The sequence below is a fragment of the Natator depressus genome, chromosome 1 (genome assembly GCF_965152275.1).
Source record: "Natator depressus isolate rNatDep1 chromosome 1, rNatDep2.hap1, whole genome shotgun sequence".
NCBI lineage: Eukaryota > Metazoa > Chordata > Testudines > Cheloniidae > Natator > Natator depressus.
This window is the reverse complement of record NC_134234.1, coordinates 197,656,544-197,800,207: the sequence shown is the minus strand read 5'-3', so window position 1 is coordinate 197,800,207 and position 143,664 is coordinate 197,656,544. Positions and strand designations below refer to the sequence as shown.

Genomic DNA, 143,664 nt, shown 5'->3' with positions numbered 1-143,664 from the left:
CAGCTGGAAAGCCTTCCACAGTCCACATGACCCAGAAAGCTGTTGGGGGGGGGGGGGGAGAGAGAAGGAGAGAGAGAGATTTCAAAATAATATTTGAACTAGAATAATTTTGTTTTAGAAAAGTTTTCACACACATTTGTTTCAATATTTTACCATTTATTTTCAAACATTTTTCGTTTAGCATTGTTCATTTTTGAAATGGAAATTTTAAAAAAGGATTTAATTTAAATTTTAAAACATTTTTTAAAATCCCACCATGTGATTAAGATGACATAAAAATTACACAGATGACCACAAAAAAAAAGTTTTTTCTCCTCTGTTTTTCATTTTCCCCTTTCCCCTCTGTATAATATTTGCCTGGTCATTTTAGCCACATAGCAGGATTTTTTAAAATGTATCTAAAAATGAAAATTTGTTTTGGAAAATTTACTATTTTTAAAATAGGCAAAAATGATTTTTTTATAATAAATATTGATTAAAAGTTTTGCAAAAATTCATCTTTTAAAGATAAATACTGGTTCTGAATAAGATTTGTTAATACTTGAATGGAAAGATAATGAAGGCTAATTCAACAGTTTTATAAAAAATAGCAAAAATAGATTTTTTTTTAACAAATATCTATGTACAAAGAGCATTTGTAATTAAAATTTTTGGTTAAAAAATTGCAACCCACTCTAATGATCAGCATTTCTAATGCCCCTAAACCACAGTAGAAACGTCAGTAGACTCCATTAGAATTCTTCAGATGGTTTTTCCTGCTCATTGTTGGCTTCTTCTGTCCTCTTTATTTATTTATTTTTTTACCAGTGGCCCAGGACCCAGCCAACTAACATATCGATTCTGTTTTTCCAAACCTAAGTTGCCAACGGTAATTTCCACTAGGAGAGAAACCCAACGGGGGAGAATGTGCCCTACATCTGCCATAACCTTCCTGAAGAATAGCCCAGGTTGTCACCTCCATCCACCTTCCATCTACAAAATTACCCCCTTGCCTATCTATTGACTCAGTGCCTGCAGTTCTTACCCTAACTAGTGTTACAGCTTCCCCATTGCTACAAGACCCTACAGAGGACAACATGTCCTACATCTGGCATAAACAGCATTTCAGGTATCCTAAACTGGTACCAGATAGAGAAAATGACCCCTCTCAGCTGGCATGCCTCTTGCTATTACAATGACAAGTGTTAGAGAGACCCCAGGCTGGAATCTGTATTAGCTGGATGCCTGCAAACTTACCATAGTCAGCGTTGGCAAGACTATAAATTTTTTCCTCTTTAATGGGTGGGCAGATCCTGCTTCTTTTCCCTAGTGCAGGCTTCTGAACTGTATCCAGTTATGAGTTATTGCATTCTGTTTTATATCCAAATTTACCTCTGTTCCCCCTCACTGTTATTATATTATCTCACTGTTTATTACTGTCACTTTTTATTTGATGTATTTATTATTTCATTTTATATAAACACCCCAGGCAAAAAGCTTGCGGCACATGTAAAACTTACAAGAAAAACACATTTAATAAGTAAATATAAACAGAGAGACTATCAGCCGATTAAAAATTTTGATGTTGGAAATGCTGAATCGTGAATCTAAGATTACAGAAAACTTTATTTGCATTCAAGATATTAAAATTAATATTGCCTTAGACTTCCTATGCTGATAGTGTGGCCATGTATCTCATTTCTGAGTTTGTCACAGAATCAGAAGGCTAGTATCACAAATGTACTATAAGGCTTTCAGCACTGAGAACAAGGAAATCATCTGTATGATCGCTAGTTTCTGCAAAGCTGTTGTCGCTTTAGGGGAAACACAATTACACTTCAACTTACAGCCATCATGCTTAAGAGCGTCCTAATTCTGCCTTAAATTACCTTGTTTTTTCCCACAGGGAAGACTAGGAATACTGCACATATTGAGGTAATATTAGTTCTATATCTAAGGCAATTAGAGTACATTTTAAGCATGACAAACGTATGTAAAACTGACCCAAGGTGCCTTTTTGAACATTGCAAAAATATAACCATTAAAGGAGAATGGTGCTAATTCAAACTACTGTTAGAAATGACTGAATTTAGGGCCAGATTTCAGAAGACTTTAGCTCCCATGTGGCTGCATTTTCAAACAATCTTAGCTGAGCCTTTTGAAAATCTGGCCACAGATCTGGTCACAATGATGGCTGAGAAGTACTGAGCACATTTGAAAAATCTGGTCCTAATTTAGGTGCATAAATGGGAGCTAAGTTCTACTGAAAACCTGGTTGTAGTTGTGGATGCCAGAAAATCTGGCCCTACATGATTCAGAGTCCTTACTGAATCAACACAATACAAAAGCAAGGCTAATACATTCAAGATACTTTTTTGCTGCTTTTTTTTACAATTATAGATCACTTATTAATTATTTATGATAATACTTCACTTTGGACTTGTAAATGTTCTGAATTATTTGAAAAATAATTGTTAGTAATATGGTAACTCACTACAGAACCCAGAAAGCATGCTAGATACTCTATAGAACAAATAGAAATGATCCCTGTTGCAAACAGCGTACACTCTAATTTTTAATTAAACAAATAAGTTTAACAAGCTGTAGGGAAGGGATGGACTGTGAAACTACAAAGGTACAACTATGTAGTTTTTCAGTTTGGGCACATGCATATCTTGATGACTCAGTTAAAGTCTTTTTAAATATTTATGACTGATTAACTTTTTCCACAATTCTCACAAGAAGTGAATCTTAAGGAGAAACTGCTATTAAATCATTAATGTTGAGAGATGGGGAGAGAGCCCTGCACACATTAATGAGCTTCCCCTGAATCTAGTTCTAAATACACTATAGAGGAACATACCATATGTATTTGCTAGCATACTGGAATTATTGTGGAGCTAATTTTAATTTAGCATATTTCCTGACACAGTGACTGAAGGGAAAGGAATGCCCATCCCATCTAGGTATACAATTTTGCAAGTGATTTTTGAAAGAAAAAGTCCCTTTGAATAGAAATGAAACGAAACTGGCCCAGTTCTCAACTCACTATTAGAGCTGTCTGAAAACTTCTGAATTTAAACATTTTTAAAAGAAATATGGGGACAAAGTTTTGCGAAAATTATTCCTATTTTTCAGCCATCTCTAGTCACTGTGCCACAGAATCACAGAAATAAGAAATGGGAAAGATCTTTTATCTTGTTTGGTCCAAGGGGTCTCAAACCTTTCTATTTTATGATCACTTCATAACAGAGATCTTTTCACAGACCATAAAACTCATATCCAAAAAACACCAAATCCCAAACCAGTTGACTCTCAACATCTTTCATTCAGTGGACCAGTGGGAAAGTTCCCTGGATCACTGATGATTCATAAATCTAGTCTATCCTTGTCCCTGGGAAGGACAGGCACTACACTGTAACTATACTTTGTGGAATTTGTGCACTGGAATTTTAAATGTTCTAAGCTCTGAAGCCTAGCTCATTTCTCTTGAAAGACCATTTCAGAATCCATGTGGCTGCTGCAGGTTTGAGGGTGCTGGTCATCAAGACTGAGGTGCATTGACAGAGTTATGTGGTGGCGCAGGGCTGGAAAAGCTGGGGAGTTTGCAGATCTAAAGCTGCAGGGGTGAGTGGAGGAGAATGTTGGAAGAAGACGGGGGAGAGTGGCTGGAAATCAGAACTAAGGTTTATTGGCTGGAAAGGGTGAAGACCAATAAAAGAATAATCAGATGTGTTGCTGTTTAGGAATATTGGCATTGGCAAAGCTGTATTGGAATCAAGGACTTTAAAACAGAGATTTAAAATCCAGACTAAGCAATGCTGACAGGGCTGTATGTGGGGTAGCTCAGAATTGGAATAGCAGCAGATGTTGCAGATAAGAGATTAAATGAATTAGCAAAGCTTTCAGTATGACAGCAAGAGGGAATATCATAGGAGCTACACACCAGAACTGCATGGAATTTGCAGTGCCAGGGGGAGGCAGGACTGGAATAAACAGGCATTTTGGAGGTCAGAAGTGAGGTACTTAGGCAGAGCTGGCGATGGGGAAGGAAGAGCAATTTTAGACTTGAAACTGCAGCAGAAAATGGAAACAAGGACTCTTTCTGACTCTGAGCCACACAGAGATGAATCCAGAAATGGAATAGCAGGTAGTGCTGAAGGTCAAGACTGATATGCATTGGCAAGAATCTGTGTGCAGATCCAAGGACTGCAATAGCAGGATTTGCTGCTACAGGTTAGAATGGAGAAGGCACGGTTTTAAACAGCTTTTCCCTAGTCGCATTTATATAGGTGATAGTTCACTCTAACCAGAAAATCAGTTGACAAAATAATCCAAGGTATAAACCTCCAAGTCTCAGAAAAATATATAAACAGACTAACAACAATTTAGCCAAGAGATAGAGAAAAAAAAGAACATAATGCTGAATTAACCACTTCCTGATTTCTCTCCATCACCTCAAACTTTCTCACCTATTATAATATCCCGCTTAAAGAGAAAGAAAGGAAAAAACCTTACCCAAACAGTTCAGAACCTTAAAAGAACAAAAAAACCCACAAAAAACAAACCTTAAAAGGCATCATGGTCAAATGCAAAATGAAGAGAAAAATCAGTTAGCCAAAAAAACCCAACTCAACCCAATCGACTCCTACAAAACATCTGACTTGCGTGGGTTTGACTAATCAGACCCTGCCTTTGCTTGTCTTTATATGATTGGCTGAGAGGGATGCAGAATTGTGAATATCAAAGGGTGGGGTGGGGGTGGTGGTTTTTTGTTTTAAGAAGTTTCTTAAGATCTTTAGGAAAAAAAGAAGAAAGATCAGCACTCTGCTGTCTCTGATAATAAGAGTAAGGGTGGTGACAGCTCATCCAGATTGGTCAGATTTTTCTTTAAGATGTCTGAGACAACTTTAAGCTATAACGATAGCTATGAATATTCTTTTTCCACGGAGAGTCCTGAAGAGTACTGCCAAGCTCTGTACATACCATATATGGGCATTTTCCTTCCTATTCTGTATGCCACTGTGTTCCTGGTGGGAATCGTCGGCAATGCCATCCTGATGGGAGCCCTGATCTTCAAATTTCGAGTCCGCAGGCTGATCGACATCTTTATCCTCAACTTAGCTGCCTCTGACTTTGTTTTCCTCCTCACATTGCCACTCTGGGTTCACAAGGAGATCTGGCTGGGAGTCTGGAGGTCAGGCTCCTTTCTCTGCAAGGGCAGTTCGTACATCATCTCAGTCAACATGTATTGCAGTATCTTCCTCCTCACTTGCATGAGTGCTGACCGGTACCTGGCCATCATACACCCCTCTGTAGCCAGGAAAGTCAGAACAAGATTCTACACTAATGGACTTTGCATCTGTGTCTGGATCCTCTCCTGCCTCCTAGGGCTTCCCACACTTCTGTCCAGAGAACTGAGGCAATATAATGGCCAGGCTTACTGCACAGATGTGGAGCTCACACCTGCTAAACGGATTGTGTCACTGGTAACGTTAATTCTGGCCTTCTTTTTCCCCTTGCTGAGCATCTTGACCTTCTACTGCTCCATCACCAAGAAGCTCTGCATGCATTACCAGAAATCTGGGAAACATGACAAAAAGCTGAGGAAATCTATCAAGATTGTCTTCATTGTAGTGGCTGCCTTTGTTTTCTCCTGGATTCCCTACAACATTTTCAAGCTTCTGGCTATCATCTCTGGGCTCCAGGACCTGAAGCCACCTTTCTGCCTTCCTTATGTCCTTGCCCAGGCGGGCATGGAAGTGAGCAGTCCCTTTGCATTTGCCAACAGTTGTGCCAACCCTTTCATCTACTACTGCTTTGATGGCTATATCCACAGGAACATCTTGCGGTGCCTGTGTCCATGGGTGAAGGGCCATAGCACTGGGAGCAGTTCTGACAGCTGGAACACTCGCATCAGCTATTCCATGTCCACTTTTATTCATGGGGAGGATGCCATTAGGAAACGGAGGCGCTCTCTGTCACTCTGAGAGGAGCGGGGACTTTGGAAGGAGACATTTCTTCCAATGGAGAGGTAATGGGGGAAGAAGGGTCCACAGAAAAAGCATGAAGGCAAAAAAAAAAAAAAAGTGTGTGAGTGTGAAAGGGGTAGAGAGAATGAGTGAGAGAGTATAATATGGTAGCACTTCTAGTTACAGAGGAAAATATCATGTTAATTTCCTTTTATTATATAGTTATAACTGGAATATAACACTGTAACTATAGGGTAACTAACTACAGGGTTCTGCAGATTACTGTGTAATTACATTGAACAGATCTAAAACTAGCCTACAGAGAAATACACACAAATGCTTAAAATCAAAATTCCAATGCTCTGCACAAATAACTACAAACTATAAAGCAACTCACCAGATTCAGAACTAGCTTGTCACACTGAGGAAGTCTGTGAGTGGAAATGCATAGGTTCTCATTAGAGTGAAGCAAATAATTCAGAAAGAATAATGTGTTTATTGAGTTTACCTTCTTTTTTGTTTGTGGAAAATCTATCAAGTAGTCATGATTTTCTCAACATGTATTTGTTATTCAAAATTTGTTGAGGTTTTTTGATTTTGTGAATTTTGTTTATTCATTCCAGTGTTGCCAGCTCTCACAGTTTTATCATGAGTCTCACAATATTTCATGTGTCTCACAATATTTCATGTTTTTCTTAAAGCCCCAGCTTCTGGAAGCATGGAATTATGAGAGAATCCTAAATTTTATTTAAAATAAGTTTCTAGCCCTCACAGTTGCAGAGAAAAGCTGGAAAATGTGACCCAAGTGTAACCTGGAGGCTCAAAGCTAAATGGCAAATAAAAAGAAGCCAACATTTATTATTTTCATAAAAAATTTGTTGTTAAAACAACCATGATATTTTGGGGCTTGACTCATGATTTTTGAATGATTGAGTTGGCAATGCTGTGTTGTTCGAAATCCAAAATTCAGCTCGTGTTGCTTACTGCAGTTAATCATTTCAGCCACCTGGTATTGTTACAGTTCCCAGATCGGAGGAGTGCAGCTGCTGCAGTCAGGTTTCAGGTGCAGATGTTCATGGAAAGCGAAATTAAAATGTCTGTCCCACAAGTATTTGAATGCTTGAGTTTGGAATTTGTTTTCTGTAAGCATTCATGCTAGCAAGATTCAGTCACATGAATGTTCATAGAAGGGAACACAAAAGTTAGTTTGTTAAAAAGGTGAGTGAATATTCACAGAAAACAGGTTTGCAGCAATTGCAGGGTTCTTATTTTTGCTGGTAGTTAAACCACCAGTGATCTTTTAGAAATGCCTATGCCATCAAACTGTACATTTGATATGCTGTAGCAAACATACCAATTGTCCAGATAGTGCCAGCTCTGATGGCAAATGGGATGGTTTTTATCACTATGGGCAAAACTGGAGGAGCATGTAAATTCCACAGATTGGGACTATAAATTCTGTAAAGCCAACTAATTTCATGTTTTTTCATTTTCTCCCCTTTTTTCAATTTTAAAATCACAATCATGTAAATACTCACCCCTAAAAGGTAGCCCAATGTTAGGTTTATACAGTTAAAATGCTGAGAACTAAGGTTGTACTAGAAATGTTAACTCATTTGTGTTGCAACATGTCCCATACTCCTGCTTTACTTGTTAAATATGTAGCTTAATCTACTATTGCTTGTAATAAAAATAATAAATCTATACCATAAAGCATCCAGGATTTGCAATGTTTAGAGATTGCCGTTTGAAAGATAAGAAACTTCACTTTTGAATTTCCTGAGTTTTTACAATTTTACCTTTCTTTATTCCTTTTTTTCCCCCTTTTGCATTTAGCCTTTCTAGATCCAAAACTAGCTATTGCAAAACCCACAGTAGGGTTTAGAGGGCAGAAATCATTTGATAATCATCACCATGTGATAAAATGAACATGTTGCAATTCATGATTTTCAATATAAGTAAAGAGATCTTACAGATATTTGTAACTATTTAAAGTGAAGAGATGTAGCTCTGCTATGGGAGGAAATCATCCTGCACATGACATGTGTTTAAAAACAACAACCATTTCTATTCCAATCCTCTGCTATGCTGCAAGTGCTTGTAATTAATGGGGTAGCGGTCCTTAAGTTATTTGTTTTGGGTTTTTAAAAATAGTTTTCTCCTCCCTAAAAGGGAAATTCTAGGTACTGGGATGGAAAAGCATGCCAAAAATTAAGCCAGTACAAAAGTGTGCTCTAGTTGCCTGGGGGCTTAAGCCATAGATCTTCTATTAATTTTAATAGAAGATGTGTGACTAAATCCCCTAGACAGCTTTGAAAAACAACAACTGAATCAACTTCTTTTTCTGTTAGAATCTGCCTGTCTATTCTTCCCCTCTTTCTTACCTCCCTACCACACACATTCTCCCTTTCTCTGTGTGCTTCCCCTCCCCACAATTACTTCATTTTGCACCCTATTCTTTGCATTTGACTTTTTTTCCCCCTTGCTCCCTTTTTCAGACCCACACAGACCGAGAATGAACCCTAGTATTCTCTATTTTCAAACCTACAACGGTTGAAATCAGGCAAAGCTTCCCTTCAGATTCTAATCCCATCACATCAGAAATTCCTGGAGAGCACCACATCTCTTATCTAAACAAGCCTTTGACCTCACTGCAGGACTCTCCCAAGACAAGGAACAAATGTAGAAGCATGAAAACAGTAGACCAGACCAGATTTCTCAACAATACTCCTGCTTTTATCAACTCATTAAATGATGTAATTTGTTATTAAAAAAAAAAGTCTGAAATCTCTAGACCAGGAAGTCTATTCATTGTTTATATTCCACAAGAAGTGTGGGTGATGTTTTAAAGGAGGATTGCCTTAAAAAAAAATATCAATACAGGTAATTCTTTATCTCAGATCCCTACAATACCAATTATTTCCCTTCGCCTCTTTACCCACATGAAGCATAGCAATCTCTCTGGAATAAAATTAGACTAAGAACAAGTCTGATAATTTCAAACTTTAGGTTACTATTTTTTTTTCCTCTTGAGAGCTTTAAAAAAATGTGAGAGTTGAATCCACTCTGCCCACAAAATCTTACCATGGCTGCCTCCCCAGTCAATGTAGCATCTGTCTCTAATACAACTGAATGAGGTCACAAAACATTACAAAAGTTGAGCAGGGTCTTTCACAAAAGCCACAGTGAAAGCTTAGTTTAGAGGGATATAAAAGGGAAAAAAACTAGTCCAACAAAACAAAACACTTTACACTTATATTTTTATTGGTCACAAGCCATCATGTTATAACAATACATTTTGAGCATGCATATTTCACTCAGACAGTGTGTGAAGTTGATTATATGTTTTTTCCACTTAAACAATATTTACCTTAAGTCATGACAATGGCAATTTTGCTTGTGTATTATTTCTGCTTATTTCTAATCATGAGTGTAAGGACCTATAGGTAGGGAGCGGTTAGGTTTTTATTAGTTTTCATAGCGCCATGTAAACCTATAGCAGGGGAGGGCAAACTACGGCCTGGGGGCTGCATCTGGATGTTTTAATCTGGCCCTTGAGCTCCCACCAGGGAACGGGGTCCAGGGCTTTCCCCACTCCATTGCTCCAGCTGGGGAGTGGGATCAGGGATTTGCCCTGCTTCACGTGGCTCCCGGAAGCAGCGGCATGTCCCCTCTCTGGCTCCTACACATTGGGGCAGCCAGGGGGCTCTGTACGCAGCTCCCATTGGCTGGGAACTGCAGCCAATAGGAGCTGCAGGGGTGGCACCTGTGGATAGGGCAGTGTGCAGAGCCGCCTGGTTGCGCCTCCACGTAGGAGCCAGAGGGGGACATGCCGCTGCTTTTGAGAGCTGCTTGAAGTAAGCGCCGCCCTGAGCCTGCACCCCTGACCCCCTCCCTCACCCCAACCCCCTACCCCAGCCCTGATCCCCCTCCCACCATCCGAACCCCTCCATTCCAGACTGGAGCAACCTCCTGCACCCCCAACGCCTCATCCCCATCCCAGAGCCCGCACCCCCAGCACCCCAACCCTGTGCCCCAGCCCAGAGCCCCCTCCCACACCCTGAACTCCTCCTTTCTGGCCCCACCCCAGAGCACCCACCCCCAGCCAGAGCCCTCACCCCCTCCTGCACTCCAACCCCCAATTTCATAAGCATTCATGGTCCATCATTCAATTTCCATACTCAGATGTGGCCCTTGGGACAAAAAGTTTGCCCACCCCGACCTACAGTGATGTATAAATGATAGTGATTTCAAATGTCATTTAGCCAGCTATGATGCGTAATGTATTTGATCTTTGTTATGAGAGAGAAGTGATTACAGGGTGGTTTGGAAATGATGTAATTGCGATGTGAGCCCCAGCCACAACTTTTTAAAGTAATTTTAATTGGTTTGGTTTTCATTTGTATAATTTTGAAATAAAGAAACAGGAAACCGTGCAAGCGGGCCTGGTAAGACTGGGACATTTTTTAAAACCTAACTTTTTCTTCTTTTTAATTAAACTTAAACCAAACAAATGGGAAGTATTTTCAGTTACAGGGCCAAAGATCTTGTGTGACGGCCATTTCATTTTAGGGCAACTTAATTTTGGAAAATATGTAGCAGCTGAATAGTAATTAAGTTTCCAGCCGATTATAGCACTGGTTGAAAAATACAAATGGTGACTGAAGATTGTTTTCAGAAGTAGAAGTGGGGAGATTAGTTTGCTACTATTTGAGAAAGGAAGGACCATCTGGTGGTTAAGATACTGGCTGGCACTCGTGAGACTGGAGGTGAAATACGGACTCCACTGAAGTCAATGGCAAAACTTCTGTTGGCTTTAATAGGGTCAGAATCTCACCCCATGCTTGTAGTCCCAGCTCTGTAACAAACTCACTGGGCAGCAAGCCACTCAGTGTGTCTGCAATAAAAAAACTCATGGCTCCACAATGTACACATACCAGTACACTCTATCATAATACAAATAATAAATACTAATTTGTAGAATCATGTTATTCATGAGTATTCAGAAGCCCAGCAGATATCCATTAAAACGTTTGCAAATCTTGAAAGTTAATCAGGAATTTAAGCACAATTTATTAAACATCCAAAAATTCCTACAGGAAAATGAGTTTGTTACTCTCCTATGTAAAATGTTTCCATCACTCAGCAGGGAACAACTCCATGTGACATTGCAAATATCGCACAACAAATAGTCCAAATGAACAGTTTGCCTACAATGTGAAATTCATTCGCATAAACTATTTACTGAATACTTAGGAGTAACACGGCCATTCAAAGAAACGGATTGGTTTGTGAACAGAAAAAAGGGCTAAATTCACAATGCATATTAAACACAATTAAAAACTCAGCCAACTCTTGATATTTCTCTTAGTGGATCCAAAAGTAATTACCATGTTACCTGGAATCTAACTTGAAAAAAACAGAATCTATCCTTTATTATCCCCAGTAATAATATAATCATTACCATACAAGTCTCCAGTTACTGCACCATAATTGCCACTTAAGGTTCAACAGCAACTAACTGTCCAATTTTCGAATGTGGGCACCTCAATAGGACAGGCTGACCGCCACTTCCTGCAGCCCCCATTGGCCTTGAGTGGTGAACCACGGCCAGTGGGAGCTGCGATCGGCCGAACCCGAGGACACGACAGGTAAACAAACAGGCCTGGCCTGCCAGGGGGCTTACCCTGGTGGGCTGCGTGCCAAAGGTTGCCGATCCCAGTCCTAAAGCATGTGGGATTGTGTAACAGGCAAGCCAACAACAAGTGGAAAACATTTTTCTCATTTAAAACTGGAATTGCTGCTTTTTTATGTGGGGTCCTAAGCTAAGATTTTCAAAAACAACTATTGATTTTGGATGCCTCAATTTCTGAGTGCCCAACTTGTGATGCCTTAGAGAGGACTGATTTTAAGAAAGTGCAGAGCAACCACCACATTTGAAAATGTAAGATGGTTGTTGCCCAAATGAATTTGCTGAATCTTTGAAACCTGGGAGGTAGTTCGTTCATATTAACAATATAAGATCTGAGATTACATGAGACATGGCCTTTCTTTTACCCACTATCTGAGGCAGAGGAAAACCGAACTGTGAACCCATGTGGCACATTGGTGAGTTAGAGAATGAAACTTGGTCAGTGGTTTCAAACTCATTCAAACCGTGAGTTTGCCCCCAAAATAGGTAATTTGATCTGGAAAGTAGATCTTGAAAAGCAAGAGCAATATTTCAAATGAGGACACTGTCTACAAATACACACAATGCACAATTTGCCCTATATAGTAGTGTACACACCTGCTTGACCCTCTCACACACATCTCCCTCCCCCTCCAGCACTGACTAAACAGCTGCACAACAACCACAGGCTCAGCCATCAATACCCACTTCCTGTCACCCACACCACCCCTCCCTGACAGAACCACACAAACAGCTACCCACACCCTTACACACACAGAAAAAAACTCAGATAATGGGGCAAATATATATGGGTACTCTGGGCAATATGGTTTGACAACTTTGACAGGTAGAAGTAAGGACAAAAATAATGTGTGTGTGAAAAAAAAGGGTTGGAGAAGAGAGCACAGAGGACTGAGAGTCCTAACATGAACATATTTGTCTAACCTTTCTTCATAATTCTAACCATTATAGAAAATGGGATATTAAGGACAGACCTCACTTAAGGGTGACACATTAAGCATGCTTGACACTTCCCATTATCAGACCCTGTTTTCAATTGCTTAGAACTTTGCAAAACATTGAGCTTTTGGGCTGAAATTTTCCCTGCAAGGTGTCTGCCTCAGTCTGATATTTTTTTAAAAGAAAATTTCAGCCAAAATGGTGCAGCCATTTCTGAGATTGAGCCTAAGGAAAAAGATATTGTTTTGCCCATGTTCAAAAATTCTGAGGACCTTTTCTTTGATATTCTCTAGCACCCCCATGCTTTGGGGCAGGGACTTCATATATGGCCAGGGGTTGGCCTTTGTGTCAGTGATGTGCCTTTTGCCATCCCTGTAAAAATCCACCCAAATTTGACCAGCTCTAATTCTTTGGGGAAAAAAATCACATTTTGCACATAACGATAGAGAGTTGCTAGCATTTAGCAGCCAAAATGTCTGAAGATTCCATCCTCCTTGAGCCTGCTCCAAAGCCTCCATCACATCACAGCTCCTACATGTGACAGGCACCTCCTAGATTGAGTGCTTGATTTTGAAACCTGAATAAGGGTTAACATAGTTGTTTGGGCGTAATATTGTTCATCTTAGAGCATTGCCTCATTATGCTAAGTACTGTACACACGCAGCGTAAGATACAGTTCCTGTCCCAAAGAGTTCACAGAAAGACAGACAAAGGGAGAGAGGAGAAACAAAGGCACAGAGAGGTGAAATGATTTGCCCAAGGTCACATAGCGAATCAGTGGCAGAGTCAAGAACAAACCCCAAATTTCCTGGACTTCCAGTCCACTGGCCAACACTGCTTCTCACTACCTCTAGAATCTAAGAGCTAAATAATTTGGTATCCCTAGGGAACATCATGACAGCAAAGAACTGAGAAGCAAAAATGTTCAATACGTAAACAAGCGAACAAAACAAGGAGGGAGTTCTGGAGATGCAGCTTTTCCATACAGACAGCGAAACAGGTTTCGAAAGACAGACTCAGAATATCAACATAAAACATCTAACAGTGAATTCAACTGGCACTGGGGTGTGTGTGTGTGAAATGTAACAGGGCATAGCCACTGAGAAGAGAGATGGACAGGCTTAGCCTGGCTCTTTCTGACACCAGTGAGGGATGAGCAGTGTCCTAGACAAACCTTTCTCTCACCATCAAATAGCTTCTAATGCCCAAGGTTCTGTGAGAGTAATTGCCAAACTCAGGGTGGCTGCCTCATTTGCTGAGCCACTATGCAGTCCATATCCATTTTGTTCCTGTGTGACTCCTCTAGCATACCTGAATGCATACAAAAGGAGCTGTAGAAAGCCACTGTGCTGCTCATGCTGCTATACTCGTATAATTAGGGTAAGAATTACAAATTACACTCTCAGCTCCTTACCCCCATTTTTGCTTCGGCAAACACCAATTGAAGTCAACAGGCAAAATCCTGGTCCCATTGAAATCAATGGGAGTTTTATACAATTAATTTTAACAGGATCAATGGCAGTTGGGCTGAAGTAAGGACTGAAAATCTAAGCCCCAGATCATTCACCCTCTGGCAGAGAAACCTATAGACCAGGCATGAAGAGATGGAAAAGTCCATGGAGTCCCCATGCAGAGTTTCCTACTAACCATTCCTCTCAATGAGGAGGGAATTGGGGCCTGGTGAAATTTGCACACCTGCATGCCTCCCGCCCCCCTTTATCTGTAAAGAGAGGAGCCATTCACATGGACTGCTGACTGCACCTGGCTCCACTGTGTCAGGATCCTTGCTGGCAATAGCAACTGTAGGGCCAGAGTCAGGGGGAGTTCACACTGCTCAGTGAGCACTGACTCCCACATCCATGGGATTAGTGGGAACGGAGCGTGATAGCTCCTCTCTCAGTCTCCAGTCTGTTGCAGAGCCCTTCCGGCATGGAGCACTCATGAGAAGGGGGAAAGGTGCCTTCTGATGGTTACTAGGAAGGTGAGATAGTGTCATAGGGTGCCTTCAGCACCTACAAGGGGAAATCCACATTAGGAGGGCCCCCTTAATATGTGGATCCCAGCCTACAATCCAGACCTGAGGATTTGGCTCCCATGGTTTACTTGGCTGTTGTTAGCTAGCTGAATGCTGCCCTCACATAAAAGAGGGACATGGGCAACACACACAACACCCCGTGTAATGACTAAAGGTTACTGATGTTCTCTCTTGGTACCTGCCTACTTTGGAAGTCCCTTTCATCCTCTCTGAGGAGCTCTCAGAGAGCTTTGGCCTCTCCTGACAAGTGCTGAATTGGGTCCCTGATTTGTTCTCTCTTTGGCGACTTGTGGTTGCCTGGTTCATAGTCTCTTTTCTCTCTACTAAGATATTGCTGTGGTAAAGGAATGACTCACCAACACATTCAAACACCACACCACAGATACTGTACTCAAAGTATCAAAAAACATCTATGAAAAACCAACTTTCAGGGTCTGAGGGATACACAAGCGAGGACACTCAGCATTAGGCTGAAAATTCCAGCAGAGATTCTTGCTGCAGACTGCAGCAGGAGGGGAAATATAGCAACAACCTTACTCTAACATTTGGGTATTGCCCTTAATTCAAAAAGATCCCCAAAATGCATTACAGACAGAATCCGGATCTCTTCCCCCATCACTGAAATGAAACCACCTCTGGCGTGGCATGCCCTGCTGCACTATAGCTTTTCCTCTTGAGGAGAGCATGCTCAATCAGGGGAAAGGGGAGATTTAATGGGTCTATTAATATTCCCTGTCCCCCAGTTTTAAAAAAAAGTATGGGAATTGGTCAGTAAGGCAGCCCATGATACCACAGTATTCTCCTTGAGGCTGATATGCTCAAAGCACAGGGCCTTCCTCATGGCAAAACAGCCTTGTGAATCACAGGAATTCCACAGGTTTGGAAGGTCGGAGCCCCTACCAAATATGGGGGCGGCAGGTTACCAACCCTCCCTTCCTCTGCCTCACAGAACAATCAGGCAGAAACTGTCAGTGGGGACAGCCTATTTGTTCCTGTTGACATAACTGAAAGACACAAATTTTGCTCAGACTTTCAAAAAACAAACAAAAAAACCGCCTTTGGGCTGAGACCCAGCCTTAAAATCTCAGACCCAAATCAAGTTCTCGGCTTAAGTTCCGAGGCACTGAACAGGGGAGATTAGAATGGAAACAGGATCTCCGCTACAGAGCGCACACTAGAGTGGATGCTTTCCGTCTTATTGCTAAACTAAAAGCGGATGTCATTTGTTGTGAGCTGGACTCAAGCATAGCAGGAAGTGGCCATGCTGCGATGGTTAAGAGCACTACAACAAGGATTCTCTCACAAGGTTAATATAGTATCAGTTACTGTGTGAAATGCAGAAAGGGTGGAGGAGAAAAATAAGAGGGTGTTGCACTTCACTGAACGCATCTGGAAAACAGGATGGTGGTAGGGTGCGCTGCTTGGCGCTAAAAGTACTAGAGGTCACCAGTATTGACAGAACCTTATCCAACGTAAAAGGAGACAAATGATGACATTTATGTTTTTCCTTTACATCTTATTACATCAAGACTAGAGTATTTGTTCCTGTTTAACTCACAGATTGTCGGGCCAATTATTCAAAAACAGTGCAGGCCACAAAATAATCATGAGATTACAAAAAGAGGTGGGGAGGTCTTTCAATTTGCTTTCTGGCCTTTGAGCCATTAAGTTATGATTGGGTCACATTTTTAAGCTTTGCTCTGCAACCATGAAGGCTAGAAACGTTAATAAAAAAAAAGGTAAAATGAGATTCTCATGCAATCACTTGCCTCCAGGAGCTGGGCTTTAAGGAAAACACCAAATACTGAGAGAACAACAATAAAAATCATGATAATTGGCAACACATGGTCAACTAACTCAAATTAGCTGAGGTTTCTAAAAGCTAGGCTAGAGCCAGGACACACAACCAGCAAACCAGAAATGTGTGTGTCCTGTAATAAGTGTTTGTGGAGTGTTAGCTAAGTTGGGTTAACTGATGGCCAATTAACTTGTATTAGTAAATACCAATATCAATAAACAAGTTAAAACAGGAGAAAAGCCCCCTCTATTCTAAACTTACTCTTAAGCAATAATAAATGATTAACTGGAAGCACTAAAAGCAGTTGAGGGCTGAAGCAGAGATTTTAAATCTGCCCGCTTACCATAAATCATGAAAAGAAAAACATAGAATTTAAGCAGGAAAAAGAATCACAGACTCGTAGGACTGGAAGGGACCTCAAGAGGTCTTCTACTCCAGTCCCCTGCACTCAAGGCAGGACTAAGTATTATCTAGACTAGCCTTGACAGGTGTTTGTCTAACCAGCTCTTAAAAATCCCCAATGATGGAGATTTCACAACCTCCCTAAGCAATTTATTCCAGTGCTCAAGAACCCTGACAGTTAGGAAGTTTTTCCTAATGTCCAGCTAAACCACCTTTGCTGCAGTTTAAGTCCATTGCTTCTTGCTCCTTAGAGGTTAAAGAGAATATTTTTTCTCCCTCCTTGTAACAACTTTTATGTACTTGAAAACTGTAATGTCCCCCCTTAGGCTTCTCTTCTCCAAACTAAACAAACCCAGTTTTTTCAGTCTTCCCTCATAGGTCATGTTTTCTAGTCTTTTAATCATTTTTGTTGTTCTTCTCTGGACTTTCTCCAATTTGTCCACATCTTTCCTGAAGTGTGGTGCCCAGAACCGGACACAATACTCCAGTTGAGAGCTGATCAGCTCGGAGTAGAGCAGAAGAATTACTTCTTGTGTCTAGCTTACAACACTCCTGCTAATAGAGTCCAGAATGATGATTACTTTTTTTTTTTTTGCAACAGTGTTACACTGTTGACTCCTATTTAGCTTGTAATCCACTGTGACGCAGATCCCTTCCCACAGTTAGAAGCTGACCTTTTATGTTCTCTTTACAACACTGGCTTTTTCCTAGCAGAAAATCTGGCACAGTAGCTAATAGCAAAGCAGGAGTATATTCTGAAATCCCATTAGATTTATAATCACTGTTGAAGAGTCAAGCTATTTGTGATTGTTTGAAGGTACTGTACCATATATTTTAGAAACAACGCTTCATGCAAAATGCATTTGATGCTATATTAGATTAGATAGATAGATTAGATAGGGTGCTGGTTTTTTATGGAATCCTAAAAAATTTTTCAGTTTGAAAAAGAATAACCTGACGATAGAATGATTGATCTCAGCATTCAAGGAGATCTGATAATGTATCTTGTAAAATTAGATTTTGCCTTTTATTGGACCAATATCCTTACTCGCTAGCACAAGTCTGAAAACCCCTTCTAACCCTAAGCCCCTACCAACAATAACAACAAAGGTAATTAATAAAATCTTTAAAAAAGAAAAAAAAATCAAACCCAAAATCTCTGCCTCCAAATAGAGTTTTGACCCCAAAAGGAGAAATGCCGGAGGCTCCATGAAGTCCACTAAGGACTTCACTATTTCTATTGATTTATGTAAAAGATGCTCAGATGCTATGGTGATAGCCGGCAGTACCTACCCCTAAGGCCATGTCTACACAAGGAGTACTCTACCAGTACAGGAATACGGGTACACGGTACCAGCAGAGCACTTTTAGCGTGAACACAGAGCTATGCCGGCAAAGCCACACTTTGTACTGATAGAGTAAAACAAAACCCCATAAAAAAAAACCCCAACAAAACAGCTTTGCCCATATGGTTGCATCTATACTAGAGGCTTCTGCTGGCACAGCTATGTCTGCCAGAGATCGCACCTCTTCACACCCATGACTGACATAGTTGTGCCAGCAGAAGTCTGTAGTGTAGACCTGGCCTAGGAAAGATAATGTACTCAGTGACTCCAGTGGCAGTTTGCCTGACAAAAGAATGAGTAAAATTGAGAAAGAACCTCAGGATTTGGTTCAGTATTATTAAAAGGATTTTTGTTTTTTAAGAATATACTTCAGAGTCAGGGCTGGCATTAGACTCACCGGGGCCCATGGCAGAAATTAAGGAGTGGGCCCCCACCCCACCGCCCGAGGTTGAAGCCTGAGCTGCCTGCTGTCGCCGCTTACTCCTCCAAATGTTCCTCCAGACCCCCTGTGGGGAGGAGGGGGGCGCACCCCACCATTTGAAAACCTCTGCTTTAGTGTGATTTATTTCCACTTTTAGAGATCAAATTACTGTAATACTCGCATTACATTTACCACAGGGACTCTGTAGATATGATGTAACTTAGCTTTGTGGGGTCCCTGGCAATTGCCCTGCTTGCTAACCCCAGCGCCAGCCCTCTTCAGAGTTATGCTGAATGCAAAACAGATTATTCTTGGCTCTAGGTGGATCAGAGAGATAACTTTTCTTATGCCTTATGTTAAGTATGCCATAGCACTTGGTATCGTCAGAAGGCCTTAAACTTCAAAAGAGAAGGAACACCCCCCAAAATTTTGAACTCTTGCAATACTAAAATAGGAAATGTATGTTACCATTAGCAGGAAATTGATTAATTCTCTCATTGCACAAGTGCCAGGGATGATCTAGCCTTGAATTTTTTTGTTTAGTTTTGTTTTGTTTTAAATATGATAATTTCTTTTCTCTCTTCTCCAGGCAGTTATTTCAAAAGTTTTCTTAACATCCATGTCTTACACATTTTCTTTTCAACCAACAGCTCTCTTTATGTGCAACTCTGTGAATGAAGCCGTTAACTATTAATCTAATTTAGGGTTTCCCAAACTTCATTGCACTGTGACCCCCTTCTGACAACAAAAATTACTACACGACCCCAGGAGGGGGGACCAAAGCCTGAGCCTGCCGAAGCCCCGCCATCCCCAAGGGCTTCAGTCCGAGGCAGGGGGCCTGGAACCTGAGCCCCGCAGCTCCGGCTTTGGCCTCAGGCCCCAGCAAGTCAAAGCCAGCCCTGGCGACCCCTTTAAAACAGGGTTGCGACCCACTTTGGGGTCCCAAACCACAGTTTGAGAAGTGCTGTAATCCATCTATACACACACTCTCTCTCTCCCCATTACAATTCAGGGGTGAAGCAGCTATGCAGATAATTTATCTGCCTTTTTAGGTGGCCTATATATGCCAGCACACTTGCACTGCTCCTTTGGATTGTTAAAATCTATAGTAGGTGATGTAAATACAGTTTGCTGGGTACTTTTGGTATAAACGATTTTCATGGACAATCTTTGCCTGGGATGCCCAGATTATTGCTTTCTACTACAAGACGCTATGCATATATAACTAATGTCAGAGAAAACATTGCATACTAGGTCATCTGGGAAATAGTATGTGATCACATAATCAAAGATTGTATACCGCATACTTTCATGGTGATGGGTTTAAATTTGCACATGCAACCTTAAACTTCAGCATTCCCTCACTTTTAGAAGCTTACAATGGTGAAAGCTTAATATCCTATCGAGGTAATTTTTTATAATGGAATTTCATAGCGGTCTTCCCTCCCCACAAAAGAAGGGAGAAAAGAATTCCATCACCTGGGGCCACTCAGCTTGACATCCCTGGAATGCCCTGTTCATTGCAATGTGCATCTTCACTCAGTTCTGTAGAGCACCATCATATTAACTATGCACCTAAATTATAGGATACCCTGCCTCATTCAAGCCATACCTTAGCAACTATGCAGCTAGGTTAGACACCTACATATGTGCAAGGCAACCTTTTCTTGCTTATACTGCCAATGAACTTCAATCCCAAGGACTTTACTGCACTGGATCTGATTTTCAAACCATTATAACTCAGTCAAATCCAAAGCAATTTCCCCCAGAGCCTGGAAAGGGACATCTCCCTGGAGTAGACTATTTCAACTGTAGTTTACCTATTCTGCTCCAAAGAAATTCTGTACACGCTCTATGGGGTCAACTGTATTCCTTTCCTAGGGTTTGCCTTTATTAACAAACTAATAAGAACATATCTAACTCCTGCCCCATTCTTCTTTGCTGGAGTGGCTGGTGCAAGTGTTTGGATTGAAGTAGGGTGTGAATTTAATGGATAACTATTCCTGAATAATTCCATGTGAAGATGCTTCTTATTCTGTAAGGAGTGCCTTGTCCCTATTTAGTTTAATCCATCTACAAAGTGGATTAAGCTAAACGGGAACAAGATACTCCTATTTCAGAATACAAGTGTCCACACATGGAATTATTTTTTTGGAGTAACTTTAGGTGCAGAGAAATACTTATGATCCTTCCCTGCGCCAGATCTTAAATTCCTCTACCCAAGAGCCACTTCTACTTTTCCTTTCCATGTTCCTTATAGCCAGGTTGGAATTAACAAGCCACACTTGAGTAAACTGGGACCCACTAGGCCTCCAAGCAGAATTTCAATATCTGCTAGCAGAGTGGGTTCAGTAGAAAGACCCTTCCACTCTGGTACTACCTACAGCTGTTTTGTTACTACCTACAGCTATGTAAATAAAAATTCACAGCCCTTTTTTTTTTAAAAAAACAACAACAAGGAAACGTTGCTACTCCTGTCTCTCCCGCCTCCCTTTGTTCAAACTTTCCAGAACACAGCAGAGGCCAGACCTGGAGAATTTCAGCCCCACAGGTAAAAGCTGGGAATGAAATGGATGAATTGAAAATAGCAACCAAAATCATAGAGGGTGGTGTGCTTCCCCAGCACATCCCGAACCCGAGAGACTAATAGAGGACTTGAACAGGAGGGGTTGTTTCTCAAAGTGTTACAATCCGCATCTGCACCTGTAAAACGCAACTGCCCTGCGAGAAGCAATCAAGGAAAGGCACTTGTGAACACCAACCAACCCCTGAGCCCACCATTGCAAAAACTCTGGCTAGTCTCAAATCCTACCTGAAGGGTGAAGGTACAGCACGGCCACCTCCTGCAGTGCTTAATGATTACAATGAAATAGCCTATGGTTATGCAGAGATTAGCCGGGGGGGGGAGGGGGAGAAATTGCGTGCTTAGAACACAAAGAAGGAAAGATTTATGAGTTTCCCCCCTGGCCCACTGCTCGGTGAGTTAGCATCGCGTGCAATCTGTGAAGAACCCTAAGGCCTGTCGTGCTTGGTCTGAGTCAATTCTCACCCACTGAGAGAGAATCGGCGAAATCTGAGCCGAAAGGGACAGGTGCTGACTGATCTCTCTCCCCGAGCCTTTGCACGCAAAGGTTTGTGCTCAAGGAAGAAACCAAGGAGACTCTCTGTCCGTTTCAGTGCAGATTCCTACCCATCCAGCTAGGCTCCAGCAGAGCAGCTGGGAAGTGAGAGCAGCAAGGCAAAGAGAGAGAAATGCAGATATGGAAGACAGCTAACCGCAGCAGAGAGATCGCGAGAGAGATGAAGGGAAAGCGTGCGCGGGGGAGGGAAAAAGAAGAAAAAAGAAAGCAATGCACACGGCGGGGGGTGGGGGAGGCAGAGAGATAAAAAAAACGGAAAAGCAACGGGGGGAGAGGGAGAAGTAAAAGCTGCAAGACAAGGATCAGATCGAGTGGGAGTGAGCACTGGTATTTGATGTCTATCTCTGAAGTAAATCTAAGCAGCTGCAGCGTTTCCCTTCTAAACAACCAGCCCTGTGAGTGAGGTACTGAGAGTCCACAACTCCCGCTGGGTCGGTGTTTGTTTGAGGGGGCAGCAGGAGGTGCTGCAGGAGTCCAGTGCGAGCTCCCGGCAGGCTGCTCAGTGCGGCTGATAGGACAGTGAGGCTGGAACATTTTGTGCGGTGGAGGTGCTGAAAGCTGGAGGTCCCGACCCCACCCCAAACTTTTTACACCCCCCCCCCCGCGAGCTGGGGCCAGGAGCAGGGCGCAGATGTCTCCTAGAAATGGCAGGTTTCAGAGTAGCAGCCGTGTTAGTCTGTATTCGCAAAAAGAAAAGGAGTACTTGTGGCACCTTAGAGACTAACCCATTTATTTGAGCATAAGCTTTCGTGAGCTACAGCTACACGTCGGATGAAGTGAGCTGTAGCTCACAAAAGCTTATGCTCAAATAAATGGGTTAGTCTCTAAGGTGCCACAAGTCCTCCTGTTCTTTTTCCTAGAAATGAGTCTGCAGGGCACCAACAGCTGCAGCTAGCTGAATAATAAAAACAGAGGCATGCCGTGGCTCTAAAGAGATCTGCCTGACATTTTTCATATGGAAAGCTTTGCTTACAAGTGGCCTTTTTGTTCAAAAACATTTTTACTTTTCCTGTGATTATTCTGGTACACGTTTTTAATTAAAAATGGTCTCCAAACCATTACAGACAATTTTCATTTACCAAAACCTGGGTTTTCAGTAAGTGAAAACTTTTGATAACGATTTTAAGACAAATGTTGGCAATATTTTCTATTAAAAAGGTCACCAAAAACTCAGACGAACACAATGAACGAAAAATAACTTCAAAACGTTGCAATTTTTCACAACAGTATTTTTTCATTCTTTGGACATCTCTTTTTTTTTGCAAATAAATGACTTTCACTTTGCTGCTATTCACAGTATGTCAGTCATTGTCTGTGAACATGTATAGCTACCGTTAGTCACAAAAACGCTCAGCAACCCCAACTCGTGCAGACTGGAAATGTATTCATTATTAGTCAGTCAATCTTCATCCTCCCCAAGATTTCAGTCACAATCAGAGCCCAAGAAGTATACCCCGTGAACGAGCATATGCTATCAATAATCCAAATTCAACAGCTCATGAAAAAAGTTTACAAATTATTCTGAAAATTATTCATCATTATTTTGGGTGGATATTTTGAAATAAAAGGGGTGTTTGCAGAAATCAGGAACAATTCATCCATCCAACCCACCACTCCCTTTCCCGATGCAAATTTGTTGAAATTTTAGTTTCATGAATACTGTTGAACCAGCTCTACCCCAAACTTTCCCAAAGCCGGTAAATGAGAGGTAATAATGCTTTGTTTTTACAGACACTTTCTATCGAAGGATCTCAAAGAACTTCATGAACTTTAATAGAAATTAGTAGTTGAGTCAGGAAAGTGTTTTCATCTCCATTTTACAGACAGAAATTGAGTCACACAGACATCAAATGACTTGCTCAGAGTCGTGTGTGTTGAGTCTGTGAAAATAAAACATAGGATCCCAGTTCGGTGTTTTTACTAATAGACAATGAATTACTGTTTCAACTTGGGAGCAGATTTTTCTCCTTCCCTTGTCCCTGACTGACTGCTCTCTTAGCCATCTCTCCAGCTTTTTAACTATATCAACAGATGATCTGAGCAAGTGGGGCTGGCCAGAAGCATGGAGGCAAGAGGCATCCACATCTTTGCTTCTTGCAGACTATTCAAGATTAGCAGGCTAATGGAGCTGCAAACCATTGCTTTTTACACACACACACACACACACACACACGACTGACCAGGCAACTCAAATACAAACGGAAAGATCTTTGGGCTTATTCAGATTTACCTATATACTAGAATCAGTTAAATAGCAGAAATAACTGATGAACATTTACTCACTGTGGGCAGGTCAATACTATCACTTATGTCAATATAACTTATTTTAGAGTAGCAGCTGTGTTAGTCTGTATTTGCAAAAATAAAAGGAGAACTTGTGGCACCTTAGAGACTAACTAATTTATTTGAGCATAAGCTTTCGTGAGCTACAGCTCACTTCATCGGATGCATCAATGCATCCGATGAAGTGAGCTGTAGCTCACGAAAGCTTATGCTCAAATAAATTGGTTAGTCTCTAAGGTGCCACAAGTCCTCCTTTTATTTTTGCAAATATAACTTATGTCATTCAGGGGTGTGAAAAAGCCACCCCCCCTGAGCGACACAAGTTACAGCGACTTAAGCGCTGTCTACTCTGGTGCTATGTCTGTGAGAGATGCTCTCCTGCCAACATAGCTTCTACTGGTTGTTGTGGGTGGTTTAATAGAGTGGCTACACCGGAGACCTTATAGCAGCGCAGCTGCAGTGGTACAGCTGTGCTGCTGTAAGGTCTCTAGCGTAGACATGGCCTAGCTGTAAGATATATATGTGTGTGTGTGTGGGCAGGGGTGACCTATTACTTGAGAGGAACTGGTGGGCTGCCACTAAGGATGTTTGTGAACATCAAAAACTTCACAATTTTAGCACAGATTATTCACCTGAAAATTCATACTGGAAGCATGTGATTTGCCTGCTTCAGTCATCCAGCATTTCTTCACACAACACACAGTCAACCTGTGGAACTCTTTGCCAGAGGATGTTGTAAAGGCCAAGACGATAACAGGGTTCAAAAAAGAACTAGATAAGTTCATGGAGGACAGGTCCATCAATGGCTATTAGGCAGGATGGGCAGGGATGGTGTCCCTAGCCTCGGTTTGCCAGAAGCTGGGAATGGGCAACGGAATGGATCACTTGATGATTACCTGTTCTGTTCATTCCCTCTGGGGCACCTGGCATTGGCCACTGGCGGAAGACAGGATACTGGGCTAGATGGACCATTGGTCTGACCCAGTATGGCCATTCTTATGCTCTTATTCAGTGAAAGAGAGGAAAAACAACATTATCTTGCGTAGGTAACTTAAATCTCATGACACAACAAATAGCATCTAGCTGAAATGGAGAGGTCATGAATAACTTTTAGTCCAAAAACTGTTTGTCTACCCATTTGGCAAATATGTACAAATATATTCAGAAGAAATCAGGATTCATTCCTGAACAATTTGCTAAACAAAACAAGATACATATTTGAAACATAGTTCAGCCAGCATTGCTGGACACCAAGCTCTGTTGGTAGATTCAGGCTCTTTCCTGCAGACCCTGGATTCCTAGCCCTAGAAGAAAGAGCGACTTCCTCTTTTATGCAGGACAACAGGTAAGCACAACCCAGAGAAAAATCTCCTAGTCGTTTAAGACCCAATAGACAAGTAATGGTTTCAGACTACTGAATAAAAACTAGTGAAAGTGGAGCAAGAGGGAAGGAGAAAAAACAGGATGAGATATCACACCCATATAGGGCGTTTTCATAATGAAAGTAGCTGAAGTTTCTGACTTTTTCATGTGGTAAGCGCCAAGATAAACTGAACCCTGTTACATCTTCCCGTATGTAACCAGCTTATTTTCGCATACGTACATGTTTGCGCACACTCCTACTTGACCAAGCAAGCCTCAATCTAAATGACAGCAACAAAGAAATTCACAAAACAGGTCCTCAAAAGAGCAGTAGTGCAATCAGAACTAAAACAGCGAAGTGCACAGCACAGTTTCTGGCTTTGCTGTAGAGGGAATGGATCCAGAGGTAGTTTAGAGATCTGCGAAATTCGTTCCAAGCTGCTGTCCATAGCCTTAGTCAGCCTGCTGGAATCTGGGGCAGGTGGGGTGAGTTTTATTACCTCAGACAAATGATCTGCTGAATAAGGGGCTAGTTTTGGTAGATTGTCCTTTTGGTACTTCAAAAATTACAGTTCTGAATGGACTGGGGGTGTTATTTCCCCAGAGAGCACCCGCTATACCCTCTACAACCCTCCAAGTTGTTCTGTGAGAACCAAGCCACTGGAGGGAGCCTGTTCTCAGGGGCAGAGACTTTGTGAGAGGACACTGAGGGAGGGTTGGAAGTATCAGATACTGTTTCAGGCAAGCCCCTCTGGCCTGTGGTGCTTAAACACAACATTGAGAAAGGGAAGAAGAAGAAGAAAGAGGAGAAAAGGGTCACAGACTCTTTCAGGCTCCCCGATACATAGAGGAATATCAAGAGTTAGTACCATTCTGTCAGAGCAGGACACTTTTTTCTTTAATGCTTCCCAGGTGATAGAGATACCATAGATCAAGGGTGTCAAACTCATTCTGTTGAGAGGGCCAAATACCATTATTAATTATTGTCTATGGGCCAGGCTACAAGTTTTAGGACTACACAGAGTAACTCCTCACTTAAAATCATCCTGGTTAACATTGTTTCATTGCTGATCAATTAGAGAACATGCTCATTTAAAGTTACGCAATGCTTCCTTATAATGTTGTTTGGCAGCTGCCAGCTTTGTCCACTGCTTGCAGGAAGAGCAGCCCTTTGCAGCTAGCTGGTGGGGGCTTGGCACCAGGGTGGGCCGACAGCCCCCCTATCAGCTCCCCTAAGTTCCCTGGGTGGCAGCTTCCCAGTAGGCTATCAATTGCCAGGCAGTTCAGGTGTCCCTCCCCCCACTGCCGTGTGCTGCTCCTGCCCTCTGCCTTGGAGCTGCTGCCAGGAGCCCCCTGCTTGCTGTGCGAGGATGGGACAAGAGGGGTGCTAATGTCAGGGTGTCCCCTCTCCCCCGCTCCTGTCTCCCACTCGTTTACTCCATCTCCACAGAGCGGTGGGGGAGGGGGGCACACAGGGCTCAGGATGGAAGAAGCTTGCTGGCAGCAGCTGCTGTCTCAACTTACTGATCTACTTTAAAAGGCAATGTACTTAGAGTGGGATCAGCATACTTAAAGGGGCAATGCACATCTCTCTCTATCTCACACACACACGGTGTGTGTCTCTGTCTCTGTCTGCCATGCTGTCTTCCCTCCCTCCATTTGTGCTGCCTTGTAGAGTGTGAGGCTACATTAACAACAATGTGTTAACCCTTGAGGGCTCAGGCGAGTGCTAGTTCATCATTTAGCAGTAAGGTGATGAGGGGAAGTGTCTGATTTTGGTTACACTTGTCTGGATGATACTTAGTATCACTGATAACCGTTGAGCCTTATCACTTCCCTTACATCATATCAGCTCTCACAGCAGCAGAACAAGAGGTTATAAAACCACCATCCACTTAAACATTTAATGCAAAGAAGGAAACAATGGAACTATAAACACACCCAAAACTTTATTGGGTTGAGGTGGAAGGTCAAGTGGCCAAATTGTTGAAGGAGAAATTGGCTTTCAAGATTCAACTACAGAATCTGTCTTCCTTCTATTTCCTTTCCCACATCCAGCAGCTTCTTTGATAATGCATTTTTCCCCCACAGGGAGACAGGTTCTCCGCTCTTTGAAGGTGGTATTCTCACCCCTTCTAGTGACATCATCAGGGACATCAATTCTATGGTAGTAGCTGATCTCAGTCCATGGGGAGAGGGGATGCTGCACATTCTAATTACTCATGTCAAATGGCCTTGTGATTTGTCTCAATTCTACTGCTGGGCTGGGGCTTCCTCTTTCTTCTTCCACAGACCTGTTAATTTTTCCATCAGCTGTTCTGACAGCACACTGATTTTAGAGGTCTCCTTCATCAGGAAGTTCCTGTAGGCGACAGTAACATATCAGTAAGGTACATGTCTGGATGGGGTACCCTCTGTTTCTATTTTCATAAGGCTGCCACTCTCTCATATTTACCTGTGGGACAAATTATTCCTCACAAATTAGTCCATTAATATGGCTGTGGGACTCTTGAACTGCCCTGTAGGGATTCAACTCAGGAGGCAAGATAGGTGTGGGTCTGTGAGTAGCAACATGGAACTGTGTATCCCCCCAGGTGTGCACACTTCTTGTTTCTGTCTGCCATCATCTGTTACCTCGGGAATAGATATTTACTATCTGAACCACCCTTGCTTTCCTTGAAAAATTTCAATTTTTCATTTGAAAACTGAAAAATTCTGACCAACCCCCCGATTTTTCTCATTTTGACAAAAAGTCAAAATTTTCCAGGAGGAAGGAGAGATAACATGTTCCAAGCAGCTCTAATGATAAGGTTAGTTCTAGAGTCACTCTTAGAACAGAAAGAATGAGGAGTACTTATGGCACCTTAGAGACTAACATTTATTTGGGCATAAGCTTTCGTGGGCTACAACCCAATTCATCGGATGCATGCAGTGGAAAATACAATAGGAAGATATTATATATACACACACACACACACACACACACACACAGAACTTGAAAAAAAATGGGTGTTCCCATACACACTATAACGAGAGTGATCAATTAAGGTGAGCTATTATCAGCAGGAGAAAAAAAAATTTGTAGTGATAATCAAGATGGCCCATTTCCAACAGTTGACAAGAAAGTGTGAGTAACAGTAGTGGAAAAAAGTTTTTAGTTTGTGTAATGACTCATCCACTCCCAATCTTTATTCAAGCCTAATTTAATGGTGTCCAGTTTGCAAATTAATTCCAGTTCTGCAGTTTCTCGTTGGGGTTTTTTTTTTTTTTTTTTAAAGAATTGCGACTTTTAGGTCTGTAATTGAGTGACCATGGAGGTTGAAGTGTTCTCCGACTGGTTTTTGAATGTTATAATTCTTGATGTCTGATTTGTGTCCATTTATTCTTCTATGTAGAGACTGTCCAGTTTGGCCAATGTACATGGCAGAGGGGCATTGCTGACACATGATGGCATATATCACACTGGTAGATATGCAGGTGAACGAGCCCTTGATGGTCTGACTGATGTGATTAGGTCCTATGATGGTGTCCCTTGAATAGATATGTGGACAGAGTTGGCAACGGGCTTTGTTGCAAGGATAGGTTCCTGGGTTAGTGTTTTTGATGTGTGGTTGCTGGTGAGTATTTGCTTCAGGTTGAGGGGCTGTCTATAAGTGAGGACTAGCCAGATCCCAAGATCTGAGAGAGAGTGAGGGATTGTCCTTCAGGATAGGTTGTAGATCCTTAATGTTGCGCTGGAGAGGTTTTAGTTGGGGGCTGAAGGTGACGGCTAGTGGCATGCTGTTATTTTCTTTGTTGGGCCTGTCCTGTAGTAGGTGACTTCTAGGTACTCTTCTGGCTCTGTCAATCTGTTTCTTCACTTCAGTAGGTGGGTATTGTAGTTTTACGAATGCTTGATGGAGATCCTGTAGGTGTTTGTCTCTGTCTGAGGGATTGGAGCAAATGCGGTTGTATCTTAGGGCTTGGGTGTAGACAATGGACTGTGTGATGTGGTTTGGATGAAAGCTGGAGGCATGTAGGTAAGTATAGCGGTCAGTAGGTTTCTGGTATAGGGTGGTGTTTATATGACCATCGCTCATTAGCACTGTAGTGTCCAGGAAGTGGATCTCTTGTGTGGACTGGTCCAGGCTGAGGTTGATGGTGGAATGGAAATTGTTGAAATCAGGATGGAATTCCTCAAGGGCTTCTTTTCCCTGGGTCCAGATGATGAAGATGTCACCAATGTAGCACAAGTAGAGTAGGGGCGTTAGGGGACGAGAGCTAAAGAAGCGTTGTTCTAAGTCAGCCATAAAAATGTTGGCAGACTGTGGGGCCATGCGGGTACCCATAGCAGTGTCGCTGACGTGAAGGTATACATTGTCCCCAAAAGTGAAATAGTTGTGGGTGAGGACAAAGTCACAAAGTTCAGCCACCAGGTTTGCTGTGACATTAATCGGGGATACTGTTCCTGATGGCTTGTAGTCCATCTTTGTGTGGAATGTTGGTGTAGCGGGCTTCTACATCCATAGTGGCCAGGGTGGTGTTTTCTGGAAGATCACTAATGGATCAGAGATTTTCTGATTCCCATTCTTCTGCTTTAAGCACTTGATTACATTTCTTGGTCTAAGTAGTAATGACAGACCACAGATACAAATGGCTAGACGTTCTCATTTATTTTAATTATACATTTGACAATCACTCCAAAAAAACAAACATACAAACATCAGTTACAAGATGCAGATCTACAAAAGGGCTTGTCTTCACTGCAGCATTAGCTCAAGGTAATTTGAATGTTGCCCCTAACTTGACTGCCATGCACATGCAAAAATCTCTAGCCTGATTTACACTCTTTCCTTCCAGAATCACAGTTCTCAGATCCTCTTAAACAGACAGTATCAGGTCATCTGAATCCAGACATATCCAATGAAGCTGATCAATCAACAAATGTATGTATGCAACGTGGGGGGGGGAGAGAGAAGAGGAGAAATATGCTTTGGTATATGGGTTTCATAATGTTTACTCCATGATGTGTAGTTCTTTTTGTTGTCCCAAAGATATCTCTGTATGGAAATGTAGTTAATCCTCCCCATTTCCTCACAAGCCACCCCAGGAATAGAGGAAACCATTTCATAGCTGCTCTCAAGGATTACTGGAGTCTGAACAGCTTCCGCCAAGAACTGACCAGCTTTCGGGGACACTTTGTTCACAGATTCGTACACGTAAAATGCAATTGAATCAGGTATGATCAGCCAGTCACGACGGACGTGTCTTTTTGAGATTGCCTTAGCACCCACTTCTGGGGAGGCGGAAGAGAATATTAACCATCTTTAGTGATCATTTTCCATGATTGCACTGAGCTCTCCCAAGAGCTGCAGTGGAAAGAGACCAGCTGGAAGACTGTAGTAGGATTCAGAGTCTCCCCGGGATTCAAAGGCCTGTGTCCACGTGTAGGATCCACGGTTCTAGGCTACAAACCTTCAGTCTCTAAATGTAGCCGAAACTGAAACAGCACAGCCAGCGTTCACACACCTGTGCATGCAGTGGGACATAGACAGCAGAACACAGTGCTAAGATGCACCCCACTAAGCCGTGCCTGTGGGAGGATGCCCTAGTAACTGGCTTCACACTCCCAGTCACAATGAAAATTCATGCACTCTACCCGGTACTCCCAGGCGTTAATCCTAGTTCATGGCTAGGACAGACTTGTGCAAAGCAGGTTAAGTGCATATAAAGCTGAGGAATATCTCCACCAGAAGGGTTTTAAGACTTACCAGAGAGACCGGTGCTGAGGAGCAGAATCAGAGCCGTCGCCAAAGCCCTGGACTGAAGCATGGTTTGTAGCACAATCTCAATGCAGTACCCTCAGAAACCAGCCAGAAGCACAATTAATCACTTTGATACTGAATAGAGAAAAACAGTATACCCCGAATTAACAACAGGCAACAACTCAGAGAGAGACATCAACATCATTCTTGCTTTATATCCTTTACCTCCTTAAAAGATGAGGGCATTGAATACAAAAAGCTAAAGTTATTTCACTTATATGGTACCATGAATATGCATAAGTAGTAAAAACACCCAAGCATACATTAGATATGTTAAAGCAAAAATGCTTTATCCTATATAGGAGTTAAATTCACGTGCTTCAGGGTAAAGCCAACCACTAACCTAACACAGAGGTCAGAAAGAGACTTCCTTCATGAGCAGGTTGCTTCTTAAATTGTACACTATATTCTTGCACCTTCCTCTAAAACAACATCTGGTACTGGCTACTGTTGGCCGTAGGATACTGAACCGGATGGCCTGAACTGATCTATTGTTTGTATTCCTATGGTTGAGAAATGACCTGCCTGGAAGTCCAAAAGAGTTTCTTTTGGCACGTTCATGCTGGGGATAATTAAGAGCAAAAAACATTGTTTATGCAGTTAACACTCTAAGCACAAATCCTGCTTTGTTCTCATCCAGGCTTCTTTCTCTGGACATTATTTTCTGCTTGGTCAACTGAAAAGCTAATACGAGGCCAAGCCATGGGGGTAAAATTAAATAAGCTTTTAAAACACAGAGGATTTCAAAGGGCACATGCTGGAAGATAACTTGAAAGTTAACATGTTTTGATTTAAATTACCATAAGTTACAACACCTCTAGTCAAATAGAATCATTTCAGTGCTAGGACTCCCCATGGCAGGGAAGGCTGCCGGGCTGCCAAGTCTAAGGGTTTTGCTAAGCTAACACCAGGTGGCTACCAGGGGATTCTCACCGTTAGCCTGCATACCTAAGGCTGCTTCTCTCCACAGCACCTTCCTAGTCCACATTAGAAGCTCTGCTGCTGATGGCAATCAGACAGCTGCTGGTTACTAGCTAACACTCTGACAGCTATTGCTTAGGTAGCTTCCTCTCTGCTAGTCCTGGAGCCACATTCACCCCTACAGACCTAAGGTATAATATGCATCCATGTGGTCATGAAGGGGTAGGGAATCTCTCCTCTTTAAAGCCTGGAGCTCCGCTGGTGGAGGCTACTTGGGAGAAGCATTGAATCAGCACACCTCTTCTTGTGTTGGCCCTACCCAGCTTTTGGAAACGTGCTAGCTAACTCCAGGTCCCTAGTGGGAACAGGAATTGCAAATGGTTTTTGCCAGTGCACCCCCATTCCAGGGAGCATCACTGCCTTGGAGTGGTGGGCTACCAGTCTGGGTGAATCCAGCCCTTGGTCTGAAAGGAGAAATTAGGTATAAACAGCCTCCCTGCTCTACTCCCTCCTGTACATTCCATATAGACACCAATCAGTTACAAGGTTTGCACAGCTGGAAACGACAGATGGAATGTTGTTCTTACCTTGCTCTCTCTCTCTCTCTCTCTCACTGTCAGAGGCAGGGGTAGAAGTGTGCCTGAAACACAAGCACTTACACAAAGTTAATTTGAGATAGCAAGCAGGTCAGAGGTCATGCTTGGCTCCACATTGGCTCTTTCACAACAAGGGTCAGATGAGTGGGATGGGCAGGAGGTACAGAGTCCCAAGTCCTGCTCAGAGTGGGATTTGGTAATGGAGGGTCAGTCCAGCTGAGACTAGATCCTGAGCCTTTAGCTAGTGTTTGCTTCATACCCTATCCCCACATTCCCACTAAGCACCTACGCAAACAGCAGCTATATTCTCCTCTTCTTACGCTGCTACGTATTTTGTACTTCTAATGACAAGAAGTCAGTCATTTAGTAGGTGCTTCTCTTGCATATGGAAAAGGCAAAGAGGGTTCATTTTCAAACAAGACCCAATGAATAAGCACATCATAGTACTATTTATCTCTGTTGTCACTTACCGAGCTCAAAGCTGTTTACAACCAGAGGATAAGTATCATTATCTCATTTAACAGAGAGTGAGGGAAACTGAGACAGAGGAATTTGTAAAGTGACTGGATTAAAGTCCTGTAATTTGAGTAGGGCTGGTCATAAAATTCTCCGTCAAAATTATTTCTTGATGGAGATTGCATTTACAACAAAACCAAGGCCCGTGTCCTCAAAGGTATTGATTTCATCGGGAATTTGGCACTTCAATAGGAGTAATGGGAAAAGCATTTGTGGATCTGGGTCTAAGTGTCTGCTTTCCCTGAAAAATTTCTGTTTTTCATTTGAAAACTGAAAAATTCTGGCCAACCCCCTGATTTTTCTCATTTTGACAAAAAGTCAAAATTTTCTAGGGGGAAGGAGAGATAACATGTTCCAAGCAGCTCTAATGATAAGGTTAGTTCAAGAGTCATTCTTAGAACAGAGATTTTCTGATTCCCATTCTTCTGCTTTAAGCATTTGATTACATTTCTTGGTCTAAGTAGTAAGGATAGACCACAGATACAAATGGCTAGAAGTTCTCATTTATTTTAATCATACATTTGACAATCACTCAAAAAACAAAACATACAAACATCAGTTACCATCTGGCTTTTCATTGTACAGCTGGCATAGTGGAATGACATTGTAGAAAAATAGTACAAGGCACATTCTAGAGATTAAACAAGATGCAGAACTACAAAAGGGCTCGTCTTCACTGCAGCATTAGCTCAAGATAATTTGAATGTTGCCCCACCTTGACTCCCACGCACATGCAAAAATCTCTAGCTCAGGTTAACTGGCGCTTTAAACTCACGTTAGCTGGCCCGTCGGGGGTGTGGGTAGAAGCTCAAGTGCTGCTGGGTCTAATAATGCAATGGAGACATAGCTACACTGTGCTGCTACCACAAACACACTGTGCTGTTTGAGAGTTATTTTGCTGTGTGGCCACTCTCACTTGAGCTGAGTGAGCACAAGTTACCCCTGCAATGAAGACAAGCTCTAAGATTGTTCCTGGGCCTTTTTGCACTGTCAGTTATGGGTTGCTCGATTGCCAACAGTCTATATGTGATTGTTTACTTTGTTTGAACTCAGCGATTGCACAAAAAGCAGCCCCTTGGGCCTCCAGTCTTGGAATGGGGTCTACCTACTGCAGCAATAGGAGCTCTACAAATGCATAAGATAGCCAGGCACATAGGTCCATTCTTGTTCAGTGAGAACAGAAGATTTTATACCACTCATGGCTCTATAGCAATGAGTGGAAAACAGTTGCCAGGATCAATATCTGCCTGCCCTGCAGACCAGGAGAGCTTGCAATGGGAGGTTCAGGCATACTCATTACCCCCAAGAAAGGGTCTCGTTATAGCATAATCACTTCGCACCCATTTTATCTCTATTGATACAGAAATTTTCTTGTTTGCAAGGGATATTCCTTTGACTGTTCAACAAGATCCACAGAGACTAGAACTGAATCAGCAACTGGAAATGAATTTATCCAGTTTACCACCTATACACAAGCTCATTGACTTGTGAATTTGTTTGCTCTTTGTAATTATTTGTAACGATCATAAAAATCCCTCCTTTACCTGGAAGGGGCTAATCAGTTCCATTAACCTAGTTGCAACCTGACCAGAAGGACCAATGGGGAAAGAAGATACTTCCAGATCTGGGGGAGGGTGGAAAAGGTTTTGTTTGTGCTCTTTGTTTTAATTCTCTCTTGGAACAGAGAGGGGCCAGGGCAGGAAAAAAACATCTGCTAAAACCCTGTCTGAAATAAGCATCTAAAATTACAAAAATTGTAAGTAAAGCTGGGAAAGGCGTTAGATTATCTTTTGTTTTAGCTTGTGAATTTTCCCTATGCTAAGAGGGAGGTTTTTTTCCTGTTTTTTGTAACTTTGAAGTTTTGCCTAGAGGGGAATCCTCTGTTTTAAATCTTATTACCCTGTAAAATTACCTTCCATCCTGATTTTACAGAGGTGCTTCTTTTACTTTTTTCTTTATAATAAAGTTCTGCTTTTAAGAACCTGATTAGTTTTTAGTGTCCTAAAAACCCAGTGGTCTGGTCTGTGCTCACCTTGTTTACCTATTTGGTTGGTACATTATTCTCAAGTCTCCCCAGGAAAGGGGGTGAAGGGGCTTGAAGAGATATTTTGGGGAAACAGGAACTCCAAGTGGTCCTTTTCCTGAATCTTTGTCTAACTCACTTGGTGGCGGCAGCAGTACCATCCCAGGACAAGGACAGATTTGTGCCTTGGGGAAGTTTTTAGCCTAAGTTGGTAGAAATAAGCTTAGGGGGTCTTTCATGCGGGTCCCCACATCTGTACCCCAGAGTTCAGAGTGGGGAGGGAACCCTGACAGAAACTTTTGTGTAAACAAACTGCAGTCTGTGGATTTCTCTGACTCCATTCCATGCGAGTAAGAGTATTTAATATTTGAGCTGCATGTTTTGTTATCTAAACCACATAGTATTGTTTCCAGTCCCCAACTGGATAATCTAAACTACTACTGTCCACCATTTAATCACAAAATTAAATGTTTCAGCTACAGGTTTGAAATTAGTTTTCCCAAAAACATTCATACAAGCAGAATTTAGCTCATGTGAATGTTATCAAAAAGTGAAAAATAGGGGCCCAAACATGGTCAAAACAAGCATTAATGAACTATTCACAAATAATTTCTTCAGCTCTACTACAGAGCTCGTGGGGAAAGGGAAGAAGAGAGCTCACTTCCTGGTGCCCCAAGATGTGTCATTAATACAATCATACCATTCTGGCAGTCATCATCAAATAGCACTGTTACACATAACCTTCATGTCCTTTTTCCACAGGACACAAGGTCTACACTTGAAATGCTACAGCAACACAGCTGCATGACTGTAGTGCTTCAGTGTGGACACTTACTGTAGCAATAGAAGGGGTTCTCCCATTGCTCAAATCTAGGTAAGCTACTCCCTCTGGGAGAGGTAGATAGGTCAACAAAATTATTCTGTTGACCTAGCTGTTTACAGCAAGGTATAGGTCATCTTAACTCTGTCTCTCAGGAGTGTGGATTTTTCACACTCCTGAGAGACGTAGTTATGCTGATGCAACTTTTCAGTTTAGGCCAGCCCTTAGCGTGCAAACAAGTTTTGTCTCTTGGGAAGACATGCTGTGTTAGGCTGGAGTTATACAAGATTTTGTGAAGAGGCAGCTTTCGGGGAAAGAAGTAGCTGTGCAAAAAGCAGGAGTTTACTATCTGCCTTGGGCTCTGATTAGAATCCGTTTATGGGGCACAGTTGCTCCTTGGGAGCCGGGCACTGGTCTGGGCTGAGATAGTAGGAAGAAGAGAAGGGATTATCCTGCATGCTGTTTGACCATCTCATTTCAGAACTAGGGTGCATGTAGATAAAGCAAGTTACACTGAATATACCCAGAATCCATACTACTGATTTTTCCTCCCTGGAAAGTCAACCTGCTCAGCCCCAGACATCTGCTTCTGCTCAGCAGAGGGGCAATGCTGAGTGCCAGGACTGGTCTATACAGGGAACTTACAAAGGCATAGCTACACCTCTCATGGGTGTGAAAAATCCATATCCCTGAGAGACATAACTGTGCTGACTTAACCCCCAGTGTAGACAGTGCTAGGTTGACAGAAGACATCTTGGGGAGGTGGATTACCTATGCCGACGGGAGAACCCCTCCTGATGCAGTGTAGACAGTGGCAAAGCTGCAGTGTTCCAGGTGGGCCGCTGTAGTGGTTTAAGTGTAGACATACCCTCAGAATGGGATACTGATGTGGGAAGAAGGGGCAACAATGCTGTTCTTTAATATCAGTTCAGTTGTCCATCAACTCTTCACAACGAATACAAAATCATTAGCCAGCCACACACAGAGAAATGTATTAAAACCATTCAAATTACATAAGTACCACTACCACCACCACATCATTAAAATCTCATTTTTAAATAAAAATTTTCACAGATCCATCCAAGGTAGCCAGATTCCACAGAGCAATTGCCTCTCTTTTCCATGGGGAATGGAGCCAGAACCTTACATTCTGGTTGCTGCAATGTTGGGGCTAGCTCACAATGGAAATACAGAAAAGTCTTCTCTAACATAAAATTAGACATTCCCTGCTGCATCCATCACAGGTCTCAAGATGAACTTGGTTACACAGATATGCGACCGTGGAACAGACCTAGAAGCAACACTGGAGCTGGGAGCATCATCCTCAAGTTCTGTATGGAGCCAGCTATTCCAGGTGTGGGGCACGTGTGATTTAGTAGTCCATGCAAGTTACACATCCCCCAATCCACAGAAGAGGTGAGTTTGTTAGTCTCCTGCTGTACAGCCTGGATCTGGATCTCAAGCTTTTAGCTCTAATGGTCCCTGTTTCAATCCCTGCTGTGCTGGCCAAGATGGTGGCCATTACGTAAGATGTTCCATCAGCTGTTGGCCTTGGTCTCCAACCGTTTCAGGATAATCCAGAAAAAAACAACCCTCTTATAGAGCAGTAAGAGGGAGCTGGATGTTCATCCTTGGCCCCAAGTTTGAGAGAAGAACTAAGAAATGGCACTAGTTCCCAGGGAATTGTGGGAATTTGACTTCTTTCACAGCAGCCCTAGGTTACCAGACAGCTTTTCAGAATCCACTCGCAGCCACTGCTTCAGGCAGCAGTGCTGGGAACTGTGGGATAGGACACCCAGAGAAAGCACTGCTACCATGACATTGCAGTACTGCCCAAATGTGAGCAAAGGGAAAAACCACAAGCACAAAGAACACACCTAGTGTGGTAACACTACTCCATTAATACTTGCACCATCCAGGAGTTCATTTATCTGGCATACACACAGCCCTAGGGAGGGAGACAAAGCACTTTATATGAATTCCAGAGGGTGGTTCCCCACAAGAGTGCAAGGAAGGGTCATTTTCAAAAATCAATCCTGGAAGCTAGTTTTCCAAAGGAAGTGGCAGGCACTCCACTGATCGTTTTAAAATGTCCTGTAGAGAGCAATCCTGTGCCAGCTGGGAAATGGACTGGATGAAGTAAGAATAGGTCTTGACCAACCTTTAGGTGTTGCGAATTACAAAATAATATACACGCCATTCCCAAAGCTTCACACAAAGAGCTGAACCCTAGTGTCAGCAGTTCACAAAGTGCCTTTAGAGAGCAGCTTTACCATGGTGATCAGAAGCCTCTTATCTCAACATCCAGAGAAAAGGATTCTTTTGTCTCGTCTCTTCCAGCCAAGAAAAAACAGACTGACCTGCTATTCTGCCTATTGCAATTGGTTTCCAAAGGAAATTCTCTCTTTGCTTTTAGTTACAGGGTAATTTATAGGCAGGCACCTTAATCCAATAGTAACCAAACCACAGATCTGTTGAGCAACAAGTTTAGGAAAAATGCAGTGTTCAGGATAAAGATCAGCTCCCTAACAGCATGTCAGAAGGGCAATAGCAAAGCAGGGGACAAGACTCATCTCCTAGAGCCCATTTTCCCCATACACGCACCTCAGGAGGACAGAGGCCAAGAAGGAAAGCAGAGCACGTGAGATGTTGGGGAAAGGGTTGATTCCTCAAAAAAAATATCCACAGAGATCATCATTTTTGGAGGTGATAGGGTTTCACCAAGCTCCCATTGACTTAAAATGAGCATGAGCTTGGTACCTTTGAAAATCAGGCCCACTGTTGCCAGGATGGCAGTTAACCATAGCTCAGCCTCCGAAAACAGCATCAATCTATGATAACAGAACCTTGTAGATTAGTACTTTGAACTCATGAATACACTAGAGTCTGGGTCAAGTGGCCAGGCAGAGCCTCTCCATGTCCTTATTAAGGTATCTGTCAATATAAACTGGAAGCACCGGCAATATTCAGGCTTTTTCCAAGCACAGAAGTGGCCATGCGCTCTTGTAGAGAGTGCACTTAGATTCACGTGTGCATGTAGCATTCTGACGCTTCCTTTAGCGCACAGCGAATTGTTTACTTGACAGTTTCATCTAGGGCTGTATGACAGAAACTCACTGAGGCAAAAGGAAACCACCACTTGTTAATCAAGGCAAACATTCTAATGTTTGGTGCTGAATCTCAGGGCCACATGCACAACATTTGGTGAGATTCAAAGTCAGAGAGGGAGGACATGCTATTTGTTCAGTGCCACCAGAAACTCTACTCTCAAAGGGACCACTTGCAACAACCATGGTCTGTTTGAAACCAAAATCTCTAGAGTAAGGAAGAAATAAGAAGGTTTTTAGAGGTTAAAAAGCCACTGATCTCCTGGCCTCCTATGCACAGTTTCCTCACTGGTCTCCACTACATTTTACTTTATCCAGTTGTTGCAGGTCTCCTGTTCAGTCAGAAATTACACACTGGGAGGGCAAAAGGGAGCCCCAAAGCAGAACCTTTAGGAGTTTCAGTCCTTTCACCATGATGTTAAATGACCACGCTTTTTCCACTGCGGGAACTTCCTTTTTCCTGCAGGAGAAAATTAAAAAAAAAAAAAAAAAGAGAGAGAGAATCACAAGTGTGGGGATAACGTAGAAAGCATGTCTCCCTACCCTACTCCGTAGCAAAGCAGCAAGGACCTTTGTACCAGCAACAGAGTTAGAATTGGATCTGGGTTTCCTTTAGAGAAATCTATCTTTGTAGCTCTGACAGGAGAGAGAAAGGGAATACCACATTGCTGTGGGGCATGACCCTTTTGACAAGAGCCCTCTGTTTTAAGATCCTACATCTGAGGGACTTGGAGGTCACTTGTTTCCCCACACCTCCTAAAAATTGGGATGTATTAAAAAAAAAAAAAAGAAATCAGGCAACATAGGTGGTGGGCTGGATAACTCAGAGGTTGGGAATTTTGCCCCTGCATTGCTAGGTCAAATACTGCCCCAGGTTGATAGCTCCCAAAAATTGTTCTCAGCTAATCCCTGTCCAGTGTGAAGCGAGTTCAGTTCTCAGTCCAGGTATCTGCAGCAGACTTGGCACTAACTGCTCAGCACCTCTGAAAATCAGGCCACTAGTTTAGGAACCTAAATACGGACTTAGGTGCCTAACTTTAGGTGCTCAAGTCTGAAAGTTTTGGCCATATTAGATACAGGTATTTATAAAGGTATATTTTGCTCCTTACAAAATTATTAATGTTAATTTTCTTAAATAGTGGAGACTTATAGAAGTAACAAGCCAACTGAAATTTTTTAAAAATGGAACTAATCGAAGTTTAAAAAAAACAAAACAAAACACCCCTGTGCCCTGGGGCGACAGACACCCCTTCCCAAGGCTGTGAGTCAGCGGAACAATTTGATACCCCTCCTATTCCGACACACCATAACTATGCTGTGTGTGCATGCGATGGGGGAGAATTCAGCACCTCCCTCAACCAAGCTGTGTGGGACATTTTGCACCTAACCCCCACCCACCTTGACATACATCAGGCTCCAGTGCACATTTGACACCCATTCTCCCACACACAGAGGGACTAACCGTTCCCATCAGAGAGAGCAGTGAGGAACTCTGACTCACCGACTGCTGTCCCACACTGCTTCTGTGTTTGCTGTCCTTGGCTGGGATAATTTCCAATGAGCGGTAACTGGGTGGCTTGTCGTCTGGCCAGCCTGGGGAGCGACGGTGGCGTTGCCTATTGTTCCCCTGGAAGCGACTGTGCTCTTCTGCCGAGCTCCACGACTCTCGCCATGACGGAGGAGAATAGCTGCGATGCTGGCGCCCCCGCTGCTCTGAATTGCTGCCCTTTCTGTTGGAGCTTTGATACCTTTGCCTCTCCAAAGGCTGCTGCCTGGGGTTGAAACGGCGGCCTGAGTGCTCCCTGGCCTCCTCAGGGTAGAAGATGCCACCATACCTACCGTGGTCTGGCCGGTGTGTGGGCGATACATCCCGCCTGGAACTCCGGTGCCTGCCCTCATAGCTGCCCTCCCTCTGCCTCTGAGGAGGCTGGTCTCGCCCCTTGTCCCAGGATTCCTGATCAAAGCTGGAGAGAGAATCTCCATTCAAGGGCTGGCATCTTCTCCGGTCCTCCCTCTCATCCTCTATTGTGGAGCCCCAGGATTCTGCAGCATGGCCAGCTCGCTGCAGCTGTGACAAGCTACTGCTCCTCTGTGAGGATGGGATGAGCTCAGTGATGGGAGGCAGCTGGATTACCCTGCGCTCCACAATCTCTGAGCTCAGGGAGGAAAGCACGCTGGGATGCTGGTTGGTCCCAAAGTGGTGGGAGGGTAGCAGGGGCTGGGATAGGTTGAGGTTTTGGATCTCAGACTCCAGATAGTCCAGGACGTTGTTTTGCGGGGGCAGCTGGCCCTGTGAATGCACCAGTGGGAGGCTGCTCTGCAGAGAGACATCTAAGGATAGGGGACAAGAGAGAGTAGCAGTCAGGGCGAGGCAATAAGTAGACATCCCCATCCCTGCTAATGAGCAAATTGGCTCCCCTGAGTCAAAAAGAAGCCCAACTAAGCTACCAGATACTTTCTCCCCTCTCTGCCTGCTAGGCAAAGGGGTCCCTGCAAAGCCACCCAACCCCAACATCACATGCAGCTAGGACCGAAGCCAAGCTAGTAGTGGGCTGGAGTGTTCTGGGGAACTTAGAGGTGATAGGTCACAGGGTCATCCAGCAAACCAGGAATGTCAGTTCAGGAGGCGTTCTTCTAATGTATCTGCTTGAAAAAGAACAAATTGTTCTGTATGGCTGGAACACCAGTTCATTTCCCCTGCCAACTTCGTCAAAAGCCAAATGTAAATTCACATGCAAAATTTCTTGAAGCTGGAATTGATTCATACTTGTGACCTTAATACTATGAAGGAAAACAAGTACTTTGAAGATTAGCATAAAGAGTAGCAAACTAATGAACTATAATATAAGGGAAAACTTAAGAGCAACAGTGTTGAGAAGTACGAAAACACACAGACTTATGGTATTCCAAACAACCTTAACTCTGCCCCTGTCCTCTGCCAGTGTGAACTGTCCGAACAGACATGTGTCATAGATAAGCGTCAGAGTACCACATCTTAAACCATGCCAGCCTTGGTGGCTCAGTCTCAAACTCATTTACTTTCAGACAGAATGAGTATAAGGCCTTGTCTACACTTACCGGGGATCGATATGCAGCGATTGATGCATTGGTGGTCGACTTAGCAGGTCTAGTAAGACCCGCTAAATAGACCGCAGATTGCTCTCCCGTCGACTCCTGTACTCCACCTGAACGAGAAGCGCAAGGGGAGTCGACGGGAGAGCATCTCCCGTCAACATCGTGTAGTGTGGACCCCGTGGTAAGTAGATCTAAGTACGTCGACTGCAGCTACATTATTCACGTAGCTGAAGTTGCGTAACTTAGATGGATCTCCCCCTGTAGTGTAGACAAGACCAAGATGTACAGTTGGGCCAGGAAAATGGAGCTTAAGATGTCAGCAACTATCGGAACTAGCTGACTAGCTGTACAAAGACAGCATGCACAGAAGCATAGTGGGCGATATCAGTTAGTTGTAAGAGATCACTGATTAGGAGGTCTTCCAGCAATAAGCATATAAGCAGTTTATAATACATCCTGAAATCACGAGAGCTAAATCTGAAGATGCATGCTGTGCAACTGTCAGGACAGTATTACAAAACTTGTTTCAGGTTGATGGCAAACAAGGGTAGAGTTAAAGTTGTTTGGGAAAACATCATGCTGCATTTCCCTATTTTCCAGTGTTTGCTTTTTTAAAGTTTTCCTATCAGAAATCCTACTCTGGTTTGCTAATCTTCATCTCTGTACAACAGTCTTTTAACCTTTTCCTTAAGTTACTGATATTCATTTACAACTTTGACTACTTTTTTGAGGGAGGTAGGGGGAGGGAGGGCCTGGAAATGGACATAAGGAACCAACAACAGGGAAGAATTAAGCTCAACATGAATCCTCCCTTGTTTCTTTGATAGATGTAATAGAGGTATGGAGGATCATTTGTCCTCAGTCATTTATACAGACTGGTAGCAGCATAAACGAATTGCCTTCTACTCATTGTGTGTCAGTTTTGACTATAAGGAGTTGACTATGAACAGCATAACCCCTGTAGCGCCCTCTCCAGGGCGGAGAGACTGGATCCCCTCTTACCCTACGGTACAATATAACTGAGTCATAGTAGGAACATCTCATCGCCACTGTGGCTGAGGAAGCACAGCCAAGTTAGTAGGCTCCAAGGAGTTACAGACTCAAGTGCCAACCTTACTCTCCCTGCACGGATACCCAAGGGCTCACCTTTTTGCAGCAATGGGTTCAGCTGGTAAGAAGAGAGTTGGGAGTTCCCGTCACCTCCCACATAGAATGGGTAGTGTGTCATCCATGGCATGAGTGTCCGAGCCTGCTTCACGAACCGATGTCGTTCCAGGGCTAGGCAAGAAGAGACACAGTTACAGCATCTCTTCTCAGGGACACTGCCTGCCCATCGCTCTTGATACAAACTTTGCTTGGTATATGGCAGCATGTGGGTGTGAGCAATAGAGAATTACTGGAGATCAACCACATGAAGGGCTCTCTTTGGCTTGGGACAAAGTTGAAACAGAGACAGGGAGGTTCCAGCATAACGAGCATGACCCAGGAAAGAAGAGAAGGTCTAGAGCAGTTGCTAGAAATGGAAACAGAGGAATTCTGCTGGGGTGCAAAACCACCTAAGGTAGCTGGAAAAGAGTTCCCTTGTGAGGTATGGTTCCATTATGTAATGCACCTTTAAATGTAAAGGGTCGAGCTGTTTTTTCACTAGGGGCAGGGCTGTGAAGCAGTTCAAGATGGAGATTTGCACACAGTGAGAGAGGCACTTTACTTCCTTCTTCCTCGTAATCCGTCTTTAACACCTCCATTCCCCATCATTGCTGACAACACTTCCAACCTCCTTTTTGCCTAAAATTACAGCTGGTTTAGTGATGGCGAGTCACAGTAGACTCCTTGCTGTCGTTTGCCTCATCCATACAGACTGTCCAAATCCTGCCATTTCATCTTCCACGATGTATCTCCAAAGCCATCCCTTCCTCTGGCCTCAGAGCTAAGGCACTCAGTCATGCTCTGTCCAGCTCCTGTCTGGATTACTCCAATCTCCTGCTCTCTGGCTGATCCAACACCTGTACAATATTGTACCCTTCCAATCGATGCACAGTATTGCAGCTAAAATTATCTTCCTTGCTCACCAGTTTGACCATGTCATCCCCAACTTTGAATTTCTTCCCTCCCAAGTTTAAACTTCTTGTTCTCACTGTGAAAGTGCTACAAACTTGGCTCTGGTCTACTCTACTGATCTTTCCGCTCACTGTATTCCCCCTGCCACTCCAACTCCTGTGCTTCACCAAAGATGCCAGTCTCAAAATCCTTTTCACCTTCTCCCACTCCATACTGCCTCTGATATGTAGAATGCTTCCCGCCCCGTATCGGTGTGCCAACCACCACACACTCCCCATGCAAGTTCCTCCTGAAGACTCACTTCTTCTATGGACACCCATAAAAAGTGAGTCCACGCACAACAACAAATTGTGTCTTCTCTGTCCTCGTCAGCTTAGGGCAGAGTAAGCTCTCTGGGGCAGGGACTTTTTTCATTTCACGTTTTGTGCAGCACTCTGCATGTTGTTGATACTAAAACAAATAATGGAGATCTTATATTTGTTCTCTCATTGCTGTTTTCCTTAATCTAACAAGCCACCTAGAGTGAAAGCACTTGTTCTTTGTAAATTGGGGGATCCCCAAACCACACACAACCTTCACCTCACCCATCCACCCACCTGAGCAACAGGCTAGGAAGTCAATAACTACGGAGTTCTAATCCTGATTGGTTTCTCTTCAGAGCAGTGCAGCCTAATAGAGCACTGGCCTGGAAACTCAGGAGACCTAGATTCTATTCCCTGCTCTGCTAATGACCTGCTGGGTGAACTCAGGGAAGTCATTTATCTCAGTGCCTCCATTTCCTCATCTGTCAAATGGGGATAATGATACAGACCTCCTTTGTGAAGCACTTTAAGAGCTAGTGAGGAAAAGCACTTGGTAAGAGCCAAGTATTCACAGCAATCCCAGCTCCCACATTCACACCCTGTGTGGACTTGGGCAAGGCCCGGTTACCTTGTTCCTCTACCTGAAAGATCTCACAGGGCTATTGCAAGAATTTGCTTTTCATCTTCCAAAGGTTTTACAGACACTGAGCCAAATTCAACAATGAGAAGGGTTAGTGTGAGTGGGTAGGAAAATGGTACAAGTGGTTGTGACCATAGGTGCCGACTCCGTGGGTGCTCCAACCCTGGAGCACCCACGGGGAAAAATTAGTGGGTGCTCTGCATCCACTGGCAGCCAAGCTCCCCTCACTCCCCGCCCCACCTCCTCCTCCTCCCTGCTCCTCCACCTACCTCCCAGCACTTCCCGCCCGGCTGCCACCAAACAGCTGTTTGGCAGCGTTAGCATGCTCCAAGAGGGAGTGGGAGGAGCGGGAACATGGTGCGCTCAGGGGAGGAGCTGGGGAAGAGGTGGGGCTGGGGCGGAGATTTGGGGAAGGAGTTGGAATAGGGGCAGGGAGGGGGTGTAGTTGGGGTGGGGACTTTGGGGAAGGGTTTGGAACGGGGGCGGGGTGGGGTGGGAAAAGGCAGGGCAGGGGTCGAGCACCCACAGGAAAGAGGGGAAGTTGGCGCCTCTGGTTGTGACACTACGCCCCATATTCTTCATCGAAATATGGCTATAATATGATTATAGCATAACTATGATATGTTTTGTGAAAGATAAGGCATGTGAGGTATCATTGGAAAGGTTATGATTGAATATGATTATACTATTTGTATATATGTATCATTTCTGTATCTGAAATTAGGAATATTGACTATGTAACAATTACAACTGTGTTTACGCCTAGGGAATGCCCACCAGACGCTATGCAATGAGCCTGGATGGGCCATTAGGAAAGACCATGGGTCTTTGAAGATGCTGATCTCCCATCTTTCTGAAGTTCCTTCCTGTGGACATTGCAAATAAACCTTGTCTCATGGGTTGCTTTGGCACTGAAGGATCATGTGATCATGTCACCTGGTACTGGATTCCATCTTGGACAGCTGGTATTTTTCCACTAGGAGGGGGTGGGGATCAAACTGGGAAACAAAGGATTCCCGCCATATGTAAATCCTATTTAAGTCTGGGGAGCTAGTTAATCAAGGTTGCTGGTTCTTCACGGAATCCCCACCCAGGAGGACTGCTGAAAACACCTAAGACTGATATGGGGAAGAAGGACTGGGTCCCAGGCAGAGAAAGGGGTCTGGCCTGTGAAAAGGAATATCTGGAACTTTAAGCTGCAGAAACTCTGTAACCTACCTAAAACAACATTTAGGGTGAGAAATTACTACTTGTAACCAATTTCTTTTGTGCATTAAGCTTAGTTTGCGTGTTTATTTTGTTCAGTAATCTGCTTTGATCTGTTTGCTATCCCTTATCACTTAGAATATACCTCTTGTACTTAATAAACTCGTTTTGTTTATTCTAAATCCAGTTTGTGTAATTCATAACTAGGGGGCAAAAAGATGTACATAACTTCCTCCACATTTGGGGGGAGGGATAGCTCAGTGATTTGAGCATTGGCCTGCTAAACCCAGGGTTGTGAGTTCAAACCTTGAGGGGGCCATTTAAGGATCTGGGGCAAAAACTGGGGATTGGTCCTGCTTCAAGCAGGGGGTTGAATTAGATGACCTCCTGAGGTCCCTTCCAACCCTAACCTTCTATGATTCTATGAATTTCATGAGCTTACGCTGTACAGTTTTCCGTGCAGCACAAGACAATACAAATTTTGGGTTTGTATTCCAGAGGGGATGGGCACTTGAGTGTTAGGCAATTCCCAAATTAAGCTTTCCCATACAGAGCTAATCTCAGCATGTGTGCGTGTGTTCCTGCAGCTGTGCGTGGGCTGGAAGGGAGCTTGAGAGCCGGTCACAGCAGCACAGTGTAAGAGAACCCAGGCTGGTGGGTCGGGGGAGCTCAGTGGACCCCAGTGCATCAGGTGGCACCCCAGAAAAGTGAGGGGGGAGGAAGACAACCTGTCACAGTGGTAAAATAGCCTAACTCTCTTAGGCTGATTACACTTTTCTGCACACCTGCTGAACTCCTATTTTACAGACCAAAGGAGTGGCAGGGGCTTGAAAAGGAAAAGCTGCTGACAGGAGAGAGTAACACACAGGTCCCCCCTGGTCTATACCAATAAGTTTATCCCAGAACTTTCCACTGCACCGACACCTGTTTACACTAGGGATGAATTTGGTCCACTGGGCATTGTGTTTATATAATGCAAACCCCAACCAAGATAAACCCACCTGGTTTTGTTACCAAAATCAAAACCAGCATCAGTAAGGGCACATCTGCACTGCACACTCCTTATGGAGGTGTATAGAGTATGTATGATGCATGCCCCCCTAACACAGGTCTAAATAGCAGTGTAATTTATGAGGTACTGCTTAGATGAGTAGAGTAAGCCATGCCTGAATCCTGTGGCTATGCACCCTATGACTCTACATGCCCAAGCAATACCTCCCATGTCTACACTGGGACTTTTAGCAGTGTAGTGTCAAGCTGTAGGAGCCTTTTCTCACCACAGGGAAAGGCTGTGGCAGTGAGGAGTCAGCGGGGAAAAGCTCTGGCTGCTCCCCTCTGCCATAGCTTTTCACTGACATATGTGGCTACCCACCACAGTGTGGATGCAACCTGTTTACACTGTGGCATGTAGCTACAGGTACCCCTACACGCCACTGCTGTGTATTGTAGACATACCATAAGAGATTCAAAATCCAAGTCCTTCATCTTTACCTGGACATCAGCGGCAGCTTTTCTTGCTTCAGATGGTGTGGGCCGCCCTCTAGTGGCCTACGCAAACAAAGATACTGTATGTGTAGGAATGTGTGTGTCTAAGGAGCTTTGTTCTGGCTGTACTGGGACAGTCCCAGTTTTTCCATATAACGTCCTGTTATCCCAGGAACTTACTTTGAGATGCCTCTAGCATCCCATTCTTTGTTTGCTTTGGGAGGAGACAAGTAGCTTTCTGGATGTTCAAAAATAATAATAAAGACCAAAAGGAATTGGGTCAGGGAGCAATGGAGCAGAGCAACAGCGAAAAGGACCTCAGAAAAGAGGCAGAAAAGGAAGAATTACTTGGAGGGTTTCTACATGCATAAATCCCAGCATGTAGTTGAGGGAAAAGTACGGAAGAATGGAGAGGACTGGAGAAGAGCACAAATTACAATCAAGGAATCAGAGAAAGAAGGAGGAGGAACAAACAAAAAAGTTGACCTCTGCCCCGGGCCACCCAAGCTGGGCCAAACCTAAGTGGCGCTGCAACCCCCTGTGCCAGGTTGCAATGCTCGGAGCAGGGATCCAGGCCCTGCCCTGTGGGACAGGAGCCACCGCTGCAGGCAGTGGGTTTGACCTCCCACACTACATCACAAGGGCTTGCTCTCCAAACACACAACCCCCTCCCGCCCCAGGGCCTCCCCTCCACACTCAAGCAGAAGTGTCTGTTTATCTAAGGCTCAGAGATGGGGTAATCTGGCCCTAGTTGTAAATTGTAGCAGTTTAGAGCTAGCCATAGTGACACACAAACATTCAGCTTTTACAAAGCTACTTTTTGGAGCAGAACCTCACTTTAAGGATTGTAGCTCTCTCAATGAGCCTAAGGGCAGGGTCTCTACCATGATGCCTGGGACAAGGCAGTCCCTGCCTACCTCAGCTGCTGGGGTGGAAGAACTGCAGTGGGATAGGGAAGAAATGACACTTAGGTAGCCATGTGAGGAAAATGGTGTAAGGGGGGAGGAGAGAGACATGAGGTGGGGGTTGCTTCCTTTGGACCTGGGACAAAGAGGGAGAGAGGGGATGGGGACCATGTTTTCTAGACTCCAATCTCTCATCTTAGAAATGTTGTTCTGAGGGTAACATTAGCCAGAGAAATGTCACAGGCTAGCTTGCTGCTAAAAAGCCCTGCTTTCCCCATACACTGAGTCATGCGAGACATGTTCCGTATCTGTGGAAGCTGTAGTACGTGGGATATACACGCCCCATTTGTGCCTCACCTTCCTCATTGCAGCAGCAGCGGGTTGGGCAACAGGCGCAACGGACATGGCAGCAGCAGTGTTGGGGGCAGCACTGGCACCAGCACACCCCGATCAGCATGAGGAGGAGGAGGGCACCAAGAACGATGAAGATCACCGTGAGCCAATCTGAGGAGGAGGAGGAGCAGAGTAATTAAGAGACCCCGACTGTATGTTGCTGCAGGTAGATACTGAGCATCTCCCCGAGACTTTTAGGTGAGAGAGAAAAGAGAATGACAGGAGAGATTTACAGGTGGGTGGAAAAACAGAGCGCTGGCACTTACGCAGAACAACGAGCTTAACCTCTTTGTCTGGGTCGCCTGCAGTGTCTCCTGGAGCCTCAACAGCACAGTAGTAGACTCCATGGTCCCACCACATCACCTCACTGATCACAAGGTCTGCCCCTAGGGAAGAAAAACAGTGAGCAGAGGGCACTTTGGGACTGGCACTGCTCTCAGACCCCAGTGTAACAAATTCCTGTGCTACCGATCACAGACAGGTGCTGCACCACCTCTCCTTCCTCTGTTGGGGAGCTAGAACCCTGGTTTTTCATCTGCAAATTATACAGGACTGCCACTCGAGCTAACCAAGAGCTCCCTCTGTCAGCTGCAGCAGCAGGTCCTTTATCCCTTTTGTGGACTCAGCCACTGGAGGATAGCCTTACTTACAAATAGTACACTACATCACCCTGTCCTCTGCAAAATATGATGAAACCTTTACACTGTACACATCCCTCTATCTTTCACTTCTTTCTCTCCTCCTAACAAGGAGTCATCCTATTTCCCAGAGGAAAATCAGTCAGCCACATCAGAGCATGTTATTGCACAGTAAGAAAAATATCCCTAGGATTTATCATATCAGATTGAATCCAATATCACACCACCTGTCCACATCAGGACAGGTCATTGATGCATTAAGTCTGGTATCCTACCTCCTGATCACACCACATCAGTCTAGTAACCCAAGTCTGGCTGTAGCTACTACCTTGCTTCAGAGGAAAGTGAACTCCATATAATGCACCTGGTCACTTGCCACATATGGTGCAGAATTCTTTCCTAACCCCTGTGGAGCTCAGCTTGTGTGATTGCATGATATCCAAGTGCCCTTATCTCAGCTTTAGCTTGTGGAACTGCAAACATCCTCCAGTGGTGACATTCAATAGGAATCTGGCTGCAGGCCTTGCTCATAGCATCTGTAAGTCACAGATAGAGTTGACCAGATTCACGTTTTGGGAAGCGATGACAGGCAGAACGTTGGGTAGTTATTGGATTCATGCCTTTTCTCCTCCCCAGTGGTTACTTACGATTCTGGATGGTGATCTTGCGCTGTCTGTACTCTATGCCTAGCACAGGCTCGTTCTGTCCACGTCTCTGAATGACGATGCGCACCACTCGCTGGTTGTCATTACAGTCATTGGATGGGTCCTGGCCAAGAGCTAACCCAGCCTGGTAGGCTACAAATAAGCCATTAAACACAACTTAGATCACAGCAAGGATTTGAGTCAAGCCCTGATCTGAAACCCCAAATGCTATCACCTCAGAAAGGGCAGGGAGTCCCTTACTGACAAATTGTGTGACTAATCCCTTGTATCTGGGTGTGAGTGAATATGTGATTATACAAAGTAAAGTGTGTTGAGTCTTTAATACAAAGCATACTGCAAAGCAGGGAGGACAAAATCTTTTACGGAGTTAGAAAGTGAAAGGAGATGGAAAGTCAGTGAGGCAGAGAGACTTCGAGAACGCAGAAGCTGCAGAGGAGAAGGCTCTTGCTCCCACAGTGATGAAGATGGCAGAGAGGAGCAGAAAGGAGGCCAGTTCTCAATGTGTAGAGGGAACCACGAGGTGACCAAAGATATGCAGCCTATGGGACAAGCGGAACAAATCTCAACCATTTAAAAAAAAATTAGTTTCTTAAATAGAGTTTTGAGGTGAATAGAGTTGTACAGATTGTCTCCCTTTTCCCCACCTTTTGCATGTTGCTTGTCTCGTGAATGGGGAAAGGACTGTGTCTTTCTGTGTACATGGACAGAGTCTAGCACGTTGTAGGCACTAATGGAATCTAGAGTCCGGAGATGGACAGTGGATCCAGTGGAATTATCAGAGGATGAGGGAGAATGTGATTTATTCACGAGAGCAAGCTAGCAGCATAATCCTCAATTTCCAGGTGTCTGGTGAGCTGAGACTTGGGGAGGCATATGGAAGGGAGGTAAATCATATGTACATACAGCCACCAACTTTAACCCTCTTTAAGCCACAACGGGTATTCCCTTGTAATCACATCAAGGGGAGGAGAAGGAGAGCAGATGTTAAAGGTTCGCTGTTCTGCATGTCTGTAAAGTCAGTCCAAAGGACCACACACAAGATACTTAATCAAGAGAGGCCATCACAGGCACTAGTATGCTATGACTCATGCCCCCCAAAAGTAGGCATTTGCTCCATTTCCTCCAATCCCCTTAAATTATAATACCTGGTCACTGCTGGCCAGCTGTGACCATGTGAGCCTTCATTCCTGACCCCATGGAGGCAGGAGATTTCAGCTATAAAGTCCGTTTGCTGCCCATTGCCACTGCCCACAGGGCCTTTGTTTCTGACCATACAAAGGCAGAGCTCTGGGTTCCATGCACACCAGTGATGATGCAATGAGGAGGAGGATGGGCTGCTATTGGCCAGAACTTCTATAGAGGTGGAATCTTAAAGCCTTCACTCCCCTCAGTGACAATCCCTGCCGCAAGTTCCCCCAGCCCAGAGCCTGCGGGAAATACTACCATACTGTTTGGTTTGTGGGCAATACAGGGTCAATGCCCCCCAATGAGTCTCCTCCTTCCTCCCCATTGTTGAGGCTCTGGGGAGGAGTACAGCACTCACAGGCAGAGTAGTAGTCAAAGATGGGGTCCTTGCAGAAGGATTTGAAGCGCCATGTCACCACTATATCCTGCAGCTGTGCTGAAGTGCTGTAGTCACACTTGAGGATCACAGAAGCAAATAAGGTGGTGTATCGCTCAATATCCTGCACTATCACAAGCAGGGAGAGGCAGCCTGCAGGAGAGAACACAAGAAGCACCAGCCAGTGGGAATGGACGTTGCATAAGAGCTGCCATTCGGCAGTAGCAGCACTGCCACCTTGCCCTTCTATAGCAACTTTCACTCCTAGCCTTTCACAAGCGCTACACTAAGGGAAGGCTCAAAACCCTTCAAATGAAGTATCATCATAGCCATTTTACAGATAAGGAAATTTGCCCAGGGTCACACAGGGAGTCAGTAGCGAAGCCAGGGTAGAACTCCGAAGTTCCAATTCCCAGTCCCCATCTCTGACCCATAGCATACACATTAGTCCATCTAGTCTGGTTTCTTGTCAGACAATGGCCAGGACCGATTGCTTCAAAGAATGCAATATGCATCCTATAAAAGCATTTCTATGCATCATTATCCCATGGGAAGAAAATGTCATCCTGAATGAGCATGGTAACCATAGAATCACAGAAGTGTAGGACTAGAAGGGACCTCAAGAGGCATCTAGTCCTGTCTCCATACTGTGCCCTGAAGTACAAGTAGGAGCTGTTAGGCCTGGTCTACACTATAATTAAGCTGCCTTGTATCAACCTACGTCGACCTAACTACGTATGTGTCTACACTAAAATCTGGCTCCTGCCAACAGAACTGCCCCACTACACCAACTTATAACTCCACCTCCATGAGACGCGTAGAGTCAAGGTCAATGTAGATAGGTCAACACAGTGTCAGTGTAGACGCTGCATTTTACTGGCTTTCAGGAGCTGTCCCACAATTCCCTACGCTGACAGTAGAATTGATGCAAGTGCTCCTGGTGAGGACGCGCACCACCGACACAAGGAGCAAAGTGTAGATATGCACAAGCGATGTAATTACTGAGGTTGCTATATGCAGACATAAGTTAGCATGGCCTTAGACTTGTTAGCCTAATGAGCACGGCATCTGTGGTTCTACACATTCATGTAAACATCAATTCTTTAAATCAGTGTTTCCCAAACTTGGGACGCCGCTTGTTCAGTGAAAGCCCCTGGCGGGGCGGGGCGGGCCGGGCCGGGCCGGTTTGTTTACCTGCCGCATCCGCAGGTTCCGCCAATCGATCCGATCGGGGCTCCCACTGGCCCCCACAAGGTTTAAAGGTTTCAATAAACAGTACGTTAGCTCAGTCACACTCCAGCATTCCCTTATCAAGGGTAAATAAGATAACACAAAAGGGTGTGCTTTTCATTAATAATAACAAAGATATCACCAGCACCCTTAGATAACCCAATACAAACACTGCTGAAGGGGAGAGTAGCACACACAGGACAGGATATGGCAAGGGTGGGATGAAATGGGTTTATGGAGAGATCTTCAAAGGCAAAGGATACCTAACTGCCCTACTCCAGCAGAAAGTCATTGTGAGCTAGCCATCTAACTTCCATTGCATCTTTGAAGAGCTCCTCCATAATCCCATATTGCCAGTGTTCTCACTGTAAACCCACTTCCCCAGTCTTTTTGGCAGCAAAGATACTGCTGTACCTGGCAAATCTTGAGCTGATTAGACCCTTAGAGGCTCAGGGGCATATCCCCTTTCAGGTTCAAATCAAAGCAACCCATTCCCATAAACTATTTCTAACAGTGTCTCTCAGGCAGGAATAAAATAGTACCTAGAATTCATATAGTCCATTTTATCTATGGACCTCAAAGCTCTTTACAAAGATGGGTCAATGTTATTATCTCCATTTTACATAGGGGGACACTGAAGCACAAAGGCACGTATCCTGGTTTTCAAAGATGCAAGAAGTTCCCATGGAAATAGATAGGACTTGCAGGTGTGCTGCACTTCTGAAACATTGAGCTAACTGTCTCACCAAAGGTTACACAGTCAGTTGCAGAGCTAGATAAAGAATCCCTCGACTTTATAGGCCAGTGAGTAGGTTACAGGAGTTGCTGTCTCTCTCCCTGCCTGGAAGAGAACATCAGACTGAACACTTGCTAGATTTTTAGTGACTGAAGCCTCAGATCTCATATTCATTGGTGAAATGGCATTGCCCTTGAAGACTGGTGAAATCAAATGAAGAATACTTGGTCCTACTTCTGATCAAGTTCATCAGCGTCTGCCTCCAAGAGTGGAAACTAACTGTCACCGTAAAACATGTGATAGTTTAGGTCATTCTCAAGAAGCCATTACTGGGCACAAATGAACTTGCAGACTAACTCCCCGTCTGTAACTTTTCATCCTTGCTAAAGTTACTGGGAAGTTAATGCCACACCACTTCCAGCAGCATCTGACCTCTATGAAAATTCTGTATCAGTCCCAGTCAGGCTTCAAAGCTGAATATGGCAGGGAGACAGCAATGATTGCACTGGCTGATCCATCTCCTTACAGCTGTATGCCCAGACCAAATGTCCATGCTGATACTGATAGAAGTACTGGCTGATTTCAACAGCTAGCCACAGGGTACTACTAGTTCACCCGCAAGAACTTCCAGGGGTTGATGGGCTAGTCTACACTAGAATTGCTACAGCAGTACTGATGTAGCCGTGCCACTGTAGCACTGCTAGTGCAGATTCTCTATGCCAACTGGAGAGAGCTCTCCTGTCAGCATAATTACTCCACCGCCCCAAGCGGTTCCTAGGTTGGTAAGAGAGCTTCTCCCACCAACAAAGCGCTGTCCACACTGGCGCTTAAGTCAGCATAATTTACATTGCTGGGGGAGGGGGCTTTTCCACACCCCTGAGCAACTTAAGTTATATCAAAGTAAGTGCTAGTGTGTACAAACCTTAAGAAGGCTTCGTTCATTCCTTTCAGATAGGTTGGAGATGGTCACAATGAACACCCTTTCTTCCCAAAGGCCTGATCTCACCTCATCTCTTCTTCTGTCCAAGACCTTTGTCAAGCCATGAAGGAGATTGCAAGATGCTAAGGGCTAAGGTGCCACCCACAACTAGGTTTTCTGCTCCTCAGGAGCAGACAGACAATGGCATTACTTTGGTGCCTCAATATTAGAATGAAAGCAATACTTGGAGGAAAGTCAACTGGTTCAGGATTAACAGAGATGAAGTAGGGGCGATGCTGGCAGAGAGAAGTCCTTAGATAAACCACACCCTCTAATTAGGGAAATCTGACCTCTGTTTGCCACTGCTGCACAAAGTCTTGGAATTCTTATGGGAACAGTTGCTACTCCTATGACCCAAAACATAGTAATGGTCATCAGAAATAACTTTTTTTTCCCCATCTTTGGCTGGCCAGGAAATAGCCTCTTCCTCTCAGATACAGACCTAATCGTGGTAATCCATGCTTTGTCACATCCAGGCTGAACCACTGCAGTGCATTTTACTGGGGTCTCACCTGCGACTATCAGATGGAAATTTTAGCTAGAACATCACTGTGACATTCTATACCTTGGGGAGTGTACTGTAACCCCCACATTCCTCTTTTTCATATAATTGTGATATTACATATAAAGCATGCCTTGTAAGGTATCAGGGGAAAGGTTATAATCTGCTGAAAGTCATTTCTCTATCCACATATGTGTATCTTTAATGCATACGAAGTTATGAGAATTGTGTTGTATGGTGATCACTAAAATATGCTGTAAATTGGGGAATCAGCCAGATATTAGCTCCCCGGAGGCAACAGCAAGGAAAGTAACCAACGCCCTGGTAGGGTATCAAACAACCCATCAACAGCCATTGTCCAGCAAGGGAGCTACAATGCAATAACTCACCTGCATGAGGCCCCACAAGGGGAATTGCTCAACCTTGCTTGCAGAGACTCAGCAATGCCCCCTAGACATGCCTGGATTTGTGCTCCCCAAGCACATGGACTAAGGGTATAAAACAGACAGAATGGACACATACTGGGTCCTTCTCCTGCCCCCACCTTCGCTGCAAGCAACTAAGACACTGAGAAGACAAGACTGCAACAGAGGAGATTAATATACAGGTTTGTTCCTCAAACCTGGGCCAAAGGACTGCAATATCCAGTGTGGTGAGAAAAAATTGCTTAATCTAGATGTTACCCAGTCTAATAGGATTGAGAGTTTAGACTGTGTGCTTATATTTTCTTTTGGTAACCACTCTGACTTTTTGCCTATCACTTAAAATCTATATTTGTACTTAATAAATCTGTTTGTTTATTCTACCTGAAGCAATGCATTTGGTTTGAAGCACATCAGAGACTCCCCTTGGGATAACAAGCCTGGTACAGATCAATTTCTTTGTTAAATTGACGAACTCATATAAACTTGCAGCATCCAGCGGGCATAACTGGACACTGCAAGACGGAGGTTCCTAGGGTTGTGTCTGGGGCTGGAGACATTGGCTAGTGTCATTTGGTTGCACAATCCAAGGAGCAGCTTACATGCCAGAGGCTGTGCGTGAACAGCCCAGGAGTGGGGGTTCTGACAGTGGAGCAGGGTAAGGCTGGCTCCCAGAGTCAAGGATTGGAGTGATCTAGCAGATCACCGGTCCAGATAACACCAGGGGAACGTCACAATCATATAGCAGTCTCTCTCTCAGACAAGACAATCAATGAGCACACACAACTCTGTATTCTGCTCTGTACACTGGCTCCCTATGAATACAGGGTCTTTAATAAAATCATGAGGCCATCTTTGAATCACCCAGTGACTGTCCAGCAACCCAGTAAGAATGCTACAGTCAATATCTCCAGCCAGCAGGAAACGGGTCAGGGCTGGGAGCAGCGATTTCTCAGGAGAGGAGCCCTGTCTGTCGAAGCCTCCTTTTCTGGATGTCTGGCCATCTTTACAGCACTGTCACCCTTTGTGAAACCACAAGGGAGGCTGCAAAGCAGCCCAGCCCCATTCGCCCCTTTTCCCAGGGAACTCACCCCCCTCCCACCACAAGGGGCTTTAGGGACAAGGCTGCTCCCTGCTGGCAGGGGGCACGTGGATAGCAAAGCACCCAGGCTAGCCACTGAGCCCCAGCATCTCCCCCTCCCCGCCCCGTGGGCGCCCAGCTGTCCCTTCTCCAGAGATGCATGAACCCCAGGGAGGAGACCCCCCCGCCCCAGAACTGCTCCAGGAAAGGGAGGAGCAAGAGTCCAAGTACTTGCGGGGAGGGGAATCAGAGACCCCAGCAGGGGAGGACTCCGCTGATGAGCCGCCCCCCGGGCCCAGAGGACTCGGGGCGGGCCCCTGTGCGGCCGCGGCTCCCGCTGAGCCCGACCCGGCTGCAGCCCGCTCCCCCCACTTACCTATGGGGAGCCAGGTGAGGACCAGCCCCTGCAGCCACCGCCAGCTCCGGGCCATGGCGCCGCCTTCCCCGGAGGGTCACCGCGACAGCCCCAGCCACCCCAGCGCTCCGCCTCGCTCCCAACCCCGAGACCGCTCCCCCACTCCCACCTGTGCCTCCTTCCGCCTCCGCCCCACTGCCCTCGGCGGCTCTCTGCCAGCTCCCCCGGGGACTGACCGCCCTTCCCCCACTGCCTTTCTCCTCCACCTGCTGTTCCTGTTCCTGTCCCTTCGTCTCCCCGCTGCCATACACGAGCCCTACAGGTGGTGATCCCTCCCCGCTCACTGGTCAAACCCCTCCTCTTCTCCCTCTCTCATTGCCACCTGCCTTCCCTCACAAACAAACCAGAGTCACTCCCCTGCCTGACAGCCGGGGAGACTCCTCCCTCAGCCCCCCTCACAGTTCCCTTAAAAAGTCCAGCAGGCAAATCCATTCTCATCACAGGGCTGAGTTACAATACAGAGGGGCACAGGAGCTACTGGAAATAAACACCAGTCTCTTAGCATGTGCTCCTATGTCGCACCCTTTTGACACTGACAATCCAGCATCTCTTAAAGTTAGTACAATCATCTCAAATCCCAGCACAAAAACACAACTGGTCCCAAACAGTGCGTGGGATTTTTTTTAAATGTGCTAATCTTTTAACTAGAGGCTCCCTCCAAATTTCCCCCTTCTAAGATGACAAACCCCCGTTTCCCCTGGCTTCATTTACTTAAAAACAGATGAGCTGAGAGAATCTGGAACCACGAATTTGTTTTCCCAGGTTTTCTCAAAACTACCAACAAGGGGGGAGGCACCATCACACAGCAGACAAATGCGGGCACTTTTGCGGGAGTGGGGGCTGAACATCTATCTTAGCTATCTGTGTACTTGTGTGTCCCCTACCACCATAGTATCTGAGTGCATCATAAATATTATTCAGGTTTCAGAGTGGTAGCCGTCTTAGTCTGTATCATCAAAAAGAACGAGGAGTCCTTGTGGCACCTTAGAGACTAACAAATTTCTTTGAGCATAAGCTTTCGTGGGCTAAAACCCACTTCATCGGATGCATGCAGTGGAAAATACAGTAGGAAGATATATATATAAACACACAGAGAGAGAATATGAAAAAATGGGTGTTGCCATACACACTATAACGAGAGTGATCAATTAAGGTGAGCTATTGTCAGCAGGAGAAAAAAACTGGACACAAATCAGACGTCAAGAATTATAACATTCAAAAACCAGTCGGAGTACACTTCAATCTCCCTGGTCACTCGATTACAGACCTAAAAGTCACAATATTAGAACAAAAAAAGTCCAAAAACAGACTCCAACGAGAGACTGCTGAATTGGAATTAATTTGCAAACTGGACACCATTAAATTAGGCTTGAATAAAGACTGGAAGTGGATGGGTCATTACACAAAGTAAAACTATTTCCCCATGCTTATTTCCTCCTCTCCTGCCCCCCCCCACTGTTACTCACACCTTCTTGTCAGCTGTTGAAAATGGGCCATCCTGATTATCACTACAAAAGGTTTTTTTCTCCTGCTGATAATAGCTCACCTTAATTGACCACTCTCGTTATAGTGTGTATGGCAACACCCATTTTTTCATGTTCTCTGTGTGTATATATATATATATCTTTCTACTGTATTTTCCACTGCATGCATCTGATGAAGTGGGTTTTAGCCCACGAAAGCTTATGCTCAAATAAATCTAAGATGCCACAAGTACTCCTCATTCTTTTTGATAAATATTATTGTGTCTCCTCACAACAACTCTATGATGTAAGGAAATATTACTGTCCCCATTTCACAGGACTGAGGCCTAGAGAAATATCCTCTGTAGAGGACCTGTTTGCAAAATTTCAGTAGTAGGGTGGCAACAGGCAAAGTAGTACTGCATCTACTAAATCTAAAGCTATTGTTTCTCCTTCCCCTGTGAAACTTCCTCCTCTCTCCCTAACTATGCTTGACAGTCAAACCTTAGAGTTGTTCCTCCCCTGCCTGGCTCATCTTCCGCTACAGCTGCCTTCTCCAATTCCAACTCAACAACAAACAAATCCTAGAGCTAGTGCAGTTCCCTCCCCATGAAAAATAAGGTCCCTGTGCTTGCATTCCTTCCTTCTGGAGTCAAATCACTTCTCTTTTCCTCCATGCATCAGAGAAAGCAAACAAACAGGAAAAAAATTCCTCCATATACTTCTTACTCCCAGATGCAGAGTCGTTTTGCTACAACTTCAGCAACTTTTTTCTATAATTGCAAACTACTAGCATATACTACCCTACATTCCTGCTCTCACAAACACAATACACTGTGTGCTGAACAATAAGAAGAAAAGCTCGGTGGAAGATCAAAAGCTTGTCTTTTTTCACTAACAGAAGTTGGTCCAATAAAATATATTACCTCACCTAACTTGTCTCTTGCACAAAAAGAAAGTCATTACCCTCCCTGCATAGGAACCAAATTAATTGACTTCAAAGGGTACCTTTACAGGCATAGCAGCCTGCCTGCAAGATCAGGACTTAGCTGAACACCTGTGGATTTAATGAAAGAATTTAAAGTGCATATTCAGTGTGCAGTTTTCAAATGCTCATATACCACTGGTAAATCTATGCCAAGCAAAGACTCTCTAGTCTTTAGTTAGGAATATACCCAGTTCAAGTTTCCAATTTCAAAGCTCAACCATTTTTGGCATAGTCCTGTTCAAAACAGTGTGGTTATACTTTGTTTATAGTGAGAAAAATGTTTGTCCTCAGTAGTTAGCTAAATTAGGAGTGTTGTGGGTTGTTACAGTTAGGAAGAGAAACTGATGATAGAGTGATTTTTTTATGCAATCTTGTTTATCCACAGAGAATATACATAAAGTCCTGTTTCCCTGAACACAGTAAAAATCAAACAGCAGGAGATAGTTTCTTTACTCATAGTTTCTTTACTTCTTTCAACCAGTACTCCTACCCAAAAACCTCACTCTAAAACTTCTCAAAGGGCCATTCACCATCATTCCATGCAGTGTCTGGACCTTGTTGCTCCTTCTGTTTGTGTGGTGCCTCCCCTGGTGTTGCCTGTCTCTCCCTGTTGCCAACAAACAAACAACATTCCCCCCCACCCATACTAATCAAAGCCCTGCACTCACACACTTCTAATTCCTGGGCAGACTCACATAAGTTTTAAATGTCTCTTACTGCTCCCTTAAATGAGGGGTGGTGGTTACATCCAACAGCTTAAAAGAGGTTTAACCCAACCCACAATAATATTTTTTTTCAGGAACCCATAATATAAAAGTGATTGGAGAGATTTTGCTCAAACCTTCCAAAATAATTCACCAGTGGAGACCAGGCATGAAAAATTTCAGTCCCAAAGATGAATGTTCTGGAAGTTATGACCATATGAAAACAGCAAGATATTATAGAAAACTATTTTGTAATCTTAGCTATTATGGTGACCTGACTGGATCACTGGAATGATTTTTGAGCCTGGAATGGATATTGCACATTCCAGGGCCAGATTTGCTCAGGGCTGATTCAGGTACTGCTGCCAAACCTGCAGTTTCAGGAGCTGCAAGTCATGGGAACTTCTAGGAATATAATGCTGCTCATGCCCCATAGTAGGGGGTAGATAGTGCAAAATGCTTCATGCGAACATTGCTCTGTGATAACTTGAGAGCATATAAAGAGTTGGAGTGTCTTCCCTTTTAACTTTAAAGCAAAGATGGGTGTAACATTACCCGGGGTACAATCTGGACTGATGAATGACCACTTAACCAGGTGATGGCCTGTTTGATGGCTGAGTCACCGGTTAGCCTTTTGTCTTTTGGGAGCTGGTTTATGACTGCTCTCCAGACTTGGAACATGTCTTAGGCTATGTCTACACTGCACTTTCATCAGTGAAATTTTTGTTGCTCAGAAGTGTGAAAAAACACACCCCGACTGACAAAAGTTTTACCGATTAAAAGTGCTAGTGTGGACAGTGCTTTGTCAGCAGGAGACGCTCTCCTGCCGACAAAGCTACCACCCCTCATTGGAGGTGATTTTATTTTGTCAGCAAGAGAGCTCTCTCCTGCCAACAAAGAGTGGCTACACTGCGAATCTTACAGCGGCAAGGCTCTAGCGGCACAGCTGTGACACTGTAAGCTGTGCACTGTAGACATAGCCTTAGTAATGTCATACAAAAAGAAAAGGAGTACTTGTGGCACCTTAGAGACTAACAAATTTATTTGAGCATAAGCTTTCGTGAGCTACAGCTCACTTCATCGGATGCATTCAGTCATAATGTCATACAGTAGAATCTTATAACTTTAGATATGTTGCCACATATTTTACCAGGACAATAATGATCAGCAAATTATGAGTATTGAAATGATGTCTCACAAGGCATTTGTACTTAGCACAAAATGTATCATAGTTTGTAAAAAGGGTAAACACAGGAGCGCACACTGACTGAACCTACATCTAAATCTACATTTTGCAGTTTGAGCCCAACTCCAGTTTAAAGGGAATAGTTAAGATTATACCCCTATCTACTACCTAGAATCATAGAAGCTAAAGACAGGGAAGAGGTTTTACTGCCACACAACCACCCCACTTTGTTTATCAATAATAATAAAAAGAACCCAGATGAGCACAAAGATTTATTTTAAATGTTTAAAAAACTATTTAAAAGTTTTTATAAAATGTTAAAAACAATCGAGGGTTTCAAATGTTACAATCCTTTAAACAACTTTTTGTTAGTTTTGAAAAAAAAAATCACCAACGTGGCCAATCAAGTCCCCTCCCTCCCCCGAGAATCCTCAAGGAAGCGGTGTGTTTGTCAGTGTATGTGTGTTTGCCTGTGTAAAACAGCAACCACTATGACTCTGTCTGACACAAGTCTGGCCGGCTACAGAACCAGCAAGCCTCCAGCCCCCACCCCGGCACGTTTTTCTGGGCTGCTCTGCGCGTGCGCGTGCGCCCGCGCGCGCTGGCCCGGCGCTCAAGTCACCTTGTCGGGGCCTGGTCCGCAGCCTGAGCCCCAGCCCGCGGCGCAGGCGTTCGAACTACAATTCCCAGGAGGCGCCGGGCCCCGGAAGCGGCTGCCTAGCAACCAGGTAAACCAGCGATGGAGGCGGAGGGGCGGCGGGACGCCTCAGGTACCGAGCGCGGGGGCAAGTCCCCTTGTTTCATCGCCGCCTGTTCTGGCAGCGAATGAGCAGCGGCCCTGCCGGGGAGGGGCACCTGTCCTGGGCCTTCTTTTAGCACAGGGCCCGACGCCAGCCGCTGCTGGGAGAAGCCGCGTGTGATGACAGCGGAGACGGCGCTTGCCCGAGAACGGATTAGAGCCCCGGGGCCGGGCCCGGCGGCGGCGGCGGGGGGACGGGACAGTGTCAGCCAGAGCTGACAGGCGCTGGAGTCAGTGACATTGCGGTTTAAAATGCAAATGTCTTGTCCGTCTGTAACCCCCCCTCCCCACCCCGCACTCCGCACCTCCTGGGTGTGGTGCTCTGTCTCCTCGAGTGGCACCCAGACCACTGAGAGAGAGAGAGAGAGGGAGAAAATGAGTCTGCTCTGCAGCCTTAGCGAACAACCGGCTGGCTTTTAGCTCATGGGGTGGAGGCTCATGCACTAAGCTCCAAAGGCCCCCAGATTCGATCCCGCCCGCCGAGGACCGGGGTCTGTCCGTATTACATCTACGCAACATATCAGCAAGGTTCAAGGGCAGTGCCTTCCTGGGGAATCCCGACCACCTGTTCTCTCCCTCTCATAGACTTTAAGGCCAGAAGGGATCATCTAGTCTGACCTCCTGAAGATCGCAGGCCACAGCACCTCCCCCCACCCACTCCTGTAATAGACTCCTGACCTCTGGCTGAAGCCTTCAAATCATGCTGGGAAGGGAGAGGGTGCTGTGCCCAGGGCCATCCCTAGTGGGTGTGGGGCACAGAATGGAAGTGATGGACTTGTCTCTTCCAGGACCGACCGTGGGGGCCCCCCATAGCGCAGGTCCGGAGCGGTTGCCCCAATTCGCCCTACCCCAGGGACAGCTCTGACTGTGCCTGGACCCTGTTTGATAGCCCTATCTTTTGAATACCAGTCTCTGACTAAGCTTCCCCCCAACCTGCTGGAGACAGAGTGTTTTCTCTCTCTTCTCCCACCAGAACCATATAAGTACTATAAGAAAGAGGGTCTCAGAATCCTGGTTGTTGCTGGGGAGAGAGAAGAGAGGAAGGAGTTCTCTGCTACTACACCTCTCCCTTACAGTCCATAATTTGGGTTCTCTTCCCCTGTGAATAGCTCCAGTGCCCATCTCTGTTACTAATAATTTTCTATTGCAGCAGCAGGACATGAACAGCTTTCCAACTAATCTGCAATTCAAATAAATACATAATAATAATACTTAATAATACTTCTGAAGTTCTGAATAACAGCCATGAAACTAATGAGTTATGTTAATTTCACATGGCTGCAGCTTGGCAAAACAATGAGCAACAGAAGACTATTAGAACAAAAGGCAACACTCCTTGAGTTACGCTCGATTCACATTGGGAAGATTTTCTTTGTGATAATCATAAGTACAAGAAGATTAACTTTAAAAAAATTTAATTCTGCAGAATTGCTGTTGCACATGCTAGCATCTGTTGTCCCTCTCATGAGAACTGTGAGCTAGTATCATGTAGTTCTATGGTAAAAGAGGCAGGCTAACAGAAACACAGAGATTTGTCTCAATTCCATACTCTTGTTCACAAAGAAAAGGAAGACTCAGAGAAGTCAAGACAACAGGATTTAGAAGATGGAGAGAAGTCTGACATTTCCAAAGATCCTGAAACAGAGCTGGACACAGAGAAGCCAAATGAGTCCTCAACAGAAGGTGAGTGGAGGTTTTCTCCAAGTCTGATGACAGTTTAATATTTCAGTCGTTGTGTAAGATCTCCATTAACTCAATAGTCTAAAAAGACAGTGGTGGGCAGAATATATGTAGTGATGTTCTTATTGCTCATAGTTACTCTACTAGACAGGAATGGAGAAGGAATCAAGGAAGGAGAGGAAAGTTGTGGGAAAAGAATAAGTTCTCCCAAGTGGAAAGAAGTCGAACACTGTAAAGAGAAACAGGATATAAGGCAGCTGACCCTGAAGAAAAGAATGAGTGGTGTGAAACTCATTTTTCCAGCAAAGTGCCTTTAAATTAAAAAACTTGTAGAAAAGTGTAATAATTGGCAGGAAGTTCAGAACTGAAAGGTTGTAACTAGAGCTGGCTTGCCAAAGGGGAACTCAAAACATAACCAGCAATATTTCATTTTGTTTCATACATTGGATAAGGGACAGGGGAGAAGGTGTTCAACAATCTTGTTGTCATATAATCAGATCAACTGTTAATGCACTGGTACAGAGAAATCTGGATTGCTCGGTGAGCTGAGTCACTGGGTGCAAGCAAACAATATTTGTTTCCATATAGCCAAATGTAAAGTTATACATCTGGGAACAAAGAATGCAAACCATAATTACAGAATGGGGGAGACTATCCTGGGAAGCAGAGACTCTGAGAAAGACTTGCGGGTCCTGGTGGGTAATTGGCTGAACATGTGCTCTGAATGTGATGCTAAGGCCAAAAGGGCTAATGCAATTCTTGGATGTATAAGCAGGTGAATATTAAGTAGGAATACGGAGGTTATATTACCTCTGTATTTGGCACTGGTGCAACCACTACTGGAATAGTGTGTCCGGTGCTGGTGCCCACAATTCTAGAAGGATGTCGGTAAACTGGTGAGAGTTCAGAACAGAGCCATCAGGGTGACTAAAGGGTTGGAAAACGTGCCTTGTAGTGATAGACTCAAGGAGCTCAACTTATTAGCTCAACAAAGAGAAATTGAAGGGGTGACTTGATCACAGTTCATAGATACCTACATGGGGAACAAATATTTGATAATGTACTCTTTAATGTAGCAGAGAAAAGTATAACAAATCCAGTGTCATGAGGTTGAAGCTAAACAAATTCAGACTGGAAATAAAGGTGTAAATTTTTAACAGTAAGATTAGTAAACCAGTGCAACAATTTCCCCAGGTTTGTAGAGGATTTTCCATCACTGGCAATTTTTAAATCCAGCTTGGATGTTTTTCTAAAACATATGCTCTAATTCAAGCAGCAATTAATTCAGGGAAGTCCTGTGGCTTGTGTTATCTAGATAAGAGTGGTCCCTTCTGGCCTTACATTCTGTGAATCTATGAACTTTGTTATGAAAGCACAAAATTCAGCCTCAAATGCTCCATACCTATCCAGATATAGTGAAAGTTTCAGTTTTGCTGAAAGGCTTGTAGAGTCCAAAACTTTCCTACAAATGTTGGCTGACTGCAAGTGTGAACGTAAAGTGAAATCAGCCAAGTTTGACATGGCTTAGGGTTTCATAGCTAATCACTAGTCATTACGGTATCATTACATTTTGCATTTATAGCTCCTTTTTTTCTGAGCCCCTCATGGTGCTGAAAAAAGTTGGTATTATTATTCCCATTTTACAGATGTAGAAACAGAGGCACAGCAAGGCCAAATGTGTTACCCAAGGAGTCTGTGGCAGGGCCAGGACTAGAACCCAGGTCTTCTGACACTCAATTGCCTCCTTAACCACTAGATATGCTCTTTTCCAAGGATTCCAAATGTAACAGTGGAATATATTCCTGTCATTTTTTAATTTGACTTTTACACATTTAAAATATCAGCCACAGCACTGCATTTATGTAATGTTACACAAATTATCTTTTTTTGTTTTTCTAAAGAAAAGAGGAAGAGACAGTAGAACAAAATACAAAAAACTCCCGGTACCTCTGAATATTATTTATGCTTTGTCAAATAGCAGCAGGAGGAGGAAATCAACAGCTTCATAACTAAACTGTGATAGAAATAGTGAATAATAATAATGCCATCCCCAGGATTCTGAATACAAGTGATGAAATTGACCAATCATGTTAATTTTACCCTGTTGCAGCTTGGCAAAGCTATGAGCAACAGCAGAGGTACTAGAACTGTAAACAGTGCTGCATTGAGTTATATTTGATTCACATTTGGAAGATTTTCTTTGTCATCATAATGACAAGAAGATTCATTTTTTTTAAATGAAAATTTAATTCTGAACTGTTGTTGCATATGCTTGCACCTGCTGTCCCTCTCAAGAGTATTTTGAGCAAGTATTGCAATAGTTCTATGAAAAAAGATGCAGGCTAAGAGAAACACAGATTTGTCTCAATGGCATATTCTTGCTTATAAAGGAAAGGAAGAATCGGAGAAAGAGAGTATTGAGGGGACTATATCTGGTGACGACTTAAACCAGCCAGACTTGGCAGATGGAGAGAAGTTTGACATTTCCAAAGATCCTGAAACAGAGCTGGACACAGAGAAGCCAAATGTGTCCGCAACAGAAGGTGAATAGAGACTTTATCCAGGTTTAGTGGTAGTCTAATGTTTCAATCATCATGTAAGGTCTCCATTAACTCAGTCTAAAAAGTCAGGGGTGGGCAGAATATGATATGGTTATGTTCTTACTGTTCATGGTTACTGTGCTAGATAGAAATGGAGAAGGAATCAAGAAAGGATAGGATAGTTGTGGAAAGGAGCAAATTCACCCAGGTAGAAAGAAGTCAAACACTGTAAAGGAATGGGATATAAGGCAGTTGACCTTGGAGAAAAGAACGAGTGAGGTGAAACTCACTTTTCCAGAAAAGTGGCTTTAAATTCAAAATCAAAGCTGTAGAAAAGTGCTGAAAGTTCTGAACTGAAAGGTTATAACTAGAGCTGGGCGTGACTTGCCATTTTCAAAGGGGAACTCAGAACAATACCAGCAATTTTTCATTTAGTCTCATGCATGGGGAGAAGGGACAGGGAAGAGGGTGTTCAACAATCCAGTTGTCATATAATCAGATCACAGTTATAAACTTTTGATATCAAAGCACAAAATTCAGCCTCAAACACTTCACACCTATCCACAGATAGCACGAGTTTCAATTTTGCTGAAAGGCTTGTGGGGCCCAAAGTTTCCTACAAAAGTTGGCTGATTTTTGTGTGTGAATATGGAAATAAAATCAGCCAGTTTGGCGTGATTTAGAGTTTTGTTGCTCTACCCCACCTCTAGCTCATCACTAGTTATTACAGTATAATTACATTTTGAAGTTATTGTTCCTTTTTTTCTGAGTCTCTCACAGTGCTGAACAAAACTTGGTATTATTGTTCTCATTGTATGGATGTGGAAATAAAGGCACAAAGAGGTGAAGTGAATCATCCAAGGTCACAAAGGGTGTCTGTGGCAAAGCCAGGAATAGAACTCAGTTCTCCTGACTCCCAGTCTCCTGCCCTAACCACTAGATATGCCCCTTTCCAAGGTTTCCAGTATTTAACAGTATTTTCTAGTCATCATTTAATTTCCTGATGTTTATACATTTAAAATATCAACCACAGCACTACATTTATGTAGCCTTGTGCATTGAAATACCATTTTGTTTTGATAAAGAAAAGGGGAAAGATAGGAGGACAAATTGCAAACAAAAAAGAAAGATGCTAGCTCTGCATTGGGTTATGCATTGTCACCCTTCTGAATGTACAGTTTATCTATCCCACATTCAGATAAAGGCATCATTTGATCCTGATGGCAGCTCTGTATGTTGTTTTATATTTAGGTAATCCACTAGTCTTAATAACCCATTGCTAGTAATTTAACAGTCTTTATTGGATACATAATTAACATATATACAGAGCATCTGAATTCAGGTCAGTCCATCAGTCTAACCTAAACCAAACTGCTTCCTCCAGCTGTCAGCTCCCATTCCCTGGAGATTCTGTTCATTTTTAGGGTTGCCAACTTTCTACTCACACAAAACTGAACACCCTTGCCCCACCCCTGCCCTGTCCCGCCCCTTCCCCAAAGCTCTGCCCATGCCCTGCCCCTCCTCTGAGGCCCCGCCCCTGCTCACTCCACCCCCACCCCCTGTCGCTCGCTCTCCCCACCCTCACACACTTGCTAAGTTTCACCAGGCTGGTTAAGGGGGCTAAGGTGTGGGAGGGGGTGAGGGCTCCCCCTGGGGGTGCAGGCTTTTGGGTGGGCCAGGGACAAGGGGTTTGGGGTGCAGGAGGGGGCTCCAGGCTGGGTGGGGGAACCCAAGGGGTTAGGAGTATGGGAGGGGGCTCCAGGCTGAGGCAAGGGTTGGGATGTGGGAGGAGGTATGGGCTCTGGGCTGGGGGTGTGGTTTCAGTGGTGGGGCCAGAAATGAGGGGTTCAGGGTACGGGAAGGGGCTCAGGGCTAGGGCAGGGGGTTGGGGTGTGTGGGGGGGAGGAGGGCTCCAGCTGGGGGTGTGGGCTCTGATGTGGGGCTGGGGATGAGGGATTTGGGGTGCAGGAGGGTGCTCTGGGCTGGGACTGAGGGATTCAGAGTGTGGGAGGGGTTGGGCTTGGGCAGGGGGTTGGGGTGTGGGGGGGTAAAAGCTCTGGATGGAGGTGCAGACTCTGGAGTGGGGCCAGGGATGAGGGGTTTGGGGTGCAGGAGGGTGCTCTGGGCTGGGACTGAGGGGTTCAGAGGGCAGGAGGGGGATCAGGTTTGGGGCAAGAGGTTTGGGCGGGGGGATCAGGGCTCCAGCTGGGGGCGTGGGCTCTGGAGTGAGGAACCTTTTTTCTGTCACGGGCCATTGACCCACGGAAAAAAAAAAATCAATCGCAGGCCACTCACCTGACCTGGGGAGCACGAAGGCTCAGGGCTTCCCTCTGCAGTGGGGCAAAGCTGGCACTTGTGGCTCCAGCCCCGCGGGGGGTGGGCGCAAAGGCTCGGGGCTTCCCCCTGCAGCAGGACAAGCTGGCACAGTGGCTCCATTTCCCCCACAGCAACGGGGCGAGCCGACGCTCCCGGATCCTGCCTTGCGGGGGTGCCGCAGACCTGATTAAATTAACCATGGGGCCAGATCTGGCCCGTGTGCCCTAGGTTGTCCACCCCTGCCCTACACGTAGGAACTAGATGGGGGACATGCCGGCTGCTTCCCGGGAGCTGTGTGGAGTGGAGGCTAGCGGGGAGCCTGCCGGCCCTGCTGTGTGGCGCCGCCAACTGGACAATCAATGGCCCAGTCAGCAGTGCTAACCGGAGCCGCCAGGATCCTTTTGTGACCGGATGTTCTAGTCAAAAACCTGACACCTGGTCACCCTATTCCTTCTTCTAAAGGAACAATAACACCACACTTTGCATCTTCAAAGCGCTCTGAGCTCTGTGTTCTTACAACTTTACTGACAACTTGTGGGACTCCTCTGTGTCAGCAAAATTGCCGATTAACAACTTATTTATGATAAGACTGAGAGGCATGACTGCATGTATCTCCCTGTCTTGAGGCCGGTTGTGGCTTATGAGCAGCATGGCCAGGAAGAAGGTAGTTTGAAAGAATGTGGAGCTCCTCTTTGAAGCTCCACAGCCTAAAGCACTGGTGGCTGAAAGTGAAAGAAAACTTGGTTTTAACCCTGGATGTGTGCAACAAAGCAAGGCTAAGGGACCAGTATAGGCCTGATGTAGTTTCATAGACTAATAACTTGTGAACCAGTAGGACTGAAAGGAACAACATTAGTTTCCAGCTCTGGCAAATTGTGAAACATTCGATCTAAAAATAATATTCTGGTTAACATTTTGCCTTTTTTCCATTTGAATTCTGACATGATTTTAGTGGCCACTATGTCCAGAACTAATATAAATTGAAATTCCTTGCACTATATCATATGAAAGCTCGAGACCTCGGTTTTCAAATACAGTAACAATCTGTACTCCTTAATTCTAGCAGTTTAGGAAATGCTGTTAAAAATTCATCTGACAAACAATTGTTGCAAAGACACCTGGGTGGTGAACCAGTACAAATGCTTCCTGGACTAGTCAATGTGTGAAAGCCTGGTAATGGGAATCAAAGACAAAAATTCTGATCTCTGAATTTCCTCAGTACTTTCAATCCCTGTGGCATAGTGCACAAACACTACCACTGTACTACAAACACTGAGCACTGCAACAACATGCTGCCAGTAGACCCTTGATGTCTCTCAGATTGAAATCTTCATACTCACCTTTCAGCCTGAAGCATTTTTCAGAGCTGAGTAGATTTATAATGGAAACTGAGTAGATTTATAATGACACATCCCTGATTTTAATAATAAATGATTTAATTAATTAATTACAATAATTTGAACTTTACTAGGACTTTTTGCCATAGATATCAAAACACTTTAATAAGATGGATAAGTGTTGTTATTCTCATTTCACACATGGGATAATTGAGGCATAGAGAGGTTAAGTGGCTGGTACAAATTTATACAAGATGACAGTGGCAGATTTGGGATTGGAAAAACTCCAGTCTCTGGACACCCTACCCTGTATTCATTCAGCTTGCCTGCAGCTATATCTGTGACTAACTGCAGTGCTGGTAGTAGAACCTCTGTTCCAGTATTACCAGCCCCAAGTGTACAAAATCAAGAGTCAGGAATCTAAAATCACAAGATTGGCTTAAATATCCTGAGTTGTTTAAAAAAAAAAAAAAAAAAAAGATTTAGGGTTCTTTTCATCTTCTGGGTTTTGAGCCTTCAGAATTTATGTTTTCAAGCTTTTTTGCAGCGGTCATGGAGGGCTAGAAACGTATGTTTTATTTTAAATGAAAGCGGAGATTCATGACTCCAGGAACTGGCACGTTAAGAAAAAACAACAAATATCACAGAACTTGCAATATAATTCCCAGAGTCGGCAACACTGCTGTTATAATGTAAGTAGGAGGCCATCTGAAAAGTATAGGTGCACAGACTAATAGGTTTAATTAATTGTTTATCATGAGGGATGTAACCAAACAATACATAAATGTAGACAGATTCTTATTACTGATCTGTCTGTAAGACATGCTCTTGTTTATAAAGGAGAAATGGAAGTCCCAGAGAATGAGAGTTCTGATGAGAACAAACCTAGGAAAGGTTCGGATCAGGAGGATCAGGCAGATGTGGAAAAGTTTGACTATTCAAAGGATTATGCAGGACAGCAGGATGCTGAGAAGATCCCTGAACCATCAGGAGAAGGTGGGTGGATTTTTTCCAGTGTTTGCAGGTCACATACATTCTAGTTATATAGTAACTTCTCCATTCTCCAGTATCCTGGACCTGTGATAGACGTTTGTCAGCACTCTGCATTTCATTGGATATTTCCACTCTCCTGAAACTGGAACCCCAAGAGTGATCTTTCCTAGCATAGATTCTTATCCAATGTGAAACTAGGGATTTATTCCTTAGAGACTTCTTATTCCTTGGCTTGAAAGCCCTGGTTCCAGAAAACAAAGGGGATCCAGTTAGCCGTTAACTGTGCATTTCCATTCTTTCAAATATTCAAGTTTCTTTTAAGTTGAATTTTCTGGATTTCTAATACTTGTTTTTTAAACTACAATATTCTTGAAAGTTGTTTTTAATCTTTAAATTGCTCTTATATACTTTCAATCTTAACTCCATTTTAAAGTGTCTTGTTTGGGAATAGATATGTGAAATCAAAAAAAGCAAGAGATAAAGCAAGTTAAGATTGAGACTAAGGTAAAGGTAACTTGCAAAGGAGATGAAGGGGAAAAAAGACTTTATGCTTATTTAATTATTTGTTTACTTATTTGTGAGGTAGTTTGGAGGTCAAAAAGCTTTTTAAATTAAAAGACAAACATTGCTGCTTGTTTTTTACGTTAGAAATTCAGGTCTTGTCTCCCCTGGAAGACTGTGGCAGCTGGAGAACTGGTGCAATTATGACATCATGCAAAGAAAAGATTGAAAGCTGAAGAACAGTTAGGGGAAGGATATATAGTCAGGCTGTTTAAAATCTTGGGGTTTTTTCGTTCATTTTTATTATACCTACTTAACTGCAATGCCTGTTGAACACTTTCATTTGTTGCCTTACCCCTTAAGTTAATGTGTGAAGCCTCAAAATGCACATCTCCTGAGACTTTCAAAAATGTCCTTCAGCAAGAGAAGGGAAGATCAGGTTTGACATACCTCATATTTCTAAGGTAAAAAAAAACAAACAAAACCATCCCCCCCGCTTCCTTTTTAAACAACAACTAAAAAATCATAAAGAAGCAAAAAAGGGTACAAATCAAATTCCTTTGCAGGTCAAGTCATGTTTAAAAGAAAGTCATTGAGATTATTGTCTAGAAACATACGTAAAGTCTTGCAGCCCGAATATTCAACCTTACCTGCAGAAAGGAAGTGTCTTTTGCTTTTATTTTTTGAAGGAATGCAGTGTATTATTCAATGGATTTAATTCTGCATAGTAGAAAATCCCTTGCAGGATAGGAAGAACTTCAATGTTGCATTATTCCGATATGTAGCATACAAACCAGTGAGACACATCCACCCTTTGGGAATTCAAATATACTTAAGTGGGTATTGAGAAGAAGTGAACATTATCCCTATTTTCTTTTGCAGAGGAAGTCAAAAGTAGTGCCCCTAAAGAACCACCTGGCGAAGGAGAAGTATCGTCCACTCCAGAGGGACAGGAGGAAGGTGTAGAGAAGGCAGTGGAAAGTGCAGAGGCAGATACCAGTAGTGTCCGTGAGTATTACCTGCCATTACACAGAGATTTCAGTAATGACCCTAGGGTAGTCTTAAGTCTGCATACTGGACAGTTCCCTGGGTTTTTTTTGGTGGTGGGGTTGGGGGGCTAAAGGGATGGGTGAGGAGGCGGGCAGGGGGTTTATGGTTCCAGTTCACACCAGTGTTTGTTGTGAGCATCCCAGGGCTAGGGTTGATTCCATGATGAACCAAGGTAAGATGTCAGCCTTTGATTGATGTGCGCTGTACAACACACAAAGATGTCCATGGTGGATGAGTGCATCTGCTTCTTCTTGTGTGTTGATGAGAAGCTGGCCCAAATAGTGTTCTGTGTATTCTGGGTTCACTGCTCAGGCTTGAAAAGACAGGAAGTAATCTTTTCTAAAAATACTAGGCCTGATTTTCTATTGCTCTGCACCTTGTTTAGAAATTTACATTATTGCAAAATTCTGATCTGGTAGCATTTTACACCTACTTTGCATTAGTCTGACTACACAAGGTAGAGGAATCAGGCATCATATATACACATGGGACTCAATCTTAGGCCCCATGCTCCCAGTGTGAGATGGGGTAGAACTCCCCAAGCTCTTAAGATTTTTGGCCTTTTTAGGCAAAGTAGTGGTGGGCAGTATGCGAGACACCCATCTCTTAGAGATTAATGTGAATCACCTCAAAACTTTCCAGCTAATTCCTTCTTGACCATGGTCGATGATGGTTCTTCCTGCAGAAACTATGTACTGTTCTCAGTGGTTGTTGCTCTAGCTCTCTCCTGGCCCACTGTCTGTCCTTTGACAATCCATACTTGTTAGACCAGCTTCTTCAGTCAGAACTGTAATAAATTCCTTTAGTTTTTGATCTGTGGTGCCTTTCTTGTTGCTCTGGATTACTTAGTCCTGAGAATGTCAACTCATTCAACCTGTTTCAGTCATAGCATACATTGCTACTTTCATTCTGATAGGCTTGTTCTCTGGGTGTTTTGGGTCCAGCTTCCATTTTAGTGCTTGAGTATTTTATAACAGAATATTGGCATGCACCATTCAGGCACTGAGTCTATTGTGGTTCTTTGCAGGATATTTTGTTAGAACTTTGGCACACTGTGTCTTGGCCCTTCAATTCATTAGAACATAAGAATGGCCCTAGTGGGTCAGACCAAAGGTCCATCTAGCCCGGTGTCCTGTTTTCCGACAGTGGCCAGTGCCAGGTGCCCCAGAGGCACCTGAACAGAAGAGGTAATCATCAAGTGATCCATTCCCTGTCGCTCATTCCCAGCTTCTGGCAAACAGAGACTAGGGACACCAGACCTGCCCATCTTGGCTAGTAGCCATTGATGGACCTATCCTCCATAAATTTATCTAGTTCTTTTTTGAACTCTGTTATGGTCTTGGCCTTCACAACATCCTCTGGCAAGGAGTTCCACAGGTTGACTGTGTGTTGTGTGAAGAAATACTTCCTTTTATTTGTTTTAAACCTGCTGCCTATAAATTTCATTTGGAGACCCCTAGTTCTTGTGTTATGAGAAATAGTAAACAACACTTCCTTATCTACTTTCTCTATACCAGTCATGATTTTATAGACCTCAATCATATCTCCCCTTAGTAGTCTCTTTTCCAAGCTGAAAATTTCCAGTTTTATTAATCTCTCCTCCTACGGAAGCCGTTCCATACTCCTAATAATTTTTGTTTCCCTTTTTTAACCTCTTCCAAGTTCAATATATCTTTTTTGAGATGGGGTGACTACATCTGCACACAGTATTCAAGATGTGGGCATACCATGGATTTATAGAGACAACATGATATTTTCTGTCCTATTATCCCTTTCTTAATTATTCCCAGCATTCTGTTCGCTTTTTTGACTGCCACTGCACATTGAGTGGATGTTTTCAGAGAACTATCCACAATGACACCAAGATCTCTTTCTTGAGTGGTAACAGCTAATTTAGACCCCATCATATTATATGTGTAGTTGGGATTATGCTTTCCAATGTGCATTACTTTGCATTTATCAACACTGAATTTCATCTGCCATTTTGTTGCCCAGTCACCCAGTTTTGAGAGATCCTTTTGTAGCTCTTCGCAGTCTGCCTGGGACTTTACTATCTTGAGTAGTTTTGTATCATCTGCAAATTTTGCCACTTCACTGTTTACCCCTTTTTCCAGATCATTTATGAATATGTTGAATAGGACTGGTCCCAGAACAGACCCCTGAGGGACACCACTATTTACCTCTCTTCATTGTGAAAACTCAGCATTTCTACCTACCTTTTGTTTCCTATCTTTTAACCAGTTACCAATCCATGAGGGCACCTTCCCTCTTATCCCGTGGCAGCTTACTTTGCGTAAGAGCCTTTGGTGAGGGACCTTGTCAAAGACTTCCTGAAAATCTAAGTATACTATATCCACTGGATTCCCTTGGTTCACATGCTTGTTGACCCCCTCAAAGAATTCTAGTAGATTGGTGAGGCATGATTTCCCTTTACTAAAACCCTATTGACTCTTCCTCAACAAATTATGTTCATCTATATGTCTGACAATATTGTTCTTTATTATAGTTTCAGCCAGTTTTCCCGGTACTGAAGTCAGGTTCACAAGCCTGTATTGCCTATAAAATTGGGACATCTGGTCACCCTACTCCGCTGGTGGGTTCCAGGACCAGCTGCTCCAAGAAGCAATCATTTAAGGTGTCAAGAAATTTTATCTCTGCATCCTGTCCTGAGGTGACATGTACCCAGTCAATATGGGGATAATTGAAATCCCCCATTATTATTATTGAGATTTTTATTTTAATAGCCTCTCTAATCTCCCTGAGCATTTCACAGTCACTATCACCATCCTGGTCAGGTGGTCGGTAATATATCCCTACCGCTATATTCTTCTTCTTAGAGCTTGGAATTTCTATCCATAGAGATTCTGTGATACAGTTTGATTAATTTTAAGGTTTTACTTCATTTGATTCTATGCTTTCTTTCACATATAATGCCACTCCCCCACCAGCACGACCTGTTCTGTCCTTCCAATATATTTTGTACCCTGGTATTACTGTATCCTATTGATTATTCTCATTCCACCAAGTTTCTGTGATGCCTATTATATCAATATCCTCATTTAATACGAGGCATTCTAGTTCACCCATTTTATTATTCACCCATTATTTAGACTTCTAGCATTGGTATATAAACACTTTAAAAACTGGTCTCCTTTTAGCTGTCTACCATTAGATGATGTATTTGAATGGGACTCTTTATTTGACTGTTTCTGATCAGACCCTGCCTGTATTTGATCATTTTTCATCCTCTCGTCCTCACTAGGACATAGAGATTCTCTGTTAATAGATCCTCCCCTAAGGGATGTCCGAACCATGTGCTCCTCCGCACTTGTCGGCTTTCCCCCTGCCCTTAGTTTAAAATGCTCTACGACCATGCTTTCTGTTAACGCACTTTTCCTTTCCAAGATGTGCTCCTCTCCTTCTCTTAAGTCCTAAATCAGTTTTAAACAATGAAATTCACTTTGCATGAGCAGGAAATCCGTTGTAGGATAGAAGGAATTTTAATGCTCTAAGACTGTGGATGCTCCATTATCCAAATATGGAGTGTGAGAGCAAAACACAGAAATATACCCTGTTGGAATGCCGAAGAAGTGAAAATTATCCCAATTTTCCTTTGCAGAGGAAAGCAAAAGTAGTCCCTCAAAGAAACCACCAGGTGAAGGAGAGGTACCACCAATTCCAGAGGGACAGACAGAAAGAGTAGAAAAGCCGGTGGAAGGTGCTGAGTCAGATGGCAACAGTACCCGTGAGTATTGCCCCCTCCTTAAGAGTCATTGACATCAATTTAAAAATCCCACTGCATCCTGAAATTTCTTTTGTTTGCCTACTGTTGTTAGAAGTAACATAAGGCCACTGTAACTGACAAAGATTAGATAAACAATTACTTTTTTCTACTTTTTCAGCTTGCTCACTTTGTGCACTTCACAGCACTTAATAAGCAGTCCATTTTGCTTTCCTATGGACAGTCTCTGCCCCCTTGGTTGTTCGTATTGGTGCGTCACATAACAGGGAGAGACAAACATGTTAACGAAAAAGATAATCTGACTGTAAAACAATAAGAATTGACAGAAATGACTCAGATTAAGGAATAGAACCTGAAACTCATGTTTATAACAGAGTACAATTCCAGCTGACAATATCCATTCAGTTCATTAAGCTCCAGTGAGGAACTATCTAGAGCAGCACATTAGTAGGAAGCCTTTGCTAACACGGCAACCTGCTTTATGTGAAGGAGGAAAGTGCTGCGTGTTTATACTGATTAGTCAGCATAATATTATACATTCAATATCTACTGAAGAAAGAAGCCTCAAACTTGGCTTGTTTTCTAAATCTAATTGAGACCTAAACATCAAGCAGTGTTTGAATAAAACTGTCCCAGTAGCTTTAAAGTCTCAAGGTTTAACGTCAGTAAAGATGACTCATCTTACAAATATGGACAGAAGTTTTCTGCTATGTGTATGGGGCAGTGAATTTTCAAAACATTCTTACCTTGGTTATTTAGAACCCAGATTTTTCTAATCTTAGAAAAGCACATGCTATTCATTCAAGGCTATTCACAGGATATATTTCATAGTACAAAGATAGATTTATTTTTAGACACTAGAGCGCATATCATTTCTTTGGAGGAAGGAAAGAATTAATGAATAATCCACTGTTGCAGTTAGGGTATTGACACGTCTACCTATCTGACTAAAGCTCTTTTTTGTGTCACTATTTCTGAAACACAGAGGAAGAGGAGGAGGAGGAGGAAGATACTGAGAAGCCCCCAGAGCAAGAAAAAAAGCCTGAGAAGCTAGAAAGGAAAATCTCAGAGACCTTCTTCTATAACTATGAAGATTTGTGCTCACAACCCTTTGTGACGTCAGACTCCGGGATACCAATTAACCTCCTCACTCTCATGTATCCTCCTCATGCAGTATTGTATAGATTTAGATCTAGGGTTTTCTTATCTAAAAGCTGCAGTATATTATTTCCTCTCAGTGTAAGGGAGGAACAGGGAACAATGTGTGATTTTCAGATGCACAGGTGGTTTTCCATTGGGGCTCAGTGAAGTTGCTATGAGGAAACCCTTCTTTGTCTCTTTTCTGCATCAGGGCAAGTCTATACTACAAAATTAAGTCAACCTAAATTACATTGATATACAGCCACTGCAGTAATTGAATTGGTTTTGCTCATCCACATTACGCTTCTTGTGTTGGTGTTGCATGTCCTCACCAGGAGTGCTTGCACTGATTTAACTGCCAGCGTGGGGCATGGGGGGTGGTTTCTGAAAGGCAGCAACAGTCGATGTAAGCAACAGTGTCTATGGTGACACTGCATCGACCTAACAACATTGATTTAAGCGCTACACCTCTCAAGGAGGTAGAATTATTAAGTCGGTGTAGCGGGCAAGTTACATTGGTGGGAGCTACATTTTAGTGTAGACAATTACAGAGTTAGGTTGACATAATCTGCCTTACGTTGACGTAACTATAGTGCAGACCAGGCCTCAGACTGGCAGAGGGAGTGAGCTTGAGGGCTTGTCTGCACGGTGCATGTATACCGCTGGGAGTCTGATTTCTAAAGCCCACTAATGTGTTGCACCTTAATTGGTTGTGTAGACCCTGCTGGTGCGCACCAAATGTTCCCTAGTGCATTTAGCATAGACCATGTTGGTGTGCACTATGTTAAAGTGCACAAGAGAACTTTTGGTGTACACCAGCAGGGTCTACATGACCAATTAATGTGAAACACACTAGCGCGCTTTAGAAATCACCCCTCCTTCCACAATACTTCTCCATGTAGAAAAGCCCTGAGACATTGCTTTGGTTCTGTCTCTTGCATACAGTGCACTTTGTAATCTGATCAATTTCTTTTATATTTTATTTGAAAAGAGAACATTAAGACAATAGAATATGAATTCTTAGGAGAGCTCCAGAGATCAGGATAGGCCATAACAAATGGAGTCTGACATGGAGTTTGAGGGATGGTACATTAATCTTTTAAATATTTCATTTATATTTTCCCCAATTATTTGTGATACCTTGATGGGTTTTTCATGGCACCAGTCTTAAAACAAACCAAACCAAAGCCAGACCAACAGAGTAACAATCACCCAACTCAGTGTTCCCACCTGGGCTTGCTCTAGTTTTAGTATTGATACCTTTATTGCTATTACCTGGAAGAAATAAACCTCCTTAGTGAGCTGTTCACAGACACTCTTTTGGTTATGACTGCACCAAAAGGGCAAACCTGCAGTTGCTGGATAGTCAAACACTCCTCTATGTAGCAGGCAACCAGCTGGTGCTCTTGGACCTGAAAACTAAATATCAGAGTTATCTCCGGAGCAGCAGCGGTGGTGGAATTGGCATTATCACGGTATGGCTTTTATTTCCCTCTTTAGGAAGAAGATCCCTTTCTGGAGTTTAAAACTTACAGCAGTGAAACAGGCTGGGCGTCTCAGTTGTTTCATGGAAGATTTCCACAGTTGCCTGCATATTTGGCCTTGGATGAACAAGTGGTATTTATTAAAGGGTTGAAAGGAAAAGTCAGTAATCTCAGATGTGTGACCAGTAGCAATCCATCAAGGTGTACTACATGGACCTACTTGTTTAATAGTCAGGGAACAAACAGCTGAATATCTTAAATAGGTCTGGGTTCCAGGCCATACTAATAAGGTACTTACAAGAATTGACAAGAGTCAACTGGGTTTCACTTTTTGTTGTTTTAAAATTTTATTTGTTAAAATGCTCTGGATATAGTGTAACTGTTTTTGTTCAATTCATCATCTATCCTTATTACAGTTAATATTGGTTAAATGTTTCATCTGTTCTGAAATTTGGAATTTCAAGTACATAGGTAAATGGAGTGAAATGTTGTCCAATTTCACTGTAGCAAGTTCCTCTCTGTGGGCCAGATTATGAAACACTTACTCTGGTTTATCACCATCTGATTCCGCAAATTGTCCTGTTGGATAATTGATACTATTCCAAGAAAGTAAGGCTATCAAAATCTGGTTCTATGCTGTTTTGTTATGTTGTAAACAACACTTCTTGGAGAATCACGTCAGGTCCTCACATCTCCTGCACAAAGCTGGGTGATGTTTTTTTCCGGGCAAATTAATTATTTGATCTAAAATGCATTTTTCCATCGAGCAAGACTATTTGCAAATATGGGTCAAATTTGGCATATAATTTTAGCTGAATAAAAATAATGGAAAAAAGAGTTGAAACAGTTTTGACATTTTTAAAATGAAATATGTAGACTTTGTTGTAAAATTACAGTTTGCTTTGAAGTTTAGCTAAATTTGTTCTAAAAAAACTTTTAAAGGGTATAAAAAACACCCAAAAAGTAATAAAAAATTTTTTTGGATCAAATGAAACATTTTATTCAACCCAAAACAATTTTTTCCTGTTTTTGTTCTGGCCACATAAGTGAAAAAGAAATCAATTATTTGCTCAATTCCACTACTGTGGAACAGCCCCTGAATGTGCTGTTTGCTCCTGTTCTCCAATAGTAGAAGGATAGCAGTGCCCTAAATGCTGTCCAGGGGGAGATGGATTGGTAGGCTGAATGCAGGTGAGATGATCAAAGATGCAGGATAAATACAAATTATTGCATCGTTCCACAACCTGTGTGGTGATATACAACTTGATATTTAGTTGAGGACAGCCAAAGGGGATATCGGAGTATGTAACACAGTCTTTGCTTTTTCTAGGTACATCCTAGTAAACAGTATTTTTCAGTAGGAGAAAAAGGATGGAAGCCAAACATCATCATCTATGAGTTTCCTTCACTAAAGCCATACAGAATACTCCGAGGTAGGTTAAATAGGACTATTTCGGTATTACATGGATACAGCAGAGTTTATAGTCTCCAGCAAGTGGAATAATATTATAATTAGTAAAAAAAATGTATAATCTTTTGGTACTTGAAAAATCAGATACAGAAAACTGATTGTAAGTGGTTGTCCTTGCACTTCTGGGTGTGTGGAAAATAGCCAACTATTGGCCGAGTCTGCTTCAGCACTAGCCAAATAAAGAGAACTGAGCTCTTTTTAAGCAACTTTTCTTTGTGGACATCTCTCCTTCCAGGTGGGACTGAGGAAGCCTATGCATTTGCTGATTTTAACCATTATGGAACGTTACTGGCCAGCGTTGGGAGCAGCCCTGACTACATGTTGACAATCTGGGATTGGAAACAGGAAAAGATTGTGCTGAGGTCAAAGGCTTTTTCACAGGATGTTTATAAGGTCACATTCTCTCCTGAAAATGAAGAGCAACTCACCACTTCTGGATCAGGACACATCAAGTAGGTTGGTTCACTAACATCAGTTGATGGGAAGTAACTAAAAAAATCATGAAACTTACAAAATGATTGACTAATAACAATATGATTGTTAACGGGTGCACAACAATGGGGAACAGTGTTCTGCTTAGCAATACAAATGTTGAAACCTCTGCTTTCCAAAAGAGATAATAGAAATGTAGGATTGGAAGGGATCTCGATAGGTCATCTAGTCCAGTCCTCTGCACCGAGGCATGACTAAGTATTTAAGCCATCCCTGACATGTGTTTGTCTAACCTGTTCTTTAAAACCTCCAGTGATGGAGATTCCACAACCTCCCTAGGCAATTTGTTCCAGTGCTTAACTGCCCTGACAGTTAAGAATTTTTTGTTGTTTGGTAATGGTATGCCCAATAAACTGCTCCACTGTTGATCTTCAAAAGTGCATTGGGAATGCGGAGAACTATTTAAAAAAGAAATATTTATATATCAACCTCTGTTCTAGCTGTTGGGTCAGCACATGGCTCTTCTCTGAATTCTGGGCTTCTTGCCTGTTGGCCTCTTTTTGACTTTGTGAAGTGGGCTGACGCATGCGGTTTGGTCAGTTTTAAGAACTAATCACAAAGCATGGTCAAAACAGCCCACAAGAGCGCCAGAAAGGAACAGCAAGGGGAGCCTTACTAAAAAATATTCTTTGCAAATTGTGAAAGATCTTTAAGATACAGTCTGTTTTATAGGTAAATCTGGGTACCTATTGTAATTAAAAATGGACCAAAGCATTATGCTTTTTGGGGATAGGGACCATCTTTTTGTCCTACTTGTACAGTACCAAGCACAATAGATGACAGGTGTGGTACTGAGTTACAAATAATAAATACTAGCAATGATGAATCCAAATACCTTTGAATTTTACAGAGGAATCAAATAAAAATCCCTAGAACCAAACCCATACCTGCAATTTGGTTCCAATTTGGATCTAAACCCAGAAGGGGTTTATTTCCAAGGTCTAAACTGATGAGAATTTATTGATGGTTGAAATCTCACAAAATAACATGTCTGGTGAGATTTTTTTTCCATTTTGAGCTAAAATGTCATTAAAAACAGCTTGAAATATTTCAGTGCCATACAATCTATACTTGATCCCTAGCCCTGATTTGACCTCAGTTATAGCATGGTCCCAAGACATAGTCTAAATATAATCTGGATCCTGATCCACATACCACAAACTTGGACCATCTCTAATTGAAATAGGAAACGATAGTTTGTCTACAGTGGATTCATTCTCTTGTATTTCTATATCATTTATCTTTTATCATTCATATCATTCTCTTGTATTTCTATAACATTTCTGCATGCTTTGTTAGAAGTAACTTTGGAGATACAGGGCCAAATTCTGGCTCATTTAGATTAATGCAACCCCATTGAAGTCCACAGTGTTACACAAAATGGAATCCAGTGGAGAAGTTATCCACAGGATTTCAACAGGTGAGCATCCTACATTGGAGACCAACCAGAGAGAAAAGTAGGCTTCCTCAAGTAAATATGGAAAGTATTGCAAGATGGATATATAAATTGATTTAGCATCTATTTAAATATTAGTCTCCCTATCTTCTCCTGCCCATATTTTTCTAGGTTTTTCATGGAAGTAGGTGAAGGGAAAGTTTGGGGTTTTTTTGGTGGGGGGGAGGGTGGCTGTGGTGTATAATAAACACCTGACTGGGATCAAGGTGGGTTTGGTGACCTAGTCATCTTGTTGGGGCATTTCAGTTCCACTCAGTAACAAAAAACCCCAACTAGATAGATAAAACTTTATATGTGCTGAATGAGGCTAATTTTTAAAAACTAAAACCCTTTATTTAAATATAATTAAATGAGTAGTCCACAGATTGGATATACCCATGTATGATACAATACTTTCTAAATACAATGTCAGGTGTAACCCCAAAGACTGTTTTCTGTGCTCAGGTTCTGGAAGATGGCCCATACATTCACTGGGCTCAAGCTACAGGGAGCATTGGGAAGGTTTGGTAAAACAGCTGTGACTGACATTGTAGGGTATGTAGAGCTGCCTGATGGGAAGGTAAGTAGAGTGAATGAGTACAACTGTTTTCTTTCTCCCTCTCAGGGACTGAACAAAGGTCAGTTGAAGTCAATGGGAGTCTTCCCGTTCACTTCAGAGTGCTTTGGATTAGGCCTTCTATATATAATCAAATATGCAGCTGTGAATCTAATATTGACATTAATTGGCAATAAATTGGCTTATTTAGCAGTTTAAAAGTATCCATTATTATTGTGATTCTCAGACAAATGAGCTTTCTTAATTTAAAGTAAAGGCTATAGTGAGCTAAGATATTCACCAGTCTCTCTCCAATATCTGTGCATTGATATGTTACAACACTCATGTATTCCTCTTCACTTGCATGGAAGGTTATCTCTGGATCTGAATGGGGCAACTTGCTGCTTTGGGAAGGGGGCCTTATCAAAGTAGAGCTCTGTCGAACTGGACATAGACCCTGTCACAATGGCCCTGTTAATCAGTTAGTTCTGGATGAGGGAGAGCTGGTCACTGTTGGAGGAGATGGCTACATTAGGGTGAGTGTTTTTTTCTTTAATAGTGTGGATGCATATTTGGTATACAGAGTCTTGTTAACAGGTGGAAAGGGAAGTAATTGTTAGCCTGTATGTTGTAACGGGAGTAATCTATTGTGGGAGTTTCTCTCCGTAATCACTGTCTAATGAATTTTGAGAAGGAACTTGATAGAAGCAGATCTCTTTCCACAATGTAGATGTTTGGATCAGATCACATTTAAATAACTTTCTGTGCCTGCTAATGTTACAGAAATCCCTTCTGTGCGCTAATAGATCAGAGTAAATTTCGATGTCTTTAACAAGTTTTATTTCCCCTCACATTCTAACTTTGGGGGTGGGGGGTTGTGTAGCTTAGGTTTATGTTAGTCATTTTCAGGCCTTGTTAACATGTCACATACTATTTCAAAGGATAAATCACAGTGGTATTTGAAATTATTTCTGATCATGTGAACGCTTAAGGCATTTGTGTAATTAGTTAGCACCTCTGTCATTTTATCTCAAAGATGTATCCATTTCAACTGAGCAACAAACCCCTATGAAAGAAAAATAAATAATGTGGCACCCTCAACTTAAAAATCAAACCAATTTTTAAAAATGAGTTAAAAGGAGTCTTAAGTTCTATGTCTGCTTCTGATTCTACTTGCCAGTTTATGGGTTTTACAATCATTTCCCTATTTTATGTTTGTTTGTTTTTAGTTTTAGTAACCTCCCCTATTGCTGCACAAGAGACCCAAACAATGGGAAACTGACAGCAGACAAATTACTGTTAAATGCTCAAAATAAACAAAGTGAAAAAAGTCTTTTTTCCAACTAATCTTTCAGTTATAGTAATTATAGGCAGTGGTTACAGCTGTAGGGAAAAAAGTTTCAGATGAGGTTTTTGGTTTGGATTTTTTTTTTTTTTTTTTAAACATTGATGGTATTCTTTATGTAAATATCATCCTGGCGAAAGGGTGCTGGACTGGCAGATCTGGAAAGCAAAAGCTGCTCTTTATCCACAGAGCAGACAGAGGAGGTGCAAGCTCTCTCATTCCGTCCTTCCACACTGTCTCAGTAGAGACAACCTCTAGGAGGCAGTTTTACTCTCCCTCGTTGTGACACTGCCAACATGGGTACTAAGTAGTGCCAATTGTAGTTAATGATTTTTGGGATATGGGTAATTGTCCTTTAGGAATTGGATTGAGACCTATAAACACATTTTACATGGGCCACTGAACAGACGCTAGATGGTAACAGCCTCTGATTGTCACTGCTCCAGGTCATATTCAAGCCAGTGATGTGGACATGACAGGCTCCCTATTCTATATCCTGAGCCACCCATTCCCTTGGATTCTTATCATTTGATTTTATATTGCCATTGTGTGTGTTAATGTGAGATGTGTTGGCGTTTGGATTAATGAAGGCTGATCTGTTCACTTCCAACTGCTTGAAGGTGTGGGACTTTGAGACGATAGATGCAGCTGATTCTGTGGATGACACGGGTCTACTAGAGATGGACCATATGAATGAACTTCTCGTTGGCAAGAATGTCAATTTGAGCTCGATCATGAAAATTCATGAACTTGGACAGCCCATTTGGTATGCTCAGGTAAGACCTATTTGCATCCTTATCAGCTGTGTAGAGCAATATTGGATGAGGCATGTGGTGATGCATTGCCAGAGGAAATCTGCTGTGAAGCAATCTGATTTTTCTTGTAGAATTAGTACCCTGTCTTCCCTTGATTATTTTTAGAGTAGAATAACATTTGAGTGTCTCTTCCAGCTTTGAGAGTGGGAGCTACATGGGAGTGGGAGAATTTGAAAGTGTCATTCCCAGGCTTCATTGCCCTGTTCTGCTGCTGAGGTGAAATTGACATCGCACTCTCTGAAGTCTAAATCCTGTTTCTTCCAGATGATTGAGATTCTTACTTACAGTATTTGTAAGGCATTACAAGGACTGATGCTATTTTCAAACTTAATTTGAAAGAACATTCAGGTTTTAAATATTTATTTCTCTAGGATTCCAATGGAGCCATCTGGAAGCTTGATCTGAGTTTTTCAAATGTCGTAAGTTTTATTCCCACCCCCTTTTTTTCAAGTTCCTTTAATTACACTGTGTGGCCACACAATGCCATCCAACTTTTGACCAACTGTACAGCTGAGGATTTAGTATGATTATGAGGCACATCTTTAGGATTTATCTTCACTGATTACAGTTATTAGCCAAGATTTTCAAAGGTAACTATTGATTTTGGGTCCCTTAATTGTTGATTGCTAAACTGGAGCTACCTTAAAGGGGCCTGATTCTCAAAGGGTGAGGAGTGATGGATATTAATATGAGATGTTAATGTGAGGGCTGCTACTACAACCTGTGTGGATAGGTATTTCTGAAGTGCCCATCAGTGTTGCATCTAGATGACGCTGAGGACAACATTCACATCTCTGTACGTTTGATCAAACTGATTGCTACTATTACTGCTGTAGGAGAGGGTCACATGAGCAGAAAAGTTAAAACAGACACTTAGTGTATGATCAAAAATTCCATCAAGCAGACCCTGTAGCAGCAGATGAATGAAGCCGCAGCACTAGTATGGCAAAAATATATGCCTAAAATGTATAATAAATACATGAGTATATAGGGAAACCTATTTTTCCTCCTTGGGTTGGAAAAAGGCTTCCAGTAAAATATAAAGCCCTTGGCTTAAGGTCATTTTCTCAGCCTTCAGAGCAATAGTTTTCTATTATAAATTTGATCTCCAGGCAGTGTGCCTCTCAATATAATATGTTATTTGCCTTTATTTTTAAATGCAGGTGCTTAATATGCCTGTACAAATTTGCTTGTGCACCTGTTGTACAATCAAAATGAGCATTTGCAGGTACAAAAAGGGAACTGTATTCATGGGTACCACATTTTTGCAAGCAATAGGTGTAGGGTAGATTTTTGCATATTTATTTTAGGTGTCCATTTTATGTTGATGAGGCATTTCAAGCCATGTGGTCAGTCTCTGAATGTAGCAGACCTCTGTTCTGATTTCTCTGTAGACCCATGATCCAGAGTGCCTGTTTACGTTTCACTCTGGAAAGATTGAAGCCATGGGTGTCTCTCCTGTCACATATCTCATGGCCACTACTGCACTTGACCGTAAGTACAACTCTTCCCTAAGCGGTTAACTTGTAAGGGCAGGGTTACAGCTGTCAGGCTCATTGTGGAATTATTCAGTTTTAAACTAATGTGTTTAGTTCACAGTTGTAGTGGAAGTGTGTCTTTTCTTTGTAAAGGTACCTACCAGGTGGTCATTATTCCTGGGGACAGTTTTTTAAATAATTAGAACAGATCATTAATGGGTTGAAGCCAAGTAAAGTGCAAGGAGTGTCTGATCTCAAGAATTAGGTTTTCAATTAAAGAAAGTCTCACTGTGAAGTTTTATAAATGCTGTTCACTGTGAAACAGAAAAGGGGAGAATTTTGTTTAAACAGCTTTCATATTCCAGACTCAGTGGCTCAACAACAGTGTTTTATAATGCATCATATACATTTATGGCACTGTATAAATAATTCTGAGTATTAATACTTGTGCCTTTCTTGGCAATTACAACAGCCATCATGTCCTCATTAATAGTTTAGCTCAGACTATGGACATTTGTTTAATTTATGAAAGTGTGCCTGAGCAAGCCTTTAGCACTTCACTTTAGCACTTGTTAGACAGGGAAGGAATATTGGCCAGTTCATGGATGTTATCTTAACAAGTAGTCTTCCAAGAAAAAATTGTCTGCATTAACCTGTCTCCTTTCCACCCCCCTCCCATCTGTCTTACACAGACTCAGTGCGTATCTATGATTTCATTGGTAATTGCCAGTTGACTGAGATTAAGTTTAAACAGGGAGGAACAGCACTGACTTGGGCACCCCGAGTGGTAAGTTTACCCTACTGCAGTGTGTTAACATGGATTCACAAAGGGTTCATAATGTGGCTATTTCATAGCCATCACACATGTTCATGATGCAGGATTTTAATGAAATTACTTGCCAACTTGCCCTCGGAGTCACCAAGCGAGCAACAAAACAGCTTCCACAATACCTTACTAGTTACCCAGAAGCCAGAAATACAGTTCTCTTAAAGCAACCCAGCCTCGAGTTCCCAGCCAGACAGCCAAGTCAAATATGAGGAGGATTACTAAAAATCTTGTTAACCATATAAAAAGGTCCTACCAGTCCCAAAGGATTAGACATATTACCCACCAGGTTAATCATTGTCTCAGATCTTGCCCAAATACACACTTACAGCCAATTCTTATTAACTAAACTAAGCTTTATTAAAAAGAGAAAGTATTGGTTAAAAGATCCTTATACATACAGATATGAATAAAGTTCTTAGGTCAGTTTCATAGTAGAGATGATGAGCTTTAGAGGTGCAAAACATCCTTTCAGAATTAGTCCATAGGTTACAGTCCAATATCAGGGTGATCCAGATGGGACTGGATACCTCAGTGTTGCGACTCAAACTTCCCCTGATGAAGCTTAAGCAGATCTGAGATAAAAGGATCAGCACCCAAGATTTCTTTATATAGATCACTGGCAGTCTCTGATAGCCTCTTGACAGCAGGTATCCCTCGGGTGAAGAATAGCTGCTTCGTAGTAAAACTACCTATTTCCTATGTATACACAAGTAACTAGTTGCATTCATCAGCATAAGGTAATTATCCATTAAGCAGTTCATAGACAATTTACTACAGACTTCAAAGAGAAATATAGACAATGACATTATTACACCCAAGTTTCATCTAAATGTTAATATTCCCTTTAGATCTCTGAATCAATGGGTATAGTAATAGACAGGAACCATCTGTTTACATCTAACAAGATATAAATAAACACATACAATCAGTATTACCTCTAATTCTGTAACAATACAGGTTTGCATTTCAAAGCTCTAGTCTATCAAACATGAAATGACCCTAATTACCATTTATATACTTTTCTAACAAGTCTCTAAAGGTTGAATTTGGGTCATTTAGCCTGCTGGTTGCTTAATCCTTTCTGGCCCTGTGTCACAGCCCCCTTGGCAGAGTGTGTGTGCTTGCACTTTCTCTCTGCCTTGCACTGAGTCTTCAGCAACTCAGCCCTCTGGCTGAGTCACACACAGTTTGTATGTGAAACAACAGACAGATAAACCCCTTTCATGGTACAAGTCCAACGGGGCCTATTCCAGTACTCCTTGGTTGGTCAGTGTCTTTTGGAAGCCATCCCTGGGCTCATGTCCTTATTTAGTCCAGCAGTCTTTAAATAGTCTTGGCCCTGATATCAGCCCCCCCCCCCAGAGTTCCCTCCATGGAGGCAACATCTTTGCCCTCTCTGAGCCCACTAAACAGTTCAGGTCCCATTCTTGGGGTGCATCAAAGTCCAGACTACTTCCCCAGTGGCAAATGGGTATGGGGACCTGTGTCTGCCCACGACTCCAAGTTACAACCCAGGGATCTTACAGATAGCAGGCATCCGCCACATCTCTTTAACTAAATTGTGTTGCTGCTATGATTCCCTGGGCCACCTCCCCATGGTCCCAGCACATTATTCACCCTTACCTCAGGGCCTTTTCCTGATTGAGTCCCAGCAGCCGGCCAGGAGCCCCTTCTTGCTCCCCTGGTTCCTGCCAGCAACTGCTCTGTCCAAGGTCCTTTGGCAAACCAGGAACACCATGTTCCCTCCTCTGGCTCCAGGCAGCAACTGCACTTACTCTGGCCCTCTAGCTCTTTTATACTAGCCTGTTGGGCCCTGATTGGCTGCTCCCTGCAGCCTCTTTCCTGATTGGCTGTGTCCCATGCAACCTCTCTCAGCAGCTTGGAGGACTCTCTCCACTGCCCTTTTCTGGGGCGGGGTGTGGCAAGCTGCGAGGCCTTGAACAGGGGGCCTAAGGGCCTAGTCCACCTCATCACAATTGCCAATTAACTTGAGTTAGCTAACAGGTTTAGACATTCCACAGATGATTGTGACCAGGACTGAACATTTGTGGAGTGTCTATATTACCTTTTAAAAACATATTAGCTAACTTGAGTTAACTGGCAATCAATTAACTTGAGTTAAACTCTTGTGTTGACATGTTTTTGAGGAAACATTTATAGTAAGCCTGCAGAGTTCACTTATACAGGAAGTCAGAGAGAGAAATACTGTACCTTGATTTTTAAAGGGTAGGGTGGCTTTAGCACTATGCTTTCAAGAGCATTTGTGCTATGCAATCTTATGACTATATTTAGGTGACCTACTGTGTGCTTATGGAGTAAGCTGGTTGGGTCCTACAAATATACAGCACTATACTCATGGCCAGATTTACAAGGGTAAACAGATACTTTTAAAGATGCAGCTAGGTACCTAACTCTCATTGAAAGTCAATGGGAATTAGGCACCTTACCTACTTATGCTTAAATCCCACTAGGTGCCTCTCTGCATCTTTAAGTGCCCAAATACCTTTGTAAATCTGGCCCATAGTGCATCCTAGAACATTTTCATTCAGTTTCCTTTGAAGTATTGGTATCTGAACACTGCCTGAGGGAGAATACTTGGCTAGATGGATAAAAGGACTGAGCCTGGTATGTAAGTTCCTACTGCAAGTAGCCAGTCAATGAAAGTAAGTCAATTTATATCATATGCTATGAGCCATTTATTTGTCTAGGATCATCTAATATTCTTTTTAGGGAGGAGATATTTAAAAGCTGCTGCTGGTTCAGATAGTGTCCCTAGCCTCTGTTTGCCAGAAGCTGAGAATGGGCGACAGGCGATGGATCACTTGATGATTGCCCTGTTCTGTTCATTCCCCCTGGGGCACCTGGCATTGGCCACTGTCCATCTAGCCAAGTATCCTGTCTTCTGACCTTTGGTCTGACCTAGTATGGCTGTTCTTATGTTCTTACGCCACTGTCCTGTGAGTTACAAGCATGTGAGTCCCCTCTGGCCTGACATCAAAATCAAAGCTCATTTTCCATGGTGGTATGTAGCATCGCTAAAGACTACTAAGCTTTTAAAATTAAACCATGTTCTCTCCATGTGACTCTTTCCTTCATATATGTGGACAACAGAAACTCCATATAAAATGATTTATGAGATGGAGTATATGTTAACTCTAGAGCTGTGTGCTATATAGTTTCTCAATATCAGCCTGATGTTGATCCCAGGTAAAATAATGGAGTAGCTGATATGGGACTTGATTAAATTAAATTATCCTCTAATGTTTTATTAATGCCAATCAGCATAGATTTATGGAAAATTGACCCTATCAAACTAGCTTAATTTTTTTAATGAAAATGCATATTTGGTTGATAAAGGCAATGGTCTCAATATAATGTACTTCATTAAGGCATTTGACGTGGTACTGCACAATGTTTTGATTAAAAATTAGAATACAAAATGAACATGGGACACATTAAATGGATTAATAATAGACTGACAGATCTCATATATAATTATATATGGGGATTCATCATTGAGCAGGTGTGTTTCTAATGACAGGTTTCAGAGTAACAGCCATGTTAGTCTGTATTCGTAAAAAGAAAAAAGAAAAGGAGTACTTGTGGCACCTTAGAGACTAATCAGTTTATTTGAGCATGAGCTTTCGTGAGCTACAGCTCACTTCATCGGATGCATAGCATATCGTGGAAACTGCAGAAGACATTATATACACACAGAGACCATGTTTCTAATGGGGCCCCACAGTGATTAGTTTTTGCCCTATGCTATTTAACATTATTATTAATGACCTGGAAGGAAACAAAATCATCACCGAGAAAGTTTGCAGATGACACACAGATTAGGGGAGTGGTAAATAATGAAGAATACAAGTCACTGATGCAAAGTGATCTGGATCGCTTGGTAGAACTGGAAGTCAAATCCTACTGAGGAAGATAGAAAGGAGCATAAACTCTGGCAAGTCAAGGATAAAAGTATAATTAAGCAGGCCAAAAAAGAATTTGAAGAGCAACTAGCAAAAGACCCAAAATATAACAGCATTTTTTTTAAACTATGTCAGAAGCAGGAAGGGCAAGAAGCCTGCCATACAATCAATGGGGCCACTGGATGATCAAGGTGCTAAAGGAACTCTCAAGGAAGACAAGGCTATTGCAGAAAAACTAAATGAATTCTTGCATTGTTCTTCACTGCAGAGGATGTGAGGGAGATTCCTACACTGGAGCCATTCTTTCGAGTGGCAGATCTCAAGAGCTGTCCCGGGTTGAGGTGTCAGTAGAGAAGGTTTTGAAAGAATTGATAAATTAAATAAATGGTAGTAAGTCATCAGAACCAGATGGTATTCACCTAAGAGTTCTGAAGGAGCTCAATATGAAATTGCAGAACTACCAACTGTGGTATATGTAACCTGTTGCTTAAGTCAATCTCTGTTCAGATGACTGGAGGATAGATAATCTAACACTGATTTTTAAGAGTCTCCAAAGTCGATCCTGATAATTACAGGCCAGTAAGCCTAATTTCCATACCAGGAAATTGGTTGAAGCTATAGTGAAGAACAGAATTATCAGACATGTAGATGAACATGATACGTTGGGGAAGAGTCAACACAGCTTTTGTAAAGGGAAATCGTGCCTCACCAATCTATTAGAATTCTTTGAGGGGATCAACAAATACGTAGACAAAGGTGATCCAGTGAATACAGTGTACTTGGATTTTCAGAAAGCCTTCAACGAGGTCCCTCCCCAAAGGCTCTTAAGCAAAGTAAGTAGTTATGTCATAAGAGGAAAGGTCCACTCATGGATCACTAAATGGTTGCAAAATTAGCAGACAATATAAAATTACTCAAAATAGTTAAGTCTAAAGCAGACTGCAGAATTACGAAGGGATCTCACAAAACAGGGTGATTGCGTAATAAAATGGCAGATGAAATTCATTGTTGATAAATGCAAAGTAATGCACTCTGGAAAACATAATCCCAACTTTACATATAAAACGATGGGGGTCTAAATTAGCTGTTGCCACTCAAGAAAGAGATCTTGGAGTCCTTGTGGATAGTTCTCTGAAAACATGTGCTTAATGTGCAATAACCATCAAAAACACTAACAATGTTAGGAACCATTGGGAAAGGAACAGGTAAGACAGGAAATATCATAATGCCACTATATAAATCCATGGTGCACCCACACCTGGAATACTATGTCTACTTTTAGTTGCCCCATCTCAAAAAATATATATTAGAATTGGAAAAGATACAGAGAAGGCCAACAAAAGTTATCAGGGGTATGGAACAGCTTCAATAAGAAGAAAGATTTAAAAGATTTGTATTATTCGTCTTAGAAAGGAGACGACTGAGGGGGGATATGATAGAGGTTTATAAAATCATGAATGGTGTGGAGAAAGTGAATAAAGAGGTGTTATTTACCTCTTCACATATCACAAGAACTAGGGGTCACTCAATGAAATTAATAGGCGTCAGGTTAAAAACTAACTTAAGGAACTAAACAGCCAACCTGTGGAACTTGTTGCCATGGGATGTTGTGAAGGCCAAAACCATAACTGGGTTAAAAAAAAAATTGGGTAACTTAATGGAGAATAGGTCCATCCATGGCTATTAGCCAACATGGTCAGGGATGCAACTTCATGCTTTGGATGTCCCTAACCTCTGACTGCCAGAGGGTGGAGGACAGGGGGTAGATGGATCCCTCAATAACTGCCCTGTTCTCTTTATTACCTCTGAAGGACCTCTGGCCACTGTTGGAAGATGGTATACTGGGCTAGATGGATCATTGGTCTGACTCAGTATGGTCATTCTTATGTTGTTCTAATGGTAAACTGGTTGATAGCGAACAATGTGTTTTAATATGGCCAAATGTAAGGTTATACATCTATGAACAAAGAATGTAGGCCATACTTACAGGATGGGGCACTCTATCCTGAGAAGCAGTGATTCCGTAAAAGATGTGGGGGTCATGGTGTATAGTCAGCTGAAGCTGAGCTCAAAGTGTGATGATATGGTAACAAGAACTAACGCAGTCCCTGGATACATAAATGGGAATATTGAGTAGGAGTACAGAGGTTATATTACTTCTGTATTTGGCACTGGTGCAACTGCTATGGGAATATTTGATAGTGGGCTCTTCAATCTAGCGGACAAAGCTATAACAAGATTCAATGGCTGTAGGTTGAAGCTAGACAAATTCAGAGTGGAAATAAGGTGTACATTTTTAACCATGAGTGTAATTAACCATTGGAACAACTTACCGAGGTTTGTGGTGGCTAAAATCAAGATTCGGTGTTTTTCTAAAAGATATGCTTTAGTTCAAACAGGAATTATTTTGAGGAAGATATGATCTGTGGTATGTAGGTTAAACTAGGTGATCACACTTGTCTCTCCTGGCCTTGGAGTCTACAAATTTTTTCTTCTGCCTGAAGATGCAAGTGTTTTTTAATTTCATTATGCACAGGTAAATCCCAAAGGAGGTCTAATTGCTGTTGGGTTTGAAGATGGCGTTGTTCGCATTATTGAAGTTTATGATCCCAGGGGACTCGCCATTGTTGCAGGATGGACCAATGTAGGGAATGCAGAGATGCGTCTGAAACAAGCTTTTAAACCCCACACTGCTGCAGTTACAGCCTTGGCATATGAACGAAATGGGGAAGTACTTGCCACGGGGGTATGTCTGACTTATTCACTGAATTGTTTTTATTAAGCCAAAAATATAAATCTATTTTAAGGTGACATGATTGTGCTTATTTATTGATTTATCCAATCATACCTGCCTCAAGGAGGCTTTTCTTGTGATCTCCTCTTAGCCATTGCAGGAAATAACATCTGCTGTCACGTGGACCATGGAGATCAAGGGTTGTATGGACTACAGGGTAAGACCCCTGCAAAAGCAGGAGAGGCTCAGGGAGAAAAGATCCCAAAGCACTTGGGAGAGGATAACTTAGTGCCTAGAATTAACTGATTTTCTGTATCTGTGGTGGGTCTAAGTAGATTATCTATCCAGTTAGTAGGGAATTGTATTGGCTGACAAATAATGGGAATGCATGGCATTGAGGTGAGGAGTATGTGCTTATTTGAAGTTGGCAAGTATGTGAAATGATTAGAGAGCCTTGAAATGCATGCTTTTTGTTATCTATCTTCTTTTCTTTCTCAGAGTAAAGACAAAACAGTCTTCTTCTTTGCTGTTGAAGACAAATATGAGCCAATTGGATACATTTGTGTCCCTGGGCCTGTGCAGGCATTACAGTGGTCTCCACTTTCTCACGTGAGTGGTGAATGTTTTTCCTGGTGCTTGGATCTTATTTTTAAAAGACGCTGTTTCAACACACTGATGTTATATCCTACATTGTTATCTTAAGGATGAAGAATCCTCATCTAAGCAATGTATTACAGACACTTTGCTGCCAAAAGCTTCATGCCATATCAGGATAAGAGCTATTACTAAACAGAATTGTCCTTCAGTGCAATCACTTAAGAGTGTTTTGGACCTGAGCAACAGAGTGCAGGATCACCTGGAAGCCATCAAAAACTTGGCTACCACCTTGACTTGCCCCTGTGTGAGAAACAAGCCTTTGCATCCGCGAGTGAAACTTTTAAGTCTTAAGAGTTGTAGCCGTGTTAGTCTATGTCAGCAAAAACAATGAGGAGTACTTGTGGCACCTTAGAGACTAACACATTTATTTGGGAATAAGCTTTCGTGGGCTAAAACCCACTTCATCAGATGCATGGAGTGGAAAATACAGTAGGATGATAAATATACATAGGACATGAAAAGATGGGAGCTGCCTTACCAATTCTAAGGAGACAATTCAATTAAAGTGGGCTATTATCAACAGGAGGAGAAATCACTTTTGTAGTGGTAATCAGGGTGGCCCATTTCAAACAGTTGACAAGAAGATGTGAGTAACAGTATGAGGAAAATTAGCATGGGGAAATTAGTTTTTAGTTCTTGTAGTGACCCATCTACTTCCAGTCTTATTCAGGCCTAATTTGATGGTGTTTGGGTGGCAAATTAATTCCAGTTCTGCAGGTTCTCGTTGGAGTCTGTTTTTGAAGTTTTTTTGTTGAAGAATTGCCACTTTTAAGTCTGTTATTGAGCGTCCAGAGAGGTTGAAATGTTCTCCAGCTGGTTTTTGAATATTATAATTCTTGACATCTGATTTGTCTCTATTTATTCTTTTGCCTAGAGTCTGTCCAGTTTGGCCAGTATACGTGGCAGAGGGGCATTACTGGCACATGATGGCGTATATCACATTGGTAGATGTATATGTGAACGAGCCCCTGATGGTGTGGCTGATGTGGTTAGGTCCTATGATGGTGTCCCTTGAATAGATATGTGGACAGAGTTGGCAAAGGGCTAGTGGCATTCTGTTAGGCCCAACAAAGAAAGTAACAGAATGCCACTAGCCGTCACCTTCAGCCCCCAACTAAAACCTCTCCAGCACATCATCAGGGATCTACAACCTATCCTGAAGGATGATTCCTCACTCTCACAGACCTTGGGAGACAGGCCAGTCCTCGCTTACAGACAGCCCCCCAACCTGAAGCAAATACTCACCAGCAACTACACACCACTAAACAAAAACACTAACCCAGGAACCTATCCCTGCAACAAACCCCGTTGCCAACTCTGTCCACATATCTATTCATAGGACACCATCGTAGGACCTAACCACATCAGCCACACCATCAGGGGCTCGTTCACATGCACATCTACCAATGTGATAGATGTCATCATGTACCAACAATGCCCCTCTGCCATGTACATTGGCCAAACCGGACAGTCTCTAGGCAAAAGAATAAATGGACACAAATCAGACATCAAGAATTATAACATTCAAAAACCAGCCGGAGAACACTTCAACCTCCCTGGACACTCAATAACAGACTTAAAAGTGGCAATTCTTCAACAAAAAAACTTCAAAAACAGACTCCAACGAGAACCTGCAGAACTGGAATTAATTTGCAAACTGGACACCATCAAATTAGGCCTGAATAAAGACTGGAAGTAGATGGGTCACTACAAGAACTAAAAACTAATTTCCCCATGCTAATTTTCTTCATACTGTTACTCACATCTTCTTGTCAACTGTTTGAAATGGGCCACCCTGATTACCACAACAAAAGTGATTTCTCCTCCTGTTGATAATAGCCCACTTTAATTGAATTGTCTCCTTAGAATTGGTAAGGCAACCCCCATCTTTTCATGTCCTATGTATTTATCTCTTCCTACTGTATTTTCCACTCCATGCACCTGATAAAGTGGGTTTTAGCCCACAAAAGCTTATGCCCAAATAAATGTGTTAGTCTCTAAGGTGCCACAAGTACTCCTTGTTGTTTTTTAAGGCTTAGTTTTCATTTAAAAAGCACTGGTTTGAACATTGACTGTGCCTGTTGCCCATGTTCAAATAGGCATATGCAATTGTAAACAAAGCTTTCAAAGCACCAAAAGCAAATCCTTGGGTGTTTCTCTGAACTCAAGCTCCAGTGCCTTTGATGTTTGTCCATGACTAATTCAGATAGAATTTTGTTATTAAAAACAAAGATTTCAAAAGTTTAATAAGGCCAGGCCCACCCTAGAAACTTCTGCCAGGGTAATATTGTTGGTTGGGGGTATGTGATTCTTTATGAATTTTATAAACCAGCAAAAAGCCCTAGCGTAGATTGTCATGCTGTCTGGAGTGGCTCACAACTGAGAGTGCCAGTCTCAGGTCAGACTGTCAGAAAACAGGGCAGACACCCCAAACTGGTGGTACATTCTATAATTAGATTTCACCAAGCCAGTAACAAATGTGCACTCCTGGATCACTATACCAGTATTACCATGGAGTCACAGGGAGTCTCCCTAAGCTCTCTAGCCCATCTTGCCATCCAGACAAACTGGAGTTTGTGATAAAAGGTTATATAAACCAAAAATCACATTAGGTTACTCCCAATCCCAAAGGATCAGTCCTTTACCCCAAATCAATTGGAACTCTGGACCTTACACTGGTCACACTGGTAGCCAAATCTCTAGTAAACTAACTAAAGGTTTATAAGCTAAGAAAAAAAATGAGTTATTTAGAGGTTAAAGCAGGTAAAATACATTAACAGGTGAGTCAAAGTTTTTAAATCCAAATGTAGTAATCTGCTAGCTTTCCAAAAGCCTCTCAGGGTCACCCAGAATAACACTGGGGAACTCTGCCTTGCATCTGGAATGCTTCCCTGTAGGTGTCCAAACAGTTCAAAAATACAGGATCTTTCCATGAAATCCATTTTTAAGCTTCTCCAGAAAATAATCTGAACAGTGTCTTCACCCACATGGGTTTTGATGAGTAAGAAATACAGACTGAGTCTGTGATTTCCCATTGAACACAATGCCCTTGCTTTGAAGTTAACACTCTTCTTTGTTTGCATTTCTCCAAGGCTTCATCTGCATTTAGGGGGTTATTTAGTTACAAGACTATACATAATGTAATTACCTGCCATCACATTATAATAGAAATAGATAAGCAAAAACAATACAAGTAACATTCCATTAGTTTTTTATGAAGTTTTAACATGTGACTACCATCTCAAATTAACATACCTTTGATCTAGGGTTATTTACTTACAGGATATCATAATGTAGAAGTAATGTAATAGCAAACTACAGGAGATAGACAGATGAAAACAAATCTCGTTTGATCTCTATTAGCATAAGCGTAGATGCAGTTATACTGGCCAAAAAAGTCCTTTAGCCAGTATAGCTTGTTTTGTTTGGGGGAACTGATATAAGCTATACTAGCAAAAGGATTTTTTTGCTGGTATAAGTTGTGTCTCTGCCAGGGGGTTTGCCACCATAGCTGTACATACTAGTATAGCTGTACTGGCAAACCCTATCTAGACTAGACCTGGCCTAAATAATGGTGGGAATTAGCTCATAGCTGCCCTCTTGGATTCATTCTATGATGGCAAACTGCTCCCTGTTTACCTGACAAGCACCAGTATGTCTTCTCCCTCTGGCTTCTCAGGCTCTTCTGATTGTCCTCCTGCCCACCAGCGACAAGTATCTATCCCAACCTTGCTGCTAGGTGCAGAAACCCTCTAAGAGTGTATTTATTTGCATGTATAATTTCTAGGTTATAACTGTCAAATGTATCTTCATTTTTCTCACTTTAATATAAGTGAAGAAGATTAAAAGATGAACATTTAATTAATGGAACTTTTAGCTGCAGATTTTACGTGCACAAAAGCAATGTAATTCTAAGTTCTGATTCCCACAGCAACTGCAACTAGCTCCCTTTGCATATATTAGGGCTGGGTGAATTACTTCAGATAAAATAAAGACCCCCCCCCCCCGCCCCATCCCCGAGGCCTCCTTTGGGGAAAAACACCTATATGCAAACTTGACTTTTATTGCAATTTAAAAAGTTTGGATAATTCTTCCTCCTACCTCAGTTATTCCTCTGACACTGGCATTTCAGGGATCTAGCAGGGACCAGAAATCCTGTAAGATAGCTGGAGGTTTTTTTCCCCAAGATTTCCATCCCAGTCTTAAAGACATAAGAGATATGTATAGTACAGATAAAGCACCTAAACTTTCAGTTGCTTATTCAAACAAAACCTCTGACACAAGCTTTTGGTTCAGACCTATCTGTGACCAGAGTCCCGGGGGAGCCAGCTGAGGTCACTCAATTAGGGTGAACTGCAAAGAATGGAGCTGACAATCCCCAAAGCTGGTGGATATTCCAATACTTAGATTTACCAAGCCAGCACAAAACAGCTTCTTTACTACCTCACCAGTTGCCCAGAAGCCAACAACACAGTTCACTTAAAGTAACCCAGCCTCAGGCCTCCACCCAGACAGCCAAGTCAGATATGATGAGGATTACTGAAAATCTTGTTCATCATATAAAAGATTCTACCAATCCCAAAGGATTGGACACATTACCCACCAGGTTAATGAATAACTCAGATCTTACCCAAATACACGCTTACAGCCAATTCTTATTAACTAAACTAAGATTTATTAAAAAAAAGAAAAGAGAGAGTGTATTGGTTAAAATATCTTTGTACAAACAGATATGAATAAAGTTCTTAGGTCAGTTTCGTAGTAGAGATGGTGAGCTCGGTAGTTGCAAAGAGTTCTTTTAGAATTTAATCCAATGTCCAATATCATATTCAGGGTGTTCCAGCTTAGAACTGGGATCTCAATCTTGCGACTCAAAATTCCCCTGGTAAAGCTTAAGCAGATCTGAGATAAAAGGGACTGGGACCCAAACATCTTTTATACAATTCAGGCCTCCTTTGACAGGCTGGAGTCCCTCAGCGAACAATAGACCCTCATTTCCTAATTATCGCCCGGTAATTATTCATACAGATTAACATAAGGCAACTGCCTGTTTTCCCACCATTTGCAGATGATATGCTATACATTTCAAAGAGACATGAATACAGCAACGTCCTATGTTTACAGATCATTTAAATGTTAAGATGTTCTTTTGATCTCTGAATTAACAGAATACAGCAGGGATTGGCAACCTTTGGCACACGGCCTGCAAGGGTGAGCTCCCTGGCGGGCCGGGCCGATTTGTTTACCTGCCACATCTGATTATGGCTCCCACTAACCGCAGTTCACTGCTCCAGGCCAATGGGGGCTTCAGAAAGCGGCAGCCAGCACATCCCTGGGCCCGCGCTGCTTCTCGCAGCCCCCATTGGCCTGGAGCGGCGAACTGCAGCCAGTGGGAGCCGCAATCGGCCAAACCTGTGGACGCGGCAGGTAAACAACCCAGCCCAGCCTGCCAGGGGGCTTACCCTGGCGGGCCGCGTGGCAAACATTGCCAATCCCTGGAATACAGCATAGACAGGAACTGTTTGATTACATTGTTGACCACTACCAATATATATGTAAATACACAAAAACACAAACATTATCTCCCCATATGTCTTTAAGGGCTGAAACTGAGTCATTTATCCTGCAGGATGCTTAACCCTTTCTGGTCATGCGTCACACCATCTTTCAAAGAAGCCAAACTCACAAGATGTGAATGTTTCCCCATCTTCCCTGAGCACCTCCTTGCAGCAGGGCACCCTAACACCTGGTCTTCAGTCCCACTTCCTCTCTCAGGCTCCTAGGGACTTCCCCCGCACAGTCTCTCTTGCCTCAGTAATACCCTGCCTTGGGGCTGGCTTATTACAAAAATATAGAGCAAATAATCCATAACAGAAGTCCCAAAACATAGTCCCTTTATCACCCCCAGTGCATCTAGTTCTTATAACCCCACAACAGCTAGTCCATCAACATAGCACATACCATACTCTGGCATCCTCCACCACCCTTGGGCTCTACTTCTGTCCTCTCCTGGCCTTCTGCCAGGACAGCCACCCAAGCCCTTACAGGTCAAGTGCATCTCCACTCTTCCTAGCAGAATGACACCCTCATCCCCCAAACCATCTGCTGGGAGTTCATCCTCACCAGTGGAGTATCCATTGCTTCCCCTGTTCTGTTAACCTCCCATCTCAGACAGGCAAGCAGGTAGGTACTTCCACTGTTCCCAACTTCAGCCCTTTCTGGTCCTCAGCTCCAGCTCTCTGGCTTGGAAGTCAGCATACAATGCCCTCTGCTGCTCTTCTGCCTTTAACTTTCTGGTCCTGCCTCTCTGGCTTTGGGAGGTCAGCTAGCAAACCCCCCATCTAGCCGTCCCTACAAGCCTCCTCCCTCTCTAATTCTCCGTGATCCTTTATAGCACCAGGTGCTGTTCTGTCTTTTTAATTGGCCAGTTGGGAGCACCTGTACTTGCACAGAGGAACTGGACCTGCTTCATTTAAAGGGGCAAGCCTCCTTGTGACACTAAACATCATCATGCTGCTCTCAGTCTAAAATGATATTCTCTGATTTCTGGTGGTGATGCGTCTATTGAAATAATCACATAAAATAAATGTTGACTGGGGTGCCTTTGACTTTGTGGCTTAACAACTTCTGACCTTTAGCTTTACTCTGCCTCTCTCCCAGTTCCGTATGTCTGTCTAATGGTTGTGTTCTATGTGCTGTTCTACAGGCAGAGAGCATGCTGCTTGTGCTCTGTGAAAATGGCTTTGCTCTTCAGGTTCCTGCACCCATCCTTGGAGAACAGGACACAGTATCCACCTATGAGATCAATGACCTGCCCACACAGTATTTCCATTTCTGCAGCATTAAATCCCGGATCAAGGTAAAGAACTGTCCTGTGGGGAATTAAATTCTCATACCTCAGTTACCAGTATCCCTAGAGTGCAAAACTACTCCACTCAAGTTGCTAGTCTGTGTAGTGCTGAATGCAGGGTTCTAGCTGAGCCATTCATAAGGAATGACCAGGCACAGACCACTCCTGGCTTTGCGTCATCAATTGGAAAATATATGTTGCAACACTAATTCATGGAAATAAAAAGTGGAGCTGAGGAATAACATAGCTTATAATGCATGTATATTACAGGATTATACTAGTGGTAGCAGAGTTAAAGTTAATATGTCACTTCCATTCTAAAAATATATTTTTTGTCTTTTAATTTTCAGAAAAATTATCCTTACAGCTGTAATTTCTCATGCTTGATCCCAGCCTCAAAGGAAATTCTTTTAAACAGTTTCATAAACATGCATTTGGTCACTTTTGAGTTAATCAAACATGAAAAATGGTTATTTTTCACCAGTTAAATTTTTTGATACTTTTTTTGTGTGCTGTGATAACTGTAAATGGACTACTCTTATAAAAAAAAAAAGAAGTCAGCATTGCATTTATGTATTCCTCAGTGAGGACTCGCTCCTTTGAAGACATGTGTGGCCAAATTCACTGCTGGTATAAATATGGGCAACACCTTAGATAGCACTGGTGTTACACACTCTTTCACTAGTGGGTATTTTAGGAAATTGAAAAGCACTCAGTGGCAGGCTCAGGATTAGAACACTGATTACCTGACTCTAAGCATCAGTGCTCAGTCTAGCACATCACAGCTGCCTCTCTTGAGTGATGGCACTTCCATTCTCAACCATATTTTCAAAGATTTATAACTACTACCTCGATGTTTTGTTAAAGATCTGGCAAAGCCCCAGCATACACAGTGGCCAGGAGGAATTCAGTACTCAGGAAGAAGAGATGTCTTTGGCTACCTTACAAAGCTAATATGTCCTTGGGAAAAGATAGTGTGATATTTGACACTTATTTATGCTAAGATAAGTTTTAATAAAATGAAGATTTTAAAGATTGTATAAATTGGCAATGGCAGTACTCCTCAATTCAGTGTTCAGAAGGAAGGTCATTACAAACATTTTGTTTTCACTTTAAACTTATGTTTGAGCACAAACAATGCAATGCCACATGGGAATCTGAATTCAAGTCTCCAGCATGGTCGCTTTTACTTTTGGGCAAGTAAAGGACAGAGTTTGGGGGCACTGCAGAAGTAGTGTGTCCAGTCCATGAGTTGATAGAGAACCTCCCATTGCAGTCAAGGAAATCCTCTGGCTAACACAAGGATTGATTGGCTTGGGAAAAGCTGCATTTAGCATGTCTCTGGTGGAGGGTGCTTGCTGTTTCGTTAGTCCTTGGAGGCAGAATATAAGAGGAGGAGGGAATGTGGGGATTCAAATGAGGTATGATGGGGCTTGTCTACACAGGACCTGCAGTGCAGACTACGGGAGTCTGAATTGCTGAATGCATCAAAGTGTTGTGCTGTAACTACTCCATGTAGTCCCTGCTAGCTTGAACTAAAAGGTACCTAGTTTGTGTTAATGCAGTCACATTTCAAAAAGGACTGTTAACGAGAAACATGTACCTTTTAGTTCGTGCTAGTAGGGCAGGTATGGGCAGTTGCAGCACAACATTTTAGTGCGTGCTGCATTTCACACCCCCATAGTCTGCACTGTGGGGTTGTGTAGACACGCCTGATCTCTGCTTAGTTGCCAGGAATACTTCCCTAATTTCTAGCATTTTTATCATGAAATCCTTTCAGTCAATGGTGCATTGGTTTCATGACTCATTTTTCACTGCGTTCTGTAACAGAGGGAAGAGGAGATTGAGCGCAGAGAGAAAAAGAAACAGGAGGAGGAGAAGGCAAGGTTGCAGTGGATAAAGAAACAGCAGGAGATGGGAATTGAGATAGAAGAAGAGCCAGAGGCAGAGCCTAAGAAAGAGGAGCCACTGCCACCCATCTATGTCCCACAGGAGCCCAGCCCCATTGTCTGTGGGTTTTATTCAGCACCAGGGAAATTCTGGCTGTCTTTGGTAAATTAAATATTCTTTCATTTTTGATTTGAGAAAGGGATTGTTAAGTGTAGAGACAATAAGATTCATGGACTTGGGGATTAGATGGCGTAGAGAAAGTATTTGGAATAAAAGTCTTTTTCCTCTAGGACACAAGCTCATATGTGCCCCATGCTTGAAGATATTCAAGTGCTCAAAGAAGACCAATGGCTTGATGCGAGTGCTCAGTGGTCTTTGTGAAATGGTTTTACAGTGTCATTCCAGTTCACAACAAATGGCACTCTTTTTGGTGGTCTCCACAGAGAGGCCAAGGACTAAACTCTTTCCCCACTAGTAGATGGTGGTCCCTTGTGGTCATGACTGAGGCACATTGGTGGGACAGAGAGGAATGGCAAATGCTTGTAACTCCACTGATAATGGTGGACTTATTCTGTGGATAAACAGAGTTTCCAGGGGCTTTTAGTCTGGCATCTTTCATTTGCAATGAATTCATTTTTAAAAAGAAATTTAAGAAAAGAGCAATCATTCATGAAACCGCATTTTCCTGGACACCTGCATCAGCATCCTTTCTTCATGTCTTCTTCATGGCCCTTGTCTTCTTTAGGGTGGCTATGACTCTGGGTACCTCTACCACTGTGCATTCTCCCCAGTTCATCATGAAATATCCCCTGAAAGCAGGCAAGATGAGCCCTTTGAGGTGATTCCTATGGAAAACACAGATGACAACCCAATCCAAAGGATCTCTTTCTGGTAAAAGAGCTTATGCACTATGACTTACTGTTTTGTACTAAACTGATGAACTGGACTCTGGAGATATCATGGTATATTCCGCTGTTTCTTTCCTTGTGTGGATCAATATCCACGTGCAAGAGTTCAAGAAGAGTTCTGCTCTATTCCCTGGTACCTAGTGTTAGTTGGTTACCAGCGTTAGGATTCCTGATTGGTAGGATTTGTGAGTACAGCTGTTTAAAATACATTATTGTTTCTTTTAAAAAATGTTCATGTTGAAAACGCCCACTTTTTTGAGCACTCAAAGCTCAATTGTGCCTTTAAGAGACATCCCTGGATTGGGAAGTTCTCCCCAGGGGAAGCCCTGGGATGCTGCTACTTCCTATGGGGCTGCAGTCCACTACCTCGGTGCTTGCTTGGCCAGTGGGTAGGGGGATGGAGTCATGGCCTTACCTCCTTCCATCCCTTACCCCCTTTAGGGTGCTCTTTGCTCCCCAGGAGAGTATGGAGGGAGCAATCCCCACACTTCCATTGTACCAGGCGAGCAGCTTGAACTGGACATTCTGTAGACTGCACAAGTGGAGTGTCCTTGTGCTCTCCCCACCCCATGAGACCAGGCCTGATCTGACCCCAAGGAAGCCGTTTTAGGTTATAAAAACTGTAATTTACACCTATCTTCTTCTCTCCTTCTATTGGGTGGAGTATGGGGAGGTGAAAGTCACCTCCCAACCCCGAACCAGGCTGTGTGGCAGCTGTGCAACCCCTCTTTAGCTGCTAATCCAGGCTGTGGGCAATAACCAATCTGCACCTGTTGTGCAGGATGTTGGAGCCCAATGGAGCCATGCAAATCCAGATCCAAAGCCCTCCCCAGCCCATACCTTGTCTACTCCATATTGATTTTCTCTGCCACCCATGACCCAATTCCGAAGCCAGTTCCATGATGTACACGAGGTGCATGGACACTCTTGTGCCGTCACTTAGTTTGCCAACAGCCTTCATCTCTTGTGCAGGGCATAAGTGGTATGGGTGAAAGAACCTTGCTCCAGCCCTTCATACTTGGATGAATTTCACCCATTGTGTTAATTTAGCTTTTCTTCACAAGTGTCATTGGCTTTTTGCTGTTGCAACATTAACTGTTCTAGATCAGTACCTGGAATTGTTTAGCTTTTGTTCGCTTTACAGCACCAGCAAGCTGTTGATGTTCTGTGGGATGAAGGATGGAGCAGTGCGAGTTTATCCTCTCCAGGACAAAGACCTGTCAGCAGACATGATGAACGGATACTGGTCCTTCAACATGCATGACAATGATTATGGCCAAATCCAGGATATCTACTCTAGTTATGATGACCGGTTCCTGGTTACCTGTGGAGCAGATAGCAATATCTTTACCTTCAATATCTTGTCTCCAGAGGACATTCAAAGAGAGCTAAAAGCAAAAGTGCCCTCTCCAAGAGTAAGTGACTGAATGAAGACATTCCCTAATTCTTCTGTATTGTGTTCTGGTGCATAGGTAAAAGCATTACAATTCATTCTCCAGGACATGTCTAAATCTATGAATACCAGAGTACCCTCTAGTGCTAAGTATTGCTGGGCCTGTTACTGCTTCTGTGCAAAAAACACCCAGGCTTTTCGCATTGTGGGTCATTCATGACAAAAACTGAGGGTTTTCAAAGCAATTTGTGAATCTGAGCCCACACAAAATGTCTGCTAATGTAATAATAGTCTTTATGTCTGTAATGCTCCTTCTCTTTTTCCTCTCAGTGCTTTTTTTCTTCCCTCTAAAAGTGTAAGTAAGGTCTGTTTATTCTGTTGATGTACATGGCATCCCTTAGTTAATCATCACCTCATGTGTTTGTGTGTTGAGAACAACAAAGACTTGACAGATTTTCTCTCTATTCTGTGCTTCTTTTTATTAAAGTGCTGTTCTACTCTGAATAGAGACTTAAAATATGGCATCATAAAGACCCTATATTTATTTTTCATTAGTGGCTTCTGTACCATAGTTGCTCAATTTGTAAGTAAAGAAGGAATTAATAAAAGCTTAATGAGTCACTGAAGTAACCAGATCTGACTTCAAAAGAAAGGGAGGTCTGTTCAGTAAAAAAGTGCTATCTCGACAGAATCATTTTTTGAGTAGATTGAACTTTAAAATATGTTTGTAAAAATCTGATGATCTCTAGAGCCCTGTGCGGGTACACAAATGTGTATCTGCATCCGATCCGCTATCCGCAAAAATTACCTGCGGATATCCACATCCGCGCATGCGGATAGCCGCAGATATCTGCAGATTTGCAGGGCTCTACGTTCGGGGCCAGGCTGAGGCTCCGAGGCATCCCCCCTGCTGGAGCCCGGTCAGGAGAGTCGCATGGGCAGCTGTGGGAAGCCCACAGAGAGTCGTGGACTCTCCACCTGCCCTTGGCCGGGTGAGGAGCCTGGGGGGCAGGGACACAACCGGGGGCTGCTCTCAGCCCCCCATACCCCTGAACCGCAGGCAGGTGGAGGGTCCGCCGCAGCTCCCCACAGCTCCCTGGCTGGGCTCTACGCTGGCCTGGCTGGGGGAACGGAGGAGACCTGTGGAGCTGCCTGGGAGCTGCTTGGGCCCCCCACCCAGGGCAGGTAGAGGGTCTGTCGCGGCTCCCCACAGCTGCCCGCCCGGCTCTTACCGTGGCCATGCTCTGGCTCTGAGCTGTCCCCTGCCCAGCTGGAACCAGGTTGGGGAGAGCCACGTTAGCAGCTGTGGGGAGCCACGGCGGACCATGCCCTGGGTGGGGGGGCCTGAGCAGCCCCCCACCCAGTGTCCCAGTACCCTGCCCAGGGCAGATGGAGGGACCCAGGCTCCCCACAGCTGCTAGCGCAGCTCTCCCCGACCTGGGTCTGGGCAAGGCGGCAGCCCGGCCATGATAAGAGCTGGGCGGGCAGCTGTGCAGAGCTGCAGCAGACCCTCCACCTGCCCTGGGCGGGGAGCCCAAGCAAACCCTGGCCCATGTCCCTGCCCTCCAGCCCCCGAGCCAAATGTCCCAGCCTCCCCACTTAGTGCCCCTGCTCCCCAGTTCCCCCCGCCCACTGTCCCTGCCCCCCAGTCCCTCTGCCCAGGGCAGGTGGAGAGACCCAGGCTCCCCACAGCTGCCAACGCGGCTCTCCCCAACCCGGCTCCAGCTGGGAGGGGGTTGCGGCTGGGAGCCGCAGCCTGGCCACAGTAAGAGCCAGGCAGGCAGCTGTGGGGAGCCATGGCGGAACCTCCACCTGCCATGGGTGGGGGGCCTGAGCAGCCCCCCATCCAGTGTCCCTGTTCCCCAGGACCCCCTGCCCAGGGCAGGTGGAGGGTCCGTTTCGTGGTTCCTCACAGCTGCCCACCTGGCTCTTACTGTCAGAGCCTTGCACGGATACAAAATTTGTATCTGCATCCATGCTGCTATCCGCAGAAATGGTCCACGGATATAAAGTGGATACCCGTGGATTTGCAGGGCTCTAATGATCTTTATAACATCTGTCATAAATATAAAGGGAAGGGTAAACCCCTTTAAAATCCCTCCTGGCCAGAGGAAAAATCCTCTCACCTGTAAAGGGTTAAGAAGCTAAAGGTAACCTCGCTGGCACCTGACCAAAATGACCAATGAGGAGACAAGATACTTTCAAAAGCTGGGAGGAGGGAGAGAAACAAAGGGTCTGTGTCTGTCTGTATGCTGCTTTTGCCGGGGATAGACCAGGAATGGAGTTTTAGAACTTTAGTAAGTAATCTAGCTAGGTATGTGTTAGATTATGATTTCTTTAAATGGCTGAGAAAAGAACTGTGCTGAATAGAATGACTATTCCTGTCTGTGTGTCTTTTTTGTAACTTAAGGTTTTGCTTAGAGGGATTCTCTGTGTTTTGAATCTAATTACCCTGTAAGGTATCTACCATCCTGATTTTACAGAGGTGATTTCTTTACTTCTATTAAAAGTCTTCTTGTAAGAAAACTGAATGCTTTTTCATTGTTCTCAGATCCAAGGTTTGGGTCTGTGGTCACCTATGCAAATTGGTGAGGATTTTTTACCAAACCTTCCCCAGGAAGTGGGGTGCAAGGGTTGGGAGGATTTTGGGGAGGAAGACGTGTCCAAACTACGTTTCCCAGTAAACCCAGTTAGAGTTTGGTGGTGGCAGTGGAGATCCAGGGTCAAAGGATAAAATTAATTTGTACCTTGGGGAAGTTTTAACCTAAGCTGGTGAAAGTAAGCTTAGGAGGTTTTCATACAGGTCCCCACATCTGTACCCTAGAGTTCAGAGTGGGGGAGGAACCTTGACAACATCATTTCCATAGTCTAGGTTGACAGCATTGCTTTATGTCCATCTTAAAAGTGCTATTTCTTATCAAAGTAACTCTTCAAGGAGTGTCTATTCTAGTTTTAGTCACATGGAAGAGTTTTCAAATTTTGTAGCTACCTTTAGACATAAATGGGATTCATAGTGGGCCAAACTCAAATCCACTGAAGTTAATTGAGTTACATCATGGATCAGTTTGGCCCCATATGTTCATTGGTAAGTATTGCAGTCGCCCCTTTTTGCCTAGGAACCATTAGAACCTGATATTTAGTGACCCTGTAGTGTCATTCATCATGAAGGTTTCATCTGGCTTTACAAACATCACTTGATTTGTGAGGAGCAGTGTGGGGTTCTTCCTTAATTTGTGGAACAGCCTCATGAGCCATTGAGTGTCATTCCTTGTTTACACAAAGATTATATTTTTGCTTCACAGGGAGATCTTGAAAAGGAGAAAACTGCAGAAGATATTGAGGATCCTAGTGCCTACAGGTAAGGCATGCTTGATGAAAGTAAGAAAGGCTGCGCTTGCTGGTAGCTCTGCCTCCAGGTCATGTGGCCCAGCTGTTTTGTCTTTTTAAAGAAGGCAGTAGCTCCGTCCAAAGTTGGGCTATTGTCTCAAGACACACGGGGCCTTCGATGCCTGTGCAGCCTTTATGCAGACATCCATCTCATCCACCTGTTTTTGTAGCATGATGTTCTCACATCATTATTTAACATATATTGTGACAAAGTTCCTGCTCTACCTTGGTGGGTCTTGTGCTTATTGGCGGATTTGCTCACCTTGGAGCTTCACAGCAGCCCTCAGCTTGGCCGTTTTTCTGAACCCACAGTCCAGGTCGACTCCTCCTGTGTCTGACCAGGAGTTGGGAGGATTTGGGGGGAACCCGGGCCCGCCCTCTATTCCGGGTTCCAGCCCAGGGCCCTGTGGAATGCAGCTGTCTTGAGTGCCTCCTGGAACAGCTGTGTGACAGCTACAACTCCCTGGGCTACTTCCCCATGGCCTCCTCCCAACTTTATCCTCCCCATAGGACCTTCCTCCTGGTGTCTGATAATGCTTGTACACCTCAGTCCTCCGACAGTCCGCGTTCTCACTCTCAGCTCCTAGTGCCTCTTGCTCCCAGCTCCTCACACGCACACCACAAACTGAAGTGAGCTCCTTTTTAAAACCCAGGTGCCCTGATTAGCCTGCCTTAATTGATTCTAGCAGCTTCTTGATTGGCTGCAGGTGTTCCAATCAGCCTGTCTTAATTGTCTCCAGAAGGTTCCTGATTCTTCTGGAACCTTCCCTGTTACCTTACTCAGGGAAAAGGGACTTGCTTAGCCTGCTCTCCTGCTGCAGCCCTCTGGCCTGGGGTTTCCTTGCTTTTTGCCCCTGCTTTCAGCTTCCCCCCCGACCAGGCCAGATGCTTTCCCCCCTTTCTTTTCCTTTTGTTGTTTTTTTTTCTTTCCCCACTGTTGCTAGAGTGCTGGCCGGCTGCCGGCCGGCTGTTAGCCCTCCCCCCCCCCCCGGCCTGCCCGCCCTCGGACGCTGCTGCCGCTCCAGCTGAAACCCCCCCCCCCGAGAGAGGGGGAGCCTGCTGGCCCGCTTCCCCGGAGGGGGGGAGTGGAAGGACCCAGCCCCCAGACCCAGCCGCTTGCTGTTTGTCTGCAGACCCGTCTCCGGTTGAGAGGAATCTTATCACTTGCTTCGGCATTTCTGGAATGCAAAAAAGAAAACCCGGAACAGACAGAGAAACAGCCGTCTACCAGAGGAACACCACCCGGGAAACTTACAAATCGCCGTGGAGGGGGCCCAAGACTGAGTAACTTTCGAACTGTGCTCTCGTGTGGGGGGAGGCCTTGACTGTGTCGTGACTGTGTTTGTAGGGACACAGGGGGTGTGGCATGGAGCTGCCCCCCGGTCCATCTGTGTCCTTCCAACCCCCACACTACCATCTTCACAACTGCCTCCTTCACCGTCATTGCTGGCTGTTTAACATCTGCCTCTGGACTTAGCTGCTCGCCCTGATTCCACCATGTGGGCCAGAAGCACCAGCCAACCAAACAGGACTCTCTGGACAAGTGTACAGTGGTTCATGTGTCCCCGCCCCCCGAACTGCCCATCCCACAGCCTGTCCCTTTTTACCTGACCCCAACTCCTGTTAACCACCTGCCACCGCCCCCGCTGGGGCATCGGCAATGGAGGGCACCGGGGTGACCTCCGCCGCTGCCATGCCCACCGCCTCCCCAGACTCTAGGGGAGCCCCCCCAGCCAGCGGGAAAGGCCAGGGCAAGAAGAAGGGGAAGGGCCCCGCTAAAACCACCAGGCCCTCTGTTGCAGGGGCCACCCCCACTGCTGCGGCCCCGCCACCGACCACGGCGTCCCTCCCTGCTGCCCCCTTCACCAGCTCTGCCGGTGTCCCTCCCTCACCCCCCAGGACGGCGCCTCGTCATCTCTCCCGCCCACCGCCTCCGCCATCATCAACAGCGGCCAGGGCCCCTTCCCCACCGTGACAAGGAAGCACGGTGTCCGATGCCTCCTGGTGCCCGCCTCACCCCACATGGAGACCTACGTGCGGGCGTTGGCGAGGGTGGTTGGGCCCTCAGCCATTGTGGTGGCCTGCAAAATGTATGGGAAGGTTGCCTTCTTCTTAGCATCGGAGGCTGCCGCCCAGGAGGCGGTGGAGAGGGGCCTGGCGGTGGCGGGGGTGTTTGTCCCCCTAGAGCTGCTAGAGGACCTGGGCGTCTGCCTGGTCCTGACCTCTGTGCCTCCTTTTCTCCCCAATGCTGCCCTGTTACCCGCCCTTTCCACCCTGGGGAAACCTGTTTCTGTCATCAGCCCTCTCCCGTTGGGCTGCAAGGACCCCACCCTCCGTCACATCTTTTCCTTCTGCCAGCAAGTGCAGCTTCTACTGCCGTCGGCGGCGCGTGTTGGAGAGGCGCTCGAGGGGTCCTTCCTAGTCCCCCACCAGGGGGCCCATTACCGGGTGTATTTCTCCATGGGGGAAGCCCGGTGCTACCTCTGCTGGGTGTCAGGGCATGTCCGGAGGGACTGCCCCTTATCCCGGCAAGGAGGGGCATCTGGGATCCCCGAGACCCGGCAGGACATCGGCCCTGTCATTGCCGACGCCCCTCGCTGCCCGATACCCGAACCTGCTCCCCCTCCTCTTCGGACCACTACTTCTCCCGCTCAGGCCCAAGGGGCACCTCCCCTACAACGCCCAGACGAGCGGGAGAGCCCCGCCCTCACTTTTGACAATCTGGCGGGGCCTATGGAGGAGGGTGTGGCAGAGATACCACCAGGCATGGGAGAGAGCCTGCCCCAGGGAAAATCCTCCCTCCCTTATGCCGCCCCACCGTCCCCCACAAAAGTCCCTGAGCCATTGCCTTTACCCCCTGACACGACCCCTGCTAACCAGCCTCCAGATGATGCCATGGAGGGCTGGGCCCTAGTCCAGGGGAAGCGAGGCAAGTGGAAGACTCGAGCTCCGCCTCATCTACCTGAGGCGGAGGCCCCCCGGAAGACCAGGAAGGGGAGCACCGATGCCTAACCTTCCACTTTGCCCACGAGTGCGTCCCATCCACCGGTGTCAGCCGGGAAAGACGTGGTAGCACCAGAAGGTAGTGTCTCCCCTCCGAGACCCTCGAGGAAGCCCCTTCTGTCCTGACACTACCTGAAGCCCCCGTGAACCCTGAGGCAACCGTCGTGGTGGGTGCCAGCGGGGAGAACCCCGGGGCGACAGAAAGTATCCTCTCCTCCATGTTCGAGAAGATCGAGGCCCTAGATCTGACCCCGGTCGCCCAGGGGGAGGATGACCTTTTGCCAACAAACCTCGATTTGGGCAACCTCACTCCACCCCTCTTTTCCCCATGCTCCCTCCCCCTAACTGCTGCTTCTGCTCCCACCTCCGAGGAGCCCCTGGACTCCTCCATCGACCCGGCCGTTGATGGCACCCCGCTGACGACCATCGAGCCTGCTCAGGTGACAGCTGGCACCACGTGGCCGGGACACGAGTCGCCAGGGGCACCCCCCGTTGGTGCGGAGCAATCGATTTCCTTCCCGGGTGGGGGCCCAACAGAAGATAATCCACCTCCTGATGCTGTGGCCGCTAAATCCACCATAGAGCCCGTGCCCGGTATCAGTGAGAGGTCCCTCCCCACCCCCTTAACCCTCGAGTCTGATCGGGAGGCGCCACCATCCAGCTGCTTGCCTCCCGAAACCCAGAACCTCACCCCTGCCCCTGCCCCTGCCCCTACCCCTACCCCTATCCAATTTACCTCCTGCAATGTTATTGCCGCCACCGGGGCTGTCTCCTTCCCTTTCCCAACTGATGACCCCCAGGGAGCGGCCTTTGTGTTCTCCTGCCCCGACCCATTAGGAGCTGCTATCTTCCCTCCACCGCCCGCTGTCGCCCCAGAGCTTGAGGCGGGCCTAGAAGCTCCAGCCCATCAGGCACCCCATCGGGGGTCCGTACCCTGCTTGTCCATTTTAGTGGACCACGGGGCTGCACCAAGGGCCCCACCGGGGAACAACCGGGAAACCGTAACCCCACCCCCCCATGAGCTGCGAGGAGAGCTGCGGAAGTTTTTGGAGGATGTCTGTGGCTCCTGCAACAAGGTACAGCTTGCTCTCCAGCGATGGGGGGATTTTTTTCAAGGACTGTTGCGCGGCCCGCTGGGGGATGCGAGCGTCCCTGCCAGTGAGGATCCCCCCCTCCGGCCCCCCCCATGACACCTCTCACCATCGCAACGTTGAACACCCGGGGTTGTAGGATGGCTCTCCGCAGGTCCCAGGTCCTCTCCTTCCTTTGGGAGGGAGGGTACTCTGTGATTTTCCTGCAGGAGACCCATACGGATCCGACCGCCGAAGACAGTTGGTGGCTGGAGTAGGGGGACAGGGTCTACTTTAGCCATTCCACGATTCGGCAGGCTGGAGTGGCGACCCTGTTCTCCCCCGACCTACGGCCCGAGGTGCTAGGGGTTGCCGAGGTGGTGGTGGGTCGCCTGCTGCATCTCTGGGTCCGTATAGAGGGGCTCGTGGTTAACCTTGTTAACGTCTATGCCCCGACATTGGGCCCGGAGCGGCTGCAATTTTATGAGCAGGCGTCCGCCTTCTTCGGCACCTTAGATTCTCACGAGTGCCTGGTCCTGGGAGGGGATTTTAATACCACTCTCGAGGAGCGAGACCGCTCGGGGACCGAGCAGAGCCCGGCCGCCGCGGACACGGTTGAACATCACTCCCTAGTGGACATCCGGCGTGACCACCACCCGGATGACATTTCCACGTTCACCTTTGTCCGGGTGGAAGCCCATCGGTTGAGCCACTCCCGGTTGGACCGCATTTATTAATCACGCTTCCATCTCTCATGAGCCCACTCCTCCAGCATTCAGCTGGCCCCATTTTCTGACCATCACCTAGCCACCATGACAGCCTCCCTCTGTGCGGAGAGGCCGGGGCCGGCCTATTGGCATTTTAACAACAGCCTGTTGGAGGGTGAAGGCTTCGTGACGTCCTTCCGGGAATTCTGGCTTTCCCTCGGCGCGGCGATGGTGGGACCTGGGGAAGGTGCGCACCCGGCTTTTCTGCCGCGACTACACCCGGGGCACCAGCCAACAGAGAAATGTGGCGATAGAGCAGTTGGAATGGAAGGTCTTAGAGCTGGAGAGGCGTTTGGCCGCCAGCCCCGAAGACCCGCTCCTCTTGCGGAGCGTGCCGGGAGAAGCGGGAGGAGCTCTGGGCCCTCGAGGGCCATCGGGCCCGGGACGCCTTTGTTCGATCCCACATCCGCCTCCTTCGGGAAATGGATCGCGGCTCCCGCTTCTTCTATGCCCTGGAGAAAATGAGGGGGGCTAAGAAACATGTCACCTGCCTCCTGGCAGAAGATGGCACCCCCCTCATGGATCCCTGGATCCGACCAACCCTAGCGCTTGCAGAGTGCTTTGGGAGGAGCTCCCTACGGTCAGCGCGAGCGACCGAGACCGGCTAGAATTGCCTCTCACTCTGGCCGAGTTCTCGGAAGCCCTCCGTCGTATGCCCACTAATAAGCCTCCAGGCATGGACGGGCTGACCGTGGAGTTCTACCGCGTGTTTTGGGACGTCCTCGGCCCAGACCTAGTCACCGTCTGGGCCGAGTCTCTGCAGAGCGGGGTCCTCCCTCTTTCGTGCAGGCGAGCTGTGCTCGCCTTCTTGCCAAAGAAGGGGGACCGCCGCGATTTACGAAATTGGCGTCCCGTCCCGCTCCTCAGCACGGACTACAAAATCGTAGCAAAAGCAATCTCGCTGCGGCTAGGGTCTGTGCTGGCAGATGTGATCCACCCAGACCAGACCTACACCGTCCCGGACTGCAGTATCTTTGATAACCTATTTATGGTTCGGGACCTTTTGGAACTTGGGCGTAGAGACGATCTGTCGTTTGCCCTCCTGTCCCTAGATCAGGAGAAGGCGTTCGATAGGGTGGACCACGGGTACCTCCTGAGCACTCTGCAGGCATTTGGCTTCGGACCCCAGTTTGTGGGTTTTCTCCGGGTGCTGCACACTTCCGCAGAGTGTCTGGTTAAGCTCAACTGGACCCTGACCGAACCGGTCAGCTTCGGGCGAGGAGTACGGCAGAGGTGCCCCCTCTCGGGCCAACTGTACACTCTGGCGATCGAACCCTTCCTCTGTCTTCTCCGCAGAAAGTTGACAGGGTTGGTGCTGCGGGAGCCGGAGCTGCAGCTGGTCCTGTTGGCGTACGCTGATGAAGTGCTCCTCGTGATCCAGGACCCCGGCGACTTGGCACGGGTGGAGGCTTGCCAGGCCATCTATTCGGCAGCCTCCTCCGTCCGGGTCAACTGGGTCAAGAGCTCTGGCTTGGCGGTAGGAGACTGGCAGCAGGCGAGCTCCCTCCTACCCGCGCTTCAGACCATCCAGTGGAGCGCGTGTCCGCTGCTCTACCTCGGCATTTACCTTTCTGCTATCCATCCCTCTCCGCCGGAAAACTGGGAAAATTTAGAGGGCGGGGTGATAGAGTGGCTCCGGAAATGGACGGGACTACTCCGATGTCTCTCCCTCCGAGGGAGAGCACTGGTGCTTAATCAACTAGTCCTGTCCATGCTCTGGTACCGGCTCAACACCCTGGTCCCAGCCCCGGGTTTCCTGACCAACCTCCGGACATCGATTCTGGGGTTCTTTTGGTCAGGAACGCACTGGGCCCCTGTAGGGGTTCTTCATCTACCCCTGAAGGAAGGAGGACAGGACCTGAAGCGTCTACACACTCAGGTCCGTGTCTTCCACCTCCAGGCCCTACAGAGGCTCCTCTATGGTGCAGGCAGTTCGGTGTGGAGCACAATGGCGCACGCCATCCTGCGCCGCATCCGAGGGCTCCGATATGACCGGCAGTTCTTTTATCTCCGTCTGGGAGGTCTTCGTGAGACTTCTCGGGGCTGCCGGTCTTCTACCAGGACCTCCTCCAGACTTGGAAACTGTTTTTAACGACCAGGTCCGTGGCGGCCACCAAGGGGGTAGATCTCCTCTCGGAGCCCCTGCTACACAACCCCCAGCTCCGTGTGCAGGTGGCAGAGTCCCGCTCGGTGCGCCAGAGCTTGATCCTGGCAGAAGTCACAAGAGTCGGAGACCTCCTGGAGTACGATCGGGGAGACTGGCTGGATCCCCTGACGCTCGCCCGGTGCATGGGGCTCTCCAGACCTCGCACCCCCCGGCGCGTACTTCAGGAGGTGAAGGCCGATTTGCCGCCTGCTGCTCGAGCTTACCTCGACCGGGTCCTGCTCGAGGGCACGCCCCGCCCACCCTCTACCCCAGGCCCACTGGACCTTTTAATTGGACCCCTGCCCCGCAGACCCAATCGACCCCCTCACCCCTTCACTGCAAGCCGGCTGCATGAACTGCAGCCAGTACGCTTCCAAACCGTGCCAAGGAAACATCTATACACGCTCATGCTCCACACCCTTCACGCCCTCACCCTAGTGTCCCGCCCCGACACAAAGTGGCGAGACCTTCTGCCACCTTTGGAGGGTGAGCAGCCCCGGTGGGCCAGCCTATATTCCACCTTGGTTCTGAGGCCCGTCGGGGACATCAGTTGGCGGCTCCTTCACAGAGCTGTGAGCACGGGCACATACTTGGCGCGGTTCACCACCGTCCCAGATACTTGTCCCTTTTGTGGTGTGAGGGAAACCCTGGCACACGTATATTTGGAGTGCGCCAGGCTGCAGCCCCTGTTCCAGCTGCTCACAAATCTCCTATTATGTTTTTGGTTGCATTTTTCCCCTCACCTTTTTATTTATGCACTCCCCATCCGTGGCCTCACAAAGTCGCGGGATCTCCTAGTTAACCTCCTCCTGGCCCTGGCTAAAACGGCCATCTATAAAACCAGAGAGAGGAGGTTGGCCGATGGAGTTTCCTGTGACTGTGGGGCCGTTTTCCGATCCTCGGTCCGTTCACGTATCTGGGCGGAGTTCCTCTGGGCGGCGTCCACCGACTCCCTTGACACTTTTGAGGAGCGGTGGGCGCTGTCCGAGGTTCTCTGCTTGGTGTCCCCATCCGGGTCCCTTTGTCTGACCCTTTGAGTGGGGGAGAGAGTAAGGGACCCCAGCCCCAGCCATTGCTGCTGTGGACACCACCACCTTAGAGGGGTCCTTTCACACGTGGGTGCACGTGCCTCCCCTCCCTCCCCCCCGGATTGTCCACCCCACAGCCTGCCCCTCTTGTTGGGTGCTTTCAGAGGAGGGAATTGTTGGTGACACTCGGGCGTGGCACCAGGTAACTCGAAGGGGTTGAAGACCACGAGAGTTGATGAAGCCCCCTCGCTCTGGGCCACCAGGTAACTCGGAAGGGTGGAAGACCACGAGAGTTGAGGAAGCCCCCAGCTCTGGGCCCAGGCAAGCTTGAACACTTCCCTCCCCTGAAGCTAATGAGAAAACAGTTGTGATTGGTTGCTGTGTTACACATTGCATATGCTGCTGTTTTTACTTTGTAAGTGTGTTATGCAAATAAAAAAACATCTTTTGCTTCAAAAAAAAAATTACTCTCCTATAGCCATCTGGCCCGACCCTGTCACAATATGTTCTGATAGTACATAGGGGCTGTCATAAATATAAAGGGAAGGGTAACCACCTTTCCGTATACAGTGCTATAAAATCCCTCCTGGCCAGAGGCAACATCCTGTTACCTGTAAAGGGTTAAGAAGCTCAGCTAACCTGGCTGGCACCTGACCCAGAGGACCAATAAGGGGACAAGATACTTTCAAATCTTGGGGAGGAGGAAGGCTTTTGTTTGTGTTCTTTGTTTACATGGTTGTTCTCTCTTGGGACTGAGAGAGGCCAGACAGAAAATCCGTCTTCTCCAACCCATCGTAATCCAAGTCTCCAATATTGCAACCAGTATAGGTAAACCAGGCAAGGCGGATTAGTTTCTCTTTGTTTTATGTGAATTTTCCCTGTGTTAAGAGGGAGGTTTATTCCTGTTTTCTGTAACTTTAAGATTTTGCCCAGAGGGGGCTCCTCTGTGTTTTGAATCTGATTACCCTGTAAAGTATTTGCCATCCTGATTTTACAGAGATGATGTTTACCTTTCTTTTTTTTTAAATAAAATCCTTCTTTTAAGAACCTGACTGATTATTCCATTGTTCCAAGATCCAGGGGTTTGGGTCTTTGATGATTTTGTAACAAATTGGTTAGGATATTATTCTCAAGCCTTCCCCAGGAAATGGGGTGTAGGGCTTGGGGGGATATTTTGGGGGGAAGACGTCTCCAAGTGGTCTCTTTCCCTGTTCTTTGTTTAAAACGCTTGGTGGTGGCAGCATACTGTTCAAGGACAAGGCAAAGTTTGTACCTTGGGGAAGTTTTTAACCTAAGCTGGTAAGAATAAGCTTAGGGGGTCTGTCATGCGGGTCCCCACATCTGTACCCTAGAGTTCAGAGTGGGGAAGGAACCCTGACAGAGGCCTACTAAACCAGAGATCCTTGGTGCTAGGCACTGTACAAACATATAATAAATGGTAATCCCTTCACCCAAAAGCTTACAGTCTAATATTTCATTCTACTTTTCTTTAGCCTCATTGATTCCAGGGAAGCTGCATGAGTGTCAGTGAGGGCAGAATTATGATCCATGTTTGTTCCTGGCTAGAAGGCTACACTATTGTGTCTCCTCTCTCTCTTCCCTGCCACCATCCAGATAATGCTGCTTCCTTTTTCATGCATTTCCAGTATTGAGAATGCCAAGCAAAAAAAGGAATATGACCAGATAATGAAGGCAGCAGAGGACAAAAAAAACAAAAAGAGGCAAGAGCTGATCATCCTTAGGCATGAGTTTCATCACCTGCTTCAAAGGAACATGGAGCTGCCAAAGCACATGCAGCTACACAGAGAGGTACACATCAGATTGGTGTATAGGTCCTTTATCTCTGGATTAGGCTGCCACTTTAAAATGAGCTGTGTCCAGTGTGTTAGAATCAAAATATGACCAACCCATCTTCCCACTCTTCCCACTCCAGCTCCTTAAATAAACTGCTTCCCCATGGTACAGGCATTTCTGAGTGTGCTGCAGAAGTTAGTGCCTCAGAAGTACCTGTAAGACCGATAGACCAAGCAGCAATGCTGCTGACTTTCAGTCACTCTTTAAAGGCTACAGTGAAGGGAATGTAAATATGATAGAGAACCACTCTGAAGTGAGTGAAAGTAGTAAAGCTAGCAAGGGGTGGAAGTACTGATTTGCCTTGGTTTGCCCTTGCACACTGTGTTTGATTCCTGCTATGGAGAAGCATTGAAGTTCATTGATTTTCAATTTCAGATGGATTGGAAGAAGGGGTGTGTGTATGTATATATTTTAATATGCCAGGAGCCTAGTGCTGGGTGACATTAGAGAAGAGTTTTGGAAGAACGTGGTTCTCTCCACTGTGGTGAACAGCTGCTGGAGTGAGCAGTTGGGTCGATACACATCAACTCCTATGTCTGAACAAAAATATGTCTTAAACCTAACCACTGCTATTGTCATAGCCTAGCATTCAGCATGCTATGACACAGTTTCCCATCTATCTGCAGGAATTCGAGATGGACCACAGAATCCGTGAGGAGATGGATAGGCAGACAGCACAGAGAATCCAACTAGTGCAGAAAGAGTTGGCCTGGGATCAGGAGAAGCACCGCATTGGGCTACAGAAATTGCAGAGTCGGTAAGGACTAGCTTTCTTTCACCCTCCTCCACCTTGAGATCTTTCATTAACTAAGTTCCATCTGCCTTGAGGAACAAGAAAGGAACATCTTCATAGAACTAAAGTGTATCTATGTCCTGTTTGTGACTATATTCTCATTTGGTCTGAAACATACACAAGTTAGGCAAGCACTGAAATGCAAATCAGGTTATTACTGAATCAGGACTGTGCTATCCACCTCCGTGGCATCAGAGCCAGGTTTTGGGGGAACAGCTCTGTTTGAGTTTCAGCCAGTGACATTTGCTGGGGTTCTAGAAGTGCTGGTGGAACTTTGAGGAATAAACTGTGTAGTGAACCCATGTCCTTCATGTGTGGTGAAGTGCAGCTGGGGACAAACTGAGCTTGCTATGGAAGAGATGGTCTTTGTCTCTTTTTAGGAGGGCAGTGTACCAGCATTATTTAAGAACAGATTGTTTGACCACTGCTCAATAAACCATCTCCTGATGTGAGGAATCTCACCAATTAAAACCCTATTGGGAATCTCCCTTTTGTGGGGAAGAATGCTGTAGTGATGCAATTCTGTTGATTCCTGGACTCCTCAGATTTCCTTGACCCTGTCCAGTCCAGTTTTAGGCCTGAGTTTGATATAGAGATTGCTCTGCTAGGTGATTTTTCTGGTGTTAGACACAGATCAGCTATCTATGTTGGTTCAACTAAATCTGTCAGATGCCTTAGACACCATTTTGGTGGATGAGGTATTATTGACATAGAATCATAGAATATCAGGGTTGGAAGGGACCTCAGGAGGTCATCTAGTTCAACCCCCTGCTCAAAGCAGGGCCAATCTCCCATTTTTGTCCCAGATCCCTAAATGGCCCCCTCAAGGATTGAACTCACAACCCTGGGTTTAGAAGGCCAATGCTCAAACCACTGAGCTATTCCTCCCTGCCCACTCTTGAGTGGCTCCATTTCTAGATTTCGTGATGTCAGTGGACAGTACTTCTGTCATAGCACTGATACCTGTTGTTTTATGTTTGCAGATACTATGATTGTATAATATGTTTAATTAGTATAATACATTGTTTAAGCCTTTTGGGGGCAGCAATATGGGCTAGAAGGAAAATACTTCATAGGCTGCTACTGCAGAAATCAGACAATAATGAATGTTATCTCTATTTTGTTTCCTTAGGTTTCGGGACACATTGGAATTTGACACAGTGGTCGTTCATGCTATAGGAAGTAATCATCAAATTTCCACATATAGGCTCCTGGCAATCTCCGAGAGGTACTACAAAGCCAGAAAACAAAGTCAAAGAGGGAAAAGGAGAACAAGCAAATTAGCAAAAGAAGCAGAGCAAAGGCGAGAAAGCCAGAAAGAGACAAGTAAGACATATGCAAAGGCCTAAATGCTGCTATTCTGTTTACCATAATGTGCTTTCCATCCTTCATCTCACCTTGTTTATTTTTGTGAGCTTGAGTGGAAGAGACTGCAGTATATCACATCACTTTTAAGCAAAGAAACTTGGCAACAGAAGCTGGTCACAGAGTTATCTTCATGTTCTGTTTCAGTCACCACATTGCATTCTCAGTCAACAGTTCCCCTCTGCCATTTAGAACCAGATGTTTTCCGCATTCTAGTCAAAGTTGGCAAAAACCCATCAACCCAAAGGGGACACAAGGTTGCACAGTTTTTTTCACTGATTGATAATATGGCATGAGCGAAGGACCATTGACTGCAGCTATGCTGATTTTTACCAGCTGAGGAGCTGGCCCAGTGTGGCTTACAGTAGCCTTGACTTGCTTTTAGGTCACATAAAAATACCTAATGCTTACACACCCACTTCATTCTTTTTAGGTCAGGCTGCTGGAGTTACTGAAGAGGAGATGGAAGCTGACAAGCTGAAGAAAAGGCCCCAGCTGCAAGGTGCTATAGGACGTTTTGGTGGAAACCGACTTGAAGAAGTTAGAAAAATTATGGAGAAAGCGGACAGGGCCAAAGCTAAGATTATGCAAAGAAGGAAGGAGTGGGATGAACTGTAAGTCCTGAATCACAAACTGCATCTTTCCACTGGCCTGCCTTTGTCTGTGGTCAAATAATTGTACTTAGCTCTTATATGCCACTGTTATATTTTTGTATAATTCCCTATTATTCTAAGGGGGCAATTTAAAAACTAATTAGCTCCAAATGTCAGTTATGGACAGCAGGTGCCCTTGAATCTCAAGTGAACCTTAGAATTTTTTGTGCTGGCTGCTACGGCTCCTCTTTTAAAGCAATGTCAATGAGGAGGACTAAATGACACAATCAGCGACCAGATAGGTTGCTCAAACAGGTGGGAAGGTGATGGAAAAGGAAGCAGGGAGTACTTGTTGGAGGTGTCCAATTCCATCTTGGCTTGGGGCCACCAAGACTTCTGGGTCAGCCCTTGATTAAACCCTTGAGCAGCGATAGTGTGGGTGAGCCACTTGCACTAACATCATAAACATTATGTTAGCATGTGTGTACGTACAGGTCACACTGTCCCTTCCCTTTCCCTGCTGGTTCTGCTCTTAAAATGGAAAATGACAAGAGTCTTTCAAAATGCACGGAAAACAGGAATCTCTTCAAACTTAATGTGTAGCTTACTGGCATGAATGGAGCCAGCAATGGAGGCAGAAAGATAGTGCAACGAGTTGGAAAGTCTTGAAGTCAATGAGAATTTGACTGGATAAGAACTGTACAATCAGGCCCTGTACTCTATGCTGCAGCCAAGCAGAACTTTGCGAACCACTTCTCTGAGAAAGTCAGCAGCATGTGCTATGCACATCAGTTGAATTAGTCATGTAACTCCTATCCCCTCTCCTGCCCCTACCCTTTCCTTGGGCCTTAACATGGCTTAAGGTATTGAATCAGAGGAGGCACTACAGATGGTGGTGCCGTCTCCTCTTCATTGGGTGTTTTGTCAGCTGAAATCAGCTTTATAGAATGCTGTCTGCTGCTCACTGCTATACAAGGGTCTTCTCCGAGCCCAGAGCCTCATTCAAGGGTCTTATTTGAATCTGTCCTTAATGGCAGAGCTACATCATGTATTTGTTTAGTTTTTAAAAATCACATCTTCCTATGCATGTTTGTTTTTCTCTTTAAAACTGAAGGAGACATTCGTCCCCAGGTATGGATTACTTTCTGACATTCCTGCTAAACACATAGATAAACTCTTCCAAACAACTGATATTTCCTTCTAAGTAGTGCTTAGTCTTCCACTGACACCGACCTCTCCTACCAAGCCTTGTTGCACAAAGCAGGCATTATCAATGGGTAAGGTAAGCACAGAGGTGGGAGATTTGTGCAGCCTTAGAATTTCTGCTTGGTTTTGGTGTTTGGCAGATACAAGAGCAAACCCAGTGACAACTATGAGAACCCCAAGGATGTTCAGGACATCAAAGAGGCTCAGGAAAACATGGGGGATTTCAAACTGAAGACAGCCACAAACTACAAGATCCCGGAGCACATGCGTATGAACGCAGAGAAGAAGAAAATGCAGCTTAGGTCGTTAGAGGTGGCGGTATGTAAATGGATTCCCCTTTTTGGAAAAAAATGTTATCTAGAAAATGAGCAATTGCAAAATGTTTTGAAAGTGACCGGGTGGAGGACTACTGAAGACAGACCATGTGTGGTCAATTTTAACTGCACATTGGTGGTCATTTTGCCAAGCTTTTGTATTTCATCTAGCCCAAGGTTACATCAATTCATACCCATTAGAATAATCCTCAAATGGCCCTCATTGACCAAGCAGATATATTAATTTTTCCCCACCCTTTAATAGAAACATCAATCTTTTGCATAATTCCAAAAACACTACCATGCAGAGGTTAATAAACTTTCTCCAGAAACTCAGTGACCTAACTCCCTCCCCCACCATGTTGCACCATTATAAAAGCAGAATTAACAGTTCTTCTTTATGTGGCATCTGCATATTGACATTTGTGGGATTAGTGCCTCCTGGCATGGAGCTGTGGAATCTTTCTAGTAAGCATGGTCCATTAGGGCTATTCACCCCTCCCATCCTTGTGGAAAATTCTGAGGGTATAAAAGGGGGTGTGGCCCCACCTGCCCTTCAGTTCCTTTTAACTGCTGAAGGTGCAGCGAGCATGGAGCACATGCAGTGTCCTCAAGGCTTTCCTCATTGGTTTCTTTCCTTTTCTTCTGCCCTTTGGGGGCTTTTTCATTTTAATTAATTAGACTGGCAGTTAGTCAAAACATGCTTCTTAAGTTAAAAGAACCAAGAAAAAACAGTACCTGTCAGGCCTTGGAATTGTCTGTGTGGCCTACAGGGACAGGAAGGCTTCCTCACATGCCCCTGCTGATGGGGGAAACTCTGCAGACCCAGTCGACTAAGTCTGGTAATGTGTAAGTCCAGCATCAATTTTATACGTCTGCTAGCCTAAGTGGCTCTGTGACCTCTTTAAGTGGCATCCATCTCCCTGATCTTTTCCCAGTGAGTGAGCCTGATGCGGAGGACCCTATATTCCTCCAGGCTGAGCTAATTTGGCACTTAGGTCCTCAGACTGTCAATGTGATCCTGCAGTCCCTGGGTCCTATTGGAGCCAAGGTTCCAGAACTATCAGTGCACCATCAAGATTCTTGGGTCCCCCCTCGTTTGACTGAATTTATTGCTGAGGTTCAGATATAATTGATGTAGTGCCACAGTTTCTGCATTCTTCTGGATCAACTGAATTCAGCGCTGGCATCCTGGCATCATCACTATGTTGCTGAGGTTCCCAGGTCCTTTCAGGTCAATCTAGTTGAGCACCAAGGTTCTAACACCATGGACATCAATAGATTCATCCCAGTTAACCAAAAAAAGTGCTTAGGATCCAGTATCATGGATCCTGGTGAACCACTTGATGATGTAGTCTGGTGCCCACTGTACATGGCATTTATGTTCTCCCCTCTGGGTCATCTGAGGCTGGTGCTAAGCACTGTTAGCTGGTGTACTGCATGCCTGAAGTGGTCAAGCACCAGTATAAGAGGTGTTAGATCTCTGGATCCTTCTGGGTTGACCAGGTCTAGTGCTGAGGATCCAGCGCAATTGACACTGGTGAGCCACTTGCTTTAAGTGGCTTGGTATACAATGTATCTGGCGCTAAGGTCAACCTTAGTTGAAGTGATTTTGTACCCAACTCAAGTGGCTTAGGATACATGGATCCAACTGAGCCAATATAGCTTGGTGGCAAGGATCGAGCACCATTTCCTTGGGTAAGCCACTTGTCAAAGTAGATTAGTACCCAGGGTCAGCAATACCCAGATCTCCAGGATAATCAGATGAGGCTCTGGCATTCTTTGTGTGGGAATTCCTCCAGATAAAATCAGTAGAACAGTCCATGTTTCCAGGCTGGGGTTCTGAGTAGTACCTCAAACTCCCTTTATTGGGTCCTGACCCCTTCCTTTGGGTTCCCTAACCGAGATGTCCTAGAGTGCAGAGACATTCTCTGTACTCTGAAACCTTGGAAACGCCTTCCCAGGCCCAGACGGAGATAGCTCTGGTACCTACTGAGTCTCATTCAGTGCTACACCACTATTGTCTCTGAAAATAACTAAGACTTCTAATCTGGTGCTGATGCTCTGACTTTGAAAATGTCCAAGGTTGTTATTGACTCAACTGCACATTAACATCCTCCAAACTTCAGGGAAGCAATACGGAGAGAGAGAGAGAGAGAGAGAGAGAGAAATTTTGGCAGCCACTCCTGGAATCACCCTGCCTTGGCACCAAAGGTCTTGGTTATAATCAGATTGGGCCCTTTGGTGCCACTTGTAGTCTTATGCTTTAGTCCTGGAACCTATTCTGCTGCAGTGTTAGGAAGATTTTGGGTTTTCATCCTCTGGTGGATTTAGCAGGTAACTTTGTTTCAGGCACAGATGCCTAAAATTGTTTTAAATGTACCTGAACCTGAGTGCTCATGTAGTGAGGATGCCCGTGGGAAAACTTAATTTGTTAATCTCTCTAATCTCTGATGAGTGGGAATATACAGAAGCCACTCAAAGAAGAAAGGAGGTTGCTTACCTGTAACAATTGTTCTTTGAGAGTGGTGCCTCTGCATGTTTACATTCCCTGTCCACCTAACCCTCTTCTCAGATCAAGCACTCTGAAATTAGGGAAGAAACCAAGAGCAGCAGAACCAGGACAGTGGTGGGGGCTAGTTCCCCTGCAACTGAAATATTGTGGGAGCTGATTTATGTTTCTGCCTCTGCAGAAACATAGATTAGCATTTTGTAAACTGTGCAGCTGCTCAGGCTGTGTGGGGCTCTGCAGCTGCTGGGGGCGGAGATGAGACCAGTACCAAGAGAGACTGGAACAGCTGTTGTGGCACCTGGGATCAGGTGCGGAAGCATGTAGAAATGGGGTGATAGGACCAGGCCCAGGCCCAGGAGCAGTTATTGCTGGTGAGAGAGAGACCCCAATTTCATCCTTCTGTTCTGCTGTCCCCACACTTTGCCCACACCCCGCCCCCATTCAACGTGAACTTCTGCCGCCTCTGGAAGGAACTGAAGTGTGGTTGGGGCCCCACTCCTCCTTTGATGCCCACGGAATCTTCTGCACGGGAAAGAGTGTGAGTGGCCCCAACAGATCCTGCTCACTAGAAAGATTCCACAATCTAGTACCAGGAGGTGCTAATCCCATAAGTGTGACTATGCAGAGGTGACACACTTGAAGAACAACAGTTACTGATAAGTAACCTCTCTATATCTATTGTGTTAAGCATTTAAACCCTTCAGGATTGTTTAAGTTAGACAAACCACTGGTCAGTGTCCTGTGTCAGAGAAGATTTTATGCTGTAGAAGTGTCCTTGGCAAGTCACACTAAAATTCCTCCTCTTTGCAGGTCCATGAAAAGAAATTGACCATGAACAAATGGATCATCTCCCTTAGGGACCTCAAGGTGGCTGTTATTGAAGAGATCATCTGCCTGGTCCAAGAACTGAAATCCATAAAATCAGCCTTGGATGCATCTGAACAACTTCCTATTCCCCCGATCCCTCAGTTACACCTGGAGGAGACTCCAGAAAAAAAATTCCAGTATGACAATAATATTCTCTTGAAGTTCAAACAAGAGGAGGAGAACAAGCAAAGGCTCTCTGAGCAGGTGGAAGAGAATGCATCATTTACAGTGTTTGGGGGAAAGTTCCTTCATGCACCTTCTCTAAAAGAAATAGACTCCTCCTCAAGAGCCTCAAGTGTGAGATCAATGAGAATAGGATCCTCAGTCATCCCAGTGCAACCAAAGGTTTTTGAGATTGAAAAGTCAGAGCCAACGGAGATGGAACTGGAAATTTTAAAACGGGAGAAGATCAGAAACATTTACCTTCAGGAGACCTTGATCAAGAGGGTAGGAGAATAAAAGGGAACTTTTCAAGTTTTCAGGGGACTGCCCCTACCATGCCCAAAACAAAGCCAGTTCACAGACCTCTCTTTACATCTGTCCCACTGATGCTGTGGCATCTTTTGGCTTTTGCATTGATTGCCTTCTGGAAGTCCAGGAGAGTCCACTAGAACAAACTGTGGAGCTGGTGCATTAAACTTCAGAGAGAGCACTAGAACACCATTGTGGGTATTACCTTGCCTCTGAAAGAAAACCCGTGATTAATCTAGTTTTGGCAGGTATTGATGCTGAAACTGTTGTACCTGCCCAAGGAAGAAGTTGGCAGATATTCTGCAAGAGGGTGGATGAGGTGGAGGTCAGTAACATGAGTCTACTGCTGCAGCAGGCAGGAGATTAAATGAAAGTGTAGGCCAGCATAGAAAAGTGATTAATTGGAGATTAATTGGGGATGATGGGAGGCATCGAAACATCTGTGGAATTTCTGGTGATTCTTATATTTGCTCCTTGGATATCAAAAACATTCCCAGGGATTAATGTTGTTATCCTGAATACCAAAGTAACTCATAATAAATGTTGCTGGCAAGTTGTTGGTTTAACAGGCAGGAGATTTTTCTTTTTTGCTCCCGTCTCTTGCCTTGCATATTTAGATTCACTTCGTGATTTTTGTCCCCACTCCACTTCTGCCCCTTCCCACATTCCAGATCAATGAACTGGTGATCACCTTTGATGCTGAGCTCCACCTCCTGCGGCACCAGAAGCTGAAGCTGGACACGCAGATGAAGTGTGCTGACCTACGTCACATCACGTGGTTTGAGGAGCTGCTTCTCCTTAAGAACTTTGAGAAACATGAGGACACTCTCCAGGAGCGTGTCAACAGCCTCACCAATGAGGTGGAAGAGATGCAAGTATGTAGGATACGCATCTGATTTGTTACTACTGCAACTGGTGGGCCTGGAAATAAACATCCCAAAAAGAGGCGGGAATGTCATTCTACTGTCCTTATGCACCAGCCAACTTCTTAGTGCTGAATTCTAAGAAACATTTGGTGATAATATAAGGGCAGTCCTTTTAATTTAAATATGGATTCTTCTTTCCCTTCATGCTTGTATTTTTATAAACCATTGGAAGTGTGAAATTAAAATCTATAGCCTACCTTAAAATATGCAGTTCTCCTTTGGAAGGTGACTGTAAAAATAGCATCATGGGGCTCCACCTTTATTGCATCTCAGTGACGCCAGATCAGATTTGCTTTCTTTACAAATATAAAGGTGATTTTGCAAACTCCAAGGCCTACTAACTCATCCTGGATCTGAGATTCAAACTGGGATCTTTCTGGCTCATGCATCTTCAGTAACAGATTCTTCAGGCCAAATTCTGCCCAGGGTTACATCTGTGTCACCCTTTCCTTTTTCAAATGGGTAACACAAGTGTAACTTCACAGAGAATTTGCCTCTGCACTTGGAACTTGGTTAACAGTGAAGAATTGAAGTCAGTGGAACCATGTTCTTTAAGTTAAACAGATGCTTATGTGCTTTGCTAGACTGGGGCCCAGATTAGGGAAGAAGAAAAAAAAAAGTGAATCAAATTTCAAGCCTACCAATTTCAACAAGTCTGTCTGTCTCTCTCTCTCTTTAGACAGATAAATTGCTCTTAATTCAACAACTGAAATGCATAAATTATAACAATTAGCATTTATATAGTAGATTTCACTATAAAGTGGGTCAGTATCATTATCCTCATTTTACTGATGATGAAACTGAAGCACAGAGAAGGGAAGTGACTTGTCCAGCATCACACAGCAAGTGATTGGCAGAGAATTGGGAATAGAAAGCAGAGAGCCCGACCACCAATCCCTTTCTCACTACTAGGAATTGCTGCCTTTACATATATGCTAAAAAGATCTAACAGGTGCTGACAACAGTGTAAAAGGCTAATGCTTCACAGCTCTCTATCAGTCTAATGTACTGAGTTGTTTTACATTTGTGGGGGGGGGGTTGTTTTTGTTTTTTTAGTGGAAATTAGACAACTACCTCTCACAGATGGAGGATAAAAAATATGAGATTGCAAAGCTTCAGGAACGCGAGAAGGCACTTTATGCCACTTTCCAAGCATCCCTTGGAGAGAACAACAAATTTGCCAGCTTCCTCACTAAGGTCCTGAAGAAGAAGATCAAGCGTGTTAAGAAGAAAGATGTGGAAGGAGACAGAGGTTGGATACATTGTTTCTCTAGGGTTATGTATTTGTTTACACAATTCAGCCTTGTAATGTAGAGATGGCACTGAACTGTGTCCCAAAACTTGGCTGAAGCCCTGGGCAGATATGAGGCTTTAACCTGGTTCCAGGTCATAAACAAAACATATGATTAGGTCCAATCTATATTACAAGACCAAACTGTTCTGTAACCATCATGAGGGATAATAGTGTTGTAACCACATCCCTTGCACAATTGTATGTGTAATGTCAAAAGATCTTAAAAGTTGGTTCCTTCAAATCAGTGTTGAGGCATGTAGGTGTTGAGTGGAAAAAGGGAGTTTTATACAGCTGCTGCCTATGCTGTACCTGTGGACAGCTGTCAGTCTGGCATCTGTGTACACTAAATTTCCCTTTCAATCTATCCGTTGACTAATGAGTAATCATTAGGGTCGCCAATTGTGGTTGGATGTATTCCTGGAGGTTTCATCACATGACAGCCTTTAATTAAAGATTAATTTTTAATTCCTGGAGACTCCAGGACAATCCTGGAGGGTCGGCAACCCTAGTAATCGTAGACCCAACCTGTAATCATCCATTAGTCAATTAATAGATCAATTCCAAGAACTCAGTGTATTGGATTTTTCTCAGCAGATAGGTTCTGAACTGTTTAATACTAGACAGTACTATTGATCTGAAATATTTCTTCTTTATCTTTGATTTGGCATTTGGTTTCTAGGAGGTGATCATGTACAGTATGAACTGGCAGCAAATGTAGGCAATAACAACACACAGTTCACCTTTTTAGTTAGTTAATTTCCTCAGCAGAATGGTAACCCACACGATGACTGAACCCCAAGGTTTCAATTCAGAATAACTATAATACATTAAAAAAAGGATATATACATTAAGGAATGCAAAAAAGAAAGAAAGAAGGTACCTTTATTTAACTGTGCATGTACCAATATCTGTTATTTCCTTTCCCCACTTCTTTGTCCTGTGGATTCATTGAATTAGTGGAAGGGACTGAAGGTGGTTGGGCCCACATGTCCCTTTGCTAACCTCTTTCAGAACATTTGAATTGTTGGGGGATGTGTTCACTCAGACTCAATGGGCACTGTTCTCCCATCTCATAAGTAGGGATCTGCAAAAATAACATACCAGAAGAACACCTATTGCTGTAAGTGACCTTTCCATGCCAGGTATGAACTTTAAAAATAAAACTGTTTGAGTCACTGATCTGAGTGAAAAGAAACCAACCTGACATTTCTTACAACAGAATACTTTTTTCTTTCTGTCTTCTGATAGCTCAAAAATAACCAGCCAAATGACATTTTACCAGTTTCCCAAAAATTCACCCATGGGTTGTGTACAAGTATAAGAAAATTCAGTCCAAAGAGTCATTTTACAAAAGGTTTTAAGCAGCCTTAAATAGTTTATAAGAATGAAAATCCATCTTCATCTATAATTCTAGGGTCCCTACTGTAACTCTATAATACAAGATACTGTCACCTTTCCCTTGCCTGATACCTGCTGTGTGTAAATGCCAGCATGAATTAACTTCCGCTGAGTGCTTTTAACTCAGTATACATTTCTTTAATAGGACAACTTTTTGTACAGGTAGTATACTGTATATAAATGAGAGATACTGTACCAGTCTGGGCTTATGCTAGTGAGATCAATGTATCTAACAGGGAAACTAGAATCCTTGAGCAGGAGCCAGTCACCATTTTGTCTTGTTCAAAATATATAATCACCACTTTTCTGGGAAACTAGCTCTTTCCAGTTACTCTGAAGGGTTTATTTGCTGTGTCATTCTTAGATTACAAACTCTTCCGGGCCTGGAATGGATCTGAAGCCCTGATCCTGAAATTGGCAGTGTCTGGGTGGACTGCTGAGCCTTTGTGACTTCAACAGGGCTTTGTGCAGGTGCAGCAATTTGGCCACATGCTGTCAGTTGCAGGACTATGGTCTCAGTACTTGGTAAAGCACTGTTTCCATCGGTGGTGCTCTTTAAATGATGTATTTGGCTTTTAAAAGCCAGTAGTATGGTATTGCTCATTAGGGCTCCGTTGGTGTGCTGTACAGCCAGCAGGCCTGTCACAGATTGAACCAGGATTTTCTGAGTGCTAACAATACTGCTTTCCTTTCCCAGATGAAGAGGAGGATAGTGATGAAGAGAGTGATGATGAGTCTAGCTTGGAGAGCGATGAAGAAGATTCAGGATCTGAAGATGAAGTCTTCGATGACTCTGTTTGCCCAAAGAGTAAGTGAGGCATTTTGGTGCTCTCTACTTGTTTAGCTTTATGGGTAACACTGTGAATTTAAATTCAAAAACAGGATTTTTTTCTTAGGTTTAATAATATTATTATGGCCCAGACTCTTCTCCTCCATTGTTGAGTAGCACCTTGGTCCTTAAGTAATCTCAGTGATGCAGATGGGACCACTGTGGAGAAGAGTACTACTCAATGTGAGTAAGGATGACAGAATCTGGCCTGTGTGTTAAATAGCAATTGGTTATTTGTAAAGAGTAGCAATTATTTGCAATAGATAAACATAGATAAACATTTCAGTATTCCCTTGCTTCATCAACCTATAATAACTGCAGTGCAATGACATATAGCCTGGGGGACCTCAATTACCATCTCTGGGGAGAAGGTAAGTGGAGGAAAAATCTAATTTTTAAAAATCTAAAAGGGAACTAACTTTAAACAAGATCTGGTGAGAGCCAGTGGAGCTGCATTGGTATTTGTTTCCAACTTTTTATTTGTGAAAAAAGGAACAAAAAACTCAATACTGTAGGTTTCTTTTTCAAAATATTATGTACCTGTAGCCAACACTGAAATACTTATGGATGGGGGACAAGGTACCAGGAGATCTGGGTTCTCTTGCCATCTCTGCCACTGACTCAGTGAGAGACCCTAGGTAGTAGACACTCAGTGAGAGTCTTTTCCCCTCTGTAGTATAATACTTATTGCACAGGAGTGTGGTGATGATCATCATGCACAAGTCAGCTAAACGTACAACACAAAGTGCAACGAATTAATTGTTGAGTGAAGGACTATTTGCCGTTCCCTGACTGTTTTCTCTCTGAGGGGTGGAATTGGAGCCTGTAATATACGCTCTTACCATGGAAACACAAAGAATAAACTTTTTTTTGCTATGATTGTTTGCCTTCATCCCATGGAAATCCTGAATGGTCCCTAATTTGGAGTGTAAATTAACTTCTTTGTTGCCATCTAGTGGACAGAGGCCATAATTGCTCATTGCCAGCCATATTTCTTGGATTTACCAGTAAAGATTAAAGATTTTATTTATTTTTAAACTTGTCTGTTCAGCACCTTTGTAAAATCATATCCACCCAGTCAGCAACGGCAAGTAACTTATTTTGTTGAGTGAGTAAAACCATTAGTTTAGTAAATGTTTGAGCTTGGCCTGGTGTATGTTTATGACCATTTAAAAGGCTGCTTTTCAGGCTGGTTTATTTCTGATTTAATTAGAATTGATTATCAAATTGCCTTGCCATATTTTTATAATTGTTTTTGTCAGTTTGATAACGGTATTGTTATCCATATTCTTTCCTTCTATGCTGAGGTGGGAGGAGAATCCTGATAGCTAAAATCTTCTGCAAAGTACAAATTATTGATGCAAGGAGAAGGTAGATAATCGAATTTGCGTTTTTATCTTTAATTGTTTGTGTTCTTATTACGGTTTGTCTTGTACATTTACCTGACTTGTGAGTGAAGTCTGCTGTCTTTCACACATGCTCAGTGTTTTAATTGACACACTGAGCTGATAGTATGGACTCCTTATCCCACAGTCCCCCATCTCAGTCCCACTCTCCTTAGCCATTCCGAGTCCCCTCCCCGCAACTCTCATCTCTTTGTCCCCAGTCTTCTTGCCCACCCAGTTCCAGTTCCCCACCTTTTGGCTCCGCTTCTGATTTATCTCTCTCCCCGATCCATCCATATTCCCCATTCCCAGTGACTCCAGGTCCCAATCTCCCTTCCTGTGTTCCCTGTCCAAAATTGGGTGATCACCCTCTTCCCATCAATTACTTGTCCATGTCTCTTTGCCCAGCCAGTCCCAGTTCTCCCTATGCACCCTGGCTCCTTGTCAGATCTCTTTTTCCCTCCCCGCTCCTTTCTCCACCTCACTGGTTCTCTGTTCTAGTCTTCTTGCCCATCCACTACCAGTGTCCCCCCCACTCCTCATCTAATCTCAGTTCCCCCCTCCACTTCCCTGCTGGCTCCCAGATCCATCTCTTAGCCCAGCCAGTCCCAGTTTCCCCCTCCCGGGTTGCTTGTCCCAATGTACTCCCCATCCCTTCCTGCAGATCCAGCTCTTGTCCCCTCTGTTCAAATCAGACAGCTTCCTCCCTCATGCTGCCTCAGCCTGGTGCAGGAGATCATTGAAAACACAAGAGAGACAGGCTTCTTGCTCTTAGTTCTGGTGCTTAGACCTGGAATGGCTCACAGCAGTCCTTAGATGCAATTGCAGGGAAGGCCCTGCTTTTAGCCCGGGGCTGGTGCATGCTCAGTACAAATGGAATCTTTGGGGAATTTAGATCCCTGACACAAAGGTCACCCACCCCATATCAAATTCCAGGTTCTTGCTCAACGCAAGGGGGTGCTAGATAATCTTAAGAAAAAAAAAAAAAGACTTCCAGAATTTAACATGGCAAAACAAGATTTTTTCCCTAGTCTTGTTCCTGGAAACGGCTGAAGCATTGCATCTGAAATTCTCCCAAATGAGTCAGCCTGAGGCAGGCTCCTGGGATGGAAAATTTCAGCCCAAAAGAGTTAAAGTTTGGCAATGTTATAGCAACTGAAAACCGGGTCTTATAATGGGAAATGTCAGGCAGTCTTAGGTGGGGCAACCAGTCCCACCTATAAATATAGTAAAGTCAAAACTAAACCAAAGCTGCCACCCCTCTGGTTTAATTCCAAGCCACCTTCCTTCTCAGACTGTGATGAGGCACTCTTCGAAAACACTCTTCAGCTCCGGGAGAAGCGGCTAGACATTGAGGAAGCCTTAGTGGAGGAGAAGAAAGTTATTGATAATCTCAAAAAGGAATATGATGCCTTGGCTAAAAAGGTACAGTAGGCTCTCAATTTCCCAGCAAGCCTCATTTGCTACGTGTGGATGGGAATGGCATGGTACTCGAGTTGTTATCTTTTCATTGAGACTTAAAACCAAGGGCCTAACCTCTCAAAGTCATCGAAGATCCACTGGCACTTTTGGCATGATTTGTGGGCAAAGACCTGGCAAAATTGCAATGAGGGTGATTACATTCTGCCCAGATAAATTCCCCTTTTAGTAGCAATTTGATACACTGATCTTCACATCCTGTCCTAAAGTGGTATGCAGTGTTGCTGTGCTACACAGCTGTGATATTCCATTGCTTTAGTGGCAGGTGAAGTGACATGTAATGCTCTTGAGGCTGAAATGCATCACTGTTGAGAAATGAAATTCTTGCAGCAGTTATTTGCTGTCTCTATTTTATAGCTTGACTGCATGATACATCTGAAACTATATAATTTATGCATCTTCCCTTAGTGTTTGGTCCCAGTGTAAAGATATTAGGTCAGATTCTCAGAGTGTGAAAATCACCATAGCTCCATTGAAGTCCGTAGAGCTACACTGATTTATAGCAGCTGAGGATCTGGATCATTTTGCTGCATGAGTCAACATTTTTTCCCCCCATCTTAGGTATTTCTAGAACACCCATCACAATAGTAACTAACAAATAAACCTCAGCTTTGTTGAAATATTATTTAAAAAAAAAACCCACACCCTTAAATTTATTTAAATGTAATTTGCAATCTTTTTGATTTCATCTTTTAACATTAACTCATTCTGCGCTCTTGGGCTCTTTTTTTAATCTGGAATTTTAATTTTTTAGTAATTCAAAAACATGTTTTTTTTTTAAATTTAAAGTGAGATTCTGTTTTGAAAAACTACTCTGCAAAAAACAGCATTGTGTAAGGGTCCATTTTTACTGTGTCTCAAGGATACCCAATCCAGTGTGCTCAGTTTATGAGTTTGTATGTTTGTTTGATAAAGATTTTTCTAATCTCAACACCACACATTCACCCTGGGATCTGAGAATCAAGCTGGGTTCTTTCTTTTCTTCTCACATTGCATCAACACCCTCAAAGCAGAATTTACTAGAACAAAGCTGTTGATGATGCATGAGCCAGAATAGAATCCAGCCCCCCTTCCCATAGCTTGTGGACTCTGCAAGACTAATTGAAGTAAAAGCTTATTATTTTAGTCACTAAAGTGGGTAGATGGTATTCAGCCAAGAGTTCTAAAGAACTCAAATGTGACATTGCAGAACTACTAACTGTAGGTCTGTAACCTATCATTTAAATCAGCTTCTCTAACCAAATGACTGGAGGATAGGTAATGTGATGCCAATTTTTAAAAAGGGCTCCAGAGGTGACCCCGGTAATTACAGGCCGGTAAGTTTGACTTCAGTACTGGGCAAACTGGTTGAAACTACAGAAAAGAACAAAATTGTCAGACACACAGCTGAACATAATTTGTTGGGGAAGAGTCAACATGGTTTTTGTAAAGGGAAATCATGCCTCACCAATCTACTAGAATTCTTTGAGGGGCTCAAGAAGCATGTGGACAAGGGGGATCCAGTGGATATAGTGTATTTACATTTTCAGAAAGCCTTTGACAGGGTCCCTCAGCAAAGGCTCTTAAGCAAAGTAAGCAGTCATGTGATAGGAGGGAAGGTCCTGTCATAGATTGGTAACTAGTTAAAAGATAGGAAACAAAGGGTAGGAATAAATGGTCAGTTTTCAGAATGGAAAGAGGTAAATAGTGGTGTCCCCCAAGGGTCTGTTCTGGGACCAGTCCTATTCAACATATTCATAAATGATCTGGAAAAACGGGTAAACAGTGAGGTGGCAAAATTTGCAGATGATACAAAACTACTCAAGATAGTTAAGTCCCAAGGCAGACTGCGAAGAGCTACAAAAGGATCTCTCAAAACTGGGTGACTGGGCAACAAAATGGCAGATGAAATTCAGTGTTGATAAATGCAAAGTAATGCAGATTGGAAAACATAATCCTAACTATATATATGAAATGATGGGGTCTAAATTAGCTGTTACCACTCAAGAAAGAGATCTTGGAGTCATTGTGGATAGTTCTCTGAAAACATTCGCTCAGTGTGCAGCGGCAGTAAAAAAGAGAACAGAATGTTGGGAATCATTAAGAAAGGGATAGATAGTAAGACAGAAAATATCATATTGCCTCTATATAAATCCATGGTATGCCCACATCTTGAATACTGCATGCAGATGTGGTCGCCCCATCTCAAAAAAATTATTGGAATTGGAAAACGTTCAGAAAAGGTCAACAAAAATGATTAGGGTATGGAACAGCTGCCATATGAGGAGAGATTAATAAGACTTGGACTTTTCAGCTTGGAAAAGAGATGACTAAGGGGGGATATGATTGAGGTCTATAAAATCATGACTGGTGTAGAGAAAGTAAATAAGGAAGTGTTGTTTACTACTTCTCATAACACAAGAACTAGGGGTCACCCAATGAAATATATAGGCAGCAGGTTTAAAACAAACAAAAGGAAGTATTTTTTCACACATCACACAGTCAACCTGTGGAACTCCTAGCCAGAGGATGTTGTAAAGGCCAAGAATATAACAGGGTTCAAAAAGGAACTAGATAAGTTCATGAAACATAGGTCCATCAATGGCTATTAGCCAGGATGGGCAGGGATGGTGTCCCTAGCCCCTGTTTGCCAGAAGTTGGGTATGGACAACAAGGAGTGGATTACTTGATGATTACCTGTTCTGTTCATTCCCTCCAGGGCACCTAGCATTGGTCACTGTCGGAAGACAGGATACTGGCCTAGGTGGACCTTTGGTCTGACCCAGTATGGCCGTTCTCTTGTCACTCTGATATGCACAGTGAAGGGGATTTACGGTGTAAGAAAGCCACCTTTGCATCAATACAGTCAACATAGAACCTCACTTTAGAAAGGAGATGATCCTATTACTGGGCAGGGAAGTTCACTACAGATAACAAGACAGAACAAAATAGTGTGGCCCTTCCATATCACATTACCTTTAAACTAGACAAAACTTGCCTTCACTTTAACATGGAACCAAACAGTACAGATCTGATGAATTGGGACCCTACTTCTAAGCCAGTCCCAGAGCAGCCCTCGGTCACCATTACCATGGTGGCTGGTTTAGGTCCAAATTATGAAGTCCTCACATCAGTATGTGGCTTGCATCTCTGCAGGTGAAAGTGGTGGAAGCCAGCTTGGACACAGCTGAGGGGGAGCTGGAGGCCTTTCAACGGGAGAAGCAGCAGAGACTGAATGAGCTCCATGTTGTAGTGCCTCTGAAGCTACACCAGGTGATGCAAGAGTGTGTGTGCGCTGCATTTGGTTTAGCAGCAGCAAGACGATTCCAAGCAGATGGAAAATAGGCCAGGTTGTGACAGTAGCAGTATTAGTCTCATCGGCCCACAGTTCATTGCTTGCAGTTTTTCTTCTCAGCGTTATGGGACCCTGGACTGACTTGGAATATCTAGTTGTTGTTAAAGTAAAAGAATTGTTTGCCCCTCTACTGCTGGACCACTAAAGGAATACACTGAGTAGTAAGGCCAGACAGCCCAGACATGCTGAGTGACCATGTACCTCAAGTATGGTGTAGGTTTGTGGTCAGAAGTCTGCTAAGGGCTTGATCTCGGAGTCTTCATGTGGGCAAAATTCTCATTGAAGACAATGGGAGTTTCGTGCAAGTAAAGACTGGCAGATTGGGCACAATGTATTAATTCACAGATGTTGTCCCAGCAGAGGTGATTTGAAAGCAGGGAGACAAACTCGACACAGTGTTACTTTTTCCTCTGGGTTGGGTGCTTTTTTGCTGTTACTTTATTTTGTGTCGTGCTTGGAGGTTTATGCAGAGGCCACTGAAAAAATAGGACAGGTCCTGCCTGCTCTCGCCCAGGTGCCTTTGGGGCAGGCCCTGCTTCCCCTGCCTGCTTTCTCTTTCTTCATTAAAATAGATTTTTGGTCAGAAATGAAGGACAGAAATGTGTCAGAACTGGCCTTATAGCTCTGCAGACCCCAGGCAGCTGGGTAAAGAATTGCCTCTCAGCTCCATTCCAATTGCCAAAGGTGGAAGTCTGAGCCAGCATCTGTGTTGGAGTCCATGCAGGGCTATAAGCAGGCTCTTATCATGCTGGGGTCTACCTTGTTGGGAATGGGCTTTTCCTAGGCTATTCTCTGCCAGTTGTGTTTAAAACAGCATGCTGTCCTCACACAATGGCTGTGCCATAATCACTTGTCCGCCAACCAGACTGCTGACTTGAGTTCCCAATGCCAGTAACGTGCAGTCATCAGCCTAGTCTGTGACTATTTCTGGCAGGTGGAGTACGTGGTAAATGGGGAGTTACCCACTGACCTGTCCCAGACGTTGGTATTTACCAACCAGTCCTTGGAGTATCTGCAGCAAAGGATCATGGTCCTGCAGCATGAGAAGTTGGATCAGAGGGAGCTCTACAAGCAGGCCCGGCAGCAGCATAAGGAGCTCATCCGGGACAGGAGGGAGATAGAGATAAGGATCCAGCGTGAGTTCCTAAGCACAGTTTGGTCTTATCTGCTGTGTATATGGCATTCTAAGTCTCTTTCCACCTTATAGGGATGGGCATCTCTTCTTGCATGCATCTGTGCTTAATGTATACGTATTGCTGGGTGTGAATTAATTCAATAGCTGCCTTTCTCACCTCTGCTCCCTGCACCGACACCGATATCCCAGCAGGCTACTGTGGAGATGGTGCTGATGTCATAATGACCACACAGCAGAAATAAGCGGTAGAACTGTTTCTCAGAGCATCAGTGGCTTTTCAATGATATACATTGATAATGAATGATACGAAGAAGTGCTGGTTAGAGCATCAGGACTCCTGGCTACTATTCCAGCCTCTCAGTCTGAATCCTGTGGCCCTCAGGAAAGCACTTTAACCTCTTTGTGCCAGTTTCCTCCTCTGTTTAAAAACATATACTTATCATGTAGGGTTTTTTTGAGGCTTTACATGAATTAATGTATTTAAAATGCTTTGAGGTCCTCAGATGAAATGAGCCACAATAATAATAATATCTAGCTCTTTTTATCAGTAGATCTCAAAGCACTTTACAAAGGGAAGGAATCTGTATCTGTATCATTGATGTGACTCGCTCAAGATCAGCTACTAGCAAAGCTGGGAACCGAACCCAGGTCTCCTGAATTCCAGTCGACTCTGGCTCTGTCCACTAGGCAACTGCATCCCCACAGATATGCTAGCTCTTATTATTCATCTATGAAAAAGGTTTCCGAATACATATCTTAAACGTGATGACTGTTCTGTTAGGATTGGAAGAGAACTGTAATCAGCTGATGCTGATGAAGTTTGGCCGGGTGGTGGACTTGGAAGCCCTGCAGACACTCTCTGTTAACACAAACCTGGAAGAGCTAAAGATAAAAATGATGGAGAAAGAGCACATGCAAGCCCAGGAACTCAAAAAGTGGGAGGTAAGGAGCAGGGACAGAGGCCCCCAGGCCAGTGATACAGCTGCAATTACAAGGAAGTCACTTGCCTAGAAACTGAATAGCTGCATAAAAGTCTCTTCAGTGGGGGCTCTCAACTTCTTTTCCCCCTTTTCACCTCCCCCTTTTCCCTCCCATATCCCCAAATCCTTTGTCCTTCTGCCACAAACTGCTGTTACACTTGCTGTTTTGTACTGGAGAATCAGGACATATAGTCACTATTTTCCTGAGTTCAGTTTATGTCTTCCTAAGGTATTTCTTGGGTGTCCTTCCCATTGACTTTTAATTGATGTTCAGCACCTAATACCCTAATTTTCCTTTGAAAATCACAGCTGTAATATTGAATTTAGCTCGTAAGTGCTTTAGGTAGGTACAGTCTTTGTGTTCTGGTGTATGCCTGGGGTTCCTGGGTGCTATAGGAATACAAATAATTAAAAAAATACTTCCTGATAAGTCCCCAACCATCTCCTGGGCTAATAAACTCCTCAGCCTACTTGCTACTAAGAGCTTGCCCTCTACATCTAAGCATTTATTCAGCCCGAGACCCAGTGATTACTTTGTAAACTGCAACCGCCTTCCAGTTATTGTTAGAATACCCAGGCGTTATTTATGTCATTTAAAAAATATGAAAACCAGAGATAACGTGCAACAAATTTAAGAGTGATTGCAAAGCTCAAGAGACATGGAAAACCTCCCATATAAACAGACACACTCTTGTCTGCTTTTAATTGTAAGGTATTTGACCAGAATGTTGTTGTTTCTCCCAGAAGTGCCCAATAAAACATCCAAGCCTACATATGTATTTTGGATACATTGTACCTTCCTGTCACCTCCTTCTAAAGAAATCAATAGCAAAACTGTCTTGGGGCAAGATTTTGGGCTCAGATGTGATAAGTGTAGTGAATTACCCCTCACTGGAGTTTCTCTGAGTTTACATTGGTGTAACTCGGATCTGGATCTGGCCCGGGGAGTTTTGCCATTGACTTCAGTGGGAGCAGGTTCATTATGAAACATCTACTCCTTGCAAATAGTATGGTATTTACCACTTAAAAAAAGCAAAGAGGGTTTCCTTCAACTTTCCTCCGTCCCAGGAGAAGATTTTTGAGCTGCGGCAACGGCTGATGCTGCTGATGAAAGAGAACACCGGCAAGCTGCAGCAGCTGAACAGCTTGTGTGTTGAAAAGCAGGGACTCGAAATGAAGCTGGACGCCCTGCAGAATGACTTGGTAAACTTTCCTGCTGCTCTGCCTAAGCCTTGGTCATGACAGTTTAGTAACAGGCCTTTGTCTGTTCCCACTAGGACACCTTTATAATTCCTTGTACTGCCATCAGCATTTAGTGATCTGGGGTAATGATGCTCATGGTAAAAGTTGAGCAGCAACTCCAATTTGTATTGCAGCAGGGTGGCATTCATCCATATGCCTGCTGGAACAGGCCATGCCCAGATTTCCCTTTGTTAAGGCCGTGGCGTCCTTTTACCACTGCAATGCAACCACCATATTTCTGATCGAAGGAGACTGGATGGGACTTCCCTCGCAGCAAGTCCACCCCACTCCATTGTGCAGAGTGATCTGAGTGAAATGACATGTGTTCTTTCCCCCGTGCTATCTGTGGTGCCTGCTCCGAGGCCCAGCACTGAATTAACTGTCACTTACCGAGTGGTCATCAGATGTGAGTGGAGAAGGTGTAAACCTGTCCTAAGCCTGGGTTGGTGAGGGGAAGGCTTTGCTTTCCCAGCTGAAGTGAAGCCATGCCTTCCCCAGTGCTTAAAGAGAGCTCTGTTTCATTCTTCCTACAGGGAGCAGAATTCCAAGGCCCCCGGAAAGCTGAGATCCAGGAGAGAGAGAGGCTGATTACACTGGTCCAACTCCAGGCCCAGGAGGCAGAAGTACTCAAGGAGGAAATCACTCTCTTAAGCAGAAAAGATGGACGCATCTTCCCACCACCTCAGCCTCCACGTGATACCAAGATACTAAACTAAAGTTCCCTCTGTCACTAGCCTCATTCGTTAGATATTTCCCTGGTGATGGGCATATGTCACTGAGAGGCCCTGTCTGCAACCAGCACCAGTCCCAATAACACGCAGGATGTCAAAGTTTGGGCCAAAGGTTTTGTCCTGTTTGCAGTCTCCCCTGGGGTTCCATATTGCCAGTCATCCATAGTGCATCTTTAATACAGAGGGACTGTAAACACCGCAGATCCCAGTATGCAATGCTCCCTTTTGAACTTCCATTCAGAGCCAGCTAGAGCATCACAGGCTGCATCTGGTGAGCTGTAGCAAATGGCTTAGTTTACTGCCGATTAGGTGCAGTCTTTATGGACCCTTTAAGCAAAGTCTGCACTTCTGCAATAAGGACTCATCCTATGCTCCCATGGCTTTTACAAGCTATTCTTCATAGCAGTCAGACCTACCTTGGGGTACAGTTGTGCACAGCTCATTTGCCACAGACTAATCAAGGGCCCAGTATCTGGCTGTCGCCTATTCACTTCCTTGTCTTCCAGCGAGCAGGGTAGATCTTCCCTTCAATGCTTCTTGAAACATGATCCATTTTGTATCTTCTTCTGCTGAATGTCATGGGTAATTCTTAACTCTATTAATTAACCAACACACCCTCACAGGATAATATGCATAAAGAATGGGAAGGGGTTACATGGATTTTAAATATGTAAAGTCAGTTTTGAAGCTGGCATCCTACTGAAGATAATAAAAGTTTGTAAGCAGGTTGGAGTGTTTTGAGGCTACTATACATATAGATTTTTTTTTTTAAGGCCAAAAGGGACCATTATGATTATGCAGAATAAAATGTTCAAAAGTGACTTAGTTGTCTAAGTGCTTAAGTCACTAAGGTGGCTTTTGAAATTGTTACCGTTAGTCTGACCTCCTGCATAACACAGGCCATAAAATGTCATCTGCTGATCCTTGCATCAAACTGAAGCACTTCTGGTTGAACTGGCGCATAGCATTTAGAAAGCCATCCAATCTGGAGTTAAAGCGATGGAGAATTTTCCTGACTTCAGTTGTTAGCCATTGGATCTTGTTATGCCTTAGGGTGGTGGACTAAGCAACCCTCTGGTATCCTATATTAGTATCATAGCTGGCAAAGCAAGGCTAAAAAGATTTCCTTAAAGTTTTGTTTTGGTTTGATAGTGGGTGCCCTGATGGCTAGGACTAGTTACAAAGGGTAACACTTGTTAACCTGCAAAGAAAGAAATACATTAAGAATGCACTGGAGGCCGGTCATCTTGGGCAGTCAGAACACTGTTGGTTGGGTGCAAATTTTAAATAATAGTACATACAGGTAATAAAGGAAAAGGAGTGGGTAAGAAAGAGGGATAAAAATGGAGTCCCAACTCACATTCACTCCTCTTGTTTTAAACCTTTATCATAGTCTTGGCAATAGAA

General features: G+C 44.2%; 4 protein-coding genes across 13 annotated transcripts; 2 read left to right on the top strand and 2 right to left on the bottom strand.

Annotated features, from left to right (window-relative positions):
* The first annotated feature begins 4,874 nt into the window (after positions 1-4,874).
* On the top strand, positions 4,875-6,083 carry GPR15 (G protein-coupled receptor 15). Its single transcript, XM_074947331.1, has one exon. It carries the CDS (start codon positions 4,875-4,877, stop codon positions 5,967-5,969), a length of 1,095 nt encoding a protein of 364 aa, XP_074803432.1. The 3' UTR covers positions 5,970-6,083.
* Positions 6,084-27,351: 21,268 nt separating this feature from the next.
* Positions 27,352-32,736, bottom strand: LOC141984336 (apovitellenin-1-like). Of its 2 annotated transcripts, XM_074947315.1 has the most exons (4): positions 32,682-32,736; positions 31,120-31,248; positions 30,494-30,644; positions 27,352-27,743 (listed from the first exon to the last, which is right to left on the bottom strand). In XM_074947315.1, the coding sequence occupies exons 2-4, from the start codon at positions 31,178-31,180 to the stop codon at positions 27,623-27,625; spliced, it is 333 nt and encodes a 110-aa protein (XP_074803416.1). In that variant the 5' UTR covers positions 31,181-31,248; positions 32,682-32,736; the 3' UTR covers positions 27,352-27,622. The 2 variants fall into 2 exon arrangements, 1 of the variants encoding a protein (XP_074803416.1); XR_012638722.1 differs by lacking the exons at positions 30,494-30,644; positions 32,682-32,736 and having other exon boundaries at positions 27,352-27,731; positions 31,120-31,250.
* Positions 32,737-33,701: 965 nt separating this feature from the next.
* ILDR1 (immunoglobulin like domain containing receptor 1) lies at positions 33,702-57,529 on the bottom strand. The gene is made up of 8 exons (XM_074974071.1): positions 57,411-57,529; positions 52,067-52,237; positions 50,506-50,655; positions 49,487-49,606; positions 49,185-49,331; positions 43,378-43,509; positions 40,658-41,487; positions 33,702-39,616 (listed from the first exon to the last, which is right to left on the bottom strand). The coding sequence occupies exons 1-8, from the start codon at positions 57,463-57,465 to the stop codon at positions 39,575-39,577; spliced, it is 1,647 nt and encodes a 548-aa protein (XP_074830172.1). The 5' UTR covers positions 57,466-57,529; the 3' UTR covers positions 33,702-39,574.
* Positions 57,530-62,374: 4,845 nt separating this feature from the next.
* On the top strand, positions 62,375-143,049 carry CFAP44 (cilia and flagella associated protein 44). Of its 9 annotated transcripts, none has more exons than XM_074974055.1 (38): positions 62,375-62,560; positions 64,158-64,272; positions 66,660-66,812; positions 71,303-71,458; positions 72,839-72,964; positions 76,626-76,751; positions 77,734-77,905; positions 79,201-79,363; positions 80,703-80,805; positions 81,079-81,295; positions 83,236-83,350; positions 83,698-83,862; positions 85,292-85,447; positions 85,858-85,905; positions 86,881-86,980; positions 87,657-87,751; positions 94,253-94,462; positions 94,949-95,059; positions 101,814-101,966; positions 103,788-104,009; positions 104,593-104,738; positions 105,900-106,170; positions 109,451-109,506; positions 119,196-119,358; positions 120,030-120,160; positions 121,329-121,522; positions 121,995-122,175; positions 123,501-123,678; positions 126,997-127,500; positions 128,196-128,399; positions 129,507-129,702; positions 131,840-131,950; positions 134,651-134,781; positions 137,971-138,087; positions 139,104-139,305; positions 140,086-140,246; positions 141,353-141,487; positions 142,060-143,049. In XM_074974055.1, the coding sequence occupies exons 4-38, from the start codon at positions 71,308-71,310 to the stop codon at positions 142,240-142,242; spliced, it is 5,697 nt and encodes a 1,898-aa protein (XP_074830156.1). In that variant the 5' UTR covers positions 62,375-62,560; positions 64,158-64,272; positions 66,660-66,812; positions 71,303-71,307; the 3' UTR covers positions 142,243-143,049. The 9 variants fall into 9 exon arrangements, 8 of the variants coding, with proteins under 8 accessions (XP_074830156.1, XP_074830138.1, XP_074830129.1 ...); XM_074973992.1 differs by having other exon boundaries at positions 62,470-62,560; positions 64,153-64,272; positions 142,060-143,048; XM_074974037.1 differs by lacking the exon at positions 66,660-66,812.
* Positions 143,050-143,664: the final 615 nt, after the last annotated feature.

Excerpts from the sequence above, each read along its gene's own strand:
- ILDR1 (XM_074974071.1), bottom strand. The coding sequence starts at position 57,465 with ATGGCCCGGAGCTGGCGGTGGCTGCAGGGGCTGGTCCTCACCTGGCTC. Across the intron at positions 52,238-57,410 it reads CCTCACCTGGCTCCCCATAG|GCTGCCTCTCCCTGCTTGTG; the intron begins GTAAGTGGGGGG and ends TCTCTCCTGCAG. Across the intron at positions 39,617-40,657 it reads GCAGTGTGGGACAGCAGTCG|GAAAAAGGAAGTTCCCGCAG; the intron begins GTGAGTCAGAGT and ends TTTCTCCTGCAG.
- CFAP44 (XM_074973992.1), top strand. The coding sequence starts at position 62,530 with ATGGAGGCGGAGGGGCGGCGGGACGCCTCAG. Across the intron at positions 77,906-79,200 it reads ATTAACCTCCTCACTCTCAT|ACACTCTTTTGGTTATGACT; the intron begins GTATCCTCCTCA and ends AGCTGTTCACAG. Across the intron at positions 106,171-109,450 it reads CAAAAGTGCCCTCTCCAAGA|GGAGATCTTGAAAAGGAGAA; the intron begins GTAAGTGACTGA and ends TTTGCTTCACAG.
- LOC141984336 (XM_074947315.1), bottom strand. The coding sequence starts at position 31,180 with ATGCTTCAGTCCAGGGCTTTGGCGACGGCTCTGATTCTGCTCCTCAGC. Across the intron at positions 30,645-31,119 it reads CCTCAGCACCGGTCTCTCTG|AAGTGGGTGCTAAGGCAATC; the intron begins GTAAGTCTTAAA and ends CCGCCTCCCCAG. Across the intron at positions 27,744-30,493 it reads GCTGTTCAGACTCCAGTAAT|TGTCGCCTACAGGAACTTCC; the intron begins CCTTGAGAGCAG and ends CTGATATGTTAC.
- GPR15 (XM_074947331.1), top strand. The coding sequence starts at position 4,875 with ATGTCTGAGACAACTTTAAGCTATAACGATAGCTATGAATATTCTTTT.